Below are 121,549 nucleotides of genomic sequence, written 5' to 3' on the forward strand. Positions count from 1 at the left end.
CAGCCGAGGAACAAAGGAGGCTCCCACCAGCCCCGGCCTGCCAGCTTTTCACATTCAAATCCATGAAACAGGGAGCGAGCCAGTCCCTTTTTTCAGAGCCCTGCATTAAATGCAGGAGGCCCGGCAGGCAGGGAGGGAGGGAGGCTGCTAGGGGTAGGCGGGAAGGGGGCAGGGGGCCTCTGGAAGGGCTTGGGCCAAGGTTTCTACCTGGGCTTCTTCTGATCAGTCCCGTTCCCAGGTATATTGGGGGGTCCTGAGTGAGAACTGAGAAGGGCGGGCTTCCATTTTGCCACACGCGGGTCTTGCAGGCTGGCACTTCAGTGTGGCTCAGAGGAGGGGGCCACCGTCCATCGGTGAGAAGCAGGGCAGAGGGGGGCAGCCTCAATCCCTCCCCCCAAGGCATCCTCCCCTTGCTGTGACCTCCCTCCATGCAGCCTCCTTAAAGGAGAGGCTCTCGTGGGTATGATCTCCCCAGTGACCTGTGCCCTCTGCCCCTCCCCAGTCTCCTGCTCCCTTGCCCCCCCCTGGTCAGGGGTCCTGTCCCAGACCAGCCCTGTCTGAGAAAGTAAGTGGGGAGGGGAGAAGGCCGATTCCCTTCCACCACCACCCCCGACCCTCTTCCTTACAGGCTCGGTGTGCTCCCTGAGCCTGGATTTTTTGGGGGTGGGGGTGGGTTTCTTCCTTCCTGGTCTCTCCATTCAGAGCCCCCTCCCCTCCCGCCGGGCCTCCCTTTTTCCAGGGAGGAAAGCAAGGCGAGGAGGGGGGGGTCTCTCCCTGGCGGAGGTGCCAGCCGTGGGTCGCCTCCTCGCTCAATGCGCCATTCACCCTGCTCAGCCACACAGAAAATCTCGGTCATCAGATCCTGGCCCTGCCTGGAGACAACGGGGGCTTTCTTCTTCTTTTTTTTTAAAAGGCTGCGCGCTGTCCCTTTTGGGGAGGGGGCTGAGAAGCAGCGAGGGCTTTGGTGGGAAAGGGCTGGGCCAGGGAGCGGTTGCCCACCCCGGCCTGCTGCCTGTGAGCCCCTCTGAGCAGGGCGTAGTGTGTGTGTGTGTGTGTGTGTCCGTCCGTCCGTCCGTCCTGCAAGCTTGGCGCAGCCATTGCAGAGATATCCCCCACCACCACACACACAGGAGACCAAATGGCCCAGGAGAAGCTGGCTGCTTCTGTGTGTGTGTGTGTGTGTGTGTGTGTGTGTGTGTGTGTGTCCCTCCCAGCCTGCCAGGGACCGCTGCCTGGAGCACCAGCCGGACAGGCCAAACTCTCAGCTGCCCAGCAGAGAGGGCGGTTGGGGTGCCATAAAAGGGCTGCTGCGGGATAGGACTGGAGTCAAGACACGCTGAAAAAGCAACAAGTGAGGGGGGAGCCTCCCCCTCCCCCCCGCAAAGCCCCCTCCCCACTTCAAGCGCCCCCTAAGATTTGGCTACAGGCCGACTGTGCCAGTGGATGCCCGGGGGCAGCTGCTGCTTTTCCAAAGGCCTGAGGGAGCCCTGGGGAAGGCAGTGCTGCCCCCTGGCACCCTCTGCTGGTACCAAGAGGAAACATCCACCAGGGAGAGGATGGCAGAAGGCCCCCCCAAAAAAACCTCCCTGGACCCCTCCACTCCCCTGGCCCAGGGCTTAAAATGGGAAGAGCCACGGTGCGCAAACTCCTTGGCCTGGGCTCCCCCACGGGACGGGCAAACGGAGCGGAAGGACGCGAGAAAGCCACTTGAAATTGCAGGCGCGAATGCCAGGGAGAGAGTGAGGAGACGGGCTCGCTTCAGTCCAGCGGCTGCGTTTATTGATCCGGCTTTGAAAAAAAAAGGGGCTGCTCCTCTTGCTTCCCGGCCTCTCACAGGGCGGATGGGCGCAAGAACTCCTCCCCGTCTGCAAGGGGAGACAGGGTCATTGGGGGTCCCTGGTGAGACCCCAGGCTTTCCCCTCCGAGCCGGCTGCCCACCCTCAGGGGGACCAGGAGTCCAAGGGGCTTGGCAGGACCCGGCCCTGGATTACGACGGACCGGGATGAAAAAGGGCGCTGTTCCCCTCCTTCCCTCCCCTTTAGGGTGCCCCCCTGAGAGGCGGCCACCGGGGGGTGTCTTCTTCCCCACGTACCGCTGGGGAGGAGGCCGCAGTACTCCTGGCACTCTTTCTCCAGGTAGAACTTGTTGGCGTTGCCCCCGCAGCCCTGGAAGGTGAGGCACTTGCCCTGCTTGGCATCGAAGGCCCAGAATGTGTCCTTGCAGGCGTCTCCTGGGATGATCGGCAGGCGGCAGGCGGCTGCGGGCAGAGAGGGAAGGAGAGGTTGCCGCTTGAGGGCCCGTGCGGGACGGAGGAGGAGGGCCCAGGCACCACTGGCCCCCGTGTTGTGGTTCGCCAGCAGCAGGTGCGGATGGCTGAGGCCTCGGAGAGCGAGGACTCAGAGGAGGGGCCTGCGTGGGATGCAGGGATGGGGCCAGGACCATCAGGGAATGGAGTGCTGCCTTTGGAGATTGTGGAGGCTGGCAGCAATGAGGAAGAGTCCCCTGAGGAGCCTGTGCCAAGTGCACGTGCACGCAGGACTGCTCGAAGGAAAGAGCAGCTGCAGCAGCAGGGGGACTCGGGAGAAGGCTGCAAGATGAAGGCAGGGGTGTCCACGGACGCCGGGCCGACAAGCCTTAGCCGCCATCTTTTTGTAAAAACAATTTTGTCCAAAAGATGGGCGCGCGGTGATTTCGGGTGAAAGGCCAAAAGATGGCGCGCCAGCCGGTTGGGATCCTGCCTTAAGGGATAAAAGCCAGCTGAGAAACTGGAGTTCTTTGCAGGAAGCAAAGAAGTTCTTGCCCTTCAAGACTTGGTGGAAGTTCGGACTATCTTGGTTTGTATTTGAAGACTTTTTGTTTGGAATATTTTATGGCAACTTCATCTAGTGCTTTTGGCAGCCTTGCACAACCTTGGCAAGGCTCGTTCTTATCAGAGACAATTCGTTCGAAACAGCCTTTTAACCGTGAAGGAACGGAATTCGCAGAGAAGCATCCAAAGGTTTCGCTTTTATCTCGGCTTGGTGTTTGTTCCCTTGGAACAAGGTTTGGGTCAGAACACCCTGCTGCACTCACCCTCTGTCCGGCAGGTCTGCAGGCAGCTGCGCTCCGAGGGGAATTTGTTTTGGTTTCCCCGGCACCCGCCGTAGAAGAATTTCTCGCAGTTCTGGGACGTGGTGTTGTAGAAGTAGTGCAGCTCCATCCCCAGGCAGGGACCGGCGTCTTTGGGCTGCAGGCAGAAATCTGCATGGTGGGGGGGAGAGGCTTACGCCAGCCCAGTTGGAGTATCGGCTGCACCCGGGAGAGCCGTTTCAGGCAGGAGGGGAGGAATAACCCGTGGCGGGCATCATCGGAGTCCTGCCCACACTGCCGGTCCCCCTGTCCCCCCAGTCACTGGCTGCCCAGCCAACGCAGGTCCTTTGGGGGCAGCTGTGGGGAGAGGAAAGGGGCTTAAGGCCTCCCGGGAAGCTCACCTTCCTTGTTTACTCCCAGCAATGACTGGGAGTCATCGGCAGAGCCTGCTTCCTCATCCCAGGGGCTCCTCCGGTCTCTCTGGGGGAGAAAATGGGCCAGTCCTGAGCTCAGGTAGGGGCGGGCATTAAGGGCTGAGGCCAGGTAGCCCCCCCCCCCGAGGAAACAGTACCTGCAGGTTGAGTTCTGGCTGTGGGGGCACACACACCCCTGAGGAAAGAGACGCCGGTCAGAGGGGGCGGGGAGGCATCCAGGAGGGGCAGAGGAGCCAGGCAGCCTCAAAGACTGGGGCAGGGGCTCCCTCCCTCGCTCTCTGCCTGCCCCCACCTCCCCATTCCACCTCCCCCACATCTCCTGGCCTGGGAAGCCCCTCTAGCTCCTCGTTTGCCTGGTTCCGTCATTCTGAAGATGGCGTCGTCAGGAATGCCCAGCGCCACGGAGAACTGTCTGAACTCCTCTATCAGCTCCTCAGGCAGGTGGGGGCTCCTCCCTGGAAGGGACAAGAGGGCGGCACGACTTTGGCATTCCCTGCCGTATTGAATCCCTCCATTGCTGAGCGGAGCCTCCCCCTTCAGGAGCAGGCAACCTCGTCCTACGAACGCCGGCCAGGGCCGGCGGGCTGGCATCGCTTGCATTGCAGGGCTCCCCTCTGAGCTTTGGTGGGCTCTGGGAGGCAGCCCAATGAGTCTCCCATTTCCTTTTCTCCCCCAAAGCAGCCAAGGGAGGGGGGGAGGCTGACCCAGCTGTTGGCCAAGAGACCTGGAAACATGTCCCTGAGCGGCAGCCTCTCTCTCTCTGCCTGGCCCTGCTCCCGGAGGACCAACCCTCCGGCCTACCCCCTACCCCGCCTTCTGAAAATCAGGGTAAACAGGACACCCGTGGGCGGAGCCTTCTTTTGCCCTTGAGCCCCAATCCACCTTGCCCCCCCCCGCCTGCCACTCCTGGGTGGGCTCCTCTGCTGGGGATCAGGTGTGCGTGCGCGCGTGTATGTGCGCCATGTCTTCCAGCTGGGGGCCCAGAGAGAGAGGAGCGTCTTTCTGCAGGCAAGCAGGCAGGGCCTCAGTCGGATCCGGAGGGACTGCCTTGGAGGCTGTGGGGACCGTCGACAACCCGTCTCTGCCCCCAAAAGTGGAGGGCCAAGCCACCTGTCCCGGGAACACCCCCCCTCCCCCGTTTTGCACAGGACTGGCTCCCGTCCCTGCAGAAGCCACCTACCGTAAAGTTGGGTGGTGATGGTGTAGCCGTAGCTGCTGTTCTTCTTCCAGGCAAGGAAGGCGTAGTCGTCGTAGTTGGTGCGAGCCACGTAGCCCACAATGTGGGTCTCCCACCCTGGGGGAGGTGGGGGGGAGGAAGGCAGAATGATTCCCCCTCTGATGCCCCATAGCCCCCTCTCCCCCCCATTTCCTTCCCCTTCCTAGGAGCCCCACTCCTATGAACCTTCCTATGGCCCCAAACGCTTCCCACTCCCCGGAAGCCCACCGGCTGAGCACCGAAGTCTCCCAACCTACTAGAATTGTAGTATTGGTATTTTCCCGGGGTGCTGGTCTTTTGGTAAACTCCGACCACTTGGCTGCAGATTCCTTGCCTGCAAGGGGTGGGTGGGTGGGAAGAGTGGCTGAGAACCGATTGCGTGGCCTGAATTGTTAATTCCCGACTGGTCTCGCAGCCACGAGGGCCGAACTTACCGCAGTCTCGTGGAGGTGACTGACAGCTCCTTGCTGGTGTCTCCCGGAGCCACCATCAGGGTCCCCCCCGAAAGGAAGCGACTCTTATATGTCTTCAACCACTTGCAGGTGGTGCCAAGCGCGATGGCGTACCACTTGCCATAGACCTGGTGAGGACAGCCCAAAAGAGGTCGTTTTAAAACCATGTCCGATGCCCGTCTGGCGGCAGACTTGGACCGAGTTTTCTTCCATTGCTAAAGGCCAGAGTTTCTGAGACTCTTGGCCACCGTATTTTGGTGCCGGTCCTCCATTGGAGTCAGGGATCCTCGGGACATTTCTAGCTAGAAATTCCAGCTCCGGGTCCCTTTGTTTTGACTAAACGCTAGCAGAAGCGGAGTTGAGCCAGACCCATCAGAATGAAAGGAACGGCGAAAGGGATTGCGGGCTGAGCCGTAAGAAGGCCCCCGTTCCTCGTGTTATCACGTCAACGCAAGGGAGTCTTACTCTTGCTTCGTCAAAATCCTTCTGGATTTGGATGGGGTCAGCCGGAGCGACTGGATTGCCGCTGGCCGAGAGGAAAACGGCGCTGCAGATGAGAAGAAGGCCCTGCGGTTTCATGGCTGCGGCTGCACTTCTGCTCTGCTTCGCTTCTTACCGCCGGTTCTGGCCCTGCCGAGGGGCAGCTTTGTTTTTTTAGCGTGGGGAAATTTGAACTTTGGTCTCTGGGCTGCACCAAAGGTGAACGGCCTTGCGATGAACGATGAACGTGGCCACCTGGGAGCCTGAAGATGGGGTCTCCTGCAAGACCCCTTCCTTTTCGGCGGAGGGTCCTGGTGGGCAGATCTGCGTCTTTGTCCTCTGCAGGGAGGCCATTCCTGGGGATCTTTGCTTGGGTCCGGCTCGACCCAAAGGCATCCTGACACCATGGGGTGGGGGTGGGGGGTCTTCCTGTCAGCCTGCAGACCCTCAAGCCCTCCCTTGCTGTCCGGGCTCCTTGTCCCAAGAATAATTAACCAAAGCAAACAGTGGGAGAGACAACAACCGGCTCCCAAGGTTGTAAACTCCAAGGTTTTTTCGGTTTGGACATTGGATTCTAAACATACGATGTTATCGAAGGCCAGCAGCCAAGATTCATCAGAAGTGCCCAAAATCTGAAGTGTGTTTTTTTGGCCCACTCTGTTTTTGCTGTAAACAAAACTTCCTGCATTGCTCCCTGGTGGGCAGCACACAGGAAATCGCCAGTTAGCCCAGATGGGATTCAGGCAAAGCCAGGAGGGGACCCTTTTTGGGCCTAAGAGGGGCTTTAGCAGCCGTTCAGCTCAGCCTCGGGCCCTCTGGGTGAAGCCGGGGCTGGCAGAGCTCCAGAAGCCTCGGCGAAGCAAAGCCTCCATGGAATGGGGGCCTTTCCCGGGAGGGGGATCGGGTGGTCCCTTCGGTCACATGTTAAACTGGCCATTTTCCACGCGAGCTGGGCGGGACCCGCTCGTGGGGGTGGGGGTGGGGAAGTGTGCAGGACTCCTGGACCGGCTCCTGCAGAAGAATTGGCCAGCTCTTCAAGGCAGGATTCTAGCGGAGACGCCCCGACGGGTTCCAGGGGGGAATCTTCAGATTGTGATGCCTACGTGTGACACATAAAGGCGTCACAATTTCCCTTCAGATGTCACAGAGGCCCAGCAAAGGCTGCACAAATCCAGGCTGGAACAAAGGAAGGGGTGACCTTTGCTGGCACTTGCTGTCCGTCTCTCTCCAGGCGCACCCAGACGTTTCCTTGGAGCAAAAGGAGGCGAGATCCAAAGGACTCAGGATGAGGTTCAAGAGGAAAAAAGATCTGAAGGAGCAAATCCGTGAACTGCAGGCCATCATTCACATCCAAGGTAGCCCTCCGAGTGCAGCCACTTGGCTGGATCCAGGATGAGGAGCCTCTGTGGCGCAGTGGTTAGAGTGCAGTACTGCAAGCTACTTCTGCTGCAGGCAGCTGCCTACAATTTGGCAGTTCAAATCCCACCAGGCTCGAGGTTGACTCAGCCTTCCATCCTTCCGAGGCGGGTCAAATGAGGACCCCGATTGTTGGGGGCAAGAGGCTGACTCTGTAAAACGCTTAGAGAGGGCTGTGAAGCACTATAAAGCGGTATATAAATCTAAGTGCTGTTGCTATCTTCCTGACCAGGGAGAAGGGAGGGAAGTGCTCCCAGCTGGCCTTTTGCAAGGGGATCTTGCTGGGCTGCTGTCTTATGGGAGGACCTGCAAGAAGGGCCTAGTGCAGCAGCCCTCTTCCTTCGGTGGAGTCCCCTCCACCCGCGTTTCTTTCCAGAACAAGGGAGGAAGCTCCGCACCCAAGCAAGTGAGGAGGCCGTGCGCAAGAACAGGGACCTGATTGCCTTTCTGCGCACTACGCTGCGGGCTGAGATGCATGAGCTGAATCTCGGGCTGAAGGTGAGCGTTCTGAGTATTCTCAGAGGGAAGGAGAGGCAGGGTGGCTGGCGGCTGGTCAATCCTAAACCCTGTCTTGCCCCTGTTGGAATCTGATTTCGAGGGGGAGATTGAGCAGCTGACAGGGAGTGGGAGTGTGGCTCCGGTGGCTATGGAAGAAATGGGGGAAGGACACAGTCCAGCTGGACATTCAGAGGAAGACCCAGGGCCACCCCCTCTTCATCCTAGGGCACGCAGGGAGGAACTGAGAAGGGAGCAACATGAGTTATGGGGGAGAAAAGGGCCCTGGTTCCCTTCATTAGCTGCAGCTGGAAAACAGGATTTAAAAAGGGTGTTTGTGCACAGCACCTTACTGGAAGCGAAGTGTGAATTATCTTTGTTTGTCAAGTCCTATCTGGGTTCTGGCGTCCTCCCAACTGTGTGTGTTTCGTTGTCTTTTGAGTTCTGCAATTCCTTATCCTGCCCTGTCTTGTTAAATGCTGCAGCGTGGTTTGTGTTGGTTTTTATTTTTAATGTATGTGTACTTTGGGTTCGGACTGAATTTCTTCTCTTTAAAAACTGTTCTTGGGAGAATTTTTTTTCTCCAGCCGATGATAACTGGACATTGGGGACCAAATTGGAGGTATTGAAGGGACTTTACGTACTTTTGTGCCTTTGTTACTTTTGTGCCACGCCCCTTTGGGTCACCACAAGCCCTCTCCGCCTGTCCCGTCAGGCGGTAGTCTGCAGCTCTCACCTCTCTTTCTCTGCTCCTTGCAGTATGACCACGTCACGATCAGCAGGGCCTGCCTAGACAGGAAGCGGGTGAAAATCGCTATGGCAGATTATACCATGGAGGTAAGTGGCAGGCAGGTCTTTCCCCCAGCACCTTTCCTCCAGGTCTCCTCAACGGGCCCTTCCACTCCTTCCTAGCAAGCTCGGGAGTCCCTGAGCCAGCGCGTCTTCGACCGGATAAACACCCACAACATCCTCCTGTATGAAGTCAAGCGCCGGGGCAACCGCCTGGAGGAGCTCCAGGGGATTCTGCAGGGCCTCATCGACCTGGAAATGGCCAGCCCTGAGCTCCAGCTGCAGCTCCAGGTGAGATCTGCGTGGCTGCCCTGCCCTGCCACAGGACAGAGGGCCTCTAGGATGCCCCGGGGGGAGGGCAGGGCATGTTTCCCTCTGCCTTCTTTGTGCACACAGACCATCCGTCAGCTGGAGAACAATATCGAGAAGATGCAGGTGAACATCATGACTGCAGACAAGGTCCACATCCTGTATGTGAAGATGGTGGGCGTGCTAAGAGGCGTGAGTCCAGTGCGGTGCTTTGGCCATGCTCTGCAGGGAATCTTCTTGCTCACAGAGGGGGTGGGCTCTGGTCAGGGGTGGGATTCTACCAGTTTGCACCTATTCGCTAGAACCGGTTGTTCACATTCTAAGCAGTTCGGAGAACCGGTTGTTAGAAGAAATTACTGGGCTAATCCTGTAAGGAAGGCAGGAAGGAAACATTCTGGTGTTGCTTATAGAAACTGCCTCTCCGTTGATCCTTATTACATTCTTGGCAGGGCTAGACTTCCTGTCTCAGGAACTTCTCTGGAGTTTTTTTTCCCCCCTTCCTTTGTTGGTACTTTGCTTGTGTGGAGGGACCATTCAAAGTTAAAAAGGCACTGAAAAAAGTGACTTATGACCATTTTTCACACTTATGACTGTTGCAGCATCCCCACAGTCACGAGAGGCCAGGCGAGGAGATGCGTGCCTCGATGTGAGTGATGTTGAGTTGGCCACGCCCAGCCAATAACATGACCACCAAGCCACTTAAGCCACACCCACAGAACCGGCTGTTAAAAAATTTGAATCCCACCCCTGGCTTTGATCCAAACTGGGGCGGTCCCTCTCTGCTCAAGCCTTGGAGGAGGTGGGGGGGAAATCCATCCTGGGCGCTGATCTCGTTGCCGGAAGTGTCCCTTTGTGGGTCCTGGAAAGTTGCAACCCGTTCACTCTGCAGGCTCTCCAAAGAGAGAGATGAAGGACCGAGAACGCAGGGAGGGAGGGAGGGAGGGAGGGAGGGCCAGGGCCTCTTTCCTCCTCCTTCAGCGGCAGTCCTGATGGCTGTGCTGGGGACAAGCGTGCCTGCCCTCTTCTCCCCCCGCAGGAGCTTTCTCAGCTTCCTTTTGTCCTGGAGGACTTGGAGCACCGAGTGGGCACCTACCAGACGGAGCTGCAGGGGATGGACCTGATGGCCAAGGATATGCAGGAAGCCATGGAGGCTGCCAAGGTGAGAGGGGCAGCCGTGGGCCCGCTCAGCCTCTGCCCAGCACTCCCACTCACCCTTCCTTTCCCCTGGGCCTGCAGGAGGACATGGCCAACGCGGAAAGCGAGCTGATTGCGGAGAAGAAATTCAGGGAGAACTCGCTCAGCATCCAGAAGAAGCAGATCGAGCGCATCCGTGCGAAGGACCCCATCGAGAGGCACCGGCGGATGGTGAGTCCTTCTTGAGGCCCCTGGAGCCCTGCTGGCCGCCTTGAGCAAGCCGCCGTGGGGTCTGGCTCCAAGTGGGCCCTCCGCATCTAGGGGGCCTCTGAGGGGGACACAGTCCAGGGCTGAGGCTTCTGGGGCTCCCCTGCCTTTTGCGAGAGCCGCTTCCCCTAATTGGTTTGGTTGGCTTTTATTACCAGCAAATCCGGAGAGACATGGACTTCCCTGCCCTGATGATGCGCGAAGGAACAAGGGGCAAGTATGCCGATGTGCCCGCCCAGCCCTTCTCGCCAGGCACGGAGAGGCACAGCTGGACAGGTCTTCTGTTCTGTTCTTCCAGGCGCAAAGCTGGAGGCTTCCAAGGCCCAGATTGAGTACCAGGGTCTGGTGACCAGCGAGGTGGAGAAAGTCAAAAGTGCCGTGCAGTGCTCCCATCTCTGGGTACGTCCAGCAGCCCGGCCCGCTCTTTCCTTGGCGCTGAGGAGATTCCTCCAAAGCTTCGCCGTGAGCCTTGCAAGGAGAGCTTTCAGCAGCTCCGTATCCTGGTTGCCTCTTTTCTTCTCCAAGGATCCCCCATCAGGAGCTGGGAGGACCCGGGGCATGATGCAAAAATAACAAAGTCACAAAAGTAGAATAAATTCCCTTTAATGCCTCCAACTTGGCCCCCAATGTCCAATTATCCTCGGCTGGATAACAAAATCTTCAAAAAACAGTCTGCGAAGGGCAGATATGCAGTTTGAACCCAAAGTAAAGATAATTAGAAATAAAAAAAAAAACCAACACAAACCACACTGAAGTAATTAACACGGCAGGCCAGGATGATAAATGGCAGACTTTCAAAGGACAAAGCAGCACCCACAGTTGGGAGGATGGCAAAACCCAGATAAGCCTCGACAAAGACAATGCACGCTTTGCTTCCAGCAAGGAGCCGTGTGCAAACGCCCCACTTAGATCCTGTTTTCCCAGATGCAACCCATGAAAAGGGATCAGGGCCTTCTTCTCTCTCGTAAGCCATGTTGCTCCCTTCTCCGTTCCTCCCTGCATGCCCTAGGATGAACAAGGGTTGGCCCCTGGGTCTTCCTCTGAATGCCCAGCCAGACTGTGCCCTTCCCCTGTGTCTTCCACAGCCATGGAGCCCCCCGCCCATGTCTGGGAAGGATGTCCTGTTGCAGGGGGAGAGGAGTGGGCTGGGGAGGCGGAGCCTGGGGGGAGGAGGCTCCCAAGGATGGCCCACAGATGCAGCAAACTTCTCTTTCCCTCCCTCCCACCTTTTCCTGCCAGGATATCGCTGGGCGCTTCATGGCCCAGAAGAAATCTGAGGAGAACCTTCAGCAGCAGATCACCAAATCGGAGAAGAAGCGGCGAGGCCTCAAGTCCCAGCTGAAGGCGCTGGAGCTGCAGCGAGCCGAGCTGAAATTCCACCAGTCCCCGGGCTTCCTTAGGTACCTGCTGTTTCTTTGTCGGCAGAACCGGAGGCTCCAGGGTTAAAAATGCCCCCCCCCCCCTCCAGGACCATCTCTGGCCGCCTCGATGCAACAGACTCAAAGTAAAATGGCTTCTTCTCCCAGCTCAAAGACACTAGAAGAGAATCTGTGGAAGAACCTGGAGGAGGAGGAGGAACGGCTGTCGCGGATCCGTGGCCAGGCCTTCAAAAACCAGGAGCTTCTCCTCCACTTTGAGAACGGGGTCGACAACCTGATCCTGAGGCTGTGGGACATCAGGGTGCCTGGCCAGGTCTGTCCCTCTCTTGGAACGGTTGCCCCAGAGCAGATAGACGAGAAGCCCCCTGTCCGTTACGCAACAGGAGAGCCAACAGGGAAGCCCCCCTCCCTCCTTCCCTCCTTGCAAGGGAAATGGGGTGGTGGGAGGGGGAAGCTGGAGGGTCTGCCCTGGACCTTTACCCCCGCTGCTTTACAGGAGGGCTTCCCCAAGATGGAGGATGTCTTCGAGAAGCTGCAGTTTTGTGAAACGAAACTTCTGCATTTGAGCCGAAAGATGCTCGATTTGCCCTCTGACATACTCAGGCCAGACGAAAGCAACGAGGTGAGCCTTCTCCCAAGGCTGTGCCACAGCCGCCTTCCCTTATTGCTGGGAGGGAGAGGGTTTGTGCCCCAGGGATGAACAGGATCCTGATTTCGCCTCCTGTGATATTCCCAAGCGGGCTCTGGGCCCCTTCCTTGACTCAGCCCAGCCCTGTTTGCAGTACCAGGCAAGTTGCAGGGTAGAAAGCCTGAAGAGGGAGGTTCTGGGCTGGACCTCTTGGTGGGCATCACGTCCTCTCCGCCCCTCCCCTTCAATCTCTTGGCCTACCACCTTCTAATTCCAATACGTAACTTGGGCAGTCGTTCGTCCACCTCCGGAATTTCCTCGAGGAGAGCGCCAGGGATGAGCCGCAGAACCTGAGAATCGCTTTCGATGAGGACGAGGAGGATGTCCGAGGTCTGTCCCCTGCCTTGAGGGGGTCAGCAAGGCCGGTGACCCCCAGCAGCTCCCGGCAGTTGGCATCCATATGCAGCTCTGGGCTGAGCTTCACGGAAGGGGGAGGGGCTGTGACTGCCAGAGTTAAGCCTTGTTGGTGTTTCCTCCCACCCAGAGGGAGAATTCCCACCCATTGCCTCTGTCTTGGCTTTACTGTGAAATCTCCTTCCAGTGTTTCCCCAGGGAGGGTCGCCTGCGCTAGGTCCACTATGGAGCAGCGGGGAAGGGGCTGCCCTGGCCCCAGAGAGATGTGGGCCCCAGCCTAACAGATAATCAGAGTTGGAAGGGACCTTGTGGGTCATCCAGTCCAACCCCCCGCCCAAGCGGGAAACCCTACACCCGTGATGTTGAACCTATGGCACACGTACCACAGGTAGCACGCAGAGTCATTTATGCCAGCATGCGAGCTGCTGGCAAACTTACCTCACTGCGCATGTCTCCCAGTTGATTTTTGGCCTGTTTGAGGTCTTTTTCAGCCTCCCAGAAGCTTGAGGACAGCTTCTGCAGCCTTTGCAGGCCGAAAAATAGGCCCGTTTTGTTACTGCCTGTATTTCCGGAAACACCAGAAGTGATGAAACGGGCCTATTTTTCGGCCTGCAAAGGCTGCAGAAGCTGCGGGGCAGGGAGAAACGGAGGCACTTCCTTTGCCACAATTTCCTCCACTGCCACAATTTCAGACCGTGGGTCCCTCCTCCCCGTCTCTCTCTCTCTCTCTCTCTTGTCCCCACGCAGATGCCTTTCACTTTGCGGACATCGACCACAGCTACGTGCCCAGTCGGGAGGAGATCAAGAAGGAGGCCTTGAAGCTCATGGAGGAGAAGACCAAGGTGATTAAGAAAAAGCAAAGAGGGGCCAAAAAATGAGCCTTCCACAAATTTGGCTACTACCCCGATTTCTCAGATGGGGAGATTTGACTCTTATCCTGTTTTTCTTTTAATCTGTATTTGTTTAAAATGATATTGAACTTGCTTTAAAGCACACACACACACACACCCTCCCCATGGAATATGCAAAAGGAAGTCTTCCCATATTTTGCAAATGGGAGGATAATAAAGGCGTCGACTTGCTCTGGATCGGATCTTGCAGAATCCTATTCTAGGCGGCAGGTGGGAAAGGAAGAAGAGCGACTTTGGGCACAAAAGCTTTTGCAAAACATTCTTTTTATTCCGCCAGCCACACACACAGCAGAGATTAGGCGGCAGGCCTTCCCTTCCCTCGGCCTCTCGGAGGCGGATCCGTTGAAGTGGGGCCGAGCTGCTGCCTTCGGCCTGCAAGGACCCAGGTGGCCGATTGGGGGCGCATGCAAGACCCACAGGCCTCCCAGTGATTATAGCATTTAAGCCAGGGGTGTCCAACCTTGGCCACTTTAAGACTTGTGGACTTCAACTCCCAGAATTCCTCAGCCAGCAAAGCTGGCTGAGGAATTCTGGGAGTTGAAGTCCACAAGTCTTAAAGTGGCCAAGGTTGGACACACCTGATTTAAGCGAAGGTCGACCCGGCTCAACAGAGACCGCGACCGCCATTTCGGCCCAAAGGCGGAAACGGCGAGCGGAGTCCGCCTTTCGAGGACCCGTAGTTGTCCCTCACGGGCCACCGTCCTAAGACTTCGCGGTTTGCCTGGTTGCTAAGATACACGGCAGGTGGCAGCGCGCACCGCACCGCGTTTCCGGCCCTTTCTGACCCAACCGGGTTGCCTTAATCCGCTGCTCTCTCACCCCCCACCGAGGCTCTAAAAGTACTCCCGACCCGCCTCCATCCCCATATCCGGAGCTGTGCAGTACAAATCGGGGTAGCGACGGGCTTTAAAAACGGTCGCATCGTAGGACTATCCCTTTCTGTCCTCGGGGAGGGTGGGGTGTCCTGTAGTTCCGGGACATATCCGCTTCCGCCCTTGCTTTGTCCCTCTCGCAAGGTCCCTCGCGGGCTGCCGTAGCCTGGCCCCGCGCGCGTGCGCCCTGTGTCAAGCGCCGCCTTCCTGGCCGCTCGGTGAGGGAAAAGGAAAGATGGCGGCGGCAGCGTTGGAGGCGGCCGCCCCGCAAGCTACTCCGGCCGCCCCGGCGGGGACGGCGGCTCCGGGGACCGCGCGGAGGCCGGCGGCCCAGCGGCCGCGGGCGAAGTAGGGAGTCGGCCTCGCCGGCTCCGGGCGCAGCGACCTCGGAGCGCCGTCCCGCGCCTCACGATGCTGTCGGCCTTGAAGAAGCTGGTGGGCTCCGAGCAGGCCCCGGGGCGGGACAAGCCCATCCCGGCGGGGCTCCAGTCCATGAACCAGGCGCTGCAGCGGCGTTTCGCGAAGGGCGTCCAGTATAACAGTGAGCGGCGACCGGCTGGGAAAGGGGGGGCTCGTTGCTGGCCGGGAGGGGAGGCTTCCGCGCTGAAGGCGGCCCGGGCGAGGCAACTGACCCCGGCTCTTTCCAGGGGAAGCGGCGAGAGGTTTGGGGTCGGCCCCTAGCAGCTGAGCGGGGGTGGGAGGCAGGTCGGGGCCGCCAGCCGTGACCTCGGAGAGAGGCCGGTGACCGCTTTGCTCCCTCCCGGACAGGAGGAGGAGGATGAAGGGCTTGCTCGGGTGGGTGGGTGGCTGACTGGTTCTTGAGGCTGTCCGGCCTCATCAGGAAAGCAGAGTCGGCTGTTCCCTCCTGGGGGCACAAGACGCCCATCTCCTCCTCCTCCTCCTCCTCCTCAAACTGTATTGTGTGTGCGTTGTTTTGTATCTCCTCCTCCTCCTCCTCCTCCTCCTCAAACTGTATTGTGTGTGCGTTGTTTTGTATCTCCTCCTCCTCCTCCTCCTCAAACTGTATTGTGTGTGCGTTGTTTTGTCTTGTTCTGAAGGTCGTTGCTGAAGCCAAGGTTTTTTTTTTAAGGCTTTGTTTAGTTGCTCTGCCAGCTGATCCTTGGAAGAGGAGCATTTGCTTTATCGGGCTTAGCTGCAGATTTGCTTTCTTTGCAGTCCTTCAAAGGGGGTCCTGCTCTTGGAATGGTTTTTTTTGTGTGTGTGTGTGCGCCTCTCTGACTTCTTTGCTTTGATCAAAGGGAGATTTAACTTGGAAATAAGGAGAGACTTTCTGACAGTGAGAACAATCAACCAGTGGAACAGCTTTGCCCTCTGGAGTTGTGGGAGCTTCATCACTTGAGACCTTCAAGAAGAGACTGGACTGCCGTTTGTCAGAAATGGTGTAGGGTCTCCCGCGGGTTGGACTAGATGACCTACAAGGTCCCTTCCAACTCTGATTATTTGTTATCTGTTAAGACAGCTCCCAGATCATGTGATCCTCGCGTGCTGCTTTGTCTGCACAAACACCGTCCTCCTCAATTACTTTAGAAGCCGGTCCCGTTCATTGCAGTGACATTGATGTCTGTGTTGAGATGGGTTGGATTTAGTCCCCCTGCTCAAGTAGGACGGTGTTGGGGGCATTGGCCGTTCCCCTAATGTTTCCTTGGCACAAATGCCAGCAATAATGCATTAACTTTCTTAGCTGTCCCAGAGCAACCAAGGAGCCTGCAATTTTCTCAGCAGCCTGCTTTTCCACAGTCGCTCTCTCTTGATGTCAATTTTACTTTTAAAAAGTAGATTTTTTTTCGAATTGCTTTTTAAACTGTGCCTCTGAAAAGGCTGGCGACTATTGGCATGCGCTGCTTTGGCTGCCAATAGCCGTTCTTGCCTCAACCATTTGCTTTATCTTAGACGCTTAGCGTCTTTAGGCACAGCAAGTAGTCTTATGCCTCTGCGGTGCTCTTGACTCCCTTTATTCCTTAATTTTTCTTTCTCTAGTGAAAATTGTCATCCGAGGTGACAGAAACACGGGAAAGACCACTTTGTGGCATCGGCTGCAGGGAAAGAAATTTGTTGAGGAATATATCCCAACCCAGGAGATCCAAGTCACCAGCATCCATTGGAATTATAAGAGTGAGTTTTTGCCAGCCGTTGGGGACGGAGAAGCCCTTTTCTCTTTGCTGTCTGATGTATAACTCAACACTGCAGCCACCTGCGTCTGTGGTCCCCTCATTGGTAAAGGCGTGTTGCCAGTATAGGCTTGTCCTCCTTTTTTAAAACTCAGCCAGCCACCTGCTCTATGCCACGTGGGTCAGGGGTAGCTCTCACCGTGTTTTGAGTTAACTGCATTTGAACAACCTTTTCTAATCTATACGCCTGGGTGTCTTTTCCAGCTACGGATGATATTGTGAAGGTTGAAGTCTGGGATGTGGTTGATAAAGGTAAGGTCTCTCCTTTCGTTCTGATGTTACAGTCATTATGTAGTATATGGATTAGTCTTATTGGGAAACAGGCATTTTCTTTGCCTGTCCCACTGGGTTCCTGGTGGTGAGCATAGCATGAGCATAGCCTGTGGCTTTCTGGTGCTACTCTTGAATGCCCCCACTGGAAATATATGTTCAGCCTATCCAGTTTCTGTCTCCTCTTTCTGAAAAGAGATGGGGTGTCACCTTTTGACCTTGCAAAGGCAGAAATGTTACACATGTGGGAAAAGCTACATGTTTGGGACTCTCTTTTTCTGCTCCGCTAGGAGACTAACCATTTTCACAACAGTGTTCTTCTCCTTTCAAACACTGCAGGCAAGTCCAAAAAACGGGGAGATGGGTTGAAGCTGGACAACGATCCTCAAGAGGTGAGGCACACTCCGGACCTGCTGTCTTGTAAAGCATCAAGTCCTTCATTTGCACCCGGTGCAGCCTCTTTATTTCCTGTAGGCTACGAGCCATCCCGGGAAGCCGCCGGGACTTTTTCGAGATCTTTCTTTTTCCACCCCAGGCAGAATCCGAGATGGCCTTGGACGCGGAATTCCTGGATGTATATAAGAACTGCAATGGTGTCGTGATGATGTTTGATATCACCAAACAGTGGTAGGGACTGTTGCCTCCACCTTTCCCTTCTGTGACTCCGTACAAGAGTCTCTGAGAAATGCGAAAGCCTCTTGTTGTCAGACTTTACACAAAGCTTATAGATGATAAATGCCTTTATCGGCTCTTCGAGCAGAGCGTGTCAAGTAGAACTGATGAAGTACATGGCTCTGTGGGGGAGGAGGAGGGGTCTCCTTCAGCTGACCTATTAACTCAAGAGGTCTCTAGGCTGTTGTGCCTCCTGTAGGTGCAGCCTCTTTCAGAGCTGTTGTGCTAGAATTTACCTGGACAAGCATCATTCAGGGAGCTCTCCTTTCCACTCCATCCAGGACTTTCAACTACATCCTGAGAGAACTTCCCAAAGTCCCAACCCACGTCCCTGTGTGTGTGCTTGGGAACTACCGGGACATGGGCGAACACCGGGTGATCCTGCCTGATGATGTGCGGGAATTCATTGACAACCTGAACAGGTAAAAACGTCAGCCTTGTTAAGGAGCTTCAGGCTACCTTCTGGGAAGCCCTCCTGGAGCCATCGGCCTCTTGTGCACTCCACTTAAACCTGCCTTCTGGTGGACTCGCTACGTAAAGTGGCAGCGGTCTTGAATGCACCCACCACATCCTGCTCCAGTAGTGAGTGGCCATTGTCTAGCATCTCACCAGCGCCCTCAGGGCACACGTGTGCCAAACTGCTGCCCAGGCAGTCAGTGAATCCTGCCCAGACCCTTTTCGTCTGTAGCTGGGCAGCATCTGCTTGGCCACTGTTCATCTGCAGCAACTCAGCAGAGGGCGTGAGTGGGCAGAAGCGCTGTGTGCTTGTGATAAAATGCCTGCAAACTCCTTGCCTGCCTGCTTTGCACTGATCGGTTGATTTCCTTCATCCCCCCAGCCTGGAGGCTGATGAAGGTGACATGGGCATAAAAACTGGACATGCCCCACTGACGGATGGATCAACCTATCCCATCAGCTCGTGTGCCTTTTTGGGTAGCTGTTTTCAGTTGAACTGCTGGTAGCCATTGTTACTCTCCTCCCCCCCACACCCTGGACCTCCCAAGCTCACAGGTAGCAAGCCTCTTCAGCTGCCTGCCCCTTTCTTCAAAGAAGGCCTGGCATTAACACGTGCCTTGGAAGGGCCGGTGACAGCATCATAACCCCTCGGCAGAAGAAGACTGTCATAAAATTTGGAATCTGTTTTATGAATGGTTGCATAGAAGAGTAAAAGAATTGAATTATATAAGTATAGTATATAACGTTGCTACTGATAAATAGATGAGTTAAGAGTAAAAAAAATGAACTTGAAATATATTATTGAAAGTTAAGGACTTAAAAAGTTAAGGATAATAGAATAAGCGACGTGATATAAAATATTGATAAGAACCATTATAAATATATATGAGTTAAATGTGTATGATATTATTTTGTGCACGAAGAAATACGTACTCAACATACTGTGGAACAGAAAGAAGGTTTTATGTTTGTTTTTGTTGTGATAAAAATAAAAAAAACTTATTTTTTTAAAAAAATAAGCCCTTGGCAGGCTGAGTCAGTTGCAGTTGGAGGGTTGGTCTCAAGCAATCGGCCTCTGGCTCACCATCTATCCTCCCCTCCCCACATCTTTTGACATTGAACAGGCCTCCCGGCTCCTCCTACTTTCGTTACGCCGAGTCTTCCATGAAGAACAGCTTTGGCCTCAAATACCTGCACAAATTCTTCAACATCCCCTTCCTGCAGCTGCAGGTAGGAAGGGACCATGGGGGGGGGGTCAGCGTGGCCCCAGCCCAGCCCCGTCTCCTAAACAAAGAGAGGCCCATGTGGGCTGCCCAGAAGTAGAGGTGCTGCTGCTGGCGCCCCGTGGCTGGGCGGGGGAGCCCCACGAACCAGGGGAGAATCAGAAGCTGCTTCGTCTGGATTTAGCCCATCCCTGGAGGCTCTTTCGGGTTGGGAGCCCCCCACCCCACCCCAGAAGTGGCTGTTCAGTTCACGACCGCCCTCTTGGGGCAGAGGAGGGGAGAGGGTAGCAGCCCAGAGGTGGCACCTGAGCAGCCAACCTTGCCTGCTCCACAGCAGCTGATCTCCTGTCTCTTGCAGCGAGAGACTCTGCTGCGGCAGCTGGAGACCAACCAGCTGGACATTGACGCCACCCTGGAGGAGCTCTCTGTGCAGCAGGAGACGGAAGACCAGAACTATGAGCTGTAAGTCTGACGGGGCCGCTCTCCCCACCGCCCTCCTTACTTCAGGCTCTCTCTGTGGGCTTTCCTGGGAGCTTCTCGCCTTCCCTCTAAAAGCAAAATCCCGGGAATTGTAATTTAAATCTGGCCCTGGCTCCTGAGGGTGTGTGTGTGTGTGTGTGTGGGTGGTTCCTGAGGTCACATTTCCTCTCCCCGACAGGTTCCTCAACATGATGGAAGCTCGTGGCCGGGGACACGCCTCTCCTTTGGGCACCAACGGGCAGAGCCTTTCCTCAGGTTCCCAGTCTCCGGTGGTTCCACCGGACAATGCTTCGGGGGGCTCCAGCCCCGGCACCCCGCAGCAGAGGTTGCCCATCCCCGCCCTTGCCATGGAGCCCGCTGCTGAGCCTCCAGCGCCAGGGCCGCCGCCTGAAGCCCCGCCGCCCACAGCCATCCCTGCGCCGGCTGCCCCGCCGAAACGTGGAATCATCGCTCGACTCTTTGGGACGTCCCCAGCTCCCGAGACGGGTGCCGCCTCTCCAGGTGAGGGTGCAGTGCTGAAAACACGCAGGGATTTTGGGTCCTTAAGCGCCCTGGTTTGGTGCGGGTGGGAGGAGAGGTGACCAGAGCAACACAAAGCCAGTTTGGGGAAGGAGAAATTCCGTGCCGTCTCAACCGACCCACCGTTGAACCTGCCTCTCTGCCTGCTGGCAGACTTCGGCAGGGCTTGACCGGTTCCCCTGAGGGGCTTCTCTTGTTTTCCAGATCCTGTCCTTCCTGCCGTTGCTCCCTCAAAAGTCCAGAGCGTGGAAGATTTTGTCCCCGAGGAGAGCCTGGACCACAGCTTCCTGGAAGACCCCACCCTCCAGAGAGACAAGGGGGGGAAGCAGGCAGGAAAGGCTCCTGCCGACAGTGACAGGTGGGAGACGCTGCTGGGTGGAGCCAACACAGCCGCTCTGCTTCGGGCCACGAGGGCTTTGCCTCCCCCTTCCCCCAATTTTGTTTTCTGGAATTCTTGGTCAGCAGTGCTGGGGAGGGCCCCCGTCAGCCGGAGGAGGGAATTCCAGAGGAAGACCCCCTCTCAAGCAGAATCTTCTGGGATTTGCCCCTTGCTTTTCCCCCCACTCCTGCCTGCAGGCTGTGTCATTGCCCTTGGCTTCCTTCTTGCAGTGACCGAGAGGCCCCTGGTGGGAACCCCTTGGTGGCCGGCTTCCAGGATGACCTGGACCTTGACGAGCGTCTGTTCAGCAAGCCCCGTTAGCGGCGGAGCTGGTCCCGAGCAAAAACGTGACCCTGTCGAGCGAGGAAGAAGAACCCTCCTCCAAGCTCTCCGTCATGGGGGCTGAAGAGGCTGGCTTAGAACAAGGAAAAAAACGGTAAAGGGGGCGCTGGGAGTTGCGGGGTATTGCTGACTACAATTCCCAGTCGCCCTCGCTGATTTGGCCCACGGCAAGATGCGTAGGGAGAGGGGGCTGTGTCCTGCAATGGGCGGAGGACCAGAGGTTCCCAGGTCCAGCTTTTAGCAAGTCAACAACCAGTGCAGTTCAGTTTAAAAGCTATGATTTAAACTTTTCATCAAGTCTTAAATAAAACTATAACGTAACGTGACAAAAATACAGCAGCTAGGGAAATTCAGTTCCCACGTGTATGTGTTGGGGGAAAAACGTATGTAAGAAACCCCTTAAAAACTCATTTCTCGACAGATATCGGAAGGAGGGAAGAGTCAGGGACTGTTAACTTTGCAGGTTCAGGGTTTGTGGGATTTTGCCCCGTCTGTTTTTGGCCTGCCACATGAAATCTTGTAGATTTCAACCCAAAATACTGAAGATTCTGCGCCAAGCACAAACGGGTGCTAGGCATTTGCGTGTGATACGGAAGAAGTGGCAGCTCCTCCTTTTCAAACGCGAGCATTGTTGGCTGAGCCGCTGAACCAGGTTGTGCTTCTGCAGAGCCACCTCAAACATAGACTGTGGCTGCTTGATCGCCTCGGGGCCTCCAGGCACTGTCTTCACTTTCCTTTTTCCCCCCAGAGCTTCCAAAAAGTCCTTGAAACTCCCAGAGCCTTCGGCCCTTCCCTCATCCTCCACTGAGCTGAAATCTCCCACCGGCCAGCCTCCGCTTGGGCAAAGCAAGGGTATGATGGCAGCCGGCGGCCCTGAGGCCCGCCCGCCTGCAGCGCCCTCTGCCTCCAAGCAGCAGGAGTCCGGGAGCGACTCGGAGGGGCCCTTCGCCGTGCAGATGCTCTCCTTTGTGATGGACGATCCGGACTTTGAAAGTGAGGAGTCCGAGAGCCAGAGGAAGCGGCCAGTAAGTCCCTGCCCTCCCCTCCCCGAGCCCTCGGTTTGGTCCATCCCATGTTTTCTGTGGGTCGGGCGGTGCTCCCGTTGGCCCAAGGAAGCCTGCTCAGGAGCACAGATGGATCCGAAGAGGGGGCTTCCCTGGGGTTTGGGCCAGAAGGGCCGCGCAGCGGGCACTGAGGGGCCTTCTCCTCTTTGCCTCTAGGAGTTTCCAGTGCGGGAGGATCTCTCGGACCTCTCCGAGGAGGATCCCCCTTCCAGACCCTCCCAGCTCCCCAAGCCTGCGATCCGCTCCTTCCGAGTGAAGAACGAGGCCGATCTCTTTGGGTTGGGGCTGGATGCCGCGGTGGGCAGAGACAGCAGCGAGGAAGGTGAGGGGGGCCTTGGCCGCAATGGCACCCTGAGACCAGGCCCTGCCTTGCGGAGCTTCCCCCCAGCTGTGCATTACCCTCAAGGCGCCTTCTCCCCAGTCTCGGCTGGAGGCCTTTCATGCCGCCGCAGGTGGTCCTCTTGTCCCGCTGGAAGCTCACTCTCCTTTTTCACGCCCTTCTCCCCACAGCTGCCGATAAGGAGAAGCAGACTTTGAAGGAGAAGAAGAAGAAGAAGAAGAGGACTAGCAAAGAGGTGGGTCAGCGTGGAGCCGTGTTCGAACAAGGGCAGGAAAGGTTTCCGAGCTAAGGCCCCAAAGGGCGGCCGTGACTGTGGCCAGGGTGGGCCCCTTGCTAGCCAAACGGGTCCCCAGGCAGACCCCCCCCAAAAAAGACGCCCCCTTTGGATCCTTCGGCTGCGCTCCTTTGCGGGGGGCCTCACTCCAAGGGGAGGCGGCTTCTCCGCCCGCAAGCTCTGCGGGGCTGGCGGCTTTGGGCCTCTCCGGGGGCTGCTTGGGGGGGGAGGCGCCCCCCCCCGCTTCATCCTTCCTCTCCAACCGCTTTCCCAGGAAGAACCGGAGAAGGTGTCAGGGAGGAAAAAGAACAAGGCGAAAAAGGAGGAGGACGACAGGGGGAAAAGAAGAAGAAGGCGTCCAAGCAGCAGCAGCAGCCCCTCGGTGCAAAGCCAAGCCCAACGGGATCAACGAGCTGGAGGCCTTCCTCGGGGCGGTGCTGGGGCCAGCAAGCAGCAGGGGGGTGAAGACTACGAGGAGCTGTAGCCCCTCCCCAGCCAGGTGCACGGGGCAAGGCGGCCCCAGCCCACCCTCGCTGCCCCTCCCTGCCTTTCTCTGCTGCCCGTTGCCAGAGGGGCTGGAGACCGAGGAGGGGCCTGCAAGTGGCTCAGAGGCCCCCAGCCTTCCTGTCCTTTCAGCCGGGAGCCCTGGGTTTGGGCTCCTGAGGGGGCAAAGAGGGGGCCCTCCACGGAGGCCGCATTGTGTCCCGCCCAAAGTGGCAGCTGCCCGTCGAACGATGGATCCGCCCTAATTGTTTTACGAGAGAAACAGTTCTGGACCCGTGGCTTCCCCTTAAGAGCTTGCACAGTTGCAGGGTCCCAGCCAGGTGTGTGTGTGTGTGTGTGTGTCGGGGGTTGGGGGGGGGGGCAGAGGCCTTCCATGTGGGGAGGGGGAAATGTTTGAATAATGTGGCTTTACTCTGGGAATTTGCGGGAGAGACAGACAGACACGGCAGTGCCCTCTCCTCCTCCCTGGCCTTTTTCCCCAGTTGTGTCCCAGTTTGCGAACCCCGGAAGCTCGTCTGCAGCCAAGTGTCCGTAGAAAGAAAAGGAGGCTGCCCCCCGCAGGCGAGAGAGTGGGTGGGTGGGTGTGCTGCCCACCCCTTTCCTGGCTCCTCCTCGGGTGGCCTTGCCCCCTTTCCGGATCCCTGCCTCCCAGTCACTGCTGCATGTGTTTGCCCTGAAACCCAGCCAGCTCTTGGGAGTGGTTGGTCCCACCCCTGCTGTGTGTGTGTGTGTGTGTGTGTGTGTGTGTGATTCCACCCCCCAATGCCCCCACCCCCACGCCTTCCCTCACCCTCCTGGCCTCACTCAAGGAAAAGCAGCTACAAATTCCGGACCATTCCGTTGCGTCTCTAAGTGTGGGTTGAAGTTGGGCTGTTCTGACATTCCTCCCCCTGTTCTGCGCCTTCCCCCCGTTGGGGAAATGCACCGGTCACCCTTGATCTCCAGCCGCCTGCATGGCACACAGGTAGTGCTCTCAGGGCCTCTGGCCTCCCCCCTCACACTCCCTGGGGTGGGGTGGGGGGAGGGTGTGCATGACAAACCCACTCTTGACCCCCCACACACACACACCAAAAGCCTCCCAGGCTCCTCCCTCCTTCCCCCCACCCCCCCACGAACATCCCCCCTCCCCTCCAAGGAGCGTAGTCTCTGGAATGCAGCTGGCAAATGAGCCTCGTGCTGTTCACCTCCCTTTTCTTTTGTTCCCTTTTTCACTTTTGCTTTTGGGGGAATTAAAAAAAAAAATATGTCCCAGCGATGCACTCCTCATTCCAGCTGATAAAAGCTCTCGGTTGCACAACTCGTGTCTGGCTTCCTTTCTTTGGGTGTCCACTCAACCGGGATCCAGGCTGCTTCCGGCTTTACGCGAGATGAGAGACCCCGTCCCTGGGCTGAGCAGTCCCCCCACCTGGTTGGGAAAGGCCTGACCTGTTCCCTCCCGTTGCTCTTTCCTCCTCCGGCTCATCCTCGTGTTGGAGAAAACGGGGTTTCTTCCCAAGCATTTGTGACAGTTCTCGTAATCGCCGTTTGTGGGGTTGTGTGTTTTTTTGGTCTTAATTTTAAAAAGCGCCCCTGTTTTTGCAGACGCCCCCTCCCCTCCCAGGCCTTGTCCCCGGCCTTTCTCCGGCTGTCCAGCAGAGCTAGCCTTGGTATTTTGTGCAGGAAGGGTGAGTGACACGCTGCGTCTTTTCCGTTGTCAGTTCAGTTGACGAGCTCCAAGGCTTCCCTCGCCGTCCCCTGCTGCCGCCCACCAGAACTGGCGTTGCTGTGGTAACCTGCCAGGCAAAAGATGCGGCTCTCCTCCCCAGGAGGAGGGGAGGGGAGAGGCTGGTGGGATTCTTCCCAACCTTGTCACCTGCAAAGAAGCTCGGGGAACAACGGAGTGCGTTCTCTTCCTGCAGCGGATCCACCTGCCAAGCCTGGGAGCTTCCCTCTGAAGACCCCGACCCTGGCAAAGGGCTCCTGTGCTTGGCAGGCACCTGGGTTGCCGCCCCTGCCGGCCTTGCCCAGCTCCACCTCCTACCAGCCCATTCGGGGGACGCTCCCGAATCCCACGAGATTCAGCCACCGGCTTGGCTTAAGGTGCCGAAATCTCTGGACTTGCCTTGCGGTGGCACGGCCCGTGGCAGACCCCGAGGGGCAGCGGTTTCCCAAGAAGGCGGCCTGTGGCTTTCAGCAGATTGAAGCTGGGGCCCCCCTGGCAGAATTGGGCATGCTCCTTCCAGCTGTGCAGGAAAGGGGGGGGATTTCACGGCCACCGCTGCTGCTTCTGGAGAGCCAGGCCTCCCTTTCAGGGCCTGGGTGTGAATCCTGTGGGAAACTGCTTGGCAGGAGGGCTCTACGTCCCCCATCTCGCCACGTGACCGGGCAGCTTCCAAAAGTAGCAGCTGCCAGGCCTTTGGTGCTCCTGGCCTGCCTCTCAGGTGTCGGAAGCGGGTGCTTCTAGGGGGTCGGCAAGGAAGCTTCCTGGCACGTGCCCCGGGGGTTCCTGCCGCCCCTGCCTGCTGCACGGGCAAAGGGCAGCCTCCCAGGCTCCCAGACCAGACGGGCCTCCGACTGCCTTGGGAGGAAATGCCAGAGTTGCATCACCACCACTCACCACGCTAAGCTTGAGCAGCCTCTTCCACAGCCTGCAGCACCGGGGTCCCCTTCCTTGCCGCGGAAGAAGTTATTCCCCTCTTCCCTAGGGTGGTGGATGATGGGCTTGGTGCTGTGCAGCCCCAGATAAAAGGCCAAGCAACCCCCCGGTCTTCCTCCTCCTCACTGCCATCCCTGCCGCCTAATCCCACCCGGGCGAATCCCTCACGTCGAGCCCTCCGCCTCCCTATTTCCACCCCCACCCCCATTCGATGAGAAGCAAAGGCCACCTGGTGCCCAGAGCTCTCCTCCGCCTCCGGTGCGCCACCCCCACCCCAAGCCATCCTGATCCGGCCTCCAGATTTAAAAGCAGGGAGACAGATGGCCGGACAGTCGCCTCCGTCTGCTCTTCGATGCCCGGTAGGCCAAACAGCAACAAGGCCTGATGGCGGCAGGATCATGTGGCAACCCGGAGCGGAAGTTAAGAAAAAAAAACCACCTTGGAATCTATGCCCCCTTTGTGAGGGTGAAGCAGACCCAGCCGAGCCTTGTAAGCCTCAGCCCCGAAGTGGGAGCCTGGGGGGCAGGGGGGGTCAGCTGGATGTACCCAGGCAGCCAAATGCCAAAGGTGCCAATGGAAAGGGGCAACCTTGACGTGAGCTGGCATGGTGGCCCCGTGGCCATTCTAAAATGTTGGGGGGATGAGGGGCTTTTGGTGTGTGTGTGTTTTTCCCAAGAAGATCCAACAAACCGTTTCCATCCCTAGTAGTTTTCCTTGCGAGCTTCGTGATTCATCCCAAACAGTCTGCTGCAGGCTGGGGAGGTGGAGGATGGTTCGGGAGGCCCGTGTTCCCATGTGGGCCGTGGGCGGCCGGTGCTGGAGAGGCTTCCGCTGGAGCAGCAGCTCTGCCTGCCTGGATTGGACAGCCGCTCGGGGACTGACGACGTAACAAAGAAAGAGGGGCGTTTGCGGTGGATTTGCTTTTTTGACAAGGTTTCGGGGTGTGCCGATCGGTCCTCCTGGGGTGCTTTTGGAGGCAGTGGGGGGTGCTACCGTCCCCAGGGGGAGCCCGCAGGAGGACAGGGTGCCCAGTGTTAAGGGGCCTCTGCCGCTCCCTGCGTGACGCTTCGGGGGAGCCCCTTCTGTAGCCACGAGAGCCTACGGAGCCTCCCCCTTCAGGAGCAGTGTAGCCTGAATGCCAGGTGCAACCAGTTGGAGCAAATGGGCAAGCCAGCCCGTCGTGGCCCGTTAACGTGGTTGATCCCAGAAGGCGACTGCTTAGATGGAGGAGGTTTAACTGTTCGGGAGGAGAAGAGGCCTGGCTGGCTGGCCTTTCCTGGCTCCGGAGCTTTGGCCTACCTGGTTGCAGGTGAGACAGGTGCTCCCTGCCCCGCCCTCTTCCTCCCGAAATCCCTCGCCGCTGCCTCTTCCTGGCAACAAGACTTGGCTGGCTTCTGGCCAAGCTGTCCAAGCAGCCTTCCGCGGGGTGTGTGTGTGTGGGGGGCACAGGTCGGCCTCTGATTCACTTTGCAGGGGGGGACGACAAGCAGGGAGGGGTCCTGCTCCAGGCAGAGAAGGAGGAGTCTGGCTTGAGGGCGTGATTGATGGAGGGCAGGCCGGGCAGGCCTTCTCGGATGAGGGGAGTGGAAGGGGTTGGGTGCTTTGCCCAGGGCAAGGGGTGCCAAGCGGGAAGACATTTCAGGTGTTTCCCCCCCCAAGGGCTTCCGTGGCGGGAGTTAAATATCTCCAGATTCAGAGGCACCTGCAGATCAGGGATAGATGGGGAAAGTCGACCAGTTCTCGTTGTCGGCTTCTCCCTGGCACGATTCTGCCAAGATTGGTGAGGAGAGGAGACTTGGCTGGAAGGCCCTCCCTTTCTTTGGGTTCCTCCCCTCCCAAAGCAAGTGGGTTGGGAGGGGGACAAGCCCCTCGCCCCACAGGGGTAGGGTGAGCGGGTAGAGGGGGCTCTGTCAACTCCCCTTCCTCTGCTGCCCCTTGCTGGCGGAGGTGCCAGCTGCTGGGCCTGGTGAATTCCTGCCTCCTGCTCTGCGGTGGACGCGTCCCCTTTAAGGGCTGCCGGTAGCCACTGGGGCGCTGCGGAGCCCAGGAGGGGTCTGTGCCGGCCGCCTAGCAGGTGCCGGAGCCAGGAAGGGGGGTGCCTCTTCTGCGGGCACCCAGGCGAGGTGAGGAGGCCGGAGCTGGCAGCCGGGGGCGGGCGGGCAGCAGGGAAGCTGGGCAGGAGATGGTGCCCTGGGCGGGGGGGACAAAAGCCCCGCTCCCCGAAAGCCGGGAGTTTGCTGCATCTCCGGCTGCAGCTGGGAGGGGGGCTCCCTCCCCCCCCCTCTCGCCAAGCCAAAGAGCAGCCGAAGGGGGGTGCCCTGCCTCTTTTATCTGGGGGCAGCTTCCTGTCCCCCCCCACCCGCTACTGAACCGCTATGCGTCCGCCAGCAATGACGTATTGTGAAGAGGGAGCCCCCAGATCGCGTCTCAAGTGTTGGCATCCCTCTGGGCACGTAGAGGGGCATCCCTTCCTATGCCACAGCCGCCCCTCTGTGTCCCTCAGGTGGGTAGGCAATATTGGCCTGGAGGGGGAGAGGGGAGAAGGCAGATTTGTTGGTAGGGGAGGGGTTGTGGGCCCCGCAGGATGCCCTCCAGCTGGCCAGGCCTTTCGGGCTGCCTCTCCATCCCCCGCAGTGCCATCTCGGTGCAGAGGGCACTCCGGGGAAGGCGTCCGATGCTCCTAGCCTTAACCCTTTTTGCTCCTGGTTGTAATGGGGGCGGTGAAGTTCAGACATCCCGAGGGGGGAACCCCAGGTGTGTGAACTGAACCCCACCTGATCTCCCTCCTTCCCCACCCAGCCCTTTGCACATGCTCTGTTTGGTGCAGGGGCACAGGAGGAGGAGGAGGGTGAAGTAAAGAGGCTGGCTGAGTCAGAACGGCCACGGTGGGGTCTGGGCTGAAATGGTGCTTGGCTGGAAGTTCCTCCAGGGGAGGGGTATGGCAGTGGGGTCTTCCTGGCAGGGCTGTGGGGAGAGGATGGCCTTGTGGGGAGGGGTCTAGCAGAGGGAGCCCGACCTGCTGGCGGTCTTGGCCTCGTGGCGTCTGCGCCAGGGGACAAGCGCCGTGACGCCAGGCCGGGCAGGAAAGGCACCTGGGCCAAGGGCGGAAGGCAAGCGGGGTTGCCTGGCAACCCAGGAACTGGCACTGCCCTGGGGCTGTCAGAAGGCCAGCTGATGGCAGCATCCGTGGGTCACGGTTTCCGGAGCTCCCAGGGAGGTTCTGGCCTGGAGGGGCTTCGGGACGGGCCCCCCCTCCCTCCCTCCCTCCCTCCTTCCTTCCTTCCTCGATGGGCGACTGGGGGAACCGAGAGCCGAAATATCCTTTTTTTTGCAGCGTCGCCTTGGCTTTCACCAAGATGGGTTGGGAGGGTTTTTGCAGAAAGGGCAGAAAAGGGAGGGGCCGGTTTGGCAAGGCTTCAGGGGGTGAAAGCCCTAAACTGGGGGAGGGGTGTTCCAGTTGGGGCGGGGGTGGTGGTTTCTGAGTCGTAGCAGGAATGAAAGAAGATCCCCCTGCCTCCTCCTCCCCCCATTTCCCTGGGATTCAGGGCTGATGGAGGAACTTCGAGTTCTTTGATTCAGGGACCCCCCCTCTTTTCATGGGTCAGCAGGGAGGAGGGGAAGACCACGAGGCTTTTGCAGGATGGGGGGTGGGTGGGTGGGTGGGGGGCTTAAAATAGACTTTTTCTGCCCTCCCTGCTTGATCCCAGGGAGGACAGATCTTGGTCTCATCTGAACCGGACCACAGCTGCTCCTGCGCCTGGCCTGGCCTTCCTCGGAATTTCCCAGCATGCATTGCTTCCCAAAAGAGAGAGAGGGGTTGTGTGTGTGTGTGAGAGAGAGAGGAGAAACCATGGTAACCGTGCGGTCTATGCGTGAGTCCAGCTTGCATTTCTGTGTCTGCTCCCTAGTGAATATTAGCAAAAATGCCAGCCAGCCTCCCTGCTTCCCCAGTCCTGCTCTGCCCAGTAGGAGCAGGTCTAGGGGGTGAGGTTGCCCAGTGGGTCAGGAAGCGCTTGGCCTAATGAGCCATGGGGGCCTCTGGGGCTTGCAGAGCTGCACCTTGTGCATCAGCTCTCATCCCAGCCCCCATTATCCCATCCCACAAACCCTGGCGGGACTCCTGGCCCCAGCTTGGGCTGAGAGTGGCCCCCGGATCCCCGGTGGCTGCTGTGCTTGGGCCCACCGCTTAGCGCCCTGTGTCGCTCCCTCTTTCCAGGCCTGGTTGCCTTCGTTGAGATGATCTGAGGAGGGCCGCAGAGGAGCAAGGACGCTGATTCTAAGATGACCCGAACAGACCCGCCTGACATCCTGGTGTCTGCCGTGTATCCGGACGTTGCCGTGGCCTCTGTGGGATCCCACCGCTCTGCCTTCTGCCAGCCCACCAGGCGATGTGACTCCTCCATGTCTTCCTCCCTGAAGAACCAGCCTGCCCAGCGCTTCAACAAGCGGCACTGTCGCAGCTTCGATTTCCTGGAGTCCTTCGACGACCCTCCGCCGGTGACTCCCGCCATGGAGCGCCATACCCGGCAGCCACCCGCGCCGGGACCTTCCTCGGCTCCCATTGGCAAGAGGGTGTCACTCCGGGCTGCTGGGCAGGAAAGCTACATTGCCCAGGGGAAGGAAGTGGCTTCCCGAGCCGAACCCAAGCGGCGGGCCCGATCCAAGAGCGCCCCCCGCGTCAAATCCACCTTCGCCCCTGTGGCCGCCCCTGTGGCTTCGGGCTCCCCACCGGCCCCGGCTAGGAGGGGACGGGAAGTCCACCGAATGTCCCGAGAGCCCGAGCGAGCGGAAGCCTCCCCTCGCCGGGAAAGCAGCTACGCCTCCATGAAAGCCTTGATGAGCGAGGTGCACCCCATCAAGCTGCAGCCTCAGCGGGCCGGCGGCAGCCGCATCTCGCCCCTCTGCGTCACGGGAACAAACTGCCCCGAAGAGGGCCCCCCGGCGGCGAGACCCCCGCCGCCCAGCGTGCACGTCAAGCGCCGGGTGGACATCAAGCCGGACGAGGCCGCCGTACTGCATGCAGCTCGCAGTGCCAAGGGGTCCCAAGGCCATGGCGAGGCGCTCCTGGCCTGGGCTCGACCTCCAGGCACGCCCCATATCTTGGCCGTGCCCAGCAGCCGGCAAGTGCCCATGTCTCGGACTCCCACGCCCAGTGACACTTATAGTGGGGAACACCGAGGGCTGGCCCCCTTCCCCACTGAGTTTTGCGATGGGGGCGCTGCTGTGCCCGAGAGCGGCTGCCTCCCTTACATCCCCTATGTGCCCCCCAAGTTCTTCTACACAGAGGAGGCGGGCAGTTTCCCTCTGAAAAGTTCCAGCTACAAGTCCTACCCTCCCCCTTATGGGGGCCAGGTCCTCCCGCCCCAAACCTTTTACGCAGAAGAGCCTCCTCCTCCTCCAGGGGGCTACTACCCTGTTCCGGCGAGAGCTTTCCTTGTGGAGGAAAACAGGACTCCTTTCCCCATTCAGGAGGCCCCTGCGCAGACTTTCTATGGGGACGACCCCCGCCTTTACTCTACGCCCAGGACTCTTCCCCCCAAAGCGGTTTACCCCGAAGACCCCAGGCCTTACCCGGCCTTGAGGGCCAACCCGCGTATCTTCTACACCGAAGACTATGGGAAATACCACGAGCGAGAGGCCCTGTCTCGCACTTACCCCCACTCCCGCCTGGCTCCCTCGGTGCAGTTTAATGACTGGTACTGCCCCGAAAGGGGGGCGGTGCCCTACCCAGCCTGGCAGCTGGCCCGCTTCCCAGTTCACCAGCCTGCCTCCCAAGCCATGCTGTCGTCGTGGCACGCCAGCTACAGCGTCAGCCCTCCCCGGCTTGGCGTGGACACCAGGCATTACTCCAAATCCTGGGACAATATTTTGACCCCTCACGTCCGCCGGGAAGACCAGCTGCTGCGTGGCCGCAGCTACGAGAACCTGCTGTCCCGGGACCCCCATCGGGCGTTCTCCCCGGATGACCGGCGCCAACCAGTGGTGGTGAACCTCTCCAGCTCCCCCAAGCGTTACGCTGCCCTTTCCCTCTCGGAAAACTCCCTCGTCGAGAAGTTGCATGCTGACAGGGGGCGCCATGGCTGGTTCGTCACGCCAGAGATCACCATCACGGACAACGACATCCGAGCCCACAACGGGCTTGGCAAACATGAGAGGCGCTCGGCCAGCTGGGATGTCCTGGATTCAGGGGACGCCCGAGACAGGGCCTACGTCCCCCGCCAGCCCTACGGCCCAGACCCTGGCAAAGAGAGCAGCGCCCGCCAGCGCAGCCTGGAGCAGCTGGACGAGCTCATCACCGACCTGGTCATTGACTACAAGCCCCCTTCCGTTTGCCAGCCCAGCGAGGTCAGCAACTTGGCCGACCAGCTGCGGCAGTTGATCAGCGACGGGCTGGGGCTGCCTCCCAAGAAGCCAGACCCTTGGAGGTCCTCGGAGCCCCATCCCACCAAAGAGCAGCCTGGCCGCAGCTCCTTCCATGCTGAGCTGTGGAAGGACCAGGGCCGCCGCTCCGCTGAGCCCCCGGCCCCCGGTAGGCCCTTGGACAAAGGCCCCGAGGACTGTTCCCCAGAGCTCAGCGCTGACGAGGACGACCTGATGATGTGCTCCAACGCCAAGTGCCGTCGCACCGAGACCATGTTCAACGCTTGCCTCTACTTCAAGTCTTGCCACAGCTGCTACACCTACTATTGTTCTCGCCACTGCCGGCGGGAGGACTGGGACACCCACAAGGAGAGCTGCATCTACGGGCGGATTGGTAGCACCTGCCGCCACGTGCTGCAGTTCTGCCGAGAGAACGGCGAGGTGCACAAGGCCTTCTCCCGCATCGCCAAGGTGGGCTTCCTGTCCCGGGGCCGAGGGCTGCTCTTCTTGGGTTTCCCCAGCTCGGGCTCCGCCGAGAACTTCCTGCAGTTTGGCCTGGAGAGCTTGCTGATGTCCCCCACTTACCTGTCGCTGCGGGAGCTGGAGGGCTATTCGGACAACCTCGGGGAGTACGCCCAGGAGCTGCAAGAGGCGGGCCAGCAGTACGACCCCCAGGAATGTTTCCTCCTGAACGTGACCGTGGCGGTAGGGCAGGAGGTGCCCGAGCAGCCCTCGCCCAAGGTGCAGGTGCCAACCGTCCGCAAGTATGCCAAGATGGCCTTGGCGTCCTCCAGCCCCGAGAAGAAGATCCTCAAGAAGGAGCGAGAGATGGAGACGCTGATCCTGACGCCCCCACCCGGCACGGCCGACCTGGACAAGGACGGCGAGGAAGGACGCAAGGCACGAGAGGTTTGCTTCATCAACATCCAGCGCGAGCTGCGCATTCGCGGCGTCTTCCTGCGGCACGAGTTCCCGAAGGTTTACGAGCAGCTGTGCGCCTTTGTGGAGAGCAACAAGCGCTTCACGCCCACCACCATCTACCCCATTGACAAGAGGACTGGCAAGCAGTTCATGTGCATGATCATGGCTGCCTCCGAGCCGCGCACCCTCGACTGGGTGGCCAGCCCCAACCTCCTGGATGACATCATGTGAGCCCAGCGCTTTGGCCAGAGGGCCGCGGCCTCTTCCCTTCTCCGCTTAGGTCAATGCTGAGGTGATGGCTAGCCTGTTGCTGTTATTTCCAAGGAAGGAGGGGTCCAGACGGGCCCCAGCAAGGGACGGGGCCCCTGGGAGAGAGCGGGGCTGCGTTGGTGGCCCTTGAGCCCTCACTGGACATGGGCCCCTATCCCTGTTTGAAAGATGAGCCCAAATCCGGTCACCTTCAGAAAAGTGGATGTTTTAGGAATTGCAGGCTTTGTCGGTCAACTTTTAAGGCAACAATAGGCAGCTTTACAGTCCCCATTTTTCTTCTGAATTCCTGCAGTCAAGAACGTTCTTACTTCGTGGGATGATTTCCTTTATTTATTTTTTTAAAAGAATTGATCCCGGAGAATAAAAGCGAGGTAGGGGGAGTTTCCCGCCGGCATTTTAACTGGGGGGTTCTTCTTCCTGGCCCTTGCAACTTCATCGTGCCCCCCTTGCAGCCGGGCAGCTGGAGGGTCGGCTGCAGTATTATCCCCCCCCCCGCCTCCCAATCATCTGCTATCCTGTAGTAAACCAGGACAAGGGAGGTGGCCATCGGCCTGGGCATACTGTGTGTGTGTGTAGTGGGTGGGTGTGGGGGGGGGGGTGAGCCACTTCCCACCAGTGGTGCCTCCTCCTCCTCCTCCCATCCGGGCAAAGAAATCCAGGTCAGGAGCTGTGGGCAGAAAAAGCGGTTGCTACAGCGATGCCCCATCTCTTTCAGGAAGGTGGGAAGTGGGGTCACTGCAGCCGGCAAAGAGTAGGATGCCAGGAGTTGGCCTCTTTCCCCGTCCCTTGGCCCATTTGCTGCCTGGCAAATGTGAAGAAGGCACGAGAGCTTTGGTCCCAAAATGGTTGGGGATGCATGGGGGAACTGGGGGTGGGTGGGGAGGGCTGCGTGATTGGTTTTTTTGTCCACGGGGGGAAGGAAAATGTATTACGCAGAATAGATTTTGAGTGGGGAGGAGATCTCCGGGGGCTCTGCCTTTGGGGAAGTGCCAGACCGATCTCACTGCTGTATTCCGAGTTACGTCTTTACGATTAAAGACATGCCGTGGCTCGAGAGGGAGCCTTGCCTTCGACATCTCTGCGCGAGTCCCTCTTCTACCAGCCGGGCTGCTCTCCTCCTTTTCCGGGAGAGAACGGCCTGTTGCCCCATTCCCCTGTTTATCCAGGCCTAGGAGGAAGAAGGCTGGGGAACCTGCCCTTCCTGAATCTCTTAGGGGTATGGGAGTCAGCGAAAGAGGGAGAGGAGGAAGTGGTTCCAGGGCCAAGCATGGATGATACGGTTGGAACAAGGGGAAAAAAAAAGAAGGGCTGCATGAATTGGGGGGTGGTTGTCTCTATTTCACTGCAGTGTGAGCAGCCTCAGGATCCCAAATGTTGAATGGCTAAGGGGCGGAAGGAGGAAGCTGGCCTGGGATATCCCTTTGCTCCTCTGGCATTGCCCCACTGTGGCAAAGGGGCAGCTGGGTCATTCATTGCTCTATAAGGCCTGTGTTTGAGTAAGCCACAGTGGCACTCTGGGAAGAGAGTTCCTTAGAGAAAAATCCCTCTGCCAAGGGGGGAATGAGCTCTTAAGTCTGCAGGCAGCTTCCCCACTCCCCACTTTTCCTCTCTGGCAGGCAACCTGCAGGACCAGAGGCCCCCTTTCCACCCCCCACCCCCACAAGTCCCTTCTCAGGGATTCCCTGGGGAGCTTCTTCCGTCCCAGCCCTGGTTTTGCCCCAAAGAGAAGTTGGCTGCTCCCTTTGCTTGGATTCTGCCTGTGAGGTGGGGGGAAACCAAAGCACATTCGCTGGGAAAAGCGATAATGGTCGAACATGTTAGAAATGTTTTCTCTTGGCCGGCATTTTCTGAGATTGTTCCAAGGTCTTGCTGGTTTTCCACGTTGCAGTTTGGATAATAATAAAAAAACCAAATGAATATATGAAAAAAAATATATATGTGTGTATATATATATGGGTCTTTGGTTATTCGGGTTTTCTCCTGCGTAAAATTGGAAGTATCTAGGCGACGTTTCGATGAAGTCTCATTCATCATCTTCAGGCTTGTGTCTTTGGCTTTGTGCTTCTCGAGCCGAAGATACAAGCCCGAAGATGATGAATGAGACTTCATCAAACGTCGCCAGATACTTCCAATTTTACGCGGGAGAAAACCCAATAACCAAAGATCCACATACAAATACCCGTGAGAACCTCAGAAAATATATATATATATATATATATATATATATATACACACACGCACGCACATATTCATTTGGGTTTTTTATACACACACACAGACTCGCTCATATAAATATATAGATACACATATATATAGATATATAGATATAAAAGTGAGACAAAACTATTTCGTTTGAATAAACATGAACTATAACTTGAATGGGCTATGTTTGCACTTTTTTGGGGGGGGGGGAGGCAGGGAAAAGGCTTGGTTTGTTCTGTGGCGGCTCCAAAGAGTTCTGCGGGGTTGGATAGAATTCAGGGGTCTCCAACCTTGGCAACTTTAAGCCTGGCAGACTTCAACTCCCAGAATTCCCCAGCCGCTTTGCTGGTTTGTATGCTGGGTTGTAAGCAGGTTGTAAACTGTAAACTGTAAGCTGGCTGGGGAATTCTGGGAGTTGAAGTCCGCCAGGCTTAAAGTTGCCAAGGTTGGGGATCCGTGGGATAGATGACCTTCGGATCCCTTCTGGACCCACAATTCTGCACTGTTTCCTTCATGGGGGGGCGTTCTCGGGAGAAGGACTACAACTCCCATCGACTCAGACAACAGTGTCCAGCCACAGTCCTGTACACTTGGGGGGGTTTTGGGGGGGGCAGCCTCCCCAAATAAATTGCCGAGCCGGAGCGCCACCTCGCAGCAAAGGCGGCAAAAGGGAGGCAGCCGCGAAGGCCATTCCTTGCGCCTCTGGCAGCGGAGAAATCTGCATATGTTCAGAGGCACAGTTGCTCTGGAAACCGCTACCGGCGAGGGGCGTCTCGCGCGCATGCTCAAAGGTCCGGCCTTTAATCCCGCCCTTTTCCCTCCCGCGGCACTTAAGATTGGCCGCCGCCTCAGGCTCGTCGTGGCGCCTCATTGGGTGAACAGCCACGACTGCCGTGCCTTGATTGGTGCATCGGCCAATGCGCGCGCAGAAGCTTTTCGCCGAGGGGTGTGAGGGGGTGTCGTGAATCGCGGAGATGGCGGACGGAGAGCTGGGCAGCGTCCCTGACGCGCTGATCGACTCGGACGGCGTCTTCAAGTACGTCTTGATCCACGTGGAGCCCGCGGGGCCGGGGCCGGGCAAGGACATCGTCCGGGGCCACGCTTGGGCCGAATACCACGGTAGGTGAGGCTGCCGGGCGGGGCCTCTCGCTGCCGGAGGGGGAGGAAGGGGGCAGCGGCTGCGATTGGGAGAGGCCTCGGGGAGGGCGGGCTCTGGGGCGGGGCTCCGTTGCCTGGCAACCGCCCTCCGTTGCCTGGCAACCGGCCTCCTCCGTTTGCTTCCCCCCCCTCCGCAGCCGACATCTTCGAGCAAGCGGCCGAGGAGCTGGAGAAGCGGGGCTTCCGATGCCGGTGCCTGGGCGGCGGCCGCATCTCCCACCGGAGCGCCGCCAAGAAGATCCACGTCTACGGCTACTCCGTGGTAAGGAGCCCGCGCGGGGGCTGCGGGCGGGCATCTTCTCCCGGCCTGTCAGGGCGGCCCAGAGGGGCACCCCGAGGCCATCCAGCAAGTATCATGGGGGGGGGGGCACCCCGAGGCCGTCCAGCAAGTATCATGCGGAATATGACTAAAAAAAGGGATTTATGTTATAGCATAAATCCCTTTTTTTATAACTATTAGGTGATGGAATATATTATAACTATTAGGTGATGGAATATATTATAACTATTAGGTGATGGAATATATTATAATTGTTTAATGGGATAATTTAGAAGTAGAATATTTAATGGGGCGTGAAAGGGAATCCACTCACTATAAGATAGGAAGGTGACACGCTTGAATTGGCAACTCTTGGGGAAACCTTGTTTTGAAAGGTGGGTACAGATTGAAATTGTACACAGGACAGATAAAAGTATAATTGTTTTGAAAATAGGAAAACCTTGAAAAGGATATGCAATAGATTTAGAAATTTATGAGTTATAAAATAAGCCCGAGGGAAGTATTTGAGAGGGAAAATGAATACAGAATATTTAAAGTAGTGATAAGATATGAAATTGAAGATGAAAAATGAATAGGTAACTGTGATTATATCTGTGTGGAGATTTGAAAACCTGGAACCAAGCTGTTCACTAAAAAAAAGATGTTTTATTTTTCTATGTTTTGTGAAAACCGTCCTGGTAGGGCAGAGCTGGGATATTTCAACTGTGCTTCTGCTTCCCTGGCTTAATTTGCCAAAGAGTAGCCTGCTTTTTGCCTCTAGCACCTTACGAATGTGTGTGAGTAGTAATGTGGCTTTGCTTTTTGCAGGGTTTTGGCCGAGCAAAACATGCCGTTGCCACAGAGAAGCTGAAGGCCAGGTACCCCGATTATGAAATCACCTGGGCCGATGAAGGATACTGACCTTCTGACCTCACCTTTGCGACTGCACAGCAGCAAGCGGGGACTGACGTGGAAGCCAGGTGTGGAAATCCTGCCGGCCTCCGGAGCTGTGCGCTGGACTGCCCGGTGACCAAACCCGGTGTGTCTGTGCATTGGTAGAAGGAAAATAAATGATTTGCGCTCGATGCTTAAGGTGTCATGTTCCCTCACGCCTCTTCCTGGATCCATTCGGTTCCTGTGATGTCTAGAGAAACGACGGTGAAGGGAGGAAGATAGTTTTATGTTTGCGTATGGACTGGAAAAACCGCAGAGGAAGCAGCTGAAATAATAAGCATGGACATCTGCACCGTTTAGAATGCAAACTCGCAAAGATTGTCCTCATCTGCTTGCCACAATGGCTCCGTTTCGTGCGTATACAAAGCAGCAATGTTCCCATGGCTGCTTGCACTTTTTAAGTTGCTTTGTTTTCTTGATAACTGTAGCCAGTCAGTATCTTTTTTTTTCCTGGAAAAGTTGTAACGTTTTCGTGTAACATGGAAAGCTGTAGGAAGCTGCTTAGAAAGGGAAATAAAGTGGCCCTGTTCTGGGCCGGATCCAAACTGCATGCTGAGGTGGGCTTTTTCCTCTCTCTCTCTCTGCTCCGGTCCAGCATGGAAACATTGATATTTCTTGGACGGTTCGGGTCGGTGGTAAAGCAATGCTTGGGCTTGTCCTGCTAATGACCTGCGGACCAGTTTTCTGGACAGCGTGCGAGTCTGCCAAGATCTTTCCTGGAGATTATGACTTTGATTGCACGAAGTCCAAGGGCGCCTTCGCGGAAATGAGGTTGGATTTCTTGGCCTGTGAGAGCAACAAGTTCTTGCAAAACCTCACTTTCTTGGAAACGAGGTTTTTACAATCTCTTGCAGTCTGACTCTCGGGGTGTGTGTGTGTGTGTTTTTAAATAAAAGAGTGCACAACTTGTGACCGATCTGAACTGGAGACAGATATTCACGTTCCTACTGGATGGCAAGGTGACTAGAACCCTTTGTTCTTTTCCCATCCGAACAGCTGCTTCGGTGTTCATAGCCGCTCTCACTCTCTCTCTCTCTCTATGGCATACAATAAAAAAATAAACCACTTGCCAGGCAGCCTTGCAAGATAGTTTAGAAATGCCAAGGGACAGCAAGAGGCTGGGGGAGCACTGTGGGCTGAGGAAGGGCAAGGGGGCTCATGGATGACACGCCCTCCAGGGTTGCCCAGTGAATTCCAGCCAGGAATTCATCTGTGATGAGCTTTTCCTCTCATTCCTGGGGCAGGCAGCAACCAAGCCAGAGCTGAAGTTAGATCAGGAAGGGCCCGATGTTGGATGCCACCTCCTCTGCCTTGTTAAAACAAAAGGCTGGTAGAAGCGGTCGGCGACCGAAAGAAAGCCTTGGACCCTAAGAAGGAAAGGAAGCTGAGACTTGGCGGCAGAGAGGCACAAGGTTTGCTTGCTAGATTGGCACGCAGCTGCCCTTCTCTGCCTTTTTTTTATTGCTCCAAGGACGTGTCCAGGCCGTTGGGACCCTCTCCGCGCTGAAAGATGGGTGGGAGCATCCTGCTGGCGTCCCCCTCCCTGTGGCCAGTCCCCACCCTGCGCCTGGGCTGTGCCTCCTTCCCTCCTGCTCAGCCCCCGCGGCGTATCTCGCAGGGCAAGGTGATCGGGGAGGTTGAAGTCCAGGCACATCGTTGCTGGAGCAGCCTTTCCTCCTCGCTCTTCCCCAACCGAGCAGGCTTGATCTTGGCTGCTGGGCAGGCCCAGGATGCCGGGGTCCCGGGGGCTGCGGTCCTTCCTGCTCCTGCAGGTGCTGATGGGTGAGTTTTTCAAGAGGAGGAAGCCGCCCCCTTTGCTTGGGGCTGCATGGAAAGGTCCTGAATCGGAGAGGGAAACAGCTGAGCTTTGATTTGAGGGAACCGAAGGAGGGAAGGAGCCAGCCAGGCTGAACCACCTGCTCCTCCCGGGGCCGTTTTGTGTCTGCTGGGAAGTTCAAAGCCTTCCCTGCGTTTTGGAATGTGCCCTTTGGGCTGCGCTTGTGTTTGTTTAAGGTGCAAGAAAAGTGGTTACGTGCAGATTGTGAACCTCCTCTCGGCTTCTCCGTTTTCCTCTATAAACTCTGCCCGTTGACACCTTTATAGGTTTCAGGAGGGACTCAGAGATTTTACCTCCAATCCTGAGAACTGATTTACACTATGAATATTAATTCAGCTCTCTACTTTCTGTATTTGGGTCCGAGCAGTGCAAAATTCCCTCAATGGGATCGTCGGCACTCGTCCTGTTGCCACCGCATGGATCAACGGGTGCAAACTTTTGCCTTGACCAGCCCGGTTCACGTCCTGCTCTCGGAGAAGGGTTGGGCTCCTTCTTGGCTGAGCTGCCTGGGTTGAGCCATGGAGAACGGCCGGAGGAGGAGCAGGTGGGCCAGTCAATGGCCTCTGGGAGCCCCACCCATTGGGGGTTTCTTTCTTGGTCTCCTAGCGGGTCCTCCGTTTGGTGTCCAGGCTGTCTTTGTCAACCGATGTGGGAGTCCAAGGGTGTGTGATTTTGTGTGTGACTGCTGGGATTGTTCAGACGAAAACCAGTGTGGTGAGTTTGGCCTCCTTTCTGGTTCCTCCGGGATGAATTTCAGGCAAAACGGAAGGAAAAAAAAAAAGATTGGAAGTAACTACACTTGTCTGTCAAAAGCAGAAGGGTCCCCCCACAATTCTTCTCCGCCCATCCTAGTAGATACCCCAACTGCCTTGGAATGGATCCCGAGGCCAAAAGGCCCCTGAAGAGGATCAGATCCAGGCAGTTCCTGCCTAGGAAATCCTGCCCTTGAATTGCTGGAGCCTGAAGTCGCTGTTCAGACCCCAAGTCCTCTCATCCCCTCCCCCAGCAGCCCCTTTGCAGCCCCAGGGCCCTTCCAGGCTAGCCGGCGGTGGGTGGGAGACGCCCCTTTGAGATGGGGTGGACGGCTGGCTCTTCCCCTCCACCCTCCAGGCTATCAGCAGGCGTCGGCTCTGGGGGCCCCCTTCACCTGCAGCTTCGAAGGCACCACGTGTGGCTGGGAGGACGTCAGTGACACCGCCTACCGGTGGGACCCAGCCCAGGCCAGCATTGCCACGTGGGGGCTGGAGCCTCCTTTCGACCACACGCTGGGCACGGATGTCGGTAAGGGTGTGTGTGTGGTGGTGGCTGCACAGGAGGGGAAATCCTTGGTGAGGCTCTCCCAGGAGGCGCCTTCCATTTCTCACCCCAAGAGGAGGCCTGATTTGGGGGGGGCTGTGTTGAGTGCCGCTCTTCCCGCTTCCTCTGAATGGCTCCCTTGCCCTCCGTTGCAGGCTGGTACATGGCAGCTACAAAGCAGGGTGCAAAGCCCTGGGCCACAGCCCGGCTGCAGTCGCCCGTGTTGCGAGGAGCAGCTGCCGCCTGTGAGATCCGCGCTTGGTATCTCCTGTGGGGGCCAGGTAGGCTGAGGGAGAACCGGCAGTGGGGTGGGCCTTGCGTGATTCTCTCCCGTACCCCATAGGCCCCTAGACGGAGATGAAGCCGCATCCTCCTCCTCTTCCTTTTCCTCTTCCTCCTCCTCTTCGTCCTTCTCGCTCCTCCTCCTCCTCTTCGTCCTTCTCTTCCTCCTCCTCTTCCTTTCCTCTTCTCTTCCTCCTCTTCGTCCTTCTCTTCTCCTCCTCCTCCTCTTCGTCCTTCTCTTCCTCCTCCTCCTCTTGTCCTCCTCTCTCCTCCTCTTTGTCCTTCTCTTCTCCTCCTCCTCCTCTTCTCCTCCTCCTCCTCCTCCTCCTCTTCGTCCTTCTCTTCCTCCTCCTCCTCCTCCTCCTCTCTTCCTCCTCTTCGTCCTCTCTCTCTCTCCTCCTCCTCCTCCTCTTCGTCCTTCTCTTCCTCCTCCTCCTCTTGTCCTCCTCTCTCTCCTCCTCTTTGTCCTTCTCTTCTCCTCCTCCTCCTCTTCTCCTCCTCCTCCTCCTCTTCGTCCTTCTCCTCCTCCTCCTCCTCCTCCTCCTCCTCCTCCTCCTCCTCCTCTCCTCTTCGTCCTTCTCTTCTCTTCCTCCTCCTCTCTCCTCCTCCTCCTCCTCTTCTCCTCCTCCTCCTCTTCCTCCTTCTCTTCTCCTCCTCTTCCTCCTCTTCTCCTCCTCCTCCTCTTCGTCCTTCTCTTCTCCTCCTCTTCCTCCTCCTCCTCCTCCCTCCTCCTCCTCCTCCTGGTTGGAGGAGCTCTGCCATCTGATGCTCTTTCAAACACAGGCCTTAACGAGACTCAGCAGCCTCGGTTCACCTTGGAGCTGAGCCAGGGAAGTCGCACCATCTCCCTGTGGCAAAGCCCTCCAGGCAGCACCTCCTCCTGGCAGGAGCTGGTGGCCTACACCGGCCACATCCCAGGCAGCTTCCAGGTACCTGGCACCCAAGCCCAGCCCTGCCTCCACCCGGTGGGATCTCCCCAGACTCACCTGTAACCTGTTCCTCCTGCCAGGTCACCTTCGTCTCCACCCAGGACTTCTCCGTAGCACAGCTGGCGCTGGACGATGTGGAATTCAGGAACTGTGGCTTCCCACGTAAAGTTGTTGTTGTTGTTTTCCCTGTATTTATTTTCCCTGAACCTGCATTTTCTGTAAAGGCCCCGAAGGATGCTGTCTTTCTGACCTGCAAGCCACTCCTTGGCTTGCTCGTGGGCCATGCAGGCTGGGGATGATGGGGCTTGTGTCGCAGCCCATCTAGCGGTACGCCGGCAATGGACCGCTGCAGCCGGTCCCCAAGAGAGAGCTCGCAGGGTGAACACAGGCTAAAGGGAAGGACCCCCCTTGCTGGAAGCCCCCGCAGTGGGGCTCAGCCGCTTCCTTTGCGCTCTCTGCCTACCCTTTTGGCTCACCCAGCTCCTTTCCCCGTCCCTCCTCCTAGCTCCCCAGACGTGTGGCTCGGAGGCATTCCACTGCCAGCAGGGCGGCTGCGTTGCCACAGACCGGGTGTGTGACGGCACCGCAGATTGCCGGGCTGCTGAGGATGAAGCCCAGGCTGAATGTGGTGAGCCAGGGGAGGGTGGGAGGGGGGCAGGTTCTGGTTCCCAGCGATGCTGGGAAGGAGCTTCGCCCTCCAGCGCTAAGGGAACCGGAGGGAAGCGAACCCCGTGGTCCTGCTGCTCCCCTCACTGTTCTCGCCTGGGGATCCCGCCGGAGGTGATCTTGTAGATTGTCTGCAATGGGCAATCAGGGGCTTGTGGCTTCCCCTTCGGGGCAACCTGCAAGCCTCTTTTCTTGGTCGTCCACTCTGGTCATCCACATCGTGCCTTCCCTGCCGTTTCTAAACTGAGTAGCTCGCAGGCCTGTCAGGGAGAGGCCACCTGGGGTGCCCCTGCTCTGGAAGAGCCTTGGGTTCCAGAGAGCTCGGTGTGTGTGTGTGTGTGTGTGAGAGAGAGAGAGAGAGAGAGAGAAAGAAAGAAAAAGAGAAAAAAGAGAGAGAGACCTTCCTTCTCCTCTTAGCCCCTTGACCTTGATCTACGCCAAGCTGGGACAGGGGATTTTTCCCCAGGCTGTCTGTAGTTAGCTTGGTCCGTGGTCTGAGAAGCTCTTGGGCCAGTGTGTGTATCTCTCTCTCTCTCTCCCTCGCCCCCACAGCCGCCTTCAGAGCGTGTTCCTTTGAGAAGGACTGGTGCCAGTGGACGGTGGTCCCCAACACGACTCTTGCCTGGCTAAGGAACTCGAGCCTCCACCTGGCCCCTCCTTCCGTCGGGCCCTCACGGGATCACAGCACCAACAGCCGGGAAGGTGAGGTTAGGCAGGCAGCAAGGAAGCAGAAACTCAGGGTTGGCCTGAGAATGCAGCCTCGGTTCAGAATGGCCCTGGCCCCTCTCGCTGGCTCCTGTGCTTGGAGCCGTTTTGGCTCCGTGTCCCGGTCCAGGTAGAATATTCCACTCTGGATTTGGCTGCCCTCCTGGAGGTGAAAATCTGCAGCCTCCTCCGGGCAGAGTTAAAGTTCCCAAGGCTTGGAGTCAGGCACGGCCTGCAGGAGGAGATGTCCAGCTGACACCCCTGCCTTGCTTGCTCCATCCACCGCAGGCATCTTCGCGTACGTCGAGACCCAGAAGCTGGACCTGCACGAGGGAAGAGCCTGGCTGAGCAGCCCAGCGTTGGCCCCGGACCCCAACCATTCCTGCTATGTGAGTGGCCTGAGTGTCCCCTCAGGCTACAGCTGGACCGGCTGGCCTCACTGCTCTTAACGGAGGGTCTTGGGGGCTTACCTTCTGCTTGTGGTCAGTGGCTTTGGCTGGTTTGTCTTTCCAGCTGGTTCTCTACCTCTACCTGCATGGCTCCGACAGCAACAGCCTGAACATCTACAGCCAAACGGCACAAGATTTGCAGCTCATCTGGAGCCGCACAGGAGACCTGGGCAACTTCTGGTTCCGGGAGAAAGTGGATTTCGTGGGCGCAAAGAAGTTCAAGGTAGTAGACGAAGCCCCGGGGGCCCTGGTGACAGGTGCCCGAACCTCCCAGGTGGAGCAGGGTGACATGGGCAGCAGGAGGCTGCCGGTGGCCACGGGCTAGGGGTCACAGCCGCTGCTCTGTCCCTGGCCCTGTATGGCATGAACCTCAGTGGTGAGAGTGCAGTACTGCAGGCTCCTTCTGCTGGCTGCCAGCTGCCTGCAATTTGGCTGTTCAAATCCCACCACGCTCAAGGTTGACTCAGCCTCCCATCCTTCCGAGGTGGGTCAAATGAGGACCCCGGTTGTTGGAGGAAAGAGGTTGGCTCTGTAAACCGCTTAGAGAGGTCTGGAAAGCACTGTGAAGCGGTGTATAAATCTAAGAGGGTTTGCTATCTACCTACCTACCTACCTACCTACCTGCCGTGGTGGCACAGTGTTGAGACTGACTCTGCCAACTGCCAGGAGTTCGATCCTGATGGGCTCCAGGTTGACTCCGCCTTCCGTCCTTCTGAAGTGGGTCAAACGAGGACCCCGATTGCTGGGGGGCAAGAGGCTGACTCTGTAAACCACTTAGAGAGGGCTGGAAAGCACTGTGAAGCGGTGTATAAGTCTTAAGAGCTACTGGTATTGTCCTGCACTGATCAGCTTGATTTTTCTGCCAGATTGTGATCGAGGGCAGGATTGGAGGCGGGCAGGAAGGGAGCATCGCTCTAGACGACCTTCGTCTGTCCCCTGGCTGCAGGATGGTGGAGGACTGTGAGTAGGAGCGGCAGGGCTGCCGGCTGAGCCGCGGCGGTTGAAGCCCTCTCCTCTGCTTCTTGGGCAGCTAGCTCCCCCTCCCCTCTTGTTGGAAGGCCCAGGAGTAGCCGGGTCCTCCTGCTTTGCCTGAGCCCCCCTCGGAAGCCCTTTGGCCCCGCTGAGGCCTCGGCATTCGGTCCTTTTCAGCCCAGCTCCCGACTCCTCCCACGCCGGAGACCCCCGGCCCTTGCCCCGAGGAGCAGTTTGCTTGTGACCAGGGCAAGCGATGCCTCCACCACGAGCTGCTCTGCAACTTCAAGGCCGAGTGTGACGACGCCTCTGACGAGCAGCGGTGTGGTAAGGGGCCGGGGGAACGGGATTCACTTTCTGCCCGGCTGGGTTTTGGCAAAAGCCCCGGCTTGCCGTGCAGAGGTTCTTCGAGGCAGCAAACCCAGAAGAGGGGCACAAAATGGGGGTCCCCGACCCTCCTCCCCACTCCGAGCTGTGTGGCCTGTCTGGCCCCTTGAGATGCAGATCTCCACGCCTCTCCCTCCAGGAGGGACCGATTTTTCCCAGGACGCCGGGGGATGGATGGACATGAGCGTGGGCCGCCTGCGATGGACCACCAGCCGGCTCAGTCCTCTGGGTAAGAGGGTGGCAGGAACATGGCCCTGCCAGGTTAGAAGGGGGCTGGGGCCATGCCAGGAGGAGGAAGAGGAGGGGGTTGCAGCTGTCTTTTGGTCGACCTGGGACTCCCCCTTGTTTCGTTCCTCCTCAGGGCCGGTTTTCAGTCTGCAGAAGGCCCCTGGGCAGATGTTCTCCATGGCAAGGGCTGCCACTCCCGTGTTGGGCCCTTCGGGCGTAGGCTGTGTGCTGCAGATGGACGTTGCCACCGGCCCAGAAGGTATACGGGCGCTGCCTTTGTCCCCTTGGCCCAGCTGGACGCTGCCTGGCACTGAAAAAAACACGGCCTGCTTCTCTGCTCCGTCCTGCAGGCTTCCTCGCCCTCGCCATTGCCGACGGGAGCCCGGGCACCCGCTGGTGGCCTTGGTTTGCCCAGAGCAGTGAGACCTGGAGAAAGGCCACGGTGCCTCTGGGCGCAAGGAAAAGGCCCTTCCAGGTAAGGGGGCTGCCTCCAGTTCCTTCAGGGTGAGGCCTGGCTTAGAGGCCGAGGGAGGCTGCCCCTTGGGGTGCAGCTGCGGAGAGGAAAGAAGAAGCCAAGAGCTCCAGGCGAAGCCCTTGCCCTGTTTCTTGCTCTTCCTCAGCTAGAGCTGCTGGCCAGGGCAGATCTGGATGGACCCCGGGGGCCCTGCCCCTTGCCGTCAGCAATGTCTCCTTTGTGAACTGCAGCCCCGAAGGAGGCCCAGCTTCAGGTACCTGCCCTGCTCCTTTGGTTCCCCGAGAAGGAGCCTTGTGCTGCAGGCTTGGGAGGAAAACGGCAGGGAGGGAAGGAGGGAGGGGCTGGGGCGCATCCTTCGCCTCCTCGGTTGTCTGTGGCTGACCTGGCAAAGGCCCCCAACAATCCCCTTGCTGCTGCTGCTGCTTCTCCCCCAGCCCCCCAGGCAGGGCTGTCCTGCAATTTTGAGACCGACTGGTGCAGCTGGTACCTGGAGCAGAACGAGGGCTTCGAATGGAGGCGAAGCCAAAGCCGGAAAGGGGCCGTGGACCACACCACCGGCACAGGTAGTCTGGCTGGCAGGCCGGGGGGGGGCCTTCTGGGCAGCTGACTTTGAAGCCCCTGGGGCGGTGGGGGTGGGGTGGGGCTCAGAGGTCCATCCAGAAAGCCTCGCCGGGCTCCGCTCGTGCCGGGAACAGGGGAAGGACGTTTGGGTTGTCTCTGACCCTAAATGAGGTTCCAGAAACCAGAAACCCTTTAAGAAAGAAAAGCGTGAGGCAAATAGAATCCCCACCTGGCTCAAAATTACCCCAAGCGGCCTCTCTCTTCAACAAAGTCATGGGATGACATAAATGGTGGACGTGAAAAGGTCAGAAACGGAACAGGAGCAAACGGGGAGGCCGCCAGGGCTCCAGAGAGCAACCACGGAGCCCCCCCGGCCAGCGTTTTGCAGTCCCCCCTCTCCTCTTCCGCAGGCTCTTTCCTGCTCGCAGAGCCTGGTGGAGCCTGGAAGCCAGGCTGGCGCACGCGCCTCCTTTCTGCTCCCCAGGCTGTTCCCGCTGCTGTCGCGACCGTTTGCCTTTCCTTCTGGTATCGCCTGGAGGGCCCCCAGATTGGTAAGCTTTCAGAGTCCCCTGCAGGAGCCTCCCCCATCCCTGGGGGCAGTCAGGCTGTTCTAGCCCCGCATGAGAGAAGGGTGGGTGGCCATAGCGGCCCCTCCCCTCCCATCTTAGCAGCCTCCGAGGCTCCGTCTTGTGCCGAAGGCTCATTTAGCTGACCGAGGGCTCTTGACCCTGCCGCCTTTCTGAGCGGCGTTGCAGTTTTGTCTTAAATCCTCCCGCCATCTTCCGTCCGGGGGAGGGGGAGGGATCTCTGACCCTCCAGAATGTACATCCCGCATGTACTCTCCAGCCTGGCAGAACAGCTGTGTTGGGTTGGCCCCCTTCCGAACATTTACACGCCCAACACGCGGGGGGGATTTTGGTTTTGCAGGGACCCTGGCCCTGAAAGTGAAGGAGGCTGGAGAACCGGAGCAGGTGCTCTGGGCCAGGAGAGGGAGCCACGGGGCGGTTTGGCATCGAGCCTCCTCCTCCATTTCCCCCAAGCCTGGTCAGAATTACCAGGTAAAGAGACGCCGCACCTTCCTTTTTGCATTGAAGGAAACACAGAGCAAGAGGGGGCTGATCTCAGGAACATCTCGAAAGCTGCACCTTGGAGGAGTTGTTAGACTGGTGTGGACTCCTCCTCGGGCAGCTGCTCACACCGCCGTGTCCCTTTAGGATGGGGTCGGGCAGGATAGGGCAGCTCCAGCTTTGGATTGGCGCTGGGGAGCGTCCAGGGTATCTTCTGTGTCCTCCTTGCAGCTTCAAAATAAACAACCCCCTTTCCGTATCGAGGAAGAAGGAAGCAGAGTGTGGAATTTGGACTGCCAGGATAGGTTGCTTCCCTGGATTAGATAGATCTCCTCGTCTTTCCAGATTCCTCTGGGCCTCGTTTTTTCTTTTCTGGCCCCTGAGGGCTAGAAACTTGGGTCTGCACAAGGGAGTCAATACTTCTCGCTCTCTGAAGTGGCTTTGGCAACCTGTCCTGCAGGTGATCTTTGAGGCGCTTCGGGACGGCTTCCTGGGGAGCATAGCTTTGGATGACCTGACGGTGACGCCCGGGGCCTGCCCGGCCCAGAGGCATTGTTCCTTCGAGACTGGCAAATGCGGCTTCTCGGCCCCCGAGCAGCCGGCGTGGCAGCGGCAGAACGGGGGCGGGGGCGGGGGCCCTCCCGTGGATCACACCCTGGGCGAGCCAAGAGGTAAGAGGCAGCAGCGTGCCCCTTTGTGTCCCTGGGGAGGATTGGGCCTGGGGCTCCCAGGGGAGGCCTGAGAAATGCTTCTGGGCCCCTGCAGGTGAGAGGTGCCAGATGTGGGGCCAAATTATAGCCTGGCAGCTCAGGTAAGGCAGGTAGAGAAGTCATGCGCTACTCATAGCAGGTGCCATCCTTGGAGGTTTTATTTTGGCAATCTACTGTTCTCTCCCCCCCCCCCCCCCCAAGGGCATTACATGATCCTCCACACTGGTGCAGACCAACTCCCTTTGGGGCAGACGGCCGTCCTGCGCTCCGGCGCCTTCCCTCCTCTGCGGCGCACCCACTGTGTCTCCTTTTGGTACCACCTAAACAGCAGTGAGCCAGGTGAGCAGGCCAGGTAGGGCGCGAGGGCTACAAGGGTCCGATTCCCAGTGCCAAGAGGTCTTAAGACCTCACTGCGCTTCCTGCCAACAAGGGACTCTGGCATTTGCCCTCGCCCAGAGACACAGCGGAGGGGGCAGAGGCAGCCTTGGGGCTCTGGACTCTCCTCCTCTCTCGGTTGCTCTCCCTAGGATCCTTGACCGCTTACGTGGAGGAGGAAGAGGGAGCGGGAGAGGCAGGGAGGCTCAGCCTGGATCCCACAGAGGGAGAAGCCTGGCGGTATGGCAGCTTTGTGGCCAAGGTCCATGGGAGATGGCAGGTGGGCACGGTGGCCTTTTTTGAACCCGAGCTGCATGCCTGGAAACCGTCGGAGCTGGCCACGAGCCTCTTCCGCCCTCTGTGTCTTCCGTGAACAGGTGTCTTTCGCGGCGACAGGCGCTGGCGGAGAGCCGTCCTCTTACGTCGCCCTCGATGACCTCCTGGTGAAGGAAGGCGGCTGCCCTGAACCAGGTGAGGGCAGCTGGAGTCTTCCCTCTTTTAGAAAAAGAAAGAGGGAATGTCATGGGCACGGTGGAGGGGAGAGACCCACACCAAGCCAGAGAGCGTGGCCTCCTTTCCACTTGGAAAAAATGGTTGGGGTAACCGTGGGGGGTCCTTCGGGCCCAGCCTCTTGTGACTTTGAGTCAGGCCCCTGTGGCTGGAGCAAGCCTCACGGAGACTGGTACAGCTGGGACTGGAAGGAAGCAGCCACCACCTTGCGCTCCCCATCTCCCAAGGAAGACCACACCCTCGGCACCAATGCAGGTTAGCGCTCGGTCCCTGGGGGGTTGCGCGAGAGGAGCTCGGGCTGCCAGGAGTGCGGCTTCCCCCACGGATTTGGCCCAAACATTCGCTGGACCAGCAAATTGGGGCTGTGAGGAGGAGGAGGAGGAGGAGGAGGAGTTGGCGGCTCCAGTTGGATGGGAATTGATGAGGCTTGCCTCCGTCTTGGGCTCCGATAGTCCTCCTTCATTCGGGGAGTTATTGAATCATCCCGATACACAAGGAAACCGACATCCTGGACTTGGTCTGTTTAGGGGCTTAAATTCCCCTACAAAAGCCCGAAGTAGCTGACAGATCAGGGGAGGAGTCCATGCACGTTCTGGGAGGGAGCCCTCCATCCTCGTTGCGCAGGGGCCACAGCCAAGGACCCCGTTCTCTTGGGATCAACTCTGCAGGAGGAGGCCCGGCCCCTATTTCCTTCCTGCTCTTCAGCGTTTTTTTTTTCTTCGTTAGGTCACTACGCCTACGTTGACCTGGTGGTGCTGAGCTTGGGAAAGAGCACCGCGCGCCTGGTGAGCGAGCCCCTGGCACCCACCACGGGCTCCTGCCTGCAGTTCCACTACCACATGGACTTCCTTGGCCAAAGCAGCTGTAAGTCAGACAAGGAGATTCCCCTCTCCATATCCCCATATCCCCCCCAATCCGGAGACGTGGCAATCTGCTGCAGAAGTGGCATTGTTAAAGCTTCTTGGGCAGGTTCCTGCTTGGAGGAGAGAAGCCCGAGACCTTCGAGAAGAGATTGGACTGCCATTTGTCAGAAATGGTGTAGGGTCTCCCACTTGGGCCCCCGGGAGGTTAGATTAGATGACCTATAAGGTCCCTTCCAACGAGGACTATTAAATTTGATGGTGGGGGAGGGAGGAGGAGCCTGGCTCCCTGAGGCAGAGGGCAGAGGGAGCTGCGCCTGGGTCTCCGTGCTGACCTCCCTCCCCTCCCCTCTGCATTGCCAGCTCCTGCAGAGCTCAGAGTGAGGCTGACCGGGGCGCAGGGAGAAAGGGTGATCTGGACCGCCACAGGCCATCAGAGGCGGGCTTGGACGAAGCGAACGCTCCTGGTGACCAGCCCTGTGGAGTTCCAGGTGTTCTGACTTCAGCTTCCCTCCCTGGCCCTGAAAGAAAAGGCAGCCGGCAACGCCAGGCCTTGGCACCCGGGCTTTGAGCCTGCCTGTCCTTGCCGCACCCCTTGCGCTGCCTCTTCCGGATTAAGGGCCTTCGCTGCCGCCCACATCCCGACGTTGCATGCAGTCTTTGAATGATGGGTCTCTTTCTCTCTGTTCCCTTGATGAACCCCACCCTGCCTCTTCTCTGCCTCGGTCTCCCATCCTGTCCTTCTGAGCGTAGCTCTCTCCCCTTCAGATCGTCCTGGAGGTCAGCAACGGAGCCTGGGCGAGCTCAGGGGTGATTGCGCTGGACGATCTCCGCTACGCACCTGGGCCGGACTGTGCCTCTCCCCAGGCAGGCCAAGTGGAAGGTCAGGCCCAGCGCGGCAGCCAAGGCCCATCCCTGTGGGGGGCCCCCTGAGCTGGTCGGAAGAGGCTCCCGCCATTCCTTTTTGCCTTGGCAGAGAGCGGCAGCCCTCTCTCGGTGTTGACCATCGGCGTGGTGGCTGGCGTGGTGAACACCGTCTTGCTGCTGCTGATCGTGGCCACCTGTTGCCTGTGGAAGAGGAGAGGGAGTCGGGAAAGGATGGTGGAAGAGGAGGCCAACGGGCAGGGGTTCGACATAGCCTTTCGAGACGTAAGTGCTGGAGGGGGGGGCGTGTTGCGTGGCCCTCTGCTGCCCAGCCAGGCTGCCTTTAACTGGGACCGGTGGCTGGGTGAGAGCTTCCTTTTCACCCTCCAAGCAGACCGTCTCCAGGCAGCCCGAGCGGCTTCCCCCCGCAGTTTCTTGGCTAAGGCCAGCCCGTGTCTCTTCCCTTGGCTTCCAGGACAGGATCATCCTACCCCAGATGGCTCTTGACCCAGCAACGTCTTAGGTCAGCCCCTGCCTTCCCCGTTCGGCCTTGCATCGGCCTCTGTTCCACTGGAGAGGCAACGGGAGCGACTCCAATAAAGGGGGGGGGCATCTTTGGTTGAATCCGTCTCTTTTCTTGACCAGAGACAGGCTGCCATTCACCCAGGTTGGAAGATCCCATTTACGGCGGCTCGAAAAGCATTTCAACGCAAGGGAATGAAAATAAACCTGCCCAAACCCACAAACACTGGCTTCATCTCTTGTGTGAACCTGTCCAAGGACTCCGTGCTCGGATGGTCCTTGTTTTTTTGGGGGGGCACTTCCCTGAAAGCCTCGATCGGCACCCCCAAATGAGGTACTTGCCCCCCTCGAGACTCTCCTCTGTTGGAAGAGGCTGGTGGGCAAGTGACAGGAATGTACGTGTGTGTGAGCCCCTAGGGCAGCTCTTTACTGAAAAGAGGTCCGGACTGTTTCCCTCAAAACTGTCAGTGGGGAGAAAACATCTCCAAATGCAGCCCAGGCGCAGCTGGTTGGAAACCTGGATGAAAGCAGGCCCTGAAGCCACCATGGCTGCCCAGAGTACATTCCACCATCATGGTCCCCCCTTTCCCATTGAAACCAAGCCAGGGCAGCTGGCCTTGCTTCTTGCACCCCCCATCAGCCACACTCCCCCCAGGGGTAGGATTCACATTTTTTAACAACTGGTTCTTTGAGCGTGGCTTAGGTGGTGGGCGTGGCTTGGTGGTCATGTTATTGGCTGGGTATGGCCACTCAATATCACTCACATCAAGGCATGCATCTCCTCGCCTGGCCTCTCATGACTGTGGGGATGCTGCAACAGTCATAAGTGTGAAAAATGGTCATAAGTCACTTTTTTCCATGCCATTGTAACTTTGAGTGGTCACTCCACACAAGCAAAGTACCAGCAAAGGAGGGGGAAAAAAAACTCCAGAGAAGTTCCCGAGACAGGAAGTCTAGTCCTGCCAAGAATGTAATAAGGGTTAATGGAGAGGGAGTGTCTAAGCAACACCAGAATGTTTCCTTCCTGCCTTCCTTACAGGATTAGCCCAGTAATTTCTTCTAAAAACCTGTTCTCCAAACTGCTTAGAATGTTAACCGGTTCTACGCGAATAGGTGCAAACTGGTAGAATCCCACCCCTGCAACCCCCTCCCCTTCCCAAAGGCCCCCAAAGACGATGACGACCATGTGTCTTTCTTGCCCCTGGCAGATTCAGATGCTTTTATTAGGATTTGGATACTTTGAAAAAGGAAGGCAGGAATGTCGGCGGTTGAGAGGTTCGCTGATTCCCGAGAGGGTTGTGATCGTGGAGGTGTGTCAGCCTGGCAGAGAGAGGGAGCCAACCCTGGCCACGCCAGAGGAGGAGCAGCAGCGCCCGTCCAGGCGAGATCAGTCGGGGCAGACTGATTTCGAGGCTTTGTCATCACTTCCCCTTGGGGGCCTTTTCGAGGGCCGCCCGATGTCCCGCCCTCGGAGCTTAAGGCCTGGAAAAGAGCAAAAGGAGCAGGAAGAGATGGGGGGGAAAGGTGCCTGTGAAGACCGCAGCCCCCATGCACCCCCCAAGACAGCAGCAGCCTGGAGAGGGGGGAGAGGAAGATCTTGGTCGCAGCCTCAGGAGAGGCCTGGGGAGCTTCTGCACAGTTGTGGGAGCCAGAAGCTCCACCCCGCCCGCACTCACCGATGGCCCGCTCGATCTTGCCCAGCACCTGGTTGTTGGGGATGGCCTTCCCGGCCTCGTAGTCTGCGATGACCTGGGGCTTCTCGTTGATTTTCTGCAGAGGGAGAGCCAGGCAGCTGCACGGGGCGGAAGGGAGACTCGCTTCCCCCAGGCCCGGCCCTTTAGCCTCGCTAAAAGGCCCCTTACCGTAGCCAGGTCCTTCTGGGTCAGCCCGTTGTTCTGCCGGCCCTGCTGGATCACCTTGCCCACCTCCAGCGGGACCCGGTCGTGGTGCAGCTCCTCGGTCTCCCGGTCCAGCTTGGCCGTGTTCTTGGTGATCGAGTGCTGCTTGTTCTGCCCTGCGGCCCCTGCGGGGGAAGGAGCAGGGCCGGCGGCGGCGGCGGTTGAGGAAGGGGCCTCGCCTCGGCCGGCTTGCCCGCCCCCCTCCCGGGCCGGAGCCGGAGCGGCTGCGATACAGAGGGCGCCTTGGGCCCGCCCGCCCGCCGGCGACACCTACACTTTTTGGAGGTCTCCACGTCTTCGCCTCTCCGCTGGGCCGCCATCACAGCCTGAAGAGCAACGGGAGCGTTACCGGGCCGTGGAAGGAGAGCCGGCCCTGGAGGCCCCCCCGCCGGACGCCTTCGGGGCATCCCGGGCAACCGAACCGCCCCCTCCTCCCGGCCCGGAGGGGGCCTTTCTTGGCCGGCAGGGGCGCCCTGCGAGCGCGACGGCCCGGAACGGGGAAAGGCGAAGCGCGGATCCCGTCCCGGCAGCGACACCGCCGGGGCGTCCCCGGCTGACCCCGAGCCGGGAGCACCCAGGCAGGCCGAGCCCCCCCCCGCGAACGGAGCCTATGCAAATAAGGGCTTGGTGGGCGTGCCCGCCTGAGATTGACGTGGGCCCTACGCAGGCACTCCTCCCACCGGGAGATGGGCGGGGATTGAAGAGCGCACGCGCGCTCCTGCCTCCCCTCACCTGCTTCGATTTGGCTTGAGCCGCGCTGGGCCCCTTCTTGCGCAGCACCGTCACCGTGTCCCAGTCACTCTCCGCCATGGCGTCTCTGATTCCTGCTTCTGCTTCTGCCGCCGCCTCTTCGCTGCTCAACCTCCGCAATAGGCCGTCCCTCTCCCCGTTCCCTCCCTCATCCCGTTTATCCCTCGCGAGGGCGGAGCGCGCGGCACCTCCATTGGGCCGTCCCGGTGCCACTCAAGGACGAAACCTCAAGGAGATTGGCTGAGGAACAAGACTCCTCCCCCCCCGACGGGAGGGCTCATACGTCACAATAACTGTCACACCTCCACATCGTGTTTTGAAGTCTTTTAATAGATCAGCTCTTTTGTCGATCAAGGCTCTCCGTCCTAGGATTGGTCGAGAGTTTTCTGCAAGGCTGTACCTGAGAATTCTCCCAGAAGCCCCTTTGCAATAGGTTGTACATCAAGCCGTTTCAAGACGCTGTGCCGCATGATTGGCTGGAACAAGGTTTGCCCCTCCTCTTAGGAAGATACAGCAATCCGAAAGCGATGACGGCCATCACTCTTCTTCAGGAGCATGCGCAGAACCCGCCTGGCCGGCAGGTCCATCTCTTAATCTTAGACGCGAATCCAATTTTCCAGGGAAATTTCGCTTCTTCCGAATGACGCTCCACCTGTCACCACCACCACCACCCGGCGGACCGTGTCTGCCCTCCTCCCCTGCAGGGGTCGGCCAAGGATGGCGTATGATGAGGGGAGTTCAAGGGATTCCTCAGCAACTCAGCTCTTTTCTCTCAGATGCCTCAGAAAGGCAACCCCCCAAACCCCGGCCAAAGACGGATGAACTTGTGGCTTGACCGTCGCGAACAGCGAAGCTTCCTCCGGTCGGAAAAGGGCCGCTCCCTCTGGGAACCGAGGCGACATGGAGGCGCTTCGATCGCTGACAGCAGTGCCGCCGCCGCGGAGTTACCTCAGGGAGCAGCCTTCCCGCGCTCCGGACAACGTCACCCGAAGCCACGCCCCGGCGCCAATAGCAACGGAGGGGCGGGGCCAGGGAGGGCGGGGCTTCGGAAGCGGCGATGCCCGAGATAAGGCAAAGGGCGGAAGCGCTGGGTGGAGCTTAGGGGAACTTCCGGTCGGCGTTTGGGTGGCCGGACGCGGCTGCGGGTGAGTGGGGGAGGGGGCGACGGCCGCGGTCGTAGAGCGGGCCTCTCCGCGGGGGGGGGGGGCGTTCCCGGGCGCTCGCGACAGGGAGGGGGAGGGGTCCGGCGGGCTTTCCCCTCCCCAGCTGGCCTCCCCGCGCGCCGCCGCCGCAGCGCCCGGCTCGGAGGGCCCCGCGGGGCGGCACGTGGCTCCCGCCCGCGGAGGCTTCCAGGGGCTTTCCAGAGCCGTGACGCCCGAGGCAGGAGCTCCTCCCCGGCCGAAGGAGCCGCGAAGGGGCGGAGGGGGGGTGAAGAGCCCTTGTTCGGGGCGATGTCGCGGTGGCCGCTGCGGATCCGGGGCGGCGTCGGCGTCGGCGGGGACCGAGAGGCCGGGGAGCCCCTCCGCCCAGCCGGACGCTTCCCGACGGGCCCCTGGCTGCGGCTCCTCCGGGGGCGGTGAAAGGCGCCGGGTGGTCCCCGGTCAGGAGGCGAGCCGGACTCCGGCTGTAGGTAGGTGGGGAGACTGGCTGGCTCTCCCCGAAGCTCCGCTCTCCCGGGCATGAGACCGAGAAGGCGAGTCCGGCTCGTGTGCAGCCCAGGAGGGGAGGCGGTGATGCCCGGAAGGTCCAGGATTGGGGGGGTCAATGAATGGGGGCTTCGATGGCCGGCAAGGAGAGGAGGCTCTTTTGAGTGGGGGTCCTGGGGGGTGATGCCCTTCCTTAGCCCAGCTGCCAGTGGGGCTGGGCCAGGCTTGAACCTCTCTCTCTGCCCAGCCTGGGGGATCTGCTCACCAGCCGTTGTGGACGAGGGTTGCCAGCCTAGCAGGCGGCTGAGCTGCTTCAGCCGGGGGGGGGCCCAGTTGGCAGCAGCAGCAGCAGCAGGCGGGTGGAGGGTCATTCGGTGTTCCCCGCTATGGAGAGGGAGCTGAACTGTGGCCTTCTTCTTCCTCCCCAGGGTTGTGAAGGCCACGCAAAGCAGGCTGGTTCACATGGCATCGGCCAACGCAACCCCTCCTGGCTCTTTGGACGTGAACCAGCCGGGCTTCCCCAAGGAGATTCTGGGCACTGAACTGGTGGGCAAGTACCTGTGTTCAGAGTGCCGGAACATTTTGCGGCGTCCGTTTCAAGCCCAGTGCGGTCATCGTTACTGCTCCTATTGCTTGAAGAAAATTCTAAGGTGTCCTTGGCTTGCTTTGCTTGAACCTCCCACTCACGCCTCCTTTGCAGATTGGAGAAGGCGTGCGGGGTTTCAATCACTCTTCCCCCCCTGAGGTCTGCAAAGATCACCCTCTCCCCAAACTCCTTACGCCTTGCCAAGGGCCTGAGGGGAACGGATCCCTCCCATGGCTCGATGGCCCAGCCGGCAGTCCCTTCCAGCTTTGGCTCTTGATGTTTTCCAGGTGGGAAAGATCTCTTAGGATCGCCCCCCACATGCAGTTTCGCCCACTTAGTTCCAAACCAAATTCTCACACACCCCCACCCCCAGAAAGAAACTGCTACACCTTTTGCATTAACTCTCCACCTCCGTCCCTCTGCAAGTAAGCAAGTAAATCGCCCTTTGCAACAAATTAAGCAGCTGCTTAATTATATACCTAGGATAGGCAATCTGACACCTGCCAGTTTGGGTGTTATTCCTGTTGCTTCTAGAGTTGTAATAGGGAGGGCATCAGCTGCACACCTCAGAAGCAGTCAGGGTGGCATGACTGAAAAGGAAGGGCGATGCTTCCGGTCTCTAAACACCTCCGACCGGGAAACAATCCTCCCTTGTGTAGGTGGCCAACAGCTCTGCAATCGGCAGGAGCCAGACAAAGCTAACCGCATATGCTCAGAGAGACACGGAGTGGTGGCTTGTCTTGCCGGGGGAAAGGCTTGGGAGTTGACTCGGGAGGCTCTCTGGGTTGTTCTCATGGTCTTCCTCTTCCCCACCAGCTCAGGGCCCCAGAAGTGTGCAGCCTGCCTTCAAGAGGGGTTGTACGATGAGGGCGCCTCCATCTTGGAAACGGGGGTGGTAAGTACAGCTCCCTCGAGCGGAGTTTTGTCCTGCCGTCCAGAGGGTTGGACTAGCTCGGCTGGGTCAGATGGAGGGGCCTTGAAGAGAAGGCAAAGGGGCTCTCCCCCTCCGTCTCTCTTCCGAAAGCTTCCCTCGGAGGCTCCTCGGTGCAAATTCTTTGCATTCCAAGGGGCTGCGGTCACAACCTCCCAGTAACTGGGACAGACATGAAGAGGGGCTGGTGCTTTCTCCATCCCAATCAGGGAAGGTTTCTGCCCAGCCAGCCGGTCAGTCGGTCGGGGGAATACCTCTGCCTTGCTCTCTCCCAGCAACCCTTTCCATTGGGGGTGGCTTGCCGGTTTGGCCACGGATTGTGCCAGAATCAGCAGCCACCCCGTGTTCTCCCTTGGCCAAGCTGCCGGTGTGGAGTTGACTGGCCGGGTCTCTGTGCTTATTTCATCCTTCCCTTTCTGGCCCCTCGAGGCTTTCCCAGACAACGCAGCTCGGCGGGAAGTGGAGAGCCTCCCAGCCATCTGTCCCCACCAAGGTTGCTCGTGGAAAGGCACCATAAAAGAATATGAGGTAAAGATCCCAGAAAAGGGAGCCTTGAGTCGCCCTTCCTGTCTGGGCAAGGAGCTTGATGGGAAAGGGCCGGGATTGGCCTTTCCCTGTCTGGAGGGTGGGGGCTTTTGCCAGAGCTCCATGTGGGTCAGTGGCACCAAACTGGGGCTATGGGGCACCATCCCCTGAGGGGGCACCCCGAGGCGTCTCTTGTGTGGCCGGTGCTGTTTGGGGGAGTCAGAGGACGCCTTCCATGCGACTTTGGGGTTTGCTGCTCGTCCTCCCCCAAAGCAGGGGCTTTTTCCCCCCTCCACATGTCCAGGGGCATCCCTCCCCCCCAGTGCTCAGTTCGAGTCCGCAAGGAGGGCAGGCAGCCCTGGGTCTAAGGAGCATGTGCCATCTTCTCTCCGTAGGGGAAGATGGAAGGGCCTGGGGTGAATTCTGTGGCCAAAGATTGAAGCCCACCTCCCCTCCCTGAAGAGGCCCCCTTGCATTCCCCCCCATGAACCACGTGACCTCCTGGGGATGGGCAAAGTCTTCCCCAGCCCCTCTCCTCTTTCCCATGGGGAACTGGAGGCTGAACCTCAGCCAGGCGCCAGTCGTGCTGCGTCTGCAGCTGAGCTGCATGCTTTGAATGTCAGAGCTTCCAGCCTGGAAAGTCCCTGGCGGAAGCCTGCAGAGTGGAAAGTCCCTAAAATACTGGCTCCTTACTCAGCCCCAGAGGACGGGGGCCTGCTGGCAGCGCCTCTGCTCTGCGTCTGGTCTCGGGTCCTGGGGCAGCTTCTCCTCCCTGTCATCCGACACCAGCCAAGAGGAGCCGCCTCCTCCCCTTAGACCACCAGCCGGCTGCCTCCTGCCGCTGCTTTTACTTTCTCTTTGGGCGGGGGTGGGGGGGGTGAGGCTCGGCCCTGGAAAGCGAAAGTGCTTCCCTGCTACTTTTCAACCCTTGGGAAAAGACCAGCGAGGCGTCCCAGTAGCCACAACAGAGGTGCCCCAGTTGCATCTCAGCTTCCAGATGTGCTGCTTTCTGGCTGGGCTGCAGGCAGTTGCCTCTCTGTGAAGGGCCATCCTAAGAGCCGGCGCGGAGAGGAGCTTTTCCTGTTGGGCTTCCAGGCCTAGTTAGAGTGCAAGTTGGCTTCCGGGAGAGTTCTGAAGCTGGAACGCCCCAACCAAGCAGCCCACCCTCTCCAACTCCCCTCCGTTGGGGCCCTGCTCTTTGGAAGGCTCAGCCGGAATACGCAGAGGGACACCTGCCTCTTTGCCACAGTAGCTTGCGTGCTTCAGTCTCCCCCAGATCTGCAGGGTTCCTACCTGAACGGCAGGCCTCGCCCCTGGCCAGCCTCCCAGTGTGTTGATTTTGGGTGCAGAGCGAATCAGTGCAATGGGGCGTTTGGGACCCCCCTCTCCCCCTCTCCCTCCCCCCCTCCCCTCCAAGCACAGCCTTCGAGTGCCGAAATGCCCGTCCTTTTGCTGCAGAGCTGCCACGAGGGGAGCTGCCCGGCCATGCTGGTGGCCTGTCCTGCGTGCCACAGCCTGGTCAGGCTGGGCGAGAAGGAGCGGCACGCCGAGCAGGAGTGTCCCGAGAGGAGCCTCAACTGCAAATACTGCCAAGCCCTTTTCCACTTCTCCGAAAGCAAGGTACGGGCCAGAGCTGCCCCGCTTCCCACCCCAAAGCCGAGGACCCCCCCCTAGGAAAAGCCAGCTGAATTACTGCAGCAACAGCCCTCAAAAGCGTCCCAGTTCAAAGGCCAAAAGGTGCGGCCTTGGTCTCGACTGCTCAGGTGTGCCCTGCTTCCCAGGAAGCGTAGAGCTCTGCCTTCCGGGCAGCCTAGCGGTGGAAGGCCGGCAGCGTCCTCAAGAGGAGAGGTGGGGCAGACGGTGGGTTAACCTGCTGCTGTTTTTGTCTTGCCAGGCCCACGAGGCGATGTGCCCCAAGCTCCCTCTGGCCTGTGAGGGGTGCGGAAAGAAGAAGATCCCCCGGGAGAAGGTTAGCAGGGCTCCTGGCCCTTGGTTTTAGCACCCCGTTTCTTCTGCAGACTGCCCCGGAAACACCCCTGGGGCCACCCACCTTTCTACCCGCCTCCCCATGACAGGGCGGGGCGGCGTGCTACCCAAAACACCGCCACCTCTCCGCCAGCAGAGGACACGAGGAGGCTGCCTGGGTCAGGTTCTGGAGGAAAGGGGGTGCCACTCCTGCGCGCGTTCAACGCGGGCCCCACGGCACCCGCCTCGCCTCGCCACCTGTTGCCCCAGCCAATGGGGCAGAAATGCCCCATTGCGGTGGGTGAGGGGATGAGCCTCCCGCTCCTCTTGAAGCCGCCCTTCCCCTTTTTCGCAGTTCCTGGACCACGTCAAGACCTGCAGCAAATGCAAAGCCCCCTGCAGATTCCAGCCGGTCGGCTGCACCCACTTGGTACTGCTGCTCTGGGTTTCAAAACAGGGAAGGGGAAGGGTGGGCACTGGAGCAGCCCGTTCAGCCGCCTGGGCAGCATCCCGTCGCTGTGTGCTGGCCCAGCCCCGGGCGGCCCCCATCAGCCAAGCCCCGAGACCAAAAGCCTTGGTGGCCCCTGACTGCCCCTGCTCCTCCACAGATGGAGAACGAGCAGCTCCCCGAGCACGAGAGGAGCCACCTGGGCGAGCACCTCTACATGCTGCTGAGCTTCGTGCTGAGCTTGGGCTCCGCGTCCAGCAAACTGGAGCCCCTGCTGGACCGGCTCTCAGCGGAGGCCGGCTGCGTCCTGGCGGGGGCAGGCCCTTGGTCCCCGAGCCGGAGCTGCCCAGCTCCTTAGAGCTGCTGGGGAAATGCGAGGCCCTGGAGAGGAAGACGGTCACGTTTGAGAACATCGTCTGCGTGCTGAACCGGGAGGTGGAGAAGGTGTCGCTCGTGGCCGAAGCCGCCAGCCGGCAGCATCAGCTCGACCAGGAGAAGATCGAGGCCCTCGGCGCTAAGGTGGGATGGGGTTGGTGGCTCCCGGGGCCATTCGGAGCGGGGCTTGCTGTCTTCTTCCCGGCCTGGCGGGAAGCAGAAGGGGCCGCTTTGCGTGGCCTGGAAGAGGGGTGGGGAACGACCATGGCTTGGGTTCAGCTGCAGGGCTTTGCATGCTCTCGGAGGCATCAGAGTTTCCTTCCTGGCCCAGGTGCGGCAGCTGGAGAGGAGCATCGCCTTGAAGGACCTGGCCTTGGCCGAGATGGAACACACCATCCAGGAGATGGAGGCGGCCTCCTACGACGGCATCTTCATCTGGAAGATTTCTGACTTTGCCCGGAAGCGGCAGGAGGCGGTGGCGGGCGCTCTCCGGCCATCTTCTCCCCAGGTGGGAAGACCTGGGCTCTGGTCTTGGGGTGGGCCTGGGAGGAGGGGCTGCAGCCCAGAGGGGACGGGCGGAAGGGAACCGCCGGTGTCCTGCTGGGCTCCCTCCCAGCTGTCTCTCTGCTCTGCTCTGCTCGGCCAGCCTTCTACACCAACAAGTACGGCTACAAGATGTGCCTGCGGATCTACCTCAACGGGACGGCACCGGGCGGGGCACCCACCTGTCTCTCTTCTTCGTGGTGATGAAAGGACCCAACGACTCCCTGTTGCGATGGCCTTTCAACCAGAAGGTAGGGGACCCTGTGGGCTACGAGGGGGAGGTTGGGGGAAGAGGCTTCTGGGCAGGCCTTTGGCTTCTGGAGCCCCAGAGCAGCCTTTCCTGCCTCAAACCCCTTGGCACCCTCTGGGGTTTGTTTGCAAGGACAGAGGCCACAGGGGACCCAGAGTTGAGGGAGGCTACCGTGAGGTTCCTGTCGTTCCCCCCCCCGTAGGTTACCCTGATGCTGCTGGACCAGAATAACCGTGAGCACATCATTGATGCCTTCCGGCCCGACGTGGCCTCCTCCTCCTTCCAGCGGCCCATCAGCGACATGAACATTGCCAGTGGCTGCCCCCTCTTCTGCCCCATCGCTAAGATGGAGTCCAAGAATTCCTACGTGCAGGAAGACACCATCTTTATTAAAGCCATTGTAGACCTCACGGGCCTTTAACGCCTTGCCCACTGGGGTCTTGGAGCACGGGGCTGTCCCTGGGGGGGGGGAGGAAAGGTGGGGGATCTGGACGGCCCCCTGGGCAACGAGGGCCTGGCGGACCTTCTTTCAGCCTTGGACAGCCCCCCTACCCTTGGAGAGGCGTCTTGGAAGCCCAGCTGGGCCCTGAAGGAGAGGCCTTTCCTGGTTCCAAGCAGGCCCTGGGGCTCCTCTGCTGCCTTGGACTGGGGTGGCCGCTGCCCAGGCTAGAGAGGCTGGGCACTCAAGGTCCAGCAACTGTTTGGGGCGGCCTGGCAGAGCCCCTGGAGGGGAACTGCTCCTGACCAGCCCGTGTCTACCGCCAAGCGATCCGCGCTACCCGTTCCCAGGGCACAGAGGCCTGGGCAGCTGCCAGGAAAGCTGAGAAAGGGTGAGAAGAGCTCCACGGGCAGAGGGGAGCCTTCCTCTGGTGGTCCCAACGGAGGAGCCCTGGCCAATTGCCCCCCCTCCCCCTTCTCCACTGGTGGGGAGGGGCGCTCCTCTGAGTAGGAGCAAGATCTCCCAGGAGCTTTCGGGCAATCATAGAGCAACTTCGGGCCGTCCTGCTGAAACGCTCTTCCCTGGAAAAGCGAGAAAGCCGAATAAAGCATTATAGAGGCGAGCCCCCCGTTTTGCTCATCTTTGGGGAGAGAGGGCGCTGGCCCCACCAGAGAGCAACCCACCCACCCTCCCTCCCAGGGGCCTTCTCGGAGGCCAGGGTTCCCTACCCATCTGCCACCGAAGAGGGCCTCTCTTTGCCAGGGGGTTGGGCGCAAACGGGGGCACTCGCGGAGGCCAAAGATGCTCAGCGCGAGAGCAACAACTCAAGCCAAGTTTATTAAGACCAACAAGCCGTGCTGCGCTGGGTAGCCAACTGGAGCCCCTTGGTAGGGCGCGGGAGCTGCCCCACCCCTCCTCAAAAGTGCACACACAAACAAGCTTCTTTCCGCCTCGCAAAAGGAGTAACGCCACACCTTCCCTTCCCCACCCCTCCTCCAAAGCGAATGTTTTGCAAGGGACGACTCCCCCAAGCCAGGCCAGGGACGGATCCGTGCTCCTTCCCAGGAGCTGGCGGGCTGCAGCTCCAAAACCTTTGAGGGAGGGTCCTTGCCACCTGGGGTCAACAAGAGCAGAGGCACTGAAGGGAATCCAGTGCGGTGCCCAGCTCCCTTCCTCTTACCTCCCTGCCGAGCAGAAATTCGCCAGGGCCAGCGCAGGTTTTCCTGGCTCCATCCGTGGCTCTTCAAAGCCCAGAGAGCCACGTCGGAGGGTGGCGGCACCCTACAGAACCACGCCAGCCCGCAAGCCGCCTCCAAAAGGGCATTGAGCCGCCGCACCTGCGCCTCCGTTCCTCGAATGGCGATTCATCCGGGCCTTCCCCCCCAAGCAGGGCATCCGTGAAGGTGAGCGAACTGGGCCAGGGTCGCTTGCAGGGGAATGGACCCTCCCTGGCCCAAGGAAGCCAGCCCTGCCCCGGCTCACGTCCCCTGCTTCGTGTCGCAGGAGAAGAGGTGCCTACGAAGCCAGGGCTTCTCGCCGTGAAGGAGCCGTGCGGTGCGGGGAGAGCGCCACACTTTGATGGTGCTGTCCCCGCAGGCTGTCAGGAGGAGCTCCTGTTCTGCGGGGCTGAAAGCCACCGAGTTGACCACGTCGTCATGCTGCAATTTGGCCAAGCAGATGTCGTAGTGGCGGTCCCAGATGTATCCGTGGCGATCCTCAGCCCCACTGCACAGGAGGAGGAGGAGGAGACGTTGGGGGGACCACAGAACAAAGCTGGAAGCGAAGCTCTTGGAAGTTCACTGCACCCCAACTGCAAAACGCCTCGAAAGGCACCACAGGATCCGGAAGCCACCCACTCCCTTCCTGAAGGAGCCTCCGCTGGGCGGGGCGGAGACTGGCTCACCTGGCCACAAAGTCCCTGCTGACATCCAGGAAAATGAAGTTGAACTCTTCGCTGGGGGTGTAGGCCCGGTGTGCCCGCAGGGCTCGCTTGGCCTCCTTCATGGTCTTGAGGTCCAGCACACGCAACTCAATCTCCTCTGCGATGGGCGGGGGCTGCATAGGGTCGGAAACGACGCAGCCCTCGGGCCAAGCACGGCTGTTGACATACAAGTACCTGGAGGGCAGGGAAAGAGAGAGAGAGAAAGGAGGGCGTACAAGTCCCGCTGGCCTTGTGGAGGGCGAGAGCTGGGCGACAGAAGGCTCCTGCTTGGCCAGACGCCCGGATAGCCCTTCTCCAGTCCCTACCCCCCCAAAAGCTTTCCCCACGGAGCAGAGGCATCGTGCCACCTGGCCGCCAACCCGTGCCCAACTTCTCAACGTCGCTGGCAGCACTCCCTACCTGTGGTCTGGGGAGAGGCCCATGCCAACGATATGCCCGTGAATGTCAATGACATGATCCAGCGAATCGAAAAACCTGTCCGAATTCCTCTCTTCCCCCAGAACGGGGCCCACGGTGGTCATTTGGTGGGGCAGGATCTGCTTAATTCCTAGAGGGGAAGCCAGGAGGGCAACTTGCTAGCTCACTTCCTGCGTCTCACAGGATGTGGCACCAACCGCCTCCGGCCGGGCGACCTAGCCAGGCATGGGGCCTCCAAGGGGAGGCAGCCAGATATTCCAGCAGGGCTCTTCCTATTGCTCGTCCCATGGCTCTGGTTGACAATCCCCAAGGGGAGAGGGCCCCTCAGCGGCCGTTTGTTCCACCCCGCAAAAAGGCGCCCAGGTCACTTACCAATCTGGTGCGGTGAGTAGGTGAGGCAGCCGGTGGTGAAGACCAGGTATTTCTTGTTTCCGCCCTGCAGGGAGAGCAGGTTGGGCTCCGGGGGCTTCGTTCGGTTCCTGGCTAGGAGCCGGGCTACTTTCGTCTCCATCTCCATCTCCGTCATCATTGGCCGGACACGTCCCTCCATGATGTCACTCAGGAAGCGGTCCAGCCCATCTTCAGTCCCTGCCTCCCCTTCGGCCACCGGGAAACCCTTCCTCTCCTCCGCCTGGCTGTGGGTCTCCTTGTGGGGAGGAGCGGGGCCCTCCCCCAGCTCTCCGGGGCTGTCCGGCTCACCGGCGGAGCTGTAGCGGCTGCAATCCACCACCATGACGGTCCGGATGGTGCTGGCATTCAGGTTCTGGATTTTGAAGAGCCGTTTCACCACGTTGACGTTCTCGGACTCGACGCCCTGCAAGCGGAGGGCAAGCCGAGTCAGGCGGCGGGGGCCAGGGCTCCCTCCTCATCCCCACCCCCCAGGTCACCCCCGGCCTCGCTTCACCTGGAAGGCGTTGTTCAGCCATAACACGGAGCAGGAGGTGAGATACCCGATACGGTGCAGGTTGCTGGAAATCAAGTTGGTCTCGTTCAGCCAGCAGCCAAACGCGTCGCAGGGCTTGTTGCGGACTCGGGACAGGAGTTCGAAGTTCTCTAAAAGGAGGACAGGCTGGCGGTGACGGGTGCGAATTGTCTTGAGCCAGCGGAAGAGGATCTGGAGGGAGGGGAGCCTCCTCTCCTGCCTCCCACTGCCCAGGATCCCCTGTCCCCCCGTGTTTACCCCATCCAGGCTGGCCGGCTCCTCCAGGGAGAGAGAGTCCTTCTAAGGCAGGGGGGTCTCCAACCTTGGCCACTTTAAGCCTGGCGGACTTCAACTCCCAGAATTCCCCAGCCAGCTTTGCTGGTTTGTATGCCGGTTGTAAGCCGTAAACTGTAAGCTGGCTGGGGAATTCTCTTGAGTTGAAATCCGCCCGGCTTCAAGTGGCCGAGGTTGGAGACCCCTAGACTCTAGGGGCTCGCTCTCCCCCCCCCTCCTTACCCAGGCCGATGACGGCAATCTCCCCCGAGGAGGAGCTTCGGGGCCCCATGAAGACCCCGGAGACCAGGAGGAGAGAATCGTCCGCGTTGAACTGGGAGAACTGCGTGTAGCTCCAGTTGTACTTCTTCATGCTGGCGCTGTGCAGCAGGGAGACCGGGAGGTCGTTGTCCCAGATCTGCAGCCAGGGAGGAGGAAGAGGAGGGGGAGGGCCGTCGGTGGGAGGGGGCAGCTCCAAAGACCCCCACCCCCCCCCCACCCCGGGTTTTTAGCGCCAGCCCACCAGCAGCAGCTCCTTTCCCAACCGGGTTTGGCCAACCTGGGGCTCAAAGGGGGACCTGATCCCCTCCCCCCTCCTGGAGGGTGCTCCGAGACCCCCCTCCCCACCTTGACGGTGCAGTCCTTGGAGCAGGAGGCGAAGAGGAGGCCGCTGTGGGCGAAGCTGAGGTGGAGGACCGGCTCCCCGTGCTCCCGCAGGCTCTGCACCTCCACGCGCGGGACGGCCTCGCCCAGGCGCTGGAACTCGCCGTACCAGGAGGCGGCAGCTGCGGCGGAAAACGGAGAGCGGCTCCCGAGGCTGCGCGGCCTTCGCCGGCCCCCCCGGGCCCTTCCCCCTCCCCGGGCCCCGTCCCCGCCGTCCACCTGGGTGCCGCGGGACGTGGCGGGCGACGCCGTAGTGCCGGTAGAAGAGCCCCTTCCACAGGACCTCGTCCCGGGCCACCCGGCGCCACTGCCGGCACACCCGGCCCGCCGCCAGGACGCCCGCGGGCGGCAGGTGCCGGAAGATCTCGACCAGGAGGCTGTCGGGGAGCATGGCCGCATCCTGCCCGGCGGGCCGCCCGACCACGGAGGCTCCCGCCGAGAGCGGCCCCTTCCCGGCCGCGCACGCCCTTCCGGAAGAGCGCCGGCACTTCCGCCAACGGAAGCCGAAGAGGGCCGAGATCCTGCTCCACGCTCTTCCCCGCCCCCCCTCCGTCCCCTCCGCCACGCTCGACGAATCGAGGCCGGAGCGGCTGGCGGAGGAATTCTGGGAGTTGGAGTCCACACCGTTAAAGTTGGTTAAGCTCGTTGGGCGTGGGAGCGGACTGGGGGCTGCAGGCGGGTGGCAGCATCTGGGAGGACATACCGTTCTTGAAGGACCCCCCCAAGAACCAACCAAGGGGACACTTGGGCCATGCCAGCCCAGATGCCACTCGGAGAGCTGGCAAGCAGCGTTGCAGAGGCCCCACTTGGAATTCCTCTTATTAAGAATAGAATTCTTTATTGGCCAAGTGTGGTTGGACACCCAAGGAATTTGTCTTGGTGCAAATGTTCTCAGTGTCCATAAAAGAAAAGATGCATTTGTCAAGAGCCAAGAATCATAAGGTACAACACTTAATAATAGTCCTAGGGTACAATAAGAATAGAATAGAAAATAGAATAGAATATAGAATAAAACAGAACAGAATAGAATAGAATAGAATAGAATACTTTATTGGCCAAGTGTGATTGGACACACAAGGAATTTGTCTTGGTGCAAATGCTCTCATTGACATAAAAGAAAAGATACATTCGTCAAGAGTCAAGAATCATCAGGGACAGCACTTAATAATAGTCATAGGGTACAAATAAGCAATCAAAATACTAGGAAACAGTCAATATAAATCGTAAGGATACAAGCGACAAAGTTACAATCATATAGTCACAAGTGGGAGGGGATGGGTGATAAGGAGTGATGAGATTAATAGTAATAGTAGTGCAGACTTTGTAAATAGTAGGACAGTATTGAAGGAGTTATTTGTTTAGCAGAGTGATGGCGTTCGGGAAAAAACTGTTATTGTTTCTAGTTGTTCTGGTGTGCAGTGCTCTATAGCGTCGTTTTGAGCGAAGGAGTTGAAAACAGTTTATGTCTGGGGTGTGAGAGGTCTGTAAATATTTTCACAGCCCCCTTTTTGACTCGTGCAGGATACAGGTCCTCGATGGAAGGCAGGTTGGTAGTAATTGCTATTTTCTGCAGTCCTAATTACTCTCTGGAGTCTGTGTCTGTCCTGTTGGGTTGCAGAACCAAACCAGGCAGTGATAGAGGTGCAGATGACAGACTCAATCATTCCTCTGTAGAACTGGATCAGCAGCTCCTTGAGCAGTTTGAGCTTCCTGAGTTGGCACAGAAAGAACATTCTTTCTGCGCCAACTCATTCTTAAAAGCCTTATGAATAATATCAGTAGGGAAACGGGAGGCCCAGGGGCTGCACCACAGGCGGAGTAGAGGGAAACCTGCTTCCAAAAGCCTTAACCCGAGTTAAAAAGATGATTTCAGCACTAACGCGAAGGGACAGAAAAGAGTGCCCTCGTGTGGTCAACGTCGGAATCGCAACCACAAAATCGTTTAAAATGTTTATTTCCTTTCGTGGTTGCGATTCCGACGTTGACCACACGAGGGCACTCTTTTCTGTCCCTTCGCGTTAGTGCTGAAATCATCTTTTTTTTTAACTTTTGAAGCCAATTTCCCTCTTCTCCGCCTGCCGTGCAGCTTTCGGGCCTCCCGTTTAACTATTAATATTATTCCTAAGGCTTTTATAATAACAAAGATACAGAATAATATCAATGGAGGTTTTTAAAGAAGAGATTGGGCAGCCATTTGTCTGGAATGCTGTAAGGACACCTTGTCTTGGGCAGGGGGTTGGACTAAAAGACCTCCACGGCCCCTTTCAACCTTATTGTTCTAGGGTCTAAGTCGGTGGTGGGATTCAAATTTTTTTTACTACCGGTTCTGCGGGTGGTTCTTGGTGGGCGTGGCATGGCTTGGTGGGCGTGGCTTGGTGGGCATGGCAGGGGGAGGATATACTGCAAAATCCCCCTTCCCTCCCCACCCCACTAACCTGCTTTCCAGCTCCGTTCTCCTGTGCAGGGCAACCAAAGAAGACCCAGCCGATCATCTGGGACTCGATGGGAGGCGGAGAAGAGATGGGGTTGGCGGGGCCAGTCAGAGGTGGGATTGACCGGTTCTCTGAACTACTCAACATTTCCACGACTGGTTCTCCAGAACTGGTTCAGAACCGGCTGAATGGCCTAAGGAGAAGAAGGCCTTTGCAAGCATCCACAGGGAGCTTACGGCCTCTCTGGGAGGCTGCCTTGCAAATCCCAGGGCAGGTTGGAGGCCACAGCCTGTCCCTTTGTGAATACGGCACTGTCCTTGGCTCTGGGGGTGGTGAGACAGCCGCAGCAGCAGCCGGAGGGACCTCCCCAGGGGCCTTTTTCTGGGAAGCCTGATTAATGTCTAACTGGGAGCCTGCCTGCCCGCCCGCCTGTACCCAAGGGCGCCCCGAGCGTTGCCGGTCATTGCCGTCCCACCATGGCTGCCATGGCTGCCTTTCTCCTGGCTGGTCTTTTGCTGGCTTCACCCTCCTGGGCCCGGCGGCCCAAACCCTCCAAGAGCCCCATCGACAAGATCAGCGCCCAGGAACGGTTTGATCCCACCCGGGTGAGCAGGGGGAAGAGGAGGGGGAGGGGTCTCATTTGGTGGGTGCCGAGCTCCGAGCTTCCCCTCCACTTGCTCTGAGGTGGCGAAGTGGTAGCGGAGTCCGTTCTTGGGAGGCAGCTCTCCTCTCTCCTGGCTGCCCACAAGGCTTCAGTTTCACCTCCGTGGCTCAGCTGCCTTTCGGAAGGGCCTGTCCTCCTACTCCTGCCCCCCAAGGCCTTTCCAGGAATCTAGCAGACACCCTAAGCTGCACGCTTGTTAGGCGGTTCCTTATCCGTTCCGTTGGCTCAGCTCCACTCTCCCTGCCAAGTGCAAGGAAGGTGGCTCCCCTGATAAGAGGGAGGTCTCTTCGGGCAGGAGAGCTGATATAATACGCTTCTTCTCTCCCTCTCCGGCTTTTGTCACAATCAAATCCGAAATAAAAGCGTTAAAAGCTTTTTTCCGATCTCTGTTCAGCTCAGAGGAGTCCATACGCCATCTTGTTTGGCAAATAAACGAGTAATGGGGTTTATTTTAAAATGGCCGGTGCCTAATGGCATTTAAAAATACGATTCCCTGAACCGGCCTCTTAGGCTTAATTTTGGCAAGTGTGCCACGTTTTAAGTGTGGTTTGGGGCTGGCGGGGGGGAAGAGTTGCAGAAATAGTGCAAGGAAACCCAGCCACGCAGCCTCTAATCCACTGAGGGGGTCAGCGGGGGTGGGGGAAGACAAGATGGACATCTCCCTCCTTTTCTAGTTTGCAGGGAAGTGGTTCCTGGTGGGGGTGGCCTCTGATTGCCTTTACCTGCGTGAAAGTGGCTACCAGGTGGAGGCCACCAGCGTGGTTGTGTCGGTGAGGGACAGGGACTCGCTGCACTTTAGCACCTTCAGGCCTCTGTGAGTCTTTTGGGGGACCCTGCCTGCACTCAGGACGGGGCACCTGGGGTGGGGGTGGGGGGGGGCTCAGCCTGACTACGTTTCCAAGAGGGGCCTCGCTAGTACACCGTCAGGGAGGAGGAGAGGGGCCAATTCAGACTTGCAGGAATCTGTCTGCAACGGTCCCGACGGACGTGGGTCATTTTGGGGCGGGATACAGTCCTTTTGTCCGTCTGTCTGCCCAGCCTCGGTGGGCTGACTGGCGCCTTCGTCTCTGCAGGGAGGGGATTTGCTGGAACATCAAGCAGAGCTATTTTGCTGGCAAGGCCCCAGGCCGCTTCCTCCTGAAAGGTGAGAGGAGGCCGGAGTGGAGAAGAGCCAGCTGCCCTCTGGCCCTTGCAGGAACAAACCGTCCCTTCATCTCTCCGTGGTTCCCCCCCCCACCCCCCCACCCTCCAGGCCGCGCTGTTCCCGTGGACGTGGTGGTGGGAGAGACGGACTATAGCAGCTACGCCATCCTCTACTTCCAAAAGAACCGCAAGATCTCAGCCAAGCTTTACGGTGGGAATGAAAGCCGTGGCCTTCAGTCGGTGGTCTTTTCTGACCCGGGGGACTGGGGAGGGGCTGAGGGGTCCCGCTGGGTGTTGTGTTACAAGGGGGCTACCTTGCCGCCCCTCTGGGACGGCCTCCCCCCTTTCAGGCTGGGCAAACCCTGAGGAGGGGCCTTCGCTCCTCGAGGCGTCCCGGAGCCACCCTTTCCTGTAGGGAAACTGGCCAGCCGAGCTCTGGAGGGGGGGGGTCCCCTAATGTCCCTCTCTTTTCATGGACTCTCCGGAAGGACGGACGGCACAAGTGGAAAATAGCATCCTGAAGAAGTTCGAAGCTGCCATGACAGCCCTGGGCATCAGCGACGAACTCATCTTCTATTACCCCGTCTACGGTGCGCAGCTGCTGGGAGGGGGGAGGAGGCGAGATTTACGCTTCCCGGGGCCGTGCAAGAACCAGGAAGCTCCTGGATGGCGGCAGCCCCCCTTCCCCTGGTTGCCAAGCGTCCATGCTGGGCCGAGCAAAGGGGCTCCCGTCGGTTGCAGGCCGTCGAAAGCCACTTCGTGGAGGGGCAGGGCAGGGCCCGGGGGAAGCCGGGGTTGGGCCAAGACTTGGGAGGGGGACGAACCCACCAGAATTATTTAATCTGACTTTCTCCTTCCATCCGGACTCTTTTTTTTTTTTTGCAGGGTTTTGCAGCTCGGCCGACCAATTCCACATCCTTGACGGTGAGTTGGCGGCTTCGGCGTCTCCTTGGCCTGAATATCCACCCCAGGCAGGCTTGGCTTCCTCCACTGGCCGATGGGTGACCAGTACAAAGCCCTGCCTTGGGGGGGTGGGGGCTTACGGGGGGGTGGTGGTGTCTCCAGGAGGGTATAAGCAGTGGCCTTTCAGGGGTGGATCCTCCGAAACCAACACACACACCCCTGTATTGTCTCTTCCTGCTTTTCCAGAAACGAAATTCACAGGATAGCAGGAATCAACGAGCGATCCTTCCCTCCGACAGCCTCTGCGGACACAAAGGAGAGCTGAAATCGCCCAAGTTTTCCCTTGCATTTGTTCCCGTGAAAATAAAACCGAGAAAACCCAGTTTGACATTGTTGATGTTTGGGGTGGGGGCAAAAAAAAAAAAGGGGGGGAAATGTTAGCTAAAAGGAGGGTTGAGCTGCTTTGCTGAAAGGCAGAGCTGGGCCTGTAATGAGTCCCCCCCCCTTCCCCCCCCAGTCCTTATGGCTGCCTCAACCCTCCCCGTGTTAAGAGCCTTCTGGCCTCAGGGGGCCCTTTGGACGGCGGCTGGTGGGGAGGAGGGGGCAGGAAGGGAGGTGGGCTGTACGCGGTGGAACCAACTCTGGGCTCTTTGGCAAAGGGGGGGAATCAACGCCTCTCCTGCCTGATGCCCCCCTCCGGAGGTTCCCCCTCCCCCCAGGAATGCCAGGCTGAGCCCCTGAGCGCTGTTTTCTCACCCGCCCACCCACTGCCGCCCTGGCTGAGCCGGTCTTTTTGGCTTTTGCTGAGAAAGCAGTTCTGGAAAGCGCTGGCTGGCCGCCCCCTGCCTGGACTGTTCTCTGGCTTGTTTTGCTGTTCTAGCTCCAGGAAGCCCCCACGTCACAGGGTGTTTAGCCAAGCACGCACGCCCCCTCCCCAGCCTGGCTCTGGCTCCAAAGCGGGTGGCAGCGTCCCGTGCGAAGGCAATGGTCCTCTCTCGCTGGCTGACCCCTTCTGGAAGGGCTGGGGCTGGAGAGGAGCCTGGCCAACGGCCCCGGCCTTCCTTTGGCCAGGCTGAGCTGCGTTGAGGGAGGGGCAGCCACCGCCTGGGACTTGTTCAGCCTGGATCATCTCCCCAATAGGGTGCCTGTTCCCTGCCTCCCTTCCCACGCACGGCCTCTGCCGATCTCCAGGCCTTTTGGCCTCCCCACCGAGCTCAGCCGTCCCATCCAGCTGGGCCTGAGAACAGACTCTGCGACCAAGTCTGCCCTTTGACCCTCTTTTCGGACTTTACCAGGGAGCTGAGTGAGGGCTGGGAGCCGTCCGGCCCCCTCCATGAAAGTCTCCAGATCCTGCCCTGCTCCACTGCCAATGTGGCAGCCCCTCACTCCCCCCGCAAGGGTTTTCGGCTTTCGTGGCCTGGGAACTGCAGGAGGGACCTTCAAACTGACCCAGCCCTCCTGCTGTTCCTCTACTTCTTGCCAAGCGTGATCAAAACACAGGCAGTGCCCGCCAGCAAAATGTCCCCCCTCCCTCCCCCAAGGCGGGCTTGGCCTCAGGGTGAGGGGCTATCCAGGCCTGGGTGCCCGTGTGGGCAGGCAGACCTTCCGCGGGCTCCGTCCGTCCGTCCTCTGTGCTGGGTTGAATGAGGCAGCCCTGCACTTTGAGCCAGAGAGGGAGGGGCCGTCCAACTTTGACACAGCCTGGATGATGGGAGGGCAGGCTCCCCCTCCCCCACCTTCCAGCAAAGGGGGGTCGTCTCTTTGGTGGGCCTGCAGGCTGACACTAGAAGAGCTGCCCCTTCTCTCCCCCCCCCCGCTTTCCGCTTGCATAATTTTGCCCGGAAGGGGCTGAGGGGGAGGAAGCAGAGGCCAGCCTCCAGCATAGGTGGCCCCTTGACCTGCTGCTGGGCTGGCCGATATATAGCCGTCCGACATGGATTCTGGGTGACCATTCCTGAGGGATCCTTCGCAGAGACGCCACGCCAGGTAAAGCCCAGGCACCCCAGTTTCTCGGCATGCGGGCGCAGCTCTCTGCCGCGTTGGTTCTCCTTTGCCTGCTCCAGGTAAAGGCCGAAATGCCCGTCCAGGCTGACTTCCAGCTCGATCAGGTAAGGGGAGTGCCAACGTGGCACCCTTCAGCCCCCTGACCCGGGCACCAACCTCTCGGTGGGCTCCTCAGCTGAGCCAGCGGGTGGAAAGGCTCAGAGTCCCTTGGCAGCATGTGTGTGTGTGTGTGTGTGTGTTCCTTGTCTAACCCTTCTCCCCCATTTCCCAAGTTCACGGGCACCTGGTTCACCATCGGCCTGGCCTCCGACACCGACTGGTTCAAAGAGGACAAACAGGGCATGAAGATGTGCAAGACTCGGGTCATGCTCATGAAAGAGGGGTACCTGGGCATCGACTCCACCTGCCCCGAGTAAGGGGGCTCGGCTGCCAGGCTCTGCTGGTGGGGGGGTGGGTGGGGGGGACTCGGGGCCAGAGCGGTGAGGCTGCCTCCTTGCTTCTAACTACTGTCTCTCTCCAATTCCAGGCAGGACAAATGCGTGACGAGGTGGTTAGATTACCTCCTGACAGACGAACCTGGCCGCTTCAACCGCACCACCGCTTGTATGTGGCAGCCCCTCTCCCGCCCCCTGAAGACCCCAGCCCTCTCCCTGCTCCGCTCTCTCTGAAAAGTCTGGTTTGCCAGCGGGAGGAAACTGGCTTGCAGGCCCCCCCCCCCCCCCGCAACTTTCAGCATTTCCTGCCCTCCCCTCTTTACTCTCCTGCCCCCAGGAGGGGGGAAGAAGGCTGGAGGAGCAGAAGGACAACAAGAGACCAGCCTCCTTGCCTGCTGGGCTGCCCAGAATAGCAGGAGATAATCAGAGTTGGAAGGGACCTTGTAGGTCATTTAGTCCAACCCTCCCCCCAAGCGGTAGACCCTACACCTCTTTGCTCCTCTTCTTCATCCCTGCCCTCCCCTAAAGCCAACAGAGCTTCCCCGACTCATTCAGGGCAGCGCCAGAGGCTTTGGGCACCTATTCCCATCAGCCCCAGCCCCCATGATGGGATTTGTGGGAAGGCTAGCATGGAAGAGGGAGGGAGGAGCTGAGCCGGATTTCCCTGCCCGTTGCAAGGAGGGTGGTTTGGCTGACAAGGGGGTTGCAGCCAAGGGAGACCCTCCTGCCTGCCTAAGGGGAGGACAGCTCCTCAACCCTTCCCCTCCTCCCCACGGGCTCTGGCTAGTGGCCTCCTCCCCTCCTCCTACGCTCCTTCCAGGGTCACCAACCAAACACAACCTCCGGGTGCTGGAGACCAACTACGACGAGTATGCGCTTCTGGGGAACACCATCACCGAAGGGGCCGACACCTTCACCATAGTCACCCTGTACGGTAGGGGCAGCGGCTTCTCCCCAGCCCTTCTGCAGGCGGGCTGTGCCAGGGAAGGCAGCGGCGGGGCAGTGCCAGGGGTCCCTCACCCACTCTGCTTTCTGGTGCTAGGGAGGCAGAAGGAGCTGCGCCCGGAGCTGCTGGCGAAGTTCACCCAGACGGCCTTGAGCTACGGCCTTGCCCAGGAAGACATCCTCATCCTGCCCCGGACTGGTGAGGGCGTGTGGCGGGGAGGCTTGGCCACTGATCGGGCTGGTGGTGGGGGGCTCTATTCTGACCCCCTTTCCTGCCTTCCTTCTGATCAGAGCTCTGCATGGGCTGAATTGTCTAGGCTCTTTGCTCCGGCTTTCACTCTCCGGGAAGTATCCAAGAAGGTAAATTTTTGTGTCACTTTTTAAACTTTGTTGTTGCTGTTGTTGTTATTTCTCTTCTTTTTGCCCCCTTTACATTAGTTGACATTTTAATGTTTCTTTTGAATATTTAATACATGGTATCTATCTATCTATCTATCTATCTATCTATCTATCTATCTATCTATCTATCTATCTATCTATCTATCTATCTATCTGTTCTGTCTCACCTGTATCCACAGGTGAGAATCCAAAGTTCCAAAGTTCAAATATCCAAGCAAACAAAACCAGACCCAAAAGAGTTAACTGCTTCTCTTTTCACAGTCCTTGGCAGTCTTCCTGGAATCCTCTGGCAAGTCTGAACTGTCCATAAATCACCCAAAATACACTTTGCTTCCAACAAAGATTAGGAGCTAGTACACTCCTTTATATCCCCTGAGGGGGCGTGTCAGTCTCACCAATTAATCACTGGCTTGACGCTTCTTTTCAAATTGAGATTGACGTTTCAATCTTCTTCTAGTCCTAGCATCAAGCCAACATCCGTCCGTGTCGTCATCGCTCGAAACCTCTGGCACGTTCTCCTGATTATCTGTTAACAGCTGAGGTGTAATCAGGGAGGGAGATTCAGGGGAGAGAGAGGACTCCGAAACCTCCAGTAAAGCAGGCCCATCTCTCAGAGCCAACTCCTCCCCCTCTTCCTGACTCCCCTCTAAGTCACTTAATAATGCAGGCTCGAATCTCAAGGCCAGATCTTCTTCATCACTCGAGCCTACATCTGCTGACTGACCAGGTTCAAGTCTCGGAGTCACAACATCTATCTATCTATCTATCTATCTATCTATCTATCTATCTATCTATCTATCATCTATCTATCTATCTATCTATCTATCTATCTATCTATCTATCTATCTATCTATCTATCTATCTATCTATCTATCTATCATCTATCTATCTATCTATCTATCTATCTATCTATCTATATCAGGAGTCCCCAAACTTGGGAACTTTAAACACTTGTGGACTTCAACTCCCAGAATTCCTCCTCCTCTAGTCACGTCAGCTCAGGAATTCTGGGAGTTGGAAGTCCACCAATCTGAAAAGTTGCCAAGTTTGGGGACCCCCTGATTTAAACAGATACTGTCTTTCTTTAAAAAGAAGGGAAAGTATCCAAACGCTTTTGAAATAACTTTCTCTTCCTCCTTTTTTTCTGCAGCGCTTCAGCCGGCTCCTGGCTCCTGCCTCCAAGGGAGGGAGGGGACAGGAAGGCCCTTTTCTACCCTCCCCTTCTCCCGCAGCGCTGGAATTCTCCCTGCGGCCTCCTTTCCCCTGCAGCCCGGCACCCCCCCCCCCCGCCTGCCTCCCGCCTGCGAGCAGCCTTCCTCCTGCCCCGGAAAGAAGAATAACTGCAATAATAAAAGAAAATGCAACATACTCTAGTGTCGCTGCGGCTGCCTTTTGGTGGGAAGTGGGATCGAGGGTGGGGGGATTTTGGGGGGGCCTGAGGGAGGTTTTAATGTCTGAGAATTCCACCAAATCTCTTCTTGGACCATTTTGAAAGTTTCCAGCCTCTGCCAGTTCATCCGGTTCTTGTTCGAAAGAGAAAGGCTGGTGGGGTAAAGGTTGTGTGGATGACTCTGAGGAGTCGAGGAGGGATTTGGGGGAACAGACTCCCTTCCCCATTTTGTGGTTACCCCTCTTTCCGCTACTTTATTTTCCAGTGGCTGAAGAGAACCAGCCCAAGACCCTCCTCCGCCAAGAGGCTCCATTCAGCCTGGAAGCCATGATTGCTGGTCTCCCACCTCTTACCCCGCCACCTTCCCCTTCCTCATTTGCCTGGCCCGCCTTCCTTTCCCTTCCGTGGAATAAATAGATTACAACTTCCCCTCTTTTTTAGCCATGTTTGTTTTTTGGGGGAGGGGGGAAGAGCTCCTGCAGGTCCTTCCGACTGCCTGAGGCTGCCCCCTGCCTGGACTGTTTTTATTTTATTTATTTATTTATTTGATTTGCCAATTGTTTACAAGATAATAAGTATAAGTGTATACATAGTTGTGAATACATGAAATGGGTACATATAAGAAAAATAAAAGAAGAATAAGAGAAACAATAGGACAGGGACGGTAGGCACGTTGGTGCGCTTATGCACGCCCCCTACAGACCTCTTAGGAAAGGGGTGAGGTCAACAGTAGACAGTCTAAGGTTAAAGTTTTTGGGGTTTGGGAAGAAACCACAGAGTCGGGTAGAGTATTCCAGACATTGACCACTCTATTGCTGAAGTCGTATTTCCTGCAATCAAGTTTGGTGCGGTTAACCTTGAGTTTGTATCTATTGTGTGCTCTTGTGTTGTTATGGTTGAAGCTGAAGTATTCACTGACAGGTAGGACATTGCAATGTATGATTTTATATACCATGCTTAAATCAGACCGAAGACGGCATAATTCAAGGTTTTCTAGTTCTAGAATTTCAAGTCTGGTGGCATAAGGTATTCTACAAGGAGTAGAGGAGTGGAGAACTCTTCTTGTGAAATATTTCTGGACTTTCTCGATTGTGCTAATGTTCTCTGTTCTCTGGCTTGTTTTGCTGTTCTAGCTCCAGGAAGCCCCCACAGCACATGGTGTTTACCCAAGCCCCCCCTCCCCCCCCCGCAAGGGTTTTCGGCTTTCGTGGCCTGGGAACTGCAGAAGGGACCTTCAAACTGACCCAGCCCTCCTGCTGTTCCTCTACTTCTTGCCAAGCGTGATCAAAACACAGGGCAGTGCCCGCCAGCAAAATGTCCCCCCTCCCCTCCCCCCCAAGGCGGGCTTGGCCTCAGGGTGAGGGGCTACCCAGGCCTGGGTGCCCATGTGGGCAGGCAGCCCTTCCGCGGGCTCCGTCCGTCCGTCCTCTGTGCTGGGTTGAATGAGGCAGCCCTGCACTTTGAGCCAGAGAGGGAGGGGCCGTCCAACTTTGACACAGCCTGGATGATGGGAGGGGCAGGCTCCCCTCCCCGCCTTCCAGCAAAGGGGGGGGTCGCTCCTTGGTGGGCCTGCAGGCTGACACTAGAAGAGCTGTCCCTTCTCTCCCCCCTCCCGCCCCCCCACCCCCGCTTTCCTCTTGCATAATTTTGCCCAGAGGGGGCCGGGAAGGGGAGGAAGCAGAGGCCGGCCTCCAGCATAGGTGGCCCCATGACCTGCTGCTGCGCTGGCTGATATATATATATATAGCCGTCCGACATGGTTTCTGGCTGACCATTCCCGGGGGATCCTTCGCAGAGACGCCACGCCAGGTAAAGCCCAGGCACCCCAGTTTCTCGGCATGCGGGCGCAGCTCTCTGCCGCGTTGGTTCTCCTTTGCCTGCTCCAGGCGAAGGCCGAAATGCCCGTCCAGGCTGACTTCCAGCTTGATCAGGTAAGGGGAGTGCCAACGTGGCGCCCTTCGGCCCCCTGACCCGGGCACCAACCTCTCGGTGGGCTCCTCAGCTGAGCCAGCGGGTGGAAAGGCTCAGAGTCCCTTGGCAGCGTGTGTGTGTGTGTGTGTGTGTGTGTGTGTGTTCCTTGTCTAACCCTTCTCCCCCTTTTCCCAAGTTCACGGGCACCTGGTTCAGCATCGGCCTGGCTTCCAACACCCGCTGGTTCAAAGAGAAGAAACAGGTCATCAAGATGTGCACCACTGTGGTCACGCCCATGGAAGAGGGGCACCTGGGCATCACCTCCACCTACCCCAAGTAAGGGGGCTCGGCTGCCAGGCACGGCTCTTCTGGAGGGGGAGGGTGGTGGGACTCGGGGCCAGAGCGGTGAGGCTGCCTCCTTGCCTCTAACCGCTCTCTCTCTCTCTCTCTCTCTCCCCTGCCAGGCTGGACCATTGCGAGATGAAGCGGATAGTTTTCCTCCGGACAGACGAACCTGGCCGCTTCAACTACACCAGCGCTTGTATGTGGCAGCCCCTCCCCCGCCCCCTGAAGACCCCAGACCTTTCAGCATTTCCTGCCCTCCCCTCTTTACTCTCCTGCCCCCAGGAGGGGGGAAGAAGGCTGGAGGAGCAGAAGGACAGCAAGGGAGCCCCGTTATTAGACCAGCCTTCTTGCCTGCCGGGCTGCCCAGAATAGCAGGAGATAATCAGAGTTGGAAGGGACCTTGTAGGTCATTTAGTCCAACCCCCCTCCTCAACCCTTTCCCTCCTCCCCATGGGCTCTGGCTAGCGGCCTCCTCCCCTCCTCCTCTGCTCCTTCCAGGGTCAGGAAGCAAACACAACATCCGGGTGCTGGAGACTAACTACGACGAGTATGCGCTTCTGGGGGACACCATCACCAAAGGAGCCGACACCTTCACCATAGTCACCCTGTACGGTAGGGGCAGCGGCTTCTCCCCAGCCCTTCTGCAGGCGGGCTGTGCCAGGGAAGGCAGCGGCGGGGCAGTGCCAGGGGTCCCTCACCCACTCTGCTTTCTGGTGCTAGGGAGGCAGAAGGAGCTGCGCCCGGAGCTGCTGGCGAAGTTCACCCAGACGGCCTTGAGCTACGGCCTTGCCCAGGAAGACATCCTCATCCTGCCCCGGACTGGTGAGGGCGTGTGGCGGGCAGGCTTGGCCACTGATCGGGCTGGTGGTGGGGGGCTCTATTCTGACCCCCTTTCCTGCCTTCCTTCTGATCAGAGCTCTGCATGGAAGGAATTGTCTAGGCTCTTTGCTCCGGCTTTCGCTCTCCGGGAAGTATCCAAGAAGGTAAATTTTTGTGTCACTTTTTAAACTTTGTTGTTGCTGTTGTTGTTATTTCTCTTCTTTTTGCTTCCTTTACATTAGTTGACATTTTAATGTTTCTTTTGAATATTTAATACATGGTATCTCTCTCTCTCTCTCTCTCCTACCTATCATCTATCATCTATCTATCTATGTATGTATTATCTATTATCTATCTATCTATCTATCTATCTATCTATCTATCTATCTATCTATCTATCTATCTATCTATCTACCTACCTATCATCTATCATCTATCATCTATCTATCTATGTATCTATCATCTATCATCTATCTATCTATCTATCATCTATCTATCTATCTATCTATCTATCTATCTATCTATCTATCTATCTATCTATCTATCTATCTATCTATCTATCATCTATATATAACTTTCTCTTCCTCCTTTTTTTCTGCAGCGCTTCAGCCGGCTCCTGCCTCCAGGGAGGGAGGGGACGGGAAGGCCCTTTTCTACCCTCCCCTTCTCCCGCAGCGCTGGAATTCTCCCTGCGGCCTCCTTTCCCCTGCAGCCCGGCACCCCCCAGCCTGCCTCCCGCCTGCGAGCAGCCTTCCTCCTGCCCCGGAAAGAAGAATAACTGCAATAATAAAAGAAAATGCAACATACTCTAGTGTTGCTGCGGCTGCCTTTCGGTGGGAAGTGGGATCGAGGGTGGGGGGATTTTGGGGGGGGGGGGCTGAGGGAGGTTTTAATGTCTGAGAATTCCACCAAATCTCTTCTTGGACCATTTTGAAAAGTGCTCTAAAAATGCAAACGTGCAACTTTACCTAGCCAGCCTTTTCTGGCTTTGGTAATGTGTCAGCAGCCCGGACAAAGCTCTCCCCTGCACACTCTCCATTCAAAGCCCAACCAAACGCGCGCACACACAAAACAGACACACACACACACACACACACACAGAAGAGAGACACAGTGTCCCTGCTTTCTGTAGCCTTTTGCCCAGGAAAGAATTCTGCAGACCTTTGGCTTGATCTTCTCCAAGAAGGAGGTGTGTGTGTGGGGGAGGTTTGGGGTGGGGGGGGCAGAATGTTTTTTTTCTTCCAGGGTGTGTTCGTGTGTGATAGTTGCTCCATTGTTCTTTCTTGAGGCCTGGCATTGAAGGACAGCCCTCTCCAATCCTGGGGATTTAGAGGGGATTTAGATAAAAAGGAGGTTGGGTTGCAGGGTGTGCTTCCTCCTCCTCCTCCTCCTCCTCCTCCTCCTCCTCCTCCTCCCTGGGCTGAGTCGACTGCAGCACCTCTTATCCCTTAATGCCATGTTACCGGACACCCATTGCTCAAAGCGTTGCATAAGCCCCACTTCCTGTCAAATGCCAGGGAGAGATATAAATCTGGGTGCCCCAGTGGGCACGCCATCCTTTCTGCCCTCCGGCTGGCACCTGAGAAGCATCAGGACCAGCATGGAGGCCACCCTGCTCAGCCTTGCCGCGTTCTGCCTCTTCGGTGTCCAGGCCGACGTGGAAGTGGATCCAAATTTCGACCTTAAAAGGGTACCGGTTGTGGGGAAGGCATGTCCGAGCCCCTTCCAGGGCTCCAGATGTGGGCGAGAGCTGGCCAGCCCACCTCCCAAACTGCAGCCCTTGTGCGCACACCTGGCTGTGGATCTCCTGCGCAAAATATTCTGCGGTCCTCAGCCAAACTGCCTTTCCATCTTCTAGCGCAGTCTACCTCAGCGGCATAAGGGCTTCCTGAGGTTTTACAGCTTCACTGTGGTCTGTTGGGCAGAAGCATCCACGGTTCCAGGGCCAAAATGCGAAGGGCCAATGCCTCGGGAGGGCGAAGGCTGGGTGGGAGGGAACAGGTGTGCCAGTCTAACCATGCGGGGGGGGGGGGGATGGCTTTGCAGTTTGCAGGGAAGTGGCACGTCCCGGCACTCGCCTCCACCGACCCGATGCTTGAAAGCCTGAAGGACATCATCACGACACCGGCAGCCCGGATCGTCGCCTTACCAAATGGCAACCTGGAAATAGAAACATACTACCTATTGTAAATACCTTTTGTGGTTGGGTCTTTCCTTGATCTTCCCCTCCTCCCCCACAACAGTACTGCCCTGGGGAGGGGACGGCAAAGGTTGACCCAGCCCTGATTTAAGCCAAGTGTAGGAAACTCCCTCCGGATCCAGAGGTGGAATTCAGCCGGTTCTGACCGGTTGTCGAGAACCGGTTGCAGAAATTTGGAGTAGTTCGGAGAACCGGCAAACGCCACCTCTGACTGGCCCCACCAACCCCATCTATTCCCTGCCTACTGAGTCCCAGCTGATCGGCTGGCTCTTCTTTGGTTGCCTTGCACAGGAGAACGGAGCTGGAGAGCAGGCTAGCGGGGTGGGGAGGGAACGGGGATTTTGCCGTATCCTCCCCTTGCCATGCACACCAAGCCACGGCCACAGAATCAGTAGTAAGAATTTTTGAATCCCGCCACTGTCCTGCTCCGTTCGGGATTCCGGGGTGGTGCCCCAGGACTAAATCTCTGGGAGCAACTGGAACCTACTCACTCACACATACACACACACCCCAGATGGGGGCAAAGGACAGCCACCCCAAAGCGAGCCCAGAAAGGGCATCTCTTTTGTCAGCCCAAACTCCAACCCCCCCACCCACACGTGACTCCTCTTTGCTGCTTTCAAGGGGAGAAGATTGCGAAGGGATGAAAGGGACGTACGCGAAGATGGAGCAGCCCGGACACTTCGTTTCAATTGACGGTATGGAGGGAGACCAAACAGGGCTTCCTTTCTTGAAAAGAGACGTTAGAGGAGATGCGCGTGACTCTGAGCAGGTGCAGAGTGCCCCCCATTTGGTTTTCCAGAGAGTGTGGGCGGTGGGGTGGGAAGTGTGTGTGTGTGGGGGGGGAGAAGGGCCTGGAGGGGGCCTCCCACTGATTCCCCTCCCCCCCTCTGCAGAAAGGGGCAAGAAGGACCTGTGGGTGCTGGCCAGCGACGCCAACTTTGCCATCGTCTACGTCCAGCGGGAGATGAAGGGGATGCCCGCCAGCAGGAGTCTCCAGTTTTACAGTGGGTGACTGGGCAGAGGCGAAGGGCCCTCCCGCTTCTTGGACCCCAGGGCCACAAACCAAAGCGGCTGTGGATGATGGGTGTGGGGAATGACGGTTGCTCCTTTCAACCTTTGGGCTCCCTGGCTCTCTTCTCAACGGCTTTGCCTTCCCGTCAGCCTTGCTCCCTTCTGCAGGAGTGTTGAGCAAGCCTTGAACTCAGATCTTCCCTGTCCCTAAATTGTTTGTGTGTGTGCGCGCGCACGTATGAGCTCCCATCAGGGAGTTTGGAGGTCACGTTCAATGCACGTGTGAATAGCTCTAACCCTCCTCCCCGTGTCCCCCTTTCCCCATGCAGGCAAAGACCTCAAAGGAAGGGAGAACCTGGACAAATTCAAGGCCTACTGCCAGAAAATGGGGCTCATGGGCGAACTGGTGGTCCCACCCTTGTCCGGTGAGCGGAGGGACCCTTTTGTGGGTGTCGAGCCCATGGGAACCCCAGAGGAGGCGGAAAAGGGCAGCTGGGGAGTGGAAGCAGCAGGAAATTGTAGCTAAGAGAATTGCCAGCCTCACGGGGGGGGGGGACCCCCTCACCCAGGCCCCCAACACTCTCCACCCCTAACCCCCCCCCTGGCTGAGAAGGAGCTGCTGCCCTCCTGCCTTTTAGGGGTCCCTAAATCATTCCCAGCCTCCGAGACTAAACCAGGGTCCTTCTCTGCATTGCAGATAAATGTTTCCAGCAAATTAGGTGAGTGCCCATTGCCTTACAAAGGGTTGAAATGGGCCCGGGAGGGGAGGAGGAACTGCCTTTATTATGGTGGCATGCGGGGGAGGGGGCTGCCCTCCAGCTGTTTGGGTGCAAGAGAAGAGCTGCCTCTAAACCGCCATTGGCGAGCGGGGAGGTTATAGGTCACGTAAAATTCCCAGCTGCTGCGAGTTCATCCGGTCTCTTGTTTGAAAGAGAAAGGCTGGTGGGGTAAAGGTTGTGTGGATGACTCTGAGGAGTCGAAGAGGGATTTGGGGGAACAGACTCCCTTCCCCATTTTGTGGTTACCCCTCTTTCTGCTACTTTATTTTCCAGTGGCTGAAGAGAACCAGCCCAAGACCCTCCTCCGCCAAGAGGCTCCATTCAGCCTGGAAGCCATGATTGCTGGTCTCCCACCTCTTACCCTGCCACCTTCCCCTTCCTCATTTGCCTGGCCCGCCTTCCTTTCCCTTCCGTGGAATAAATAGATTGCAACTTCCCCTCTTTTTTAGCCATGTTTTTTTGGGGGGTGGGAAGAGCTCCTGCAGGTCCTTCCAACTGCCTGAGGTTGCAGGAAACCAAATGTGCTGGAAAAAAACTGCTGCTTGAATTCATGGCCGTAACACAAATGACAATGCTGTACCTTTAATCCACTCAGATAACTGAATTTACCCTAGAGGGGTGTGAAGTTAAAGTTAAGACAATAGGAAACTAAAAAGAGTAAACTTCTGGATTATTATTATTTCTTCTTCTTCTTCTTCTTCTTCTTCTTCTTCTTCTTCTTCTTCTTCTTCTTCTTCTTCTTCTTCTTCTTCTTCTTCTTCCTCTCCTCCTCCTCCTCTTCTTGTTCTTCTTGTTCTTGTTCTTCTTGTTCTTGTTCTTCTTCTTCTTGTTCTTGTTCTTCTTGTTCTTCTTCTTCTTCTTCTTCTTCTTCTTCTTCTTCTTCTTCTTCTTCTTCTTCTTCTTCTTCTTCTTCTTCTTCTTCTTCCTCTCCTCCTCCTCCTCTTCTTGTTCTTCTTGTTCTTGTTCTTGTTCTTCTTGTTCTTCTTGTTCTTGTTCTTGTTCTTCTTCTTCTTCTTCTTCTTCTTCTTCTTCCCTCCTCCTCCTCCTCTTCTTGTTCTTCTTGTTCTTGTTCTTGTTCTTCTTCTTCTTCTTCTTCTTCTTCTTCTTCTTCTTCTTCTTCTTCTTCTTCTTCTTCTTCTTCTTCTTCTTCTTCTTCTTCTCCTTCTCCTTCTCCTTCTCCTTCTCCTTCTCCTTCTCCTTCTCCTTCTCCTTCTCCTTCTCCTTCTTCTTCTCTGCCAGTCTTATCAATCACATGTTTTCACACAACTCTCCACCTATAACATTTCAAACACAAGCTTTTGTTTTTATAACGCCCGTGAAAACAGGATCTCCCTGTTTTTAAACAACGGGAATGTCTGAATCGGATCCAAGTTTCAGCCCTAAAGCTGCTGCCCGGTTGGAGAGGGGTGTCTCATTTCAAGGCTGCCTTCTCTATCGCTCTCTTGACCATGAAAACTCTCTGGCTGCCATTGCTGTGGTCTCAGTCGTGCCTGAGCTGCCTGGAGGGCATTCCAGATGTTCCCTTGGCTTTGGGTGCCGCCGTCTTGCTGCGAAAGGAGAGGAGGGACAAGCAGGGCCCAGAGGGCAGAGGGCAGCTGTCTTTGGCCAACCTCCACCTTGAGGGTAGGGGGAGAAAGCAGCCAGGCTGGCTTTCCTGACTGGACACCACCCAAAAGCCTCCAGGCTCCTAGGCCGGGCACAGCAATGGCTCTTTGTGCCAGTTGAGACAATCGCCCTTTGTGCGGGCAGCGATGACCTTTTCCGGCGCCAGTTCAGAGACGATGCCGGCCATTGGGAGGGGAAGGGATGTCCGAGTGCTATAAAAGCCACTGACCTCCAGGAACAGCTTCTCCAAGGTTTAGCAGGGACCAAGCACCTGGGCAGGATGAAGCTGCTTTGGCTGGCTGCCTTGGGGATCGCCTTTCTCTGTCTTCCGGCTTTGGCCTCTGAAGAGGTCCAGCAATGCGCCCAAGGGGAGGTAAGTGAGCCAGGCTGCCTCTCCCTGCAAAAGAGCCCCCCGATAAGCTGAGCAGGAGGCAGGGCATCGAGATGGGCTGCCCTGCTCCCACTTCCCTGGCACGGCCGCCAGCCAAGCTGACCAAACTTTGTCCCCAGCTTCTAGGGCAGTGGTACGTTCACGCCATAGCCTCCAATTGTGAATGGATGGTGCGCTTTGTGGTTAAGGAGATGATGACCTCCAATGTAACCAGCCAGGGCGAAGGAAGCTTCAACGTCTCTGTCCGCTTCATGACGTAAGTGCTGGGCCAAAACCTGGGCCCATGGCCCCTGCCTTCTGCCCCCTGGCCTGGTTGGCTGGGAGGGTGGGCCCTTGTGCCTTGGAGAAGGGGATGCTGGATTTCAGCCGCACCCAGGCCCGCCTGTCCTGGAATGCCTGCCGTGGCCCCAGGCGATCTCAGTGGGGATTTAAAAAGAACCAACATTTTTTAAGCAGGAGAACAAGGCTGTTCCAAGAAGCAGAGCCCCCTCCCCTCCCAACAGCTCTTGAAGGATTGAAGTTGGGGGGGGGAGCTGAGTGAGGCCAGCCTCTCTCTTGGCATCTTCCCTCTCTGGCCAAGAGAGCAGCAGTGCCTGGAGGCTGGTTCTGCAGCACCTAATGGCTCGTGCCGTGGCTTAATTCTACAGGGAATTCGGACCCATGGACGCGGAGATGACCTACACAAAACAGGAGAACGGGAAATACTTGCAGAGAAGCGGTTGGTATAGGTCGGAGGGGCTCCTCTGTCGCCAGAGGGCATCTAGCCTGGTCCCTTCCTCTGGAGACCCGCGGTGATCTCCCAACGTGGGTCCTGCTCAGGAGAGCCCAGGACCCCCAGCCCAGCTCCCTTTAGGGCTTAGCAAATCAGGGAGGGGCTGGAAAAGCGCCCTGGACCATCCTGGGTTTCTCTGCTCCAAATGAGCAGAGCTATTAATCCACCTTCTGGAGATGATTTAAGGGCCCTCTTTCACGCCTTTGCAAAAGACGTTGAAACCGAGGAACTCCCTTCCACTTGAAACATCTGGGCCACAGTCTACCCAGTTGAGAGGAGTTAACCTTTCAAGCTGCCCATTGAGGATTGAATCAGCCAAAATGAAACCTTTTTTTTTTTTTTTTTCTTTTTTTGGTACTTAACTGATTTCACGTTGAGGCACTGTTTACATATGTGGCTCCTGTGCTAAATGGAGGCTAATAATAGAATAAAATATCAGTTTGGCTTTTAAGAATGCGCCCAGGAGGATTTCAGGACAGGACGAACCTGCTTTGGCCCGTGCACTCACTCGGGGTGGCCTTCTTCTTTCTCTTTCTGCCAGAATGGGGGGACAAAATTTTAGAGAAGCGGGAGACGGATTGCAAGACCTACATCATCACCAATGTCAAAGACGTGAATGAGAACGATGGCAAATTTTGCAGTTTTGCATCGTTCTACGGTGGGTATCCAGAGCGCCAAGGGGGGAGGTGGGGGAGAAGGAAAATGGCCCAAGACTTATTCCTTCATTTGCACGTCCCTCTTCTGACCAGCGGTGATTCTGGGTTGCAAAAGGAGGCTCTCTCTCTGTGAGGCCCCTTGCCCCAAAATGAAAAGGACGGGAGGGAAGATCCACACCTGGTCCTCCTCCATCTCTCCCTTTTGGGTAGCCAGGTGGCCTACCTAAGATGGACCCGCGAAGGATTCTCACCCTGAACAGTCCGAGGGTTTGAGATCAATGCAACCAATGCCTAACCCTCTGGAGAGGGGCAGTCCTGCCGGGCAGAGGCTACCCTCCCCTCTGATGGGGAGACAGGGGTGGCCATGGGGTCAGCCACGTCAGCAGCATGGCCTGGAGTGCTCCAAGAGTGTCCCCGCTTCTGGCTTTGTGTTTCTGGCTCCACCTGCTGCAAGAAATCAACAACCAGCTTCTCCTTCCAGCCTGACCCAGACCCAACTTTTCCCTGGGCTCAGCTGAACCCCTGGCCCATCACGGGGCCCACGTCGATCAGGTGTCACTCTGGCACCGCCAAGATCAGGGTGGATTCCATCTTCAGGGCTTTCTTTGGGATGGAAAAGGTGTCCCCGTCTTCATGCCTATTGGTGTCCATCCTAAATGAAGGGCCTTCTCCCCACAGACATCTGGGGGTGTGAGGGGAGAGAGAGATCCAAGAAACCCGTTCAGGCCTGCCTCTTCTTTCCTTTCTGCAGGCAGGATGATGTCTATATCCAATGCCGGGAAGCAGTCCTTCATAGACTTTGCTATGGACTTGCAGATAGACAGAGAGCAGATATTCTTTTTGCCCAAGAAAGGTAAGATGCCAAGATGGGCCTCCGTCAAAGGGCTTCTCTCTCTCTGAGAAGCCAAGAAAGAAGGACGCCTTCATTCCACTGGGGGGGGGGGGGGGCGGGAAGCTTCTCCAGATCGTCTATAAAATCGCCCACCTGGCAAGCGTCTTTGGCCAGGATCTTTTATGGCCTTCCTTGCTCGGATGTTCCCTGAATTCACTTATTTATTTATTTTTATTTATTTGGTTTGTCAATTGCTTACAAGATAATAGGTATAAGAATAAACATGAGTATGAATACAGGAAATAGGTACGAATAAATGGGGACAATAGGACAGGGACGGGAGGCACAATGGTGCACTTATGCACGCCCCTTATAGACCTCTTAGGAATGGGTATTCTCTCCCTTCCTTTCTCTCCTCCATCCATTCTTTTCTCTCCTTCCTTCCTTCCTTCCTTCCTTCCTTCCTTCCTTCCTTCCTTCCTTCCTTCCTTCCTTCCTTCCTTCCTTCCTTCCTTCCTTCCTTCCTTCCTTCTCCTTCCCTGTTCTCCTTCCTTCCCCCTTCCTTCTTTCCTTCCTTCCTTTATTTTTTATTTTATTTATTTATTTGATTTGTCAATCGCTTACAAGATAATAAGTATAAGAATAAACATGAGTAAGAATACAGGAAATAGGTACAAATACATGGGGACAATAGGACAGGGACGGGAGGCACGATGGTGCACTTATGCACGCCCCCTTACAGACCTCTTAGGAATGGGTTGAAGTCAATAGTGGATAGTTTGAGATTAAAGGAGTGGGGGGGGGGATTTGAGGATGTAATAACGGAGTCAGGTAGGGCATTCCAGGCATTGACCGCTTTGTTGCTGAAGTCATACTTTCTGCAATCAAGTTTGGAGCGGTTTACCTTGAGTTTGTATCGGTTGTGTGTGCTCTTGTATTGTTGCGGTTGAAGCTGAAGTACAGTAGTCATTGTGAAACGGTTGCGGTTGCTGGGAATGAAAAGCAGGCAATAACTGAGCGATAACTTGGTGTGTCCACAGATGCCGCTACAAAATCTGACTAGCCGAGTCTCACGGGGAAGACCTTAACGCCAGAGGGACCATTTTCCGGGCAAGCAACTCCCGGGCTGGGGACCCCACTCTCCTCGCTCCAGGTCTGGATCCCTCTGTCAGTACGTGGCAATGACAGAGGGGGTGAGTGGTCTGGGACACCCAGAAGACCCTTCCAGAGGGATTCCCTTTTGGCTCCTGTGCTGTTTTCCCTGGAACGACGAGAGCAGAAGCATCGGAAACTCCACCTCCACCAGCCGCTCTGTGCAATTTTGTCTTCACTAAAACATAAACACCTCTGATAAATGCATAATAAAAAACATCCCTGATAAATGCATAATAAATGCATCTCTTTTGTGGCATGTTTTTTTTAAATAAATTTTTAATCAAACAAAAAAGAAAGACATTTAAAAACAATGAATGCGGTGCATACATCCTGACACACCTACTTCTCTTACATCATTAAGTAATAAATATAAAAAATAATACAAATTTACATATATACATAAACTTTCAGTCATCTTTGGTACACTTATTTGTTCCTTTTTTCAACCAGTGGTAAAACTTCTCCCAAATTTTATAATAATCAGATTCGGTCTTATTTTTTAATTCTTGAGTTAATTTATCCATTTCAGCGCACATCCAAATTTTTCTGAGTATTTCCATCTCCTCTGGCATTTCATTACCTTTCCATCTTTGGGCAAAGTCTAACCTTGCAGCAGTGGTGACATGGACTATTAAGTATGTTACATCTTTATTATAGTCTCCCACATTAATTCCCAGTAAAAAGATTTCAGGTCTAAATTCTATTTTAATTTTACACATCTTTCCTATCCAATTCTTAATTTTCAGCCAATATATTTGGGCTTTTTTGCAATTCCACCACAAGTGATAATATGTTCCAATTTCTTTATCACACTTCCAACATTTGGGAGATAGTTTCGGATACATTTTTGTTTTCTGGCATGTTTGTGTGTACATTAAAAAAAACAAACCCATTGTTGGAAGTTAAAACCCACCCTCTCCTGGAAAAATGAAATATCCCAGGAAATACTAAAAAGGCAGAATATTTACCCTAAAAAGAGAAGTAGAAACTCAAAAGCAGAAGCTCACCCCCTCCTTTGGTAATCGGTGGGCCATTAAGGCCTGGGACAGAATATTTTACATAACAGAGATCTCCAGGTACACCTATAGGAATTACCCAAAGGCCTTTTCATTACATCATCATCCAGCAAGGTTCAACTAAGCCTGGGACTCAGGACAGCCTACAGAGTTGCCCCTGCATGGCCCCACGGGAGTCTGACAACCAGTCAGAATACAAGCTATCTGAAGATTTGGGAAAATGGGATAAATTAAGACTATCCTTCATGGGAAGGATAGCTGCAATAAAGATGAACGTATTACCTAAATTACTATTCATTTTTCAAAATGCTCCCATAAAATTGGGGAAAGTTTTTTGATAATTTGAATAAAATAACATCAAATTTTATATGGCAAAAGAAAAAACCAAGAGTCAAACTGAAGTTGTGCAAGATAGATGAGAGAGCGAGAGAGAGAGCGAGAGTAGGAGAATGGTATAACTGATGTCACAAATAACTGCAAAAAACATATATAGAACTTGGTTTTTTTTTAAGGTGAAATTTAATAAACTTTAAAAAAAGAGAGATAAGTGGGAGGACAGGCTTCATCTGCCCCATTGGGCTACTCACACACACCCCATCACCAGTGGCATTAAAACTGAAGGGAGAAAAATTTTCCATTTCTGATCACTCAGCAGGTCAGAAAGAAATGCCAACATCAACATCTCAAATCACGAGCCCAGCTTCGCTCGGAACATTGTGCATCCAGTCCACTGCACTCGTATTCAGGTGCCAACTCGCACAGGGTGATCTTTTTTTAAAAAAAATATTAAATTACTTTATTAAATAAATTTATAGACATGCATTAAAATCAAAACATCCCATTTATTGCAACACAAGCAAATACAGTGTTCGCTCTAATTGACAACTCTCTCATTGTATCAAATATTCATTCACTTATTTAGATGTCATACTAAATTTCATTCAAATTATTTATCACAAATAAATTTTACATATAGTTTTACGAATTTCCATCATACCCTTTTATTTGACTTTGTATTCCTTTCTTGTCTATCTTCCAGCCAACTGTACCATAAGTTCCAAATTTCATGGTATTCCGACTCCTCTTTGTTTCTGAGTTCCATTGATAACCTGTCCATTTCTGCATATTCCAAGATTTTCTTTATGATCATAAATTCGGGGTGTGTGTGTGTGTTTTTGCATTTCCAATTTTGGGCAAAGGTGAGCCTTGCTGCCATTAATATATGGAGTATTATAATAGCTTTTTTTTTTTTTTTTTACTAATTTTCTGATTAGGATTCCTAATAAAAATATCTCTGGTTTCAACTCAATTTTAACTTTTGTGATTTCTTCCAACCAATTTTTAATTTTCCTCCAATAGCTTTTTGCTTTTGGGCAGGTCCGCCACATATGATAGTAGCTTCCCTGCTTATAGTCACACTTCCAACAGCTCACCAAATGGTTGAGAAACATTTTTGCAACAGCGATAACACATTTTGTACAAATTCTCCTTGTAAGTTGCTGATAAAAGTTAATTTATAATTTATTGCCCATAGGCTTTTCCCAATCTTCCAAATTAATGTTGTATTCAAGGTGATCTTTTGAGCGGCCATCCAAGGAAGCGAGCTGGAAGTTGATCATCCTTTTAGATGAGCAGGATCTTTGCCAGGGCAAACAGCTCTTCTGACCTGTGGGGCCGCCAGAGATTATCCTGCAGGGTGCATTTCAGTTGCAAGCCTCAAATGTGTCAACGTGCCTGTTTGTTGCGGTGCCTTCTGGGGAAGCGCAGGTGACAGGGTCCTTCTGAAGTCCTCAGTTCATCCTTTAAAAAAAAATAAAAATATTTTGCCTTGGTAATGGGGACACTCCTCCAGCCAGAAAAAAATAGGGAATTGTGCAAACAACGAGGAAGGGACTTGTCCAACGGTTGCTCAAAACTCTCGGCGGGGCGAGGTGGTAGAAAAACTCTGGAAGTGTGTCCCTGGGTGTATGCAGAGAAGGAGGAGCTGTGGGAAGAGAGAGGGAGTTGTGGGGGGACAGGCTGTGATCCAGCAAGGAGCCCCCCCCCAGTTCCTGCTCCCCTTTTCAGTTTTATTCTCATGTCATCGCCATAGAAGCCTGCAGGAAGGAGGGTGGGTGCTGACTGCGGTGCTCTCTTGAGTGGCGAATACCACCAGGAGACTGAAGGAAGATCTGGAGTTGCTTTCAAAGCCTCGGAGACTGTGGAGGAGTTCAAAGGCTGCAGAGCCCCCCCCCCCTCAATTTATTTATTTATTTATTTGATTTGTCAATCGCTTACAAGATACAGGTATAAGAATAAATAGATACTGATAAGAAAAATAAAAAGAAACAATAGGACAGGGACGGTAGGCACGTTGGTGCGCTTATGCACGCCCCCTACAGACCTCTTAGGAAAGGGGTGAGGTCAATAGTGGACAGTCTAAGGTTAAAGTTTTTGGGGGTTTGGGGAAGAAACCCCAGAGTCAGGTAGAGTATTCCAGACATTGACCACTCTGTTGCTGAAGTCGCATTTTCTTCAATCAAGTTTGGTTCGGTTTTTTACCTTGAGTTTGTATCTATTGTGTGCTCTTGTATTTTTATGGTTGAAGCTGAAGTATTCATTGACAGGTAGGACATTGCAATGTATGATTTTATATACTATACTTAGATCGGACCGAAGGCGGCGTAGTTCTAGGTTTTCCTGGTCTAGAATTTCAAGTCTGGTGGCATAAGGTATTCTGCAACGAGTAGAGGAATGGAGAACTCTTCTTGTAAAATATTTCTGGACTTTCTCGACTGTGTAAATATCAGATACATAATGTGGGTTCCAGACTGATGAGCTGTATTCGAGTATTGGTCTAGCAAATGTTTTGTATGCTCTAGTTAGTAGTGTGATATTACCAGAGAAGAAGCTACGTAGGATTAGATTAACAACTCTTAATGCCTTTTTGGCTATGTAGTTACAGTGGGCTCTAGCACTTAGATCATTAGAGATGAGTACTCCAAGAATTTGGGACCAACCAGGCAGGAGCAGAAGGAGGCTTAGGAGATGCTGGACAACCCCTTGAGATTTCCTGCTGTGTCAAAGCCTTTTTCATCCGCAGAAAGGGAGGAAGGGAAGAAAAGTCAAGCCCCTCCCCCCAGGAACATCTCTCACCTCCCACATCCGATATGGCAGCCAAGCCCCTGTCCCTATTCTGGCAGTACGTTCGGCCATGGAGGTTGTTAAGGAGACATTGTAGAGTTATTTGTCCGGAATGGTACATGTCCTTTCCCATGGAGTGGCAGAGAGAAAGAGGGCACCATTTGGGTGCCTCCTCCATTTAAGGAGAAACTATGCCCCTTCTTGCCAACACAGCGGAGGCCACCTGGCATGGCTCAGCTGCCCAGTGAAGGAGTGACTAGTTCTGCTCTCTCCTCTGAGATCTGCTTGCAAGAACGGATCCGCCACTTCGGATGGGCTGTAAAATCAGGGGGCTTTTAGGCCAAAGGATCCACGGAGTCCCTCCGGAGAGGTTCAGAGGGATAAAGCAGGGGGCACTGAGAGCTTGCTCCCTTGTGTGGGAACGGTGGCCCTGAGGCCCTGAAGGTGACACTGCCTGTGCCTACTGCCTCCTTGGGGAACCGCCATTCCCTGGAGCGGGTGAGGGGTGACTCTTGGAACAGAACGAGGCAGGGAAGGAGCATTGTCTCCACTCTCCTCTCCCCACAAAGGTTGCTTTGTGCCATGCCACATCACCCCTTGAGCACCTGAGGACACCACGGCCCCTGACTCCATCTTCTCCTCTGTTCTCTCCACCTGCTTGCTAGTTTTGCATTTTAGCCAAGCCTCCGACCTTTCTCGCCCGGCTCCAAACAAAGAGGGAGGCCTTTCCCGGTGGGCTGCAGGCCAAATGCCCACCGGGTCCGGAGCCAATGCAAACGTCCCCTGTTTGGAGAACGTCAATGGGTAAGGTCAGCCTGCCAGCCGGGGCCCTCGTGGCATCGGGGCCCAGCCAAGAAAAACCGCATTATCTTGATGGTTGAAGAACGTCAGCCTGGCACCAGGGGCCCTCGTGGCATCGGGGCCCAGCCAAGAATAACCCTGTTATCTCGGTGGTTGCACGCCTGGATGGAGGTGACGCAAAGCTCTGTGAGGTTGGAGGGCACAGGGAGCCCTATAAGAGCAGGAACCCCTGCAAACACCAGCCACCTGCCTCTGAGTCTCAGAATATTCTTCGGCTGAGTTGGAGAAACGACTGAACAAGATGAAATCCTTGCTGTTCGCTTTGGGCCTCGCCCTCTGCTATGTCGTGCAGGCTGAACGATTTGAGGATTTTGATCATAGTAAGGTGAGTCCATGTGGCTGGGGGCCCTTCCCTGCCCCCTCCCATCAGAGGAACCCAAGCGTCAGAAGCTGCCCCTCCTCGGGCACAAGGGGAGAGCTGGGGTCTCTGCCTTCCCCCTGCAGTGGAGCCGCCAGGGCCCTTCCTCACTTGGGAGGAGACAGCAATTGAACAAAACTGGGATATATATTTTTTTACGCACTGTGCAAAAATTCATCCCTAAATATGCACTTGGGGGGAATTTCTCCTCAAGCCGACTCTTTCCAAATGCATCTTTCCAGACAGCACCTTTTAACTGAAATGAAATCCTCAGAGAAGTCATTTGGGTGGGTGGGTGGGTGGGTGTCCCTGAAGGGTCTGCGAGGCTGCTTCCCGGTCAGGTGGATTGCATCTCTCTCCTGAAGACGGGCAGCCTCCCTGGCACAAAGGCTTCCGGGGGGTTGCTCCTTCTGCAAATGCCAGCTGGGTCCCTAACGCTGCCTTTGACCCCCAGATCAATAGAAACCAGTACGTTACAGCCATGGTGAGCAATTGCAAGAAGATGAAACAAATACTTCCTCACATGAAGGTGACCCCTATCACTTTTGAGCAACAGTCGGCGGATGAAATGAAAATGACCATTGACATGGCGACGTAAGTGCCCCAATTTGCTGCTTGCTCCCGTGATGCCCAAGTGGCCAGGGGTCCAACGGTGCTGCTCTTGGGAGCCGGACAGGCACCCCAAAGGCCTGGAACTGCCCTGGGGCCATTTTCCTCAGCCCTTCTAAAGTCCAGGGAGATCCCCAAGGGAGGAGGACAGAGGCCCCTTAAGGTCACCTTCTCCTGACCTCTCAGCCTCTGGGAGAATGACCGAGGTTGGACAATGGGTGAGCACCCTCAACCAGAGCCCAGGTGGCCCCTGATGGACTTTTGGCAGGCCAGGGTGGAGCCCCCTCATCCAGAGGTGTGTTGGAGGACTAAAGGAAGGGCCTCTGGGACAAGGCCCCCTTCGATAGACCCCAGGGGTCTCAGGCCATGGGTGAGATCAGCTGGAGACCCTGGGGTGGCCCCCTTATTTGGGACAGAAGGACCGTCCGGAAGGGCAGGGGCTTTGCTCATGAGGCCGAGGGGGTCTGAGGAATCCCCTCAGAAGTTTTGGCATCGTTTTGCAGGCAAATGGGATGCAAGGCAATGAATCCGGTGCTCAAGAGAGAAAATGGCGTCTTCACCACTACATGTGGTACGTATGGAAGGAGGTGGGCTGGCTTTTAACAACAGGGGTCCTGGTCGGGGGTTGGGAAAGGAACGAGGCGGGGGCTGGAACGTCCGCTCTGCCCACCTCAGGCCCAGGATCCAGCCTGCTTGCCCAGAGGAGCTAAGAGAGACGAGTCCCTTAAGATCCAAAGGGCCCTGGGCCAGAGAGGGACCAAAGGAGGGGATTCTGGGGCAACCTCTCATTTCTGGGGTGCAAAGAGTTTAGCCCCGTCTCAAGAGAGGTGCATCTTCACCTTCTGAGCCAGCTTCATTGGCACGAGGGGCTTTCTTGAGGTGGGGGAGGGCAGGCAGGTGCCCTTCCGATGCCCTCAATGCTGTCTTCCATCCCAAAGACATCAGGAATGACAAGGAGAAAAGAGCCCTCACATCTCCTACCAGCTGGGGATCACCTGCCCACCTCTTTCTGCTAAAAAAAAACACCATCCACCTGATTTACCGTTGCTTCATTTCCTCTTGCAGGGAAAGGCGGCAAGAAGACCATGAATGAAATAGAAATGAATGCGGCGTCAATGTACACCAGCATAACTCTTTCCCACAGGAAAGGACAGTGCACAATAGTATCACTTGCAGGTGCGTATCTCACCTGGGGAGGAAAGGAAGGACGGCCCAGACCGAGTTTCCATGTCCCATTAATCCACCTTTTTGTTTGAACCCTTTGGAACAGCTGGAAGTATTGAGGGAAATGGCCCATAAACCTGGGTTTGCTTTGCAAAACCAACCATCGTCCTGTGCAAGGCGGTTGGGAAGCCTGCAAGGGAGGACAGAGGGAGGAGCACAACATTAGAGCCCTCCCCCCCATTTCTTCTTCAGCTTCAAAAGCAGGGGAAAGACTCGGGCGTGGGGGCTACATTTGAGGGGGGTCTGGTTTCTGTGGGGACGTCTGTTCCCTTGAGTTGAGCTGTGTCCATAAACTTCCCCATCACCTCCCCTCCCCTGCTGCCCCTTCTGGCGCCACTGCGGTGCCCCTGGGCCTGGGCTTGTAGGAGCGCAGCCCCCTGAGGGTCAATGAACAAGATACTGCTTTGGTCTTTTTTGCTGCCTGCAGAAAGGGAAAACAGTGCATTCCTTAGGTGCCTAGATAATCGCCCTGGCAGACCAAAGTTGTCGGAGCACAAGGATATTACCGGAAAGCATGATTGATGACTCTTGGCTGTGGATGTGTCCCATTGGAGAATATACATCCAGGGAAGACCAGGGTCCAGGGGGAAGTGAATGTTGTATTTTAGTATTGGCTGCATCCAGCTAACGCCAACATGGCCACTTCTAGTAAATCAATTTTCTTTTCCTTGAGAGATGCGGCTAGAGACTTATGATTTGAATGGGGTGGATTGGTTGGAGTCCTGGCAGCGAGCCGATACTAAAATACATCATTCATTTCCCCCTTGACCCCAGTCCTGACACTGAGCTCAGACTCACGTCTGTGTGTCCTCTGGTTGTCACCCGAAAGCCGACGTTCGTCCGGGCCCCCCGACTCTCAACTCTTGAGGACACCCCTTGATTCCATTCGATCAAGGGTGCCACTTGCAAGCAGGGCTGTGCCCCTCAAGAGGAGCCCCTTCCTTTGAGGGTCCTCTCAGAAGCCGTCTGTGCCCCTCCCAACCCCACCCCCACGGGTGGAAAGAGGCCGGGGGCCCACTGAGCTCTCTCTCTCTCTCCACAGTCACCGATATGGAGGACACTCAGGCGGCCCTGGATGGTTTCAGAGACTTTGCTGATAGAGCCGGCCTGGAAAACGAAGAGATCCAAGTCCTGTCCACAGAAGGTAGGCATTTGGGGGCCGCTGTGGGGACCCGGAGCCCCAGCGGGTGGAAGAGAGGCCCGGGGGCATTGTTATGGCGATGACGTTCTGATGCGCCCATTTTGTGCCGCTCAAAGGTGTTGCCCGAGCGGAAGCATCAGTTGAAATCAATTCCTTTCCCAGTTTTCTTGGGGTGGGGGGGGAAGGAAAGGAGGAAGGGGTGTAGTGGAATTCTACCAAGGGGGCCTTGTGTACCAGCAGCAGCAGCCCTGGGGGCAGGATCCGAGAGGGCTGTTGGCACAGCAGGGGCACCCCGACACCTTGGCTTTCCCCGGCATGCCAGGCCAGGAGTAGAGGAGGGGGCTTTGCTTCCCTGCCTTTTTGGGCAGCTGGAGTCCCTGGAGGGGGAGGGGGCAGTGCCCGCTGGGGGCTCCCTTCTCTGCAGAGGCCCAGCTGCGTGGCCAGGGGCCCTGCCCGCATTCAACCTGCTCTTTTCCATTTTCCACAGGGATGTGCCCACGTTCCACTTAGGTAGGTTGATTCCGGTTCTTGGAGCCCGTGGTCCTCTTCGGAAAACTCCCTCCCTTTCACCGACTGCAGGACGCTTCTCCAGAGCGCTGGACCCTGCAAAGGGGTCCATCTGGAGCAGGATTGGGGTGGGGGCTCCTGGCAGTGTCCAGCAGGTTGCCCGGCTGACCATCGATGGGCCACTGCCTGTCAGCATGAAAACTGGGGCTGGGGAGGGAGCTCGCATAGCTGTCCCCAGATGCCCAGGAGGGTCAGGAGCAACTCCAAGTGTCCAAGCAGATTGGGGAGGGGGAGGCGCTGGAGGTTGGGAGAGGCAGCACCCCCCGATTCCGCTCACCCGGCTCCTTTCCTTGCAGGTGACCAGAGTGGAGGCCTCGAAACGGCTGGGAGAAGCGGCTTTTGGGCTTAACTCAAATGCTACATTTCAATAAATAGATTCAGTTCATGCACTTCGGTTTCAATGGGACTTTTTTCTGCATTGGGGGGATATGGAACTATGGAGGTGGGGGCACAATCCAGCCGGGGTGGGGGGGTGGGGAGTGAGGGACAGACCTGAATTTAAAAATGGGGGGAGGTGAGAAATATGAAGGGGAGGGGGTGTTAAAAGACTGGCTGCCCCACTGGGCCACTCCCCGCTGTTCCTCCAGGACTTTTCCCCCCACCCTCCGTGGGGCAGGGCAGGACGGCCTCTCCTGCAAAAGCCCTCCCACCTCAAGGGAGATTTGGGGAAGGGGCAGATCCCTCCCTGCTGTGCCAGCCCAGAGAACCCCCTTCCTCTGAGCCCCCCCCTCCCGCCCTGCCCTCCATCTCCCCACGGGCTGAACCAGAGATCTGGGTCCCAAACTGAGATCCATGCACGGAGAGCTTACCCCCCACCCCATACTCTTCTCCAGCCAGGATGGGCGGCATATCAATTGAATAGACAAGCAAGGAAAGAAATAAACCTGAAAGAGGGAGGGGGAGATCTCGGAGGATCAGTGGTTGGGGGTGGCCAGGGGCTTCCTGGCCCTACACCCCCCCACCACTTGAGAGCAAAAGGTGGAGGAATATCAGGGACCATCTGGAAACCTTCACCGAGGGAACTGCAATAAAACTCTTCCCTTCCTGCCTTTGGACCTGACCAGGGTCGGTCCGAGCCCATCTCTTTGCCTAGCCCTACTGGACACAAGCTGGCCTTCCAACAAAGCCCCCCCCGAAAGCCCATTTAGACAGGAGCCCCTCCAGGAGTCCCAGGGCAGCCCAAAGAAGGAGCTGCAAGGCAGAAGCAAGCGGAGGAACCCCAATATTCAGTCCGTGGCCAGGGGCAGCCCCCCCCCTTCTGTCCACAGTCCACCTGTTGTGGTTCACCGGCTGCCGGTGCAGATGGCAGCAGAACCGGACAGTGAGGAAGAAAGGGGACCAGTCAGGGAGGCTGGAGAGGACTCAGATGAGGGTCCTGCGTCCAATGCGGGGATGGGGTCGGGACCATCTGGGAGTTATGTGCTGACTCCGGAGCCTCCAGAATCTGACAGCAGCGAGGCAGAGGAATGAGGGGAGCCTATTCCCAGTGCGCGTGTGCGCAGACCTGCTAGAAGGCGAGAGCAGCTGAAACAAAAGGGGTGACTCAGGAGTAAGGCTGGGAGGTGATTACCCCTCCCACAAGGGATGAAAGTCAGACCTCAATGATGAAAGCTTTGCAGGAAGCAAAGCAGTTCAATTAGATTCCAAGTCCTCTTTGAAGCTCTTTGTACTCTGGTTAGTTTTTTTTGGTACTTTGGTTGGGTTCTGTTATACTTCTGTTTTTGGCAACATTCCACAACACTGAAAGGAGTGTGCTTATCTTGGGGAACTGTTTATAATTAGTTCTGACTGGGAGCGCAAGTCATTCCCAGCATTGCAATAAAATAGTTTTTGCTTTTAAAATAAGTTTGAGTTTAAGTACGTTTGACAAAGCCTGGGTCAGAATACCACCATTCCCCCCAAGGGAATCTACCGCCTGCAAGGTCTGCCCTGGGAGCCCACCCTGGCCCTCCCTCCCTTTCCAAGAAGGTTGGCAAAGTAAAACCATCTCCAACCCTGGATTGAAATCAGACCATTTCCTTCATGGGATTCAGAAGGACCTGATCAAACCTTCTCCCTCCCCTGTTGCTTTTAATTCTTCGGCCATGTTGCTCACACTTCTACAAAATCAGGAATCAGGGAAATCACCGTGCGGTTGTTTACTTGGTGCCCGTGTGAGCCCAGATTGAAGTGTGGTACAATTTTGGCCATTGGACTCTTGGTGGCAAACTCCGAATTGGAAGTCCGATTCTGCTTGCAACCAACCATCCGAGAAAGAGCACCACTAGGAAGAGATTCCCTATTCTAGATAGTTGTGTTGATCCAATTTCCCCCGCTGTGGCTTGGCTTTGGAGCAGTTTAATCTGTGCCCCCTCCCCAGAATAAAAACCTTAAGCCCGCACTCTGCTGAGCCGTCAGCAAGTGAGGTCAGGGTGCCTGGATCAACAGAGGAGCCGCTTCAATTCCATCCTCCGCAAATAGAAGCCAGAAAGGGCCCAGGGCAGGTGGCAGGCAGAGCCCAGCTGGCGCCACGAAAGAAGAGATGGAAGAGAGCTGGCAAGCAAGCAGCTCTCTTCCTCCTCTGCCGAATGACCACAGCCTGCAGAGAGGCAGAGAAGTCCACCTGCCCAGGTGAGCAGCAGGCAGGTGGACTCTGAGGAGCACAGACAACATCGTCACCCCTTTGGAGATAGGAAATGAAGCTTCACGAAGAGAAAAAACAACAACTGGTTATTCGTTCCAAACCTTCTACCTGTCCAGAAGCAAAACTGGGAAGTAGTTTAGGAAGCAATGAGTAGAGGCTCATAGGCAGAGACGCCGGGGGCTCCTGAATCTGACCTCTTCCAAATTTAGCCACCACCCCCACCCCTTATTATAAGGCAGGAGGAGCATGATGTGAATGAAGAATGCTAGGACTGGCACAAGGAGGCAAGGGGCCCCCTTTCTTCCTGGCACTCCAGCTGTGGAAATTCCCCCACCCTTGAACTTAGCCATCCGCCCTGGTTTAAGCTTGCCCTGAAGGGAGGGGCTGGTGGCGGGGAGGGGGGAAGCTCTCTTAATGGGGAAGAGTGGCCTGGAGGGAAATTGGACCAAAAGGCAAGAGGGAAACTAGGGAGATTCCTGTCCAGGTCATTTTGCATGCGCCAAAGTTGTCTTCGTTTCTGTGTGCAGCTGTTACAATTATAGTCCCTCCTTAATCGTGAAATCCGTCACGGAGGAAGGACCACTTGACCCACAGGAGAGGAATGAGGAAACACGCATAGAACTGTTTAGCTTGCTGAGTTTTATTTACGCTTTATTTGACAAGCAAGGCTTGGCGTTTGCCCTCTGGCTGGCAGGAAGGCAGCCACCAACAGAGGCCCCTTGGGCAGAGATGGGGTCTTCCTCCTTTCCCAACCGGGGTGGGGGGTGGGGTTAGCTAGTGAGGACCCCTCTCTGCCCTGAGTCTTCACCACCTTGAGTCTTGAGCTCTTAGCAGTTTACTATGGAGGAGAGAAGAGAGAAGAGTTGGTCATTGGAGGAGGAGGAGGAGGAGGAGGAGGAGGAGGAGGAGGAGGAGGAGGAGAAGAAGAAGAGGAGAAGACTTTCCCTGATGCCCCGTTGAGCCCAGAAGTGGTGGTGCCAAGGACTAAAGGGTTACCTCTCTGGACCACGGGTCTAATCTGTCCTGTGACCCCTGCAGAGGTGGCATACTCTCTGAATTTGGTCGTCAGATCCTCCGTCAGCCTGCTCCATTTGCCTAGAGGCAAGGGTGAAGATTGAGGGGCTCCAGCTTTGCCCCCCCAAATCCCCTGGTTAAACTGCTGGGGAGGGATGGAGACAACCGGAGGGGAGAGGCCTAGGAGGGAGGGGCTTCCCTTAGGGCAGAGGTGCTGCGGGAGAGGCAGGAGAGGGGAAGGGGACCTGCCTCACCAGGAGGTCCCAGCTGGCACCCCAAAGATGGCGGTTGGGGGCGAGAAGCCAAGGGAGAGGGTCCCCCCTTGGATGCCAGCAACCTCGGGAAGGGCGAGACAAGGGGGTCTCCCGACCAACCCCCCCACCCAAATCCAGGTCTCTTACCAGCAAGCGTCAGGAAGGCATCCATCCCTCGTTCAATGTAAGAGATGCAGTAGGTCCTATAGTCCGTATCTAGTATTTGAACGAAAGTGGGGCCTTCCGCGCAAAAGAGAGCTTGTTTAAAATCACCCCCTGGCCTCGGGCAGGAGCCCTGCGAGCGCTGCCCGCTGTCCCTGGAGAAGCTGCGATCCCCTCCTGATGGGGTAGGTGGGTGGCGGCCCCGATCCTCCAAGAAGGGAGGGGAGGGGAGGGCAGGGATGGGATCTGACCGGTATAACTACCGGTTCTGTTGCTCGGCGTCGCGCACGCATGAGTCGTGCAAATGCAATTTACGACCTGCTGAGCTGCCCAGGCAGCTGAGCAGCACTGCATGCAAGTGCACAGCGGTTGGGAAAGCCCCCCCTTTTCCCCCTGCTTTTTCAACGGCCGCTGTGCCGCGCAAAGCAGCTGCGGTTGAAAAAAGCAGGAAATAAAGGACAGGTAAGAGCCCAGGTGGGCCAAAACAGCAGCAGACATTGGTTCTGTGTCTGCTGCTCTTCAGAGCTACCAGTAGAATCCCACCCCCAGGGGGAGGGCTGTGAAAACTCGCCACTCAGCGAGTCGGATGAAGGAAGGAGGGAGTTCGCCACTTACTTAGGGTCTTGAATTCGCCTGCTGTTCGCTGTTCAACAAACTTGAGCTCTTTTGGAATGCATCTGCCGTTACTGAAAAGGAAAGGGAAGCACACCAACCTTTAGCGAGGGTTGTTTTTTGGGAGGGGGAGGAGGGAGCCAGCCTTTGGCTGAAGTGCTGCAGCTGTTAACTGGACCCCAGACCCCTGTGCCGATATGGGATTTCAAAGCATGGAAGGGTTCCCAGTCATAAGCCCTTTTCCTTCCGCCTTTCCCCCACCTGCCCTCAGGGGGGGAAGGGAGGCCGGGCCAGCGAGGGTGTTAAGCCCCCCAAAACTTACAGATGGAACTGATAGTTGTATGCCAGAGTTCGCCCCGCTATGACCTTTAATGTATATGGGGGGGACTGCAGTTCAATCACAATGTTTGCCAGAGGAAACCATATCCCGGCAATCTAGAAGGAGGAACCGGGAGAGTTTGTTTAGGGCTGAAGGTGAGGGGGCTCCAAAGTCCAAATCCTTCCAGGAGCACCCAGAAGCGGAGTCCATTAACCAACAAGGCCCCCTTGGCGGAAGCATTCGTGACCCTGGTCCAAAAGTTTCCTGCTTTCCACCACAAGAAGGTTCTGAATCCCGGAGAAACAGCAAAGACCCGGACAAAAGGAATGGGGCGAAAATCTGGCAGTGGGGAAGACCAGGAGAGAGACAGCAATGGAGGCTTCTCCTCCCAAACGTAGGGCCGTACCCTGAGCCCAGAACCCCATAATCTCCCCTATACCATTTGTAACAAGAGCCAACCCTTGCAGGACTGATGATGTTCCCTACTTGGGTTGGGAAATGTCTGCCAGCCAGCCCAGAGAGCACCGGGGACTTAAGAGCCCGTCCCTCCCCACCTGGGGCCCTCTTCCACCTAGAGTTGGGAGGAAAAGAACTTCCGTCCAGGATTCCCAGCTCTGACCCTTTGCATATCGAAGTGTGGCATCGTGCGGAAGTTCGTTGCGGCTCCCAGCCAGCAGACCCCAGCCAAGAGAAGGCTGCCCAGCAGAAGCTTCATGGCTGCAACCCTTTTGCCCCCTCTGGCTGCTCAGCCTCGCCCCTTGCCCCTTTTATCCTCTGGAGGTTCCTCCAGGTGAATCCACCCTTGTCCAGGAAGCTTTCGAAGGAGGACGGCACGGACTGTTGGTAGCCTTGAATGGGCCCCAGGTGGCTGCCCTTCAGAACACATCCGGATGGGACGTTCCTTCCAGAGAACGCTTGGAAGCATCGCCTTCCCTCCCAAGCAGCCTGGGTGTGGGGGTCACAGTCACACCCGGAAGATTTCCCTTGTGAGACCACCCAGAACCAGAGACGGTCACAGGCTCCAATGCAAAGGTTTGGTCCAGAGGGCACTGTAGGGTTTGCCAATTGCAAAGGGGCAGATAGGATGGCGCTCCAGAGGGCTAATGTCATTGCCCAGAGGATCATGGGTTGCCTTCTCCCCTCTTTGGAAGAGCTTTATAGCTCCCGCTGCCTCAAGAAAGTTCAAAACATCCTCAAAGATCCGTCTCATCCTGGGCACCCTTTTTTTTTTTTTGAACTATTACCATCTGGCAGACGGTACAGGATAATAAAAACAAGGACAGATAGGCTGAAAAACAGCTTCTGTACCAGGGCAGGAGCTCTGTTGAATTCTGCTGTATAGCGCAATATACACACAGTATCAATTGTATAGAATGCAATTGCCCTCTCCCCTCTTTGGAAGAGCTTTAAGAAAGTTCAGAACATCCCCAAAGATCCACCTCATCCTGGGCATCCTTTTTTTGAACTATTACTGTGATGACCCAAAGGGCCGTGGCACAAAAGCAACAAAGTCACAAAAGTAGGTAAAGTCCCTTTAATTCCTCCAACTTGTCCCCCCCCCAATGTCCAATTATCATCGGCTGGAGAAAAAACTCTCCCAAGAACAGTTTTTAAAGGGAAGAAATTCAGTCCAAACCCAAAGTACATCTAAATTATAAATAAAAACCAACACAAACCACACTGCAGAAATTAACGAAACAGGACAGGATAAGGAATTGCAGACTTCCAAAAGATAATGAAATATACACAGTTGGGAGGATGCCAGAACCCAGATATGTCTTGACAAACAAAGATAATGCACGCTTTGCTTCCAGCAACTTTGCTGTGTGTAGCTTGCCTTTTTAAACCGTTTTCCCAGCTGCAGCTAATCAAGGGGATCAGGGTCCTTTCCTCCCCCATAAACCACGTAACTCATGTTGCTCCCTTCTCTGTTCCTCCCTGCATTCCCTAAGATGAAGAGCGGGTGGCCCTAGGTCTTCCTCTGAATGCCCAGCCGGACTGTGCCCTTCCCCAATTTCCTCCACAGCCACCGGAGCCACACTCCCACTCCCTGTCAGCTGCTCGACCTCCCCCTCAGAACCAGATTCCAACAGGGGCATGACAATTACCATCTGGCAGACGGTACAGGATAATAAAAACAAGCACAAATAGGCTGAAAAACAGCTTCTATCCCAGGGCAGTAGCTCTGTTGAATTCTGCTGTATAGTGCAGTGTTGGTGTGGTGTCGGGGGGGTTTTCCATTCAATGTGGTGTGAAGGATGTGTGTTTGTGTTTATTTTCATGGTCATGATGTGCCCTGAAGATGGTGTTTGATTTGTTGTACGAGGTGTGATGACAATAAAGTAAACTAAACTAACTAACTAACACAAGAGGTCATGATTGCAAAGAGGTCATGATTGCACAAGAGGTCATGATTGCAAACCCCAGAGTCAGGTAGAGTATTCCAGACATTGACCGCTGTTGCTGAAGTCGTATTTCCTGCAATCAAGTTTGGTGCGGTTTACCTTGAGTTTGTATCTATTGTGTGCTCTTGTATTGTTATGGTTGAAGCTGAAGTATTCATTGACTGGTAGGGCATTGCAATGTATGATTTTATATACTATACTTTGATCGGACCGAAGACGGCGTAGTTCTAGGTTTTCTAGGTCTAGAATTTCCAGTCTGGTGGCATAAGGTATTCGGCAACGAGTAGAGGAGTGGGTCAGCAGGCAGAGTGTCCCTGAGAAGGGCTGGATCCCATGAACTTTTCCCCTTCAGGGCACTGGGATCCCACCCCTCAGAAGAGGCTCCCAGTTCACCCCTCTTTTCACCAGCCACCCTCATCCACTGCCCACCTAGTCCCCTCCATTAGGGCAGGGCCTGTGGGCAGTTTCCCAGGACAAGCAGAAACAGCCACTAGCTGTCGGAGGGAGGGGGCTTTGGGGTTGGGGTCTGTTCTGGAGCCCCTGGAGAGCTCCTTGGCCAGAGAGATCTGAACCTGTCCTTGCCTGGCACCTCATCCTTCCCCGCATCTCCTTTGGGGTCAAAGAATTGAGGTGCTTTTCCAGGGGAAGCAGTCCTGCCCTGCCCCCACGGAGAGGGTAAAAGTCCTGCAGGAACAGCCTGGGGTGGCCCAGTGGGCCAGCTAGTCTACTGCCCACCCTCCCATCTTTTGCATCCCGAATCTTTTCAAATTCAGGTCTGCCCCTCATTCCCTGCACTGGATCCTCTCCCACGCTCGAGCCCCAAATCAAGATCGCCCCACAGGGCCAAAGGACAGGAAATAAAAGTCACACCGGAGAAAGGAGTTGCATTTCCTGAATCTTGTTTATTAAGATTCCTCCCTGGAATTTGAGCCAAGCCCAAAACACCCCCAGCTGCTGCCCCTGGCCATTTCCAGGCCTCTGCTCTGGTCACCTGAAAGGGAAAGGGGGAAGTGAGTGAAGTCAGGGTGCTGCCTCCCCCCCTTTTTTCATGCAAATGGGTAGGATTTAGCGTTGTAAGTGGGGTGACCCATCTTAGAAAACTCACCTATTCTTATTCGCACCTCACTGTGGGGGAGAAAAGGGGGCCATTAATGAATACAAAATGCATTGCAAGGAATGGTCAATTCTTAGGTCATCTGCCCACCAATATGACTACCCCCTCCCCTCCTTGCATGTAGACCACCCAACTGCACCCATTTTTTTTTACATAAGATATATTCAGAAGAGATTTCAAGAAGTCCGTTCCCATGAATGGACTTTATTTAAATCTATCTGTCTGTCTGTCTGTCTGCCTGCCTGCCTGCCTGTCCGTCCATCCGTCCATCCGTCCATCTCTCTTTATTTCTGCCCTTGAGTCAACTTCTTGGACATGTCCCTCCTGTGTTTGTGGCCACATTTTTCATTGTGGTTTGCCGGGAGGGAAGAGATGGAGACCGGCCCAAAGTCAACCCAATGACTTCTATACTTAAAGCAGGACTAGAACTCAGGTCTCCCAGTTTTCTAGCCTGGAGGCTTTAACCAAACCTGCTCTCATCTATTTGTTACTTTTCTCCTCTGAATTGCATTACCGGTTGGGTTTAAAACCACAATCTCATCTTCTTTGTAGCCGAGCTTTATGCATTCTTCTTTAAATTTCTGAATTATCTCTGGATCCCGAGCTACAGTCCGACCTGTGGAGACAGAGAGAGAGGAGGGGTGTCTGCTGAATGGGGAAGAGGGGGAGATTCCCGGGGGGGAAGGGGAGTTTTTTTCAGAAGGGGAATGGCGGTGGCAGGCTTAATCAGGGGCTTCCCACTGTATCAGGATTTTGTCAGAGAAATAAATGCTGGGCAGACTCTTAACCCCGAGTCTTAACTTTTAGAGAAATGCACAAGAAAGGTGAGATGATGACAAAGGGGATCCAAAGCCCATGCTCCCCCCCTCCTTGCAGGGATGATGGACCTTGGGGCACCTACCGTGAAGGGTTGTGGTTTTGAATTCGTTGTTGACGTTGATGGTGGACATGATGAACTCGCCCCGGACTTTCACTGACTCCACAGTCACCTTATCATCACCTGCCAGAAAAGGTGGGGGACATGAGTGCAGGAGGCTCAGGCAGACCCAAATCTAGCCAAGCTGGTGACCTTTTGGAAGCGTTGGCTCATTAGGCAAAACAGTTTATCTGATAAGTTTCCAGACTGTTTCAGGTATATTACAGGTAATAGCAATGCGTACCTATCCGAAAAGGACGTTGAATTAATATAAAATCAAACTGCAGAACTTGCAATTTAAATAGAGGCTAGCAGTAATATATCCTTTAGCTTTTATACTGTAGTACTTTTAGATGGTTGATGAAATGAAGGGTGGATTTTCTGCGGGGCTCCTAGGAAGCAGGGGCAATGCCCCCAGTGTACCTTTCCCCCTTGGACCTTTTCTCTGAACCACAAAAATAGCAACTTGCAACTGGGGTCTGGTGGGAAGACATTCCCTTTATTTCCAGCCTTCGGGCTCCTTGTGTTCTCCAAGAATGGCGGTGAATAGGATCTCTGCATTTCATGTGCAGGCAACAATCAAAAGCTGTTATTTCACCTCTTCCTCCTCCCTCCACCCCCCCACTCAGTGTCTCTCTCGCACTGGGACCCTCCAGGAATCAGGGGAGTCCATGTTTTCCACGGAAAAGATAGATAGGCAGGAAAGGTTTATATTTTGAAATAACACGTGGCTTTAAAATGTTTAGAATCTACTTTAAGATATTTAAGAAGGAGCAGCTGCAGTTCTTGGAAGGTCAGCCTCTCAGAATGACAGAATGACACAGTTGGAAGGGACCATGGAGGAGGGAAAACATGTTTAGACTTTGTGTTCCCCCACCGTTCCCCACTTGGAAGAGATGCTATGGGGTTGCCCACCGGTTCCTTCCCTGCGGGAGTTGAGGGCAAAGCAAGGCGGCCTCCCTGGGGCCCAGTTTTGATAGGGGACTGAATCAAGCAGGTACACACGGCAGCCTTTCACCAGTACAGACCAGAGACAGTGTGATATTTTCCATCTTTTCCTTTTCTGAACTGGTATATTACGTTCTTGCACCCGTCCGGCCTGCAAAAGAAAAGGAGGAGAGAGCTCTTCCATTTGGAGTGAAAGGGGAGGCTGCCTGCCGTATAGAACAGTGGCCGCCAACCAGTGGGCCAGGGACCACTGGTGGTCCACGAAAAAAATGTGGTGGTCTGCAGAAAAATGTCCCCCTCCCAAAGCAATTAGTCCAGGCTGTTCAGGAACACAAGGCTGTGCCGCCCACATGGCCTGCGGGAACACAAGGCTTGCATCGCTTGCATTGCGAACAACACGAGGTAGAGAGGGGACGGGGAAAGGACGGAGGGGGAACTTGCCCCACTTGCCCCACGCGCCTGGCTTGGCCACCAGGCTGCTTCCTTCCGCATCTTTCTTCTTCTGCTTTTGGCTGCACACAAGGAAAGCAGCAAAGACTTTCTTTCCCTCCCCAAACTCCGCCAGAAATGAGTCTTTGGGACCCTGCAAGGCCTCCTGCCCCAAGAGGCTGTGCCGGCAAAGACTCATTTCTGGCGGAGTTTGGGGGAGAGAAAGAAAGACTTCTGCTGCTTCTGCTGCTTTCCTTGCATGGAGCCAAAAGTCTTTCTCTCTCTTCCTGAGAACAGAGCTGGAGACAATATCCTGCGATCCCAAATAAAGAATGATTGATTGGTCGGAAAACGGGGTGGGGGATTGTGGTGCAGACTTTTTTGGGGGATATTCCCAGGGTCTCTTCTGCTTTGTAGAGACCCTGGGAAAACATCAGCAAGCCACCGTCTGTCAAAATTCATATTAGTGGTCCGTGGGATTTAAAATTATGAGTTTGGTGGTCCCTGAGGTCCAAAAGGTTGGAGACGCCTGCTATAGACAGTCAAAAGTCCCACCGCTGAACATTGACCTGAACTGGTACCTAGTGAGGAAGGCTTTCTACGTTGTCCAACAGATGGGAAGTATGACGGAGCAATGGCCATCTCGCTTTCACTCTCCCTGGCTGAGACTTCTTTCCCTAGCAACAAGCCTTTTGGTTAAAGGCTTGTTGCTAAGGGAAGCCATGTTGGTGAGCATTTCCATCTGTTGGTGAACGTTTCCATCTGCTCAAGGTGAGCCTAGCTGCACAGCCCCAGCCTCTCTTTCTGACATGTTAGTCTTTGGGGGCATCCGCCCAGCTGGTGTCCTGCTCATTTGAGGCATTTCAGAGTCACAACTGGATCAAAGTATTTGCGTCAGTGGCTGAAGGAGCTCAACAGCTGCCTTCACTTCACTGCTCCTTCGGGCTTTCTCCGGCACCGCCATGGGGCTCTCCGTTACTTCAAGTTAGCCTTGAGTTCATAGGAAAAGCCCTGTGTGCTCCTCCTTCAAATCTGCCAAAGAAACCCACCCTTCTGGACTGCTGGGCTCTCGGGATGGCCTTGTTGAATGCCCTACAGTCAGTCCTCAGGGGCTTGGCTTGTGCTAGGAAACTTACATGGGGATGAGGGCTGAAATGCTAAACACGTCTTCCTGTGGGCTTGACAGGTCAGCGACAAATGCCGTCATTTCACTTATTTGCCCCAGGTAGTCTGGTGAATTGCACGCAATGACAGAGCTCACCCAGCGACCCATATCCTGAAGCAGAAAGAGGGAAAAGGAACCACATTAAAGTCTTTGGAAGGGAACAGCCTGCTCCATTTAAGTCGCTCCATTTAAGCTACTCCTGCAGCTTTGCAATTCCAGTTCCGGTCAAGCTGGTCCTGCCAAGTGAAATGCACTTGCTGCTCAAGAAATAGAATGGGGGCAGCCTATTCAACGAAGCACCCGAAGGAAGGACAAGAAGCAACGGATGGAAAGTAATCAAGGGGAGAAGTAACCTAGAACTAAGGAGGAATTTCCTGACAGTGACCACGGCTTCTCTCCAGAAGTTGTAGGTGCCTCATCACTGGCGGTTTTTAAGAAGAGACTGGGCCCCCATTTGTCTGAAATGGGGATGGACTGGAATTTAGATGCAGCTGCAACAAAGAGCTTTCTTGGTCTTGTCCCACCAACCAAGGAGAGAACGTGAACACCGCTTCGGTTTGATTCACTGCAGAAAGAGCGTTGACAGGCCCCCACGCAGACCCAAACTAAAGTGTTCTCAGTCACAGATTGAGGGAGAGATGAACGATGCAACCCCTTTCTTCCCCAGTCTGGAGGGTCCCCCTCGAGCTAGGACAAACCCCCTGGATGGTCCTTTGGCCTACAGAGAGAAGCTGGAGACCTGTTGCAATTTACCTTCGGTTCTCTGCATTGGGGAATGGCTGTGTTTCACATCAACTTCCACACTTGAGATTACAGTATTGGGGTCCCCTGATCAATCCACCCCAAGGCAAACCAGCCCTGCTCCAACCACCTCGGTTTACCTGTTTCCTGCATGTGGTCATTTCTTTCCATTCAGCCTGGACCACACAGCAGAGGGCGAGGCCCAACGCAAACAGCAAGGACTTCATCTCTTTCAGTCCTTTCTCCAACTCAGCCGAAGAATATTCTGAGACTTAGGTGCAGGTGACTGGCATTTTCAGGGGCTCCTAATCTTATAGAGTCCCCATGCCCCCAAACTCACAGAGGCTTGCATCATCTCCATCCAGGCATGCAACCACCAAGATAATGGGGTTTTTCTTGGCTGGACCCCGATGCTACAAGGGCCCCGGGCTGGCAGGCTGACGTTCTTCAACCATCAAGATAATGTGGTTTTTCTTGGCTGGGCCCCGATGCCACGAGGGCTCCGGCTGGCAGGCTGACCTTACCCATTGACGTTCTCCAAACAGGGGACGTTTGCATTGGCTCCGGACCCGGTGGGCATTTGGCCTGCAGCCCACCGGGAAAGGCCTCCCTCTTTGTTTGGAGCCGGGCGAGAAAGGTCGGAGGCTTGGCTAAAATGCAAAACTAACAAGCAGGTGGAGAGAACAGAGGAGAAGATGGAGTCAGGAGGCCGTGGTGTCCTCAGGTGCTCAAGGGGTGATAAGACATCATGGTTAGGCTCAAATAATGGCAACTTTTTGGAAAATCAAGATAGAAAGGGTATTGATGTTTCCAATTTGTTTTGCTTTTCCACAAGTCCACCATGTGTAGTAAACTGCTCCTCCATGTTTGTCATATTTCCAACATTAACAAGAAATACCTTTATACACTTCTGATAATTTATCTGGTGTCCTACCAAAGGTTCATCTTTTGGTGAAAATTCTCTCTTAAATTAAAACAGGGTGTGAATTCAGTCCTTTTTCCACATTGTCTCCCACTGACCCATCTTTATGTTATATCCAAAATTCTCATCCCATTTTATCATGCAATCTTTATGTCTGTGGAGATTCTCAGCCATGATTGTCCCATAAGTGCTTTTTTCAAAAGGCAACTGGACTCTCTTGTTTTCTCTTTGAAGATATTTTGTTTTTCCTCCAAGAAACTTCTTCACTTTTGACTGAATATAAATCCATCCACTCCCACCCTTCAGTCAGAACTGAAAAAGTTTCTTGGATGAGAAAGAAAAACAAGGAAAATCTACTTGCCTTTTGAAAAAGTACCTCTGGGACATGCAACCTTTACATTAAACTTTTCTCTTCATTGTGCATATGAAAACCTTTGAAAACTAAATCCCTCAGTGGTTCATTATTCTCTTGACTTCACCTTGAGCTGTCCATGTGTTCTTGGGGACACAAAATGCCCAAAGCATCAATACCCTTTCTATCTTGATTTTCCAAAAAGTTGCCATTATTTGAGCCTAACCATGATGTCTTATCACCCCTTGAGCACCTGAGGACACCACGGCCTCCTGACTCCATCTTCTCCTCTGTTCTCTCCACCTGCTTGTTAGTTTTGCATTTTAGCCAAGCCTCCGACCTTTCTCACCCGGCTCCAAACAAAGAGGGAGGCCTTTCCCGGTGGGCTGCAGGCCAAATGCCCACCGGGTCCGGAGCCAATGCAAACGTCCCCTGTTTGGAGAACGTCAATGGGTAAGGTCAGCCTGCCAGCTGGGGCCCTTGTGGCATCGGGGCCCAGCCAAGAAAAACCACATTATCTTGATGGTTGAAGAACATCAGCCTGCCAGCCCGGGGCCCTTGTAGCATCGGGGTCCAGCCAAGAAAAACCCCCATTATCTTGGTGGTTGCATGCCTGGATGGAGATGATGCAAGCCTCTGTGAGTTTGGGGGGGCATGGGGACTCTATAAGATTAGGAGCCCCTGAAAATGCCAGTCACCTGCACCTAAGTCTCAGAATATTCTTCGGCTGAGTTGGAGAAAAGACTGAAAGAGATGAAGTCCTTGCTGTTTGCGTTGGGCCTCGCCCTCTGCTGTGTCGTCCAGGCTGAATGGAAAGAAATGAGCACATCCAGGAAAGAGGTAAACCGAGGTGGTTGGAGCAGGGCTGGTTTGCCTTGGGGTGGATTGATCAGGGGACCCCAATACGGTAATCTCAAGTGTGGAAGTTGATGTGAAACACAGCCATTCCCCAATGCAGAGAACCGAAGGTAAATTGCAACAGGTCTCCAGCTTCTCTCTGTAGGCCAAAGGACCAGCCAGGGGGTTTGTCCTAGCTCGAGGGGGACCCTCCAGACTGGGGAAGAAAGGGGTTGCATCGTTCATCTCTCCCTCAATCTGTGACTGAGAACACTTTAGTTTGGGTCTGCGTGGGGGCCTGTCAACGCTCTTTCTGCAGTGAATCAAACCGAAGCGGTGTTCACGTTCTCTCCTTGGTTGGTGGGACAAGACCAAGAAAGCTCTTTGTTGCAGCTGCATCTAAATTCCAGTCCATCCCCATTTCAGACAAATGGGGGCCCAGTCTCTTCTTAAAAACCGCCAGTGATGAGGCACCTACAACTTCTGGAGAGAAGCTGTGGTCACTGTCAGGAAATTCCTCCTTAGTTCTAGGTTACTTCTCCCCTTGATTACTTTCCATCCGTTGCTTCTTGTCCTTCCTTCGGGTGCTTCGTTGAATAGGTTGCCCCCATTCTATTTCTTGAGCAGCAAGTGCATTTCACTTGGCAGGACCAGCTTGACCAGAACTGGAATTGCAAAGCTGCAGGAGTAGCTTAAATGGAGCGACTTAAATGGAGCAGGCTGTTCCCTTCCAAAGACTTTAATGTGGTTCCTTTTCCTTCTTTCTGCTTCAGTATCTGGGTCGCTGGGTGATCTCTGCCGTTGCGATCAATGCACCAGAGCACATGGAGAAACTACGTCAATTGCCGGCAATTGTCACTTATGTGTCAAGACCACAGGAAGACGTGATTAGCATTTCAGCCCACTTCCCCACGTAAGCTTCCTAGCACAAGCCAAGCCCCTGAGGACTGACTGTAGGGCATTCCACAAGGCCATCCCGAGAGCCCAGCAGTCTGGAAGGGTGGGTTTCTGAGGCAGATTTGAAGGAGGAGCACACAGGGCTTTTCCTATGAACTCAAGGCTAACTTGAAGTAAGGGAGAGCCCCATGGCGGTGCCAGAGAAAGCCCGACTAGCTTTGAAGAAGCAGTGAAGTGAAGGCAGCTGTTGAGCTCCTTCAGCCACTGACGCAAATACTTTGATCCAGTTGTGACTCTGAAATGCCTCAAATGAGCAGGACACCAGCTGGGCGGATGCCCCCAAAGACTAACATGTCAGAAAGAGAGGCTGGGGCTGTGCAGCTAGGCTCACCTCGAGCAGATGGAAACGTTCACCAACAGATGGAAATGCTCACCAACATGGCTTCCTTAGCAACAAGCCTTTAACCAAAAGGCTTGTTGCTAGGGAAAGAAGTCTCAGCCAGGGAGAGTGAAAGCGAGATGGCCATTGCTCCATCATACTTCCCATCTGTTGGACAACGTAGAAAGCCTTCCTCACTAGGTACCAGTTCAGGTCAATGTTCAGCGGTGGGACTTTTGACTGTCTATAGCAGGCGTCTCCAACCTTTTGGACCTCAGGGACCACCAAACTCATAATTTTAAATCCCACGGACCACTAATATGAATTTTGACAGACGGTGGCTTGCTGATGTTTTCCCAGGGTCTCTGTAGAAAGCAGCAGAGACCCTGGGAAAATCCCCCAAAAAGTCTGCACCACAATCCCCCACCCCATTTTCCGACCAATCAATCATTCTTTATTTGGGATCGCAGGATATTGTCTCCAGCTCTGTTCTCAGGAAGAGAGAGAAAGACTTTTGGCTCCATGCAAGGAAAGCAGCAGAAGCAGCAGAAGTCTTTCTTTCTCTCCCCCAAACTCCGCCAGAAATGAGTCTTTGCCGGCACAGCCTCTTGGGGCAGGAGGCCTTGCAGGGTCCCAAAGACTCATTTCTGGCGGAGTTTGGGGGAGGGAAAGAAAGACTTTTGCTGCTTTCCTTGTGTACAGCCAAAAGCAGAAGAAGAAAGATGCGGAAGGAAGCAGCCTGGTGGCCAAGCCAGGCGCGTGGGGCAAGTGGGGCAAGTTCCCCCCCTCCATCCTTTTCCCCCTCCCCTCTCTACCTCGTGTTGTTCGCAATGCAAGTGATGCAAGCCTTGTGTTCCCGCAGGCCATGTGGGCGGCACAGCCTTGTGTTCCTGCACAGCCTGGACTAATGGCTTTGGGGGGGGGGACATTTCTCTGCGGTCCACCACATTGTTTTCATGGACCACCAGTGGTCCCTGGCCCACTGGTTGGTGGCCACTGTTCTATAGGGCAGGCAGCCTCCCCTTTCACTCCAAATGGAAGAGCTCTCTCCTCCTTTTCTTTTGCAGGCCGGACGGGTGCAAGAACGTAACACACCAGCTCAGAAAAGGAAAAGATGGAAAATATCACAGTTCCTCTGGAAAATATCGCAGTTCCTCTGGTCTGTACTGGTGAAAGGCTGCTGTGTGTACCTGCTTGATTCAGTCCCCTATCAAAACTGGGCCCCAGGGAGGCCGCCTTGCTTTGCCCTCAAGTCCCGCAGGGAAGGAACCGGTGGGCAACCCCATAGCATCTCTTCCAAGTGGGGAACGGTGGGGGAACACAGAGTCTAAACATGTTTTTCCTGCTCTCCTGGGACCATCTCTCTTCAGGCACGTTTGTTTTGGGGGACACACTTTGCATAAAGGCATCGGGGGCCCAGGGCCACTGCAGGGCAAGTCCATCCATCACCTGTTTAGTTTAGTGTCATTGCACCTTGTACAACAAAATTAAATGAGAGATTGAGATTAAGATGGCCTCCAGAGGCCGTGGGTGCTCTCTTGCTGGACGTTTTTGAGATTGGACAGCCATTGGTCTAAAATGATGAAGGGTTGGACTAGAAGACCTCCATGGTCCCTTCCAACTGGGTTATTCTGTCATTCTGAGAGGCTGACCTTCCAAGAACTGCACCTGCTCCTTCTTAAATATCTGAAAGTAGATTCTAAACATTATAAAGCCACGTGTTATTTCAAAATATAAACCTTTCCTGCCTGTCTATCTTTTCCGTGGAAAACATGGACTCCCCTGATTCCTGGAGGGTCCCAGTGCGAGAGAGACACTGAGTGGGGGGGTGGAGGGAGGAGGAAGAGGTGAAATAACAGCTTTTGATTGTTGCCTGCACATGAAATGCAGAGATCCTATTCACCGCCATTCTTGGAGAACACAAGGAGCCCGAAGGCTGGAAATAAAGGGAATGTCTTCCCACCAGATCCCAGTTGCAAGTTGCTATTTTTGTGGTTCAGAGAAAAGGTGCAAGGGGGAAAGGTACACTGGGGGCATTGCCCCTGCTTCCTAGGAGCCCCGCAGAAAATCCACCCTTCATTTCATCAACCATCTAAAATTACTACAGTATAAAAGCTAAAGGATATATTACTGCTAGCCTCTATTTAAATTGCAAGTTCTGCAGTTTGATTTTATATTAATTCAACGTCCTTTTCGGATAGGTACGCATTGCTATTACCTGTAATATACCTGAAACAGTCTGGAAACTTATCAGATAAACTGTTTTGCCTAATGAGCCAACGCTTCCAAAAGGTCACCAGCTTGGCTAGATTTGGGTCTGCCTGAGCCTCCTGCACTCATGTCCCCCACCTTTTCTGGCAGGTGATGGTACAAAGGTGACTGTGGAGTCAGTGAAAGTCTGGGACGAGTTCGTCATGTCCACCATCAGGGCCAAAGATTTGAAAGCCACAACCCTTCACGGTAGGTGGCCCAAGGTCCATCATCCCTGCAAGGAGGGGGGGGGGAGCATGGGCTTTGGATCTCCTTTGTCATAATCTCTCCCTTGTTGTGCATTTCTCTAAAAGTTAAGACTCGGGGTTAAGAGTCTGCCCAGCATTTATTTCTCTGGCAAAATCCTGATACAGTGGGAAACCCCCGATTAAGCCTGCCACCGCCATTCCCCTTCTGAAAAAATCTCCCCTTTCCCCCCCGGGAATCTCCCCCTCTTCCCCATTCAGCAGACACCCCTCCTCTCTCTCTGCCTCCACAGGTCGGACTGTAGCTCAGGATCCAGAGATACTTCAGAAATTTAAAGAAGAATGCATAAAGCTCGGCTACAAAGAAGATGAGATTGTGGTTTTAAACCCAACCGGTAATGCAATTCAGAGGAGAAAAGTAACAAATAGATGAGAGCAGGCTTGGTTAAAGCCTCCAGGCTAGAAAACTGGGAGACCTGAGTTCTAGTCCTGCTTTAAGTATAGAAGTCATTGGGTTGACTTTGGGCCGGTCTCCATCTCTTCCCTCCCGGCAAACCACAATGAAAAATGTGGCCACAAACACGGCAGGGACATGTCCAAGAAGTTGACTCAAGGGCAGAAATAAAGAGAGATGGACGGATGGACGGATGGACAGGCAGGCAGGCAGGCAGGCAGATAGATTTAAATAGAGTCCATTCATGGGAACGGACTTCTTGAAATCTCTTCTGAATATATCTTATGTAAAAAAAATGGGTGCAGTTGGGTGGCCTACATGCAAGGAGGGGAGGGGGTAGTCACATTGGTGGGCAGATGACCTAAGAATTGACCATTCCTTGCAACGCATTTTGTATTCATTCATCCTATTCATCATTAATGGCCCCCTTTTCTCCCCCACAGTGATGTGCGAATAAGAATAGGTGAGTTTTCTAAGATGGGTCACCCCGCTTACAATGCTAAATCCTACCCATTTGCATGAAAAAAGGGGGGGAGGCAGCACCCCGACTTCACTCACTGCCCCCTTTCCCTTGCAGGTGACCAGAGCAGAGGCCTGGAAACGGCCAGGGGCAGCAGCTGGGGGTGTTTCGGGCTTGGCTCAGATTCCAGGGAGGAATCTTAATAAACAAGATTCAGGAAATGCAACTCCTTTCTCCGGTGTGACTTTTATTTCCTGCCCTTTGGCCCTGTGGGGCGATCTTGATTTGGGGCTCGAGCGTGGGAGAGGATCCAATGCAGGGAATGAGGGGCAGACCTGAATTTAAAAAGATTTTAGGGACGCAAAAGATGGGAGGGTGGGCAGTAGAATAGCTGGCCCACTGTGCCACCCCAGGCTGTTCCTGCAGGACTTTTACCCTCTCCGTGGGGGCAGGGCAGGACTGCTTCCCCTGGAAAAGCACCTCAATTCTTTGACCCCAAAGGAGATGCGGGGAAGGATGAGGTGCCAGGCAAGGACAGGTTCAGATCTCTCTGGCCAAGGAGCTCTCCAGGGGCTCCAGAACAGACCCCAACCCAAAAACCCCCTCCCTCCGACAGCTAGGAGGAATTAAAGGGAGTTTACATACTTTTGTGACTTCGTTGCTTTTGTGCCACGCCCCTTTGGGTCATCACAGTAATAGTTCAAAAAAAAAAAAAGGATGCCCAGGATGAGATGGATCTTTGGGGATGTTTTGAACTTTCTTAAGGCAGAGGGAGTTATAAAGCTCTTCCAAAGAGGGGAGAGGGCAGCCAAGGATCTTCTGGGCAATGACCTTAACCCTCTGGAGTGCCATCCTATCTGCCCCTGTGCAATTGGCAAACCCTACAGTGCCCTCTGGACCAAACCTTTGCATTGGAGCCTGTGACCGTCTCTGGTTCTGGGTGGTCTCACAAGGGAAATCTTCCGGGTGTGACTGTGACCCCCCCACCCAGGCTGCTTGGGAGGGAAGGCGATGCTTCCAAGCGTTCTCTGCAGGGATTCTCTGGGATTCTCTGGGATTGGGGTGCGGTGGGGGAGGGGAGAGGGTTCCCTAGAAAAACCAGCCCAGAGAGAAGAGCTCCCAGGGGAGGGGGCGGCAAAGGCCACTCCAGTACCTGCACGGGTCTGAGCAAGAGGCTCAGGCCAGCACCTTCAATGCAGCACGGATTAGCCTCCCTCTACTTGTCCTTCACTGTTTGTCCAGGTGCCCCCCAAGGACACACACACACACACACACACAAACATGGACACACATGGTACCCCCATGGTGATTGTGACCGCCCTTCAGGTGAACGAAAGCCTCACAAAAGGCATACTCCTGCAGCATGGAAGAGACACACAGGTCAGAATCTGGGGCGCAGCAGGGCCTCCCTCAATCTCCTATTCTTGGGAGGCCATGACCCTAAACATCTGTGGCCAAAGGGAAGCTCCTCCTCCTATCTTGGTCTTGCTCCTCCCCCTCCGGTTCTCTCCACCCACCCATCCTCAGCAGGTCAAAGAGGGATGTTGGGGGGCAAAGGATACAGGTCGGGCACGGTGCAGTTGGGTTCTTCCAGGTGGTGACTGTGACCCCCATCCAGGCTGCTCGGGAAGGAAGGCGATGCTCCCAAGTGTTCTCTGCAGGGAACGTCCCGTCCGGATGTGTTCCGAAGGGCAGCCACCCAGGGCCCATTCGGGACTGTCAACGGTCCGTGCCGTCCTCCTTTGAAAGCTTCCTGGACAAGGGTGGATTCACCTGGAGGAACCTCCAGAGGATAAAAGGGGCAAGGGGCGAGGCTGAGCAGCCAGAGGGGGCCAAAGGGTTGCAGCCATGAAGCTTCTGCTGGGCAGCCTTCTCTTGGCTGGGATCTCCTGGCTGGGAGCCGCAGTGGTTGTTCCCATCATGCCAAACTTCGATAGCCAAAAGGTCAGAGCTGGGAATCTTGGGAGGAAATTCTTCTCCTCACAACTCTAAGTGGAGGAGGACCCCAGGAGGGCACTCTGGGGTCCCTGGTGCTGTCTGGAGTGGCTGGCAGACATTTCAAGACCCAACTAGGGAACATCATCAGTATGTCAAGGGTTGGCTCTCATTACAAATGGTTTAGCCAGGTCTGGCAGGCAGGATTTGGGTCAGTGCCTTGAGTGCTAACGAATTCTCCTGTTTTCTCCTTTTCCTAGATTGCCAAAACTTGGTATCCTCTTCTCCACCTTCCTACTGGACAGGTGGTTTCTAACCATTTCTATCCATTCAGCTTGCTGGCCCAATCAAATGGAGATCTGAAGTACAACATTAGAATTCTTCAGTAAGTTTTGGGAGCTAACCAAAAGGACCAGCCTGGCTGCCTTGGCCGAGGGTTTCCCTCCCCCAAAGAGGGTGAGGGGTGGATCCCCCCAAGACCCTCCTACCCAAAAAGGTTTATGAGGTTCCCTTTTCTTTGCAGGGATGGTAGATGCACGATTGAAGAGGGGCTACTGAAAAAACAGGGCCAGCCTGGCGACTACGCAAACAGCGGTGAGTGGGGAATTCCCTCCTGCCTCCATCTGGATTTGCTGACTGGGGAGTTTTCACGAGGGGCTGGCGAAGTAAGGACAGTTTCCTGCCTAAGTGGCCATCCCAAGTTCCCCCAGGGGAACCGCTCCGCTGGGCACAGCAGGAGCCTGCCTCCGCCTGCCCAAGAGAAGCACCCTTCCTCTCCCCCGAGGCAGGGAAAGAAGCGGGACCAGGGCTGAGGTCCCCCAGGGTGGGCAGTGGGTTCTTGCAGGGTTCCTGCCCCAAAGAGGACTAAACAGCTTCTCCCCACTATCCACAGAGGTCCCCTTCACCATTCGCTTTGTGGAAACAGATTATGATAGCTACATGATTTCTTACCTTACGCGGGGGCCCAGCCAGGGGGAAACCTTCCTGGCGCTTGCTGGTAAGAGACCTGGGTGGGGGGCTGGTTGGGATTCATCCTTGTCCTCGCTCTTCCTAACGTTGCTGGCAGCAAAGCAAGGCCCCTCCCTTTGCTTCTTGCCCCCAAAAGCCACCTCCACCACCTGAATCCTTGGGGTGCCAGCTGGGACCTCCTTGGCGACCCCCCTCCCCCTCCTGCCCCCCAGCATTTCTGTCCCAGGGGAAGCCCCTCCCTCCTGTGCATCTAGTCCCGTCCCCCCTTCCCTCCATCCATCCTAGCAGTTCAACCAGGGGATTTTGGGGGGAGCCAGAGCAGCCTCCCTCCATCCCTGAGGTCTCCAACCAACCTCCCATCCATCTCCTCCCTGCCTGTCTCGTCTAGGCACTCAACCCACCCTAACGCCGGCTTTGGAGACCAAGTTCAGGCAGGTTGCCACCTCAATAGGGATAACTGGAGAGTTCGTGCACCCCGTCCTGGAAGGTAACCCTTTGGTCCTTCGCAATCCCCCCCCTTCTGGGTCAGTGGAAGCTCTCCTGGGAAGACCTGGGCAGAGGTTTCTCCCATTTCAACTTGTGTTTCCATGCTAAGCCCAGATTAAGGGCTCACGGGGACATCAGAGGTGGACTCCTCCTCCTCCTCCTCCTCCGTTTCCTCTTCCTCCTCCTCTTCCTCCTCCCCCTGCTTGGATGATCAATTCTTCTCTCTTCTCTCCTCCACAGAAACCTGCTAAGGGCTCAAGACTCAAGGCGGAGGAGTGAAGATTGGGGAGAGACGGGTCCTCACCAGCTAACCCCCCACCCCAGTTGGGAAAGGTGGAAGAGACCGTCTCTGCCAAAGGGGCCTCTGTGAGTGGCTGCCTCGTGCCAGCAAGAGGGCAAACGCCAAGCCTTGTTTGTCAAATAAAGCATGAATAAAACCAGCAAGCTAAACAGTGCTCTGTGCTTTTCCTCATTCCTCTCCTGAAGGAGCTGTCCCCGATCCCCAGCTGTGCTAACCATCTTGCTCTTCCTGGGTTGGGTGGTCCTCCCTCCCTCACAGGTGCTCGGCCTAACACTCCTGGGGTGGGGGGGTGTTGGCTCTCTGGGCACCAGCCCACCACCCTTCTGGGTGTATCATAATTCACATTCTCCAATGAAACACGTCCATAGCCAAGAGTCATCAATCATGTTCTCCAATCAGATTTTTGCACGGCAGAAACTTCAGTCGCCTGGTTACAATCTCTGAAGGAAAATATGAATGGAATGCACTCTCGATTCCAAACTGCTGCACTGCTTTTTCAAACTCCTTTCCTGACCCCTTCTTTCCGTTGGCAATTATAAAACGGGCATAGAAAATTTTATGAGTTGACGCAGGACCTCTTCAGTCCTCCGCCTTTCTAGCAGGAAACCAAAGGGGCTCACAAGCATCTCTCTGCCCACCATTAATCTCAGAATAAATAAAATGTTCTCACAAAGAACATTCACCCCGTCCCTGGAAGGGGCCA

At 56.0% G+C, this 121,549-nt stretch overlaps 18 protein-coding genes across 20 annotated transcripts; 13 read left to right on the forward strand and 5 right to left on the reverse strand.

Annotated features, from left to right (window-relative positions):
* Nucleotides 1-1,757: 1,757 nt before the first annotated feature.
* Nucleotides 1,758-5,797, reverse strand: AMBP (alpha-1-microglobulin/bikunin precursor). The gene is made up of 10 exons (XM_087943936.1): nucleotides 5,637-5,797; nucleotides 5,154-5,299; nucleotides 4,977-5,053; nucleotides 4,684-4,797; nucleotides 3,857-3,958; nucleotides 3,641-3,678; nucleotides 3,471-3,549; nucleotides 3,073-3,240; nucleotides 2,093-2,257; nucleotides 1,758-1,865 (listed from the first exon to the last, which is right to left on the reverse strand). Exons 1-10 carry the CDS (start codon nucleotides 5,748-5,750, stop codon nucleotides 1,831-1,833), a joined length of 1,038 nt encoding a protein of 345 aa, XP_087800062.1. The 5' UTR covers nucleotides 5,751-5,797; the 3' UTR covers nucleotides 1,758-1,830.
* A 581-nt stretch (nucleotides 5,798-6,378) lies between these two features.
* Nucleotides 6,379-13,572, forward strand: CCDC183 (coiled-coil domain containing 183). The gene is made up of 14 exons (XM_087943935.1): nucleotides 6,379-7,006; nucleotides 7,444-7,565; nucleotides 8,322-8,399; nucleotides 8,475-8,642; nucleotides 8,748-8,852; nucleotides 9,697-9,819; nucleotides 9,897-10,025; nucleotides 10,220-10,274; nucleotides 10,360-10,460; nucleotides 11,301-11,461; nucleotides 11,588-11,753; nucleotides 11,937-12,062; nucleotides 12,362-12,458; nucleotides 13,230-13,572. Exons 1-14 carry the CDS (start codon nucleotides 6,790-6,792, stop codon nucleotides 13,358-13,360), a joined length of 1,779 nt encoding a protein of 592 aa, XP_087800061.1. The 5' UTR covers nucleotides 6,379-6,789; the 3' UTR covers nucleotides 13,361-13,572.
* A 908-nt stretch (nucleotides 13,573-14,480) lies between these two features.
* Nucleotides 14,481-23,095, forward strand: RABL6 (RAB, member RAS oncogene family like 6). The gene is given in 18 exon segments (XM_087944164.1): nucleotides 14,481-14,806; nucleotides 16,264-16,398; nucleotides 16,659-16,706; nucleotides 17,064-17,116; nucleotides 17,260-17,351; nucleotides 17,678-17,818; nucleotides 18,977-19,082; nucleotides 19,434-19,537; nucleotides 19,734-20,056; nucleotides 20,279-20,432; nucleotides 20,684-20,763; nucleotides 20,766-20,889; nucleotides 21,544-21,820; nucleotides 22,016-22,181; nucleotides 22,370-22,434; nucleotides 22,748-22,851; nucleotides 22,853-22,899; nucleotides 22,902-23,095. Coding segments are annotated over 18 exon segments (2,205 nt in total). The 5' UTR covers nucleotides 14,481-14,676; the 3' UTR covers nucleotides 22,958-23,095.
* A 4,430-nt stretch (nucleotides 23,096-27,525) lies between these two features.
* On the forward strand, nucleotides 27,526-34,020 carry AJM1 (apical junction component 1 homolog). The gene is made up of 2 exons (XM_026685824.2): nucleotides 27,526-27,735; nucleotides 29,829-34,020. The coding sequence occupies exon 2, from the start codon at nucleotides 29,894-29,896 to the stop codon at nucleotides 33,122-33,124; it is 3,231 nt and encodes a 1,076-aa protein (XP_026541609.2). The 5' UTR covers nucleotides 27,526-27,735; nucleotides 29,829-29,893; the 3' UTR covers nucleotides 33,125-34,020.
* Nucleotides 34,021-36,295: 2,275 nt separating this feature from the next.
* PHPT1 (phosphohistidine phosphatase 1) lies at nucleotides 36,296-37,874 on the forward strand. Its single transcript, XM_087943930.1, has 3 exons — nucleotides 36,296-36,484; nucleotides 36,661-36,785; nucleotides 37,611-37,874. Exons 1-3 carry the CDS (start codon nucleotides 36,340-36,342, stop codon nucleotides 37,701-37,703), a joined length of 363 nt encoding a protein of 120 aa, XP_087800056.1. The 5' UTR covers nucleotides 36,296-36,339; the 3' UTR covers nucleotides 37,704-37,874.
* A 1,460-nt stretch (nucleotides 37,875-39,334) lies between these two features.
* MAMDC4 (MAM domain containing 4) lies at nucleotides 39,335-51,574 on the forward strand. Its single transcript, XM_087943933.1, is given in 30 exon segments — nucleotides 39,335-39,518; nucleotides 40,180-40,287; nucleotides 40,684-40,854; nucleotides 41,025-41,150; nucleotides 41,935-42,080; nucleotides 42,161-42,242; nucleotides 42,586-42,708; nucleotides 43,299-43,448; nucleotides 43,740-43,840; nucleotides 43,965-44,123; nucleotides 44,767-44,860; nucleotides 45,050-45,201; nucleotides 45,203-45,488; nucleotides 45,621-45,746; nucleotides 45,838-45,962; nucleotides 46,108-46,141; nucleotides 46,144-46,215; nucleotides 46,397-46,525; nucleotides 46,934-47,074; nucleotides 47,451-47,581; nucleotides 48,051-48,261; nucleotides 48,502-48,639; nucleotides 48,828-48,955; nucleotides 49,053-49,146; nucleotides 49,303-49,440; nucleotides 49,912-50,049; nucleotides 50,409-50,536; nucleotides 50,814-50,928; nucleotides 51,022-51,194; nucleotides 51,385-51,574. Coding segments are annotated over 30 exon segments (3,819 nt in total). The 5' UTR covers nucleotides 39,335-39,466; the 3' UTR covers nucleotides 51,433-51,574.
* A 1,048-nt stretch (nucleotides 51,575-52,622) lies between these two features.
* On the reverse strand, nucleotides 52,623-54,997 carry EDF1 (endothelial differentiation related factor 1). Its single transcript, XM_026685879.2, has 5 exons — nucleotides 54,062-54,997; nucleotides 53,604-53,655; nucleotides 53,294-53,454; nucleotides 53,108-53,201; nucleotides 52,623-52,913 (listed from the first exon to the last, which is right to left on the reverse strand). The coding sequence occupies exons 1-5, from the start codon at nucleotides 54,137-54,139 to the stop codon at nucleotides 52,819-52,821; spliced, it is 480 nt and encodes a 159-aa protein (XP_026541664.2). The 5' UTR covers nucleotides 54,140-54,997; the 3' UTR covers nucleotides 52,623-52,818.
* Nucleotides 54,998-55,096: 99 nt separating this feature from the next.
* TRAF2 (TNF receptor associated factor 2) lies at nucleotides 55,097-61,892 on the forward strand. Its single transcript, XM_026685878.2, is given in 14 exon segments — nucleotides 55,097-55,224; nucleotides 56,154-56,375; nucleotides 57,128-57,206; nucleotides 57,672-57,770; nucleotides 59,226-59,387; nucleotides 59,662-59,736; nucleotides 60,088-60,162; nucleotides 60,341-60,488; nucleotides 60,491-60,699; nucleotides 60,887-61,031; nucleotides 61,034-61,063; nucleotides 61,202-61,252; nucleotides 61,255-61,349; nucleotides 61,551-61,892. Coding segments are annotated over 13 exon segments (1,575 nt in total). The 5' UTR covers nucleotides 55,097-55,224; nucleotides 56,154-56,187; the 3' UTR covers nucleotides 61,770-61,892.
* A 714-nt stretch (nucleotides 61,893-62,606) lies between these two features.
* On the reverse strand, nucleotides 62,607-66,515 carry FBXW5 (F-box and WD repeat domain containing 5). Of its 2 annotated transcripts, none has more exons than XM_026685876.2 (8): nucleotides 66,224-66,515; nucleotides 65,969-66,126; nucleotides 65,585-65,759; nucleotides 65,051-65,199; nucleotides 64,519-64,960; nucleotides 64,129-64,276; nucleotides 63,691-63,903; nucleotides 62,607-63,512 (listed from the first exon to the last, which is right to left on the reverse strand). In XM_026685876.2, the coding sequence occupies exons 1-8, from the start codon at nucleotides 66,393-66,395 to the stop codon at nucleotides 63,266-63,268; spliced, it is 1,704 nt and encodes a 567-aa protein (XP_026541661.2). In that variant the 5' UTR covers nucleotides 66,396-66,515; the 3' UTR covers nucleotides 62,607-63,265. The 2 variants fall into 2 exon arrangements, with proteins under 2 accessions (XP_026541661.2, XP_087800043.1); XM_087943917.1 differs by having other exon boundaries at nucleotides 64,519-64,909; nucleotides 66,224-66,506.
* Nucleotides 66,516-68,597: 2,082 nt separating this feature from the next.
* Nucleotides 68,598-71,528, forward strand: C8G (complement C8 gamma chain). 2 transcript variants are annotated; one of them, XM_087943922.1, is made up of 7 exons: nucleotides 68,598-69,041; nucleotides 69,775-69,914; nucleotides 70,174-70,244; nucleotides 70,353-70,454; nucleotides 70,732-70,833; nucleotides 71,129-71,167; nucleotides 71,393-71,528. In XM_087943922.1, the coding sequence occupies exons 1-7, from the start codon at nucleotides 68,913-68,915 to the stop codon at nucleotides 71,410-71,412; spliced, it is 603 nt and encodes a 200-aa protein (XP_087800048.1). In that variant the 5' UTR covers nucleotides 68,598-68,912; the 3' UTR covers nucleotides 71,413-71,528. The 2 variants fall into 2 exon arrangements, with proteins under 2 accessions (XP_087800048.1, XP_087800049.1); XM_087943923.1 differs by lacking the exon at nucleotides 70,732-70,833 and having other exon boundaries at nucleotides 68,863-69,041.
* Nucleotides 71,529-72,893: 1,365 nt separating this feature from the next.
* LOC148129459 (lipocalin-like) lies at nucleotides 72,894-76,296 on the forward strand. Its single transcript, XM_087943925.1, has 7 exons — nucleotides 72,894-73,254; nucleotides 73,423-73,562; nucleotides 73,677-73,753; nucleotides 74,405-74,518; nucleotides 74,627-74,728; nucleotides 74,821-74,889; nucleotides 76,079-76,296. The coding sequence occupies exons 1-6, from the start codon at nucleotides 73,162-73,164 to the stop codon at nucleotides 74,835-74,837; spliced, it is 543 nt and encodes a 180-aa protein (XP_087800051.1). The 5' UTR covers nucleotides 72,894-73,161; the 3' UTR covers nucleotides 74,838-74,889; nucleotides 76,079-76,296.
* Nucleotides 76,297-78,087: 1,791 nt separating this feature from the next.
* On the forward strand, nucleotides 78,088-80,199 carry LOC148129460 (lipocalin-like). Its single transcript, XM_087943924.1, has 7 exons — nucleotides 78,088-78,249; nucleotides 78,426-78,565; nucleotides 78,694-78,770; nucleotides 79,073-79,186; nucleotides 79,295-79,396; nucleotides 79,489-79,557; nucleotides 79,995-80,199. The coding sequence occupies exons 1-6, from the start codon at nucleotides 78,157-78,159 to the stop codon at nucleotides 79,512-79,514; spliced, it is 552 nt and encodes a 183-aa protein (XP_087800050.1). The 5' UTR covers nucleotides 78,088-78,156; the 3' UTR covers nucleotides 79,515-79,557; nucleotides 79,995-80,199.
* Nucleotides 80,200-80,950: 751 nt separating this feature from the next.
* Nucleotides 80,951-83,822, forward strand: LOC113424241 (lipocalin). The gene is made up of 7 exons (XM_026685858.2): nucleotides 80,951-81,083; nucleotides 81,440-81,579; nucleotides 82,218-82,291; nucleotides 82,490-82,600; nucleotides 82,937-83,032; nucleotides 83,305-83,326; nucleotides 83,660-83,822. Exons 1-7 carry the CDS (start codon nucleotides 80,994-80,996, stop codon nucleotides 83,664-83,666), a joined length of 540 nt encoding a protein of 179 aa, XP_026541643.2. The 5' UTR covers nucleotides 80,951-80,993; the 3' UTR covers nucleotides 83,667-83,822.
* Nucleotides 83,823-85,155: 1,333 nt separating this feature from the next.
* LOC113424242 (extracellular fatty acid-binding protein-like) lies at nucleotides 85,156-89,050 on the forward strand. Its single transcript, XM_087943932.1, has 6 exons — nucleotides 85,156-85,364; nucleotides 85,502-85,638; nucleotides 86,030-86,100; nucleotides 86,696-86,812; nucleotides 87,562-87,663; nucleotides 88,683-89,050. Exons 1-6 carry the CDS (start codon nucleotides 85,272-85,274, stop codon nucleotides 88,703-88,705), a joined length of 543 nt encoding a protein of 180 aa, XP_087800058.1. The 5' UTR covers nucleotides 85,156-85,271; the 3' UTR covers nucleotides 88,706-89,050.
* A 4,909-nt stretch (nucleotides 89,051-93,959) lies between these two features.
* LOC148129461 (major allergen Can f 1-like) lies at nucleotides 93,960-98,085 on the forward strand. Its single transcript, XM_087943926.1, has 7 exons — nucleotides 93,960-94,122; nucleotides 94,610-94,749; nucleotides 95,268-95,335; nucleotides 95,830-95,940; nucleotides 97,031-97,132; nucleotides 97,617-97,639; nucleotides 97,993-98,085. The coding sequence occupies exons 1-6, from the start codon at nucleotides 94,039-94,041 to the stop codon at nucleotides 97,637-97,639; spliced, it is 528 nt and encodes a 175-aa protein (XP_087800052.1). The 5' UTR covers nucleotides 93,960-94,038; the 3' UTR covers nucleotides 97,993-98,085.
* A 2,858-nt stretch (nucleotides 98,086-100,943) lies between these two features.
* Nucleotides 100,944-120,289, reverse strand: LOC113424261 (uncharacterized). Its single transcript, XM_087943929.1, has 5 exons — nucleotides 120,042-120,289; nucleotides 102,365-102,435; nucleotides 101,735-101,827; nucleotides 101,316-101,414; nucleotides 100,944-101,157 (listed from the first exon to the last, which is right to left on the reverse strand). The coding sequence occupies exons 1-5, from the start codon at nucleotides 120,272-120,274 to the stop codon at nucleotides 101,147-101,149; spliced, it is 507 nt and encodes a 168-aa protein (XP_087800055.1). The 5' UTR covers nucleotides 120,275-120,289; the 3' UTR covers nucleotides 100,944-101,146.
* On the reverse strand, nucleotides 105,970-110,746 carry LOC148129462 (extracellular fatty acid-binding protein-like). The gene is made up of 7 exons (XM_087943928.1): nucleotides 110,539-110,746; nucleotides 109,629-109,768; nucleotides 108,144-108,214; nucleotides 107,101-107,199; nucleotides 106,714-106,815; nucleotides 106,191-106,210; nucleotides 105,970-106,076 (listed from the first exon to the last, which is right to left on the reverse strand). The coding sequence occupies exons 1-6, from the start codon at nucleotides 110,623-110,625 to the stop codon at nucleotides 106,197-106,199; spliced, it is 513 nt and encodes a 170-aa protein (XP_087800054.1). The 5' UTR covers nucleotides 110,626-110,746; the 3' UTR covers nucleotides 105,970-106,076; nucleotides 106,191-106,196.
* On the forward strand, nucleotides 112,339-117,379 carry LOC113432453 (extracellular fatty acid-binding protein-like). The gene is made up of 7 exons (XM_087943937.1): nucleotides 112,339-112,512; nucleotides 113,283-113,422; nucleotides 114,853-114,914; nucleotides 116,147-116,245; nucleotides 116,535-116,636; nucleotides 117,139-117,158; nucleotides 117,273-117,379. The coding sequence occupies exons 1-6, from the start codon at nucleotides 112,426-112,428 to the stop codon at nucleotides 117,150-117,152; spliced, it is 504 nt and encodes a 167-aa protein (XP_087800063.1). The 5' UTR covers nucleotides 112,339-112,425; the 3' UTR covers nucleotides 117,153-117,158; nucleotides 117,273-117,379.
* Nucleotides 120,290-121,549: the final 1,260 nt, after the last annotated feature.

Source organism: Notechis scutatus, chromosome 15 (genome assembly GCF_049901735.1).
Source record: "Notechis scutatus isolate UNSWTSFEM ecotype Mainland chromosome 15, rNotScu1.2, whole genome shotgun sequence".
Classification (NCBI taxonomy): Eukaryota; Metazoa; Chordata; class Lepidosauria; order Squamata; family Elapidae; genus Notechis; species Notechis scutatus.

What these genes read in the sequence shown, in the direction of transcription:
- EDF1 (XM_026685879.2), bottom strand. Translation starts at nt 54,139, where the DNA reads ATGGCGGAGAGTGACTGGGACACGGTGACGGTGCTGCGCAAGAAGGGG. An exon ending in CGTGGAGACCTCCAAAAAGT is followed by an intron (nt 53,455 to 53,603) that starts GTAGGTGTCGCC and finishes CTTCCCCCGCAG; the next exon opens with GGGCCGCAGGGCAGAACAAG. An exon ending in CAAGATCGAGCGGGCCATCG is followed by an intron (nt 52,914 to 53,107) that starts GTGAGTGCGGGC and finishes GCTCTTTTCCAG; the next exon opens with GCCTTAAGCTCCGAGGGCGG.
- LOC148129459 (XM_087943925.1), top strand. Translation starts at nt 73,162, where the DNA reads ATGCGGGCGCAGCTCTCTGCCGCGTTGGTTCTCCTTTGCCTGCTCCAG. An exon ending in ATCGACTCCACCTGCCCCGA is followed by an intron (nt 73,563 to 73,676) that starts GTAAGGGGGCTC and finishes CTCCAATTCCAG; the next exon opens with GCAGGACAAATGCGTGACGA. An exon ending in CTTCAACCGCACCACCGCTT is followed by an intron (nt 73,754 to 74,404) that starts GTATGTGGCAGC and finishes CGCTCCTTCCAG; the next exon opens with GGTCACCAACCAAACACAAC.
- AMBP (XM_087943936.1), bottom strand. Translation starts at nt 5,750, where the DNA reads ATGAAACCGCAGGGCCTTCTTCTCATCTGCAGCGCCGTTTTCCTCTCG. An exon ending in CTTCAGAATGACGGAACCAG is followed by an intron (nt 3,679 to 3,856) that starts GCAAACGAGGAG and finishes CTCTTTCCTCAG; the next exon opens with GGGTGTGTGTGCCCCCACAG. An exon ending in CTGCGGCCTCCTCCCCAGCG is followed by an intron (nt 1,866 to 2,092) that starts GTACGTGGGGAA and finishes CTCCCCTTGCAG; the next exon opens with ACGGGGAGGAGTTCTTGCGC.
- PHPT1 (XM_087943930.1), top strand. Translation starts at nt 36,340, where the DNA reads ATGGCGGACGGAGAGCTGGGCAGCGTCCCTGACGCGCTGATCGACTCG. An exon ending in CGCTTGGGCCGAATACCACG is followed by an intron (nt 36,485 to 36,660) that starts GTAGGTGAGGCT and finishes CCCCCTCCGCAG; the next exon opens with CCGACATCTTCGAGCAAGCG. An exon ending in ACGTCTACGGCTACTCCGTG is followed by an intron (nt 36,786 to 37,610) that starts GTAAGGAGCCCG and finishes TGCTTTTTGCAG; the next exon opens with GGTTTTGGCCGAGCAAAACA.
- LOC113424242 (XM_087943932.1), top strand. Translation starts at nt 85,272, where the DNA reads ATGAAGCTGCTTTGGCTGGCTGCCTTGGGGATCGCCTTTCTCTGTCTT. An exon ending in GTCTCTGTCCGCTTCATGAC is followed by an intron (nt 85,639 to 86,029) that starts GTAAGTGCTGGG and finishes TTAATTCTACAG; the next exon opens with GGAATTCGGACCCATGGACG. An exon ending in CAGTTTTGCATCGTTCTACG is followed by an intron (nt 86,813 to 87,561) that starts GTGGGTATCCAG and finishes TCCTTTCTGCAG; the next exon opens with GCAGGATGATGTCTATATCC.
- LOC148129460 (XM_087943924.1), top strand. Translation starts at nt 78,157, where the DNA reads ATGCGGGCGCAGCTCTCTGCCGCGTTGGTTCTCCTTTGCCTGCTCCAG. An exon ending in ATCACCTCCACCTACCCCAA is followed by an intron (nt 78,566 to 78,693) that starts GTAAGGGGGCTC and finishes CTCCCCTGCCAG; the next exon opens with GCTGGACCATTGCGAGATGA. An exon ending in CACCATAGTCACCCTGTACG is followed by an intron (nt 79,187 to 79,294) that starts GTAGGGGCAGCG and finishes TTCTGGTGCTAG; the next exon opens with GGAGGCAGAAGGAGCTGCGC.
- C8G (XM_087943922.1), top strand. Translation starts at nt 68,913, where the DNA reads ATGGCTGCCATGGCTGCCTTTCTCCTGGCTGGTCTTTTGCTGGCTTCA. An exon ending in AGGCCGCTTCCTCCTGAAAG is followed by an intron (nt 70,245 to 70,352) that starts GTGAGAGGAGGC and finishes CCCACCCTCCAG; the next exon opens with GCCGCGCTGTTCCCGTGGAC. An exon ending in GATCTCAGCCAAGCTTTACG is followed by an intron (nt 70,455 to 70,731) that starts GTGGGAATGAAA and finishes ACTCTCCGGAAG; the next exon opens with GACGGACGGCACAAGTGGAA.
- LOC148129461 (XM_087943926.1), top strand. Translation starts at nt 94,039, where the DNA reads ATGAAATCCTTGCTGTTCGCTTTGGGCCTCGCCCTCTGCTATGTCGTG. An exon ending in AGGATTTTGATCATAGTAAG is followed by an intron (nt 94,123 to 94,609) that starts GTGAGTCCATGT and finishes TTTGACCCCCAG; the next exon opens with ATCAATAGAAACCAGTACGT. An exon ending in CGTCTTCACCACTACATGTG is followed by an intron (nt 95,336 to 95,829) that starts GTACGTATGGAA and finishes TTCCTCTTGCAG; the next exon opens with GGAAAGGCGGCAAGAAGACC.
- LOC148129462 (XM_087943928.1), bottom strand. Translation starts at nt 110,625, where the DNA reads ATGAAGTCCTTGCTGTTTGCGTTGGGCCTCGCCCTCTGCTGTGTGGTC. An exon ending in ATTTCAGCCCTCATCCCCAT is followed by an intron (nt 108,215 to 109,628) that starts GTAAGTTTCCTA and finishes TTTCTTTTGCAG; the next exon opens with GCCGGACGGGTGCAAGAACG. An exon ending in AAAATATCACACTGTCTCTG is followed by an intron (nt 107,200 to 108,143) that starts GTCTGTACTGGT and finishes CTTTTCTGGCAG; the next exon opens with GTGATGATAAGGTGACTGTG.
- FBXW5 (XM_026685876.2), bottom strand. Translation starts at nt 66,395, where the DNA reads ATGCTCCCCGACAGCCTCCTGGTCGAGATCTTCCGGCACCTGCCGCCC. An exon ending in CCACGTCCCGCGGCACCCAG is followed by an intron (nt 66,127 to 66,223) that starts GTGGACGGCGGG and finishes TTTCCGCCGCAG; the next exon opens with CTGCCGCCTCCTGGTACGGC. An exon ending in GGCTGAACAACGCCTTCCAG is followed by an intron (nt 64,961 to 65,050) that starts GTGAAGCGAGGC and finishes CTCCGCTTGCAG; the next exon opens with GGCGTCGAGTCCGAGAACGT.
- LOC113424261 (XM_087943929.1), bottom strand. Translation starts at nt 120,274, where the DNA reads ATGCTGGGGGGCAGGAGGGGGAGGGGGGTCGCCAAGGAGGTCCCAGCT. An exon ending in TGGCTGGGCCCCCGCGTAAG is followed by an intron (nt 102,436 to 120,041) that starts GTAAGAAATCAT and finishes TTTCCTTTTCAG; the next exon opens with TAACGGCAGATGCATTCCAA. An exon ending in AGGCGAATTCAAGACCCTAA is followed by an intron (nt 101,828 to 102,364) that starts GTAAGTGGCGAA and finishes TTTGCGCGGAAG; the next exon opens with GCCCCACTTTCGTTCAAATA.
- AJM1 (XM_026685824.2), top strand. Translation starts at nt 29,894, where the DNA reads ATGACCCGAACAGACCCGCCTGACATCCTGGTGTCTGCCGTGTATCCG.
- LOC113424241 (XM_026685858.2), top strand. Translation starts at nt 80,994, where the DNA reads ATGGAGGCCACCCTGCTCAGCCTTGCCGCGTTCTGCCTCTTCGGTGTC. An exon ending in ATAGAAACATACTACCTATT is followed by an intron (nt 81,580 to 82,217) that starts GTAAATACCTTT and finishes GCTGCTTTCAAG; the next exon opens with GGGAGAAGATTGCGAAGGGA. An exon ending in CAGGAGTCTCCAGTTTTACA is followed by an intron (nt 82,601 to 82,936) that starts GTGGGTGACTGG and finishes TTCCCCATGCAG; the next exon opens with GCAAAGACCTCAAAGGAAGG.
- LOC113432453 (XM_087943937.1), top strand. Translation starts at nt 112,426, where the DNA reads ATGAAGTCCTTGCTGTTTGCGTTGGGCCTCGCCCTCTGCTGTGTCGTC. An exon ending in TGAGCACATCCAGGAAAGAG is followed by an intron (nt 112,513 to 113,282) that starts GTAAACCGAGGT and finishes TTTCTGCTTCAG; the next exon opens with TATCTGGGTCGCTGGGTGAT. An exon ending in AAAAGATGGAAAATATCACA is followed by an intron (nt 114,915 to 116,146) that starts GTTCCTCTGGAA and finishes CTTTTCTGGCAG; the next exon opens with GTGATGGTACAAAGGTGACT.
- CCDC183 (XM_087943935.1), top strand. Translation starts at nt 6,790, where the DNA reads ATGTCACAGAGGCCCAGCAAAGGCTGCACAAATCCAGGCTGGAACAAA. An exon ending in TGGTGGGCGTGCTAAGAGGC is followed by an intron (nt 8,853 to 9,696) that starts GTGAGTCCAGTG and finishes CTCCCCCCGCAG; the next exon opens with GAGCTTTCTCAGCTTCCTTT. An exon ending in GGACGAGGAGGATGTCCGAG is followed by an intron (nt 12,459 to 13,229) that starts GTCTGTCCCCTG and finishes GTCCCCACGCAG; the next exon opens with ATGCCTTTCACTTTGCGGAC.